The sequence below is a fragment of the Eubalaena glacialis genome, chromosome X (assembly GCF_028564815.1).
Source record: "Eubalaena glacialis isolate mEubGla1 chromosome X, mEubGla1.1.hap2.+ XY, whole genome shotgun sequence".
Taxonomy (NCBI): domain Eukaryota; kingdom Metazoa; phylum Chordata; class Mammalia; order Artiodactyla; family Balaenidae; genus Eubalaena; species Eubalaena glacialis.
In genome coordinates, this window is record NC_083736.1 from 105,763,394 (window position 1) to 105,907,572 (window position 144,179).

The 144,179-nt window shown below is 35.7% G+C and overlaps 1 protein-coding gene, 1 non-coding gene and 1 pseudogene across 3 annotated transcripts; 1 reads left to right on the forward strand and 2 right to left on the reverse strand.

The window, feature by feature from the left end:
- Positions 1–31,160: 31,160 nt before the first annotated feature.
- Positions 31,161–120,378, reverse strand: LRCH2 (leucine rich repeats and calponin homology domain containing 2). Of its 2 annotated transcripts, XM_061177818.1 has the most exons (21): positions 120,024–120,378; positions 88,053–88,197; positions 84,544–84,670; positions 80,011–80,116; positions 79,791–79,927; positions 74,620–74,753; positions 70,669–70,756; positions 70,252–70,363; positions 69,950–70,047; positions 69,795–69,853; positions 68,035–68,142; positions 62,281–62,346; positions 54,173–54,221; positions 53,978–54,094; positions 45,672–45,716; positions 42,997–43,047; positions 40,694–40,751; positions 39,818–39,930; positions 39,499–39,636; positions 39,268–39,345; positions 31,161–31,352 (listed from the first exon to the last, which is right to left on the reverse strand). In XM_061177818.1, exons 1-21 carry the CDS (start codon positions 120,376–120,378, stop codon positions 31,233–31,235), a joined length of 2,304 nt encoding a protein of 767 aa, XP_061033801.1. In that variant the 3' UTR covers positions 31,161–31,232. The 2 variants fall into 2 exon arrangements, with proteins under 2 accessions (XP_061033801.1, XP_061033802.1); XM_061177819.1 differs by lacking the exon at positions 42,997–43,047.
- LOC133082806 (small nucleolar RNA SNORA35) lies at positions 42,540–42,668 on the reverse strand. The gene has a single exon (XR_009699025.1). It is a non-coding gene; the product is annotated as a small nucleolar RNA SNORA35 (small nucleolar RNA).
- LOC133081588 (ATP synthase subunit f, mitochondrial-like) lies at positions 48,324–48,557 on the forward strand (annotated as a pseudogene).
- Positions 120,379–144,179: the final 23,801 nt, after the last annotated feature.

Sequence of the window (144,179 nt, forward strand, 5' to 3'; positions counted from 1 at the left end):
AAGTTCACCGTCTTATATGGTTGAGGTTCATGGCATCCCCAAACAACTGCAATAGTAACATCAAAGATTACTGATCACAAACCACCGTAACAAATGTAATAATAATGAAAAAGTTTGAAATATTGTGAGAATTACCAAAATGTGACACAGAGACACAAAGTGAGCAAATGCTGCTTGAAAAATGGCGCTGATAGACTTCCTTGAAGCAGAGTTGCCACCAACAAAGAAATGTATGAAAAACACAGTATCAGCAAAACACAATAAAACGAGTATGCCTGTAGTCCCATCTGTACCTTTATTCATTCAAACTGTCTTTTCCTCTTTTCCACAGGTATCGTAGAAGAACATCACACTAAAACAGATAATTTTCTCATGGCCTGGCAAGGTTGACAATTTTTCTTTTCTTCCCTAGTCCATCTTTATGATCAAAGTGGCCTTCAAAAGAATTAAGCCTCTACATATTCTCTTTTCCCTCCCATATTCCCCAAGGCCATCTTGGCTATGTCCTGTGTTCCCTAGAGCAACAGGGAGTAGTTTCTATCCCTGCAAATACATACTGTTCCCATGGAAAAGGAGAGAAAAGCTAATGCAAAGAGAATACAGAGAGCGAGAGAGAGAGGAAAAGAGAGAGAGACACTTGCTAAATAGTTTCAGAGTAACTAAAAAAAGCTTATTTTCAAGTCTGTATCACAGATCTGATAGTCATAGTTCACTGGAAAACAATCCAAAAATAATAATAAATACAAGAAGAGTTTCCTGAAATAGATAAAATCCTCTTTCCCTGAATACAGTTGTCAAGCAGATGTCCCTTGTGAAAGAGGTTCTTATGTTGATTGGAAGAGTCTTCATTCCTCAGAGACTGTAATTATAGCTTTCAGTAAAGCTTGCAAACCTGTCCCTCCATGTGTGTGTGTGTACATTTAGGTATTGTCCACTCTCCTCATACACACAACCACCACACTTCACTTTGACTCTCCTGGTGAAAGTAGCAATATCTTCTGGGAATTGAACATGTACAAAGCCTAGTGAGACTGGGGTAGCTGGAAGAATGAAGTTCAGGAGGGAAGCAGACATGAAAGTGAGAAGTATGAAAGTTAGGAGCACAAAGTACACCCATATACAATGGTGAAGCAAATTCCATTAAGTCATTAGGAACTCATTATTGGGCCTAGAGAGAATTCTACTCTGTAATAGACTTTTAGTAAAATGCAAATACTTGTGCGAAGGATACTTTTAGATGTGTCCATTATTATCTTAGAGGAAACAGCTGACAAGCTAGCAAAGGTCAAGGCCGTTTAGGAAGGAAAATCAAGCTAGGCGGGAAGGGGATGGAAGAGCAAAAGTAGGATGGTGGAGGTGGGGAGAGAGGCTGAACAAGGAGAACAGAAGGTACCAAAGATATGTGCTTGTCTGCTTCATAAATTTGATTAGGTCCATCTCCAGATCTTCTGGTTCCCCCTTTATTTTTCTTTTTCTGCAGATTCCTCATTCTATACTTCATTTCCTAATCACTGTTCTTTAATTCCTAATCCAGACAGGGTCGATCTAGCAGATTGGAAGATAAAGAATCAGTGTGAAACTTCTGGGCACAAATAGAGGAAGTATACAAGAAGAAAGCCAAGTTATAAACAGGAAAGTATGAAGTATAGGCAAACATGTATTACGGCTTTTTTCCCCATTAGAGTGCTTCAATCTCAGTTTGTTTTCTCACCCCAAGTAACATTCACAGTCAAAATTATATTAGACAATCTTTAGACTAGAAAAAACTGGGAGACAGTCCAGAGGAAGAACATTAAATTAAAACACATCTGGGAAGACTGAGTTATAAACCCTGCACATTACACAACATAACCTAAATTAAACAGAAAGGAAATTGGCAGTGGAACTTCCAAAAGAAGGAACTTGCTTTGAATTAGAGGGGGGGGGGAAACACCCACGCCTTGAAACTCCTGAGCATCCCAGAAATCTTGAGGTTTTATTTAAAGTTTCATAAATTTACCATTTCCATTTTAAAATGTTTTCAAAATTATCAACCTTTTACAGCTTAAAGATTTCTTATCCTACCGTCCTAGGAGTATATGATAGACATTTTTATATACATGTCATGACCTGAAAAATTCCAATAAAAATAGAGATCTTGTTACTAATGTCTTTTCTACCCTTGTTAAAATACTGCACATACTGTATTATTCTTGGAAGGCACAGATCATGACCATAATTAAGGAAATGTTCTTCAGAACCCAGTCCTCTTGGACATTGTTTATTAGTGTGTAGCCAGCTGTGCATGCAGCTCCATGTCATAATGTTGGCTTATTTTCTCTCTTTGTTCATTATTTTTTTCTCCTCTAGGGGATTTATTCTTAGCACCTATTGAAATTAGAGAGTTCAGTGGAATTAAATAATAAATAAAAACAGCTTTGTCAGAAAAACAAAGAAATTCGAGAAAAAGAAAACACTTGATTTATCTTGGTTGGGACTAATATAACAAACCCTTGGCTTCTAAGGAAAAAGGAACATTTTATCTAATTAACCCTTTCAAATCTTTCAAAGTTAAGGGTCAATCTGTGGGTTGATTTTCTCATTTGACTGAGAAATTAAATGGCTCAAGTCACTTCATAAAGCATATCAATGAGTAGGTACACAAATCCTTTGAGAACAGGTCTTCCCTAGAGTTTTAATCCAAGTTTGTTCAGATATGACAACTGCCAATGTATAGCCCAGGAAACGATTGATTCCTTCCTAGTTATCTTTAGGTCAAAGGACATATTTTGCTTTCTGCATGCCTACTTAGAACTTGTATACATCACTCCAGTTTACTCCCTGTGATCCAAATAGGAATACGGAATAAAATAGAGGAAAAAAGCTTTATAAAAAAGAAGAAAAAATCAACTGAAATTACAACAGAAAATTGTACACTTTAGGTAACTCAAATTCAATATATGTAGAACTTAACTGCCCTATTCCAAATCTGCTTCTCCTACTACCTTCCTTATATTGGTAATGGCATCACCATTAATATGATTCAAGTCAGAAAGCCTAGAATATTCTTGACTTCCCCTCCAATGCCAACATGTAGCCACTCATCAACTTCTGTTGATTTTGCCCCTAAAATATCTCTCATATCAGTCCCTTCCTCTCTTACCCACTGTCACTGACCTAGTCTGTGCCCTCATCATTTCTCACAAAAACCTGTCTGTCAGACTTCTTGCCAATCTTCCCTCTTATTCTGCCACACTGCCATCCACATGTCTCTCTAAAAGCCCAATATGAATATTCCTTTTCTTAGAAACCTTCCTTAGCATAATTACTTACAGAATCATGGCTAAATTCCTTAGCATGGAGTTCAGGGTTTTTCATAACCTAACCTAGTCTACCTTTCCAACCTTATCTCCCAGTCACTTGTTTCTATGCATCGTATATGCTAGCACTCAGGATTTTTTTCTCCCAGTTGAACCATATAATTTCAGGCCTCTATTTTCGTTTTTGTTTTTGTTTTTTCCCCTCATGCTTTTTCTCTCAGCCTGGGATGTCCTCACCACTTTCAACCACTAATAAGCCCTAACTCGTCTTGAAAGATCCAACTCTCAAATATCACCTTTGCTCCACAGCTTTCCTTTATTTCCTCCACAACCACCATCCTCACTCTAGGCACACAGAAAAGATTGCTCCCTCGTGTATGTTTCTATAAGCAATTTTCTTACAGTTCTTACCAATTTATATCATATGTGGATTATTTGTGTATACCAGTCATGGCTTATTGCCTGTTTCTCACAACCCTGCTAGGTATATGTCACCATGGTCTATACCAAATGACCCTGTTCACCCTCAAGCTATGGCTGATTAGACCAAAGAGGAAATAGTGCTTTACAATGGACAGATCTGGTGGTCACCACATTACCCTAGTGGTCAAGCTTGACCTCAACAATAACGGAATGGCTTGACATGATATGTATCCTAATGTGATGCTGTGGGAATTATACACACTCTCATGTTATCTTCTTGCTAGATATGTTTCACCTGAAACTCATCATAAGGAAAACTTCAAATAAATCCAGAATGTGTGACATTCTGCAACATCTAGCCTGGACTCTTCAAAAGACTTAATGAAATGAAAAAGAGGTAATGGGAGCCTCACATCTACTCTGAATCTTTAGAGCTATGAGCCAGACCCCTTAGAATTCAAGCCAGATAATAACTCCCTCCCTTGAATCCATCAAAGACTCAAATCCTCTCAGAAGTGCAATGGACCTACACCTGCTTGTCACCATCCACTAAGGGAAAGCCAGGATTTCTTATAACTATCAACCAGCTTAATCCACACATCTGTCATCTTTGTATGAATATAAGTTCATTCAGCTGTCTATTCTCCTTCTAACAATTCTTTTCCCCTGACTGAATCTACCACTGGTCTCTTTAATCTCTTACCTCTCCTTTTAAACCTCCAAAATATTTTAACAAACTGTGATACAATTTAAGCTCCTTCACTGACTGCAATTTCCTTCTCTAACCTTAATTTAAATAGGTTTATCTCTAGATAATACTTCTCTTGCTATACAGCCAGGTAGAGGCTGCTATTTCTCCCACATTCAATTTAGCTCTGGGTAAGTGATGGGACCAGTGTTCTCTTCATTTCATATTACTTTTAGAGCCTCACACATCTAGTTGCCTGTGAAAACTTTGGTTTATGCCATCTAGCTCTAACCACACCTTCTTTGGTTGTGGAACTACCAATTCCTGCTAATATTCCTCCATTCAATGAAGATTTGACTTATGGTTAGTTCAGAACACTTTTCCACTTCAAGTCCTGACATTTTAGGGTATTTCAAATCTATGTTATTGACATATCCATCATTCTGAACTTTCAGTACCTTAATCTCTACCTCCCATGACTTCTACCCCATTTCAGCCATATACTTCCATGGCAACACTCTGGACCTTGTAGTCACCCAGAGCTAATTACTTCTGAAATAAATTTGGTCACTATACCATTTGAGAATATTTTCAGGATTCTCACCCTACCAATATCAAGACATCAATTCTTCAACTACCATCTCACAGACCCATCTGCTTAATCCATATAAACCTTCTTTTGTCTTTGCTTTACTTCCCTATCAAATTTAGATTTCATGTTCTATCACTTCAACCTTCTGTTGTCAGTATCCTCAACTACCATGTTTTGTGGCCTTACACTTGCTTGGTGCACCATTCTATATAAAAGTGATTTTAATCAGATATGTTAATTGTGCTGTCAAAATTTTCTCTATTCTTAACTCATTTTTGAGGGGTCTTCTTAATGAATCAAACACTAAGAAAGATATATTAAAATATCTACGATGGTAGATTTGTTAATTTTTAAATTTTCTATCTAGCGATTTTGCTTTATATATATTAAGGTTAAGATACTGGGTACACACAAATTTGGACTTACTATACCTTCATGATGAGTTGAGACTTTTATAATGTGTTAACTGTTGCTAGGACTGTGTCATACTTATTGTCTATTTTGCCTCAGTATAATACATAAGCTCTTTATTGTTAAAAGTTACCTGCTAACTTTACCATGATTTTATGACCTCAGTGTTCAACCTCAGTGTATCTTTTTTTTGGGGGGGGTGGCATGCCGTGCAGACTGTGGGATCTTAGTTCCCCGACCAGAGATTGAACCCGGGCCCTCAGCAGTGAAAGCTCAGAGTCCTAACCACTGGACCACTGGGGAATTCCCTCTCAGTGTATCTTACAGACAGCATATAATTGTCTATCTTTTGTCTTTTATATATTGATTCAATCTGATAATCTGTGTCTTTAACTGGAAATTTAGCTTCATTTACATTTATTGTCTAAAATTATTTTCTACTTTTTGTCTTGCTTTTCTCCATATTTTATCTTTTAAAATAACAGTATTATTGAGATATAATCACACATGATAAAATCCACCCTTTTAAAGTGTACAGTTTAATAGATTTTAGTATAGATACAGAGTTGTGCAGCCATCAATACCATGAATTTTAGAATATTTTCATCACCACAAAAGGAAACCCCCACATGTATTAGTATGTACACCCAACCCCCTTTTCACCCTGTCAGTCCTACGAAACCACTAACCTATGTTCCATAGGTTTGTCTATCCTGGACATTTCATGTAATTGGAATCATATAACGTATGGTCTTTAGTGACTGCCTTCCTGGCATTTTTTCAAGGTTTATCCATGCTGTGGCCTGTATCAGTTCATCATTCCTTTTCACTGCCTAATAACATTACATTGTATGAATATACAACTTTTTGCTTATTCATTCATCATTTAATAGGCATCTGGGTTGTTTCTGCTTTTTGGTTATTATAAATAATGCTACTATAAACATCCATGTACAAGGTTTTGTTGTGGACATGTTTTCATTTCTCTTGGGCATATACTTAGGAATAGAACTGCTGGGTAATATAGTAATTCTATGTTTAGCCATTTGAGGAACTGTCAGACTATTTTCCAAAACATCTGCACTATTTTACGTTCCCATCAGCAATATACGATGGTTCCAATTTCTCCACACCTGCACCAACACGTGTCATTATCTGTCCTTTTGATTATAGCTAACCGAGTGTGAAGTGGTATCTTATTATGGTTTTGTATTTATAAATGTAAATGCAATGTTTTCTATATATCTTACGTCTTTTTGGTTCCTCTATTCCTCAATTACTGTCTTCTTTTCTCTTAAATAGATATTTTGTAGTAAACCATTTCATTCCCTTGTTTCTTTTAATCTCTTTTTAGTTATTTTCTTAGTGGTTGTCATGAGAGTTACAATTAATATCTAACATTAAACCAATATAGTTCAGATTAGTACCAACGTAATTTCAGTGGTATTCAAAAACTTTGCTCCAATATTTCTCTGCCCCTCCCCCATCCTTTGTTCTATCATTGTCATACAAATTACATCTTTATACATTATAAGCGCATGAGTGCAGTTTTCTAATTACTGTTTTACACAGAAGTCTTTTATGTCAGATAGAAGAAAAGAGTTACAAACAAAATTGCATTTACACTGACTTCTATATTTATCTATGTAGTTACCTTTAGGGTGCTCTTTATCTCATGTGGATTCAAGCTCCTATCTAGTGTCCTTTCATTTCAGGTTTTAGTATTTCTTGTAGGGCAGGTCAGCTAGTGACAAATTCTATGTTTTTAATCTTAGAGTATCTTAATTTCTCCTTCACTTTGGAAGAATAATTTTGCTAGTTATAGAATTTTTAATTGAATCTTTCTTTTAGCACTTCATCATCTCACTGCCTTCTGGCTTCCACTCTTTCTGATGAGAAATCAGCTGTGAATCTTATTAAGCATCGCTTTTACATAATCAGTCATTTTTTTCTTGCTGTTTTCTTTTTTCTTTTTTATGGTCAGACCAATTGGTCTGACTTTATATAAACTATTTAATAAAATGAACAATTAAAAAATGAAGCATATGATTCATTCCTTTATAGTTGTCTTTTACTAAAACAGGCATGTGATATGCTCTCTGGACCTAGAACCATACAGATACTCCTTGGGACCACAAAAGAAGAAATCCTAAAATGCGACTGTGGTCCTTGCTCATAGAATTGCCTGTGTCACTAATAGAAGGCTGGAGAACCAGGATTCCCTTCAGGTCTCCAGGGCAACAGGCCAGGTGACCAATCAACTCCTAGGCCTAGGCTCATTGTTGGAGGTGTAAATGTTGCTATGACTACTGAAACCTTGGTGACTGAACTAAACAAAAAGTAGAGCCTGCTCAGTCTCCTAAGACTACATCAAGCAAGTCTGTAGACATGTCTGTGGAAAAGATGGTAAAAGTAGAAGACGTATGCAGAGTTAGAAAGGGGCTGGGTTGGATGTGTTTCCCAGGATGAGGTTTCCAGATCAATTTATCAGAAATGGACAGTTTCCTGAGAGAGGTCCTTGAAGTAACAGAAGGGTAGTAGCAGGAGTGGGAGATTACATCTGGCACATAGTAGGTATTCAAATTTTGTTGCATACTAATCCCTGCATGTTTCCTTTGATCCATTCTGAAAGGAGTAGGACTTTCTCCCCACCTCACCTAGGAAATTGGCTACTCCCTGTCTCTAAAGAGAAAGGTCTATGTCTCCCACTGTGTTAGGGTACTGAGTGAGGTACTGGAGATCAAGGCAGATCAACAGAACTCCCTTTTCTTGCAGAGTTTTCAAAGGGCCCTGGGACTTAAGAAGATGGTGGACAGGTAATCTCTGTTTCTATCCTTTCCCTTAGCCTTCAGCTTGACCTTTTCACCCTCCTGTCCTCCTGAAGTCACCTCTGAGATCTGCTCCATCTTGTTAGGGGCTCCTCAAGAATGCAAACAGGTATGGAGGGAGCAAGAAGCAGTCCTTGTTCTCACAAGCAGAGATCAGCCTCCTAGTGCCCCTTTTGCTGTTTTCAAGTTTCCCTCATTGTCTTTTGACAGTTTGACCATGATTTGTCTTGGAGTAGATCTCTTTGACTTTATCCTACTTAGAGTTTGTTAAGCTTCTCGGATGTGTAGATCAATGTTTTGTCAAATTTGGGAAGTTTTATGTGTAAGTAAGTGTGTTTGATGGTGTCCCACAGGTTTCTATTCATTTTTTTTTTTCTGTTCCTCACACAGGACAATCTCAATTGTCCAATCTTCAAGAATGCTGATTATTTCTTCTGCTAGCTCAAATCTGCTTTTGAGCCTGACCCTAATGAAATGCACTTTCCAACTGTGAAATTTCTATTTGGTTCTGCCTTATAAATTCTATCTCTTTATTGATATTCTCTATTTGGTGAACATCATTCTCATACTTCAACTCTTGAGACATGGTTTCCTTTAATTCTTTGAACATATTTATAATTGCTTATTTATATTCATTGAGTAGTACATCAAAATTCAGGGTTTCCTCAGGGATAATTTCTATTGACTACATTTTTTATGTATATGCACCATACTTTCCTATTTGTGTGTCTTCTAATTTTTTGTTATTGAAAATTGGATGTTTTAAATAATATAATGTGGCAACTCTGGAAATCAGATCTTCCTTCCCCAGGGTTTGTTGTTGTTGATTATTGTTTAGTGACTTCCCTAACTAACTCTAACTAATTCTTTAGAGTCTATATTCTTTGGCTTTTGTGGCCATTGAAGTCTCTGTTCAGATAGCTGAATGGTTAGCTAATGATTGAACATAGATTACCTCCATCACCTCAAACTAGTAAGCTTCCCACCCTTTGCTGAGGTGCTGTTTGTTGAAAAATGCCTTCAATACTGGCAGTTTACAACCCCGCCTTAGCCTTTATTTCTTGTTTTTTACAGAGCATCAAGGTCAGTCAGATAAGAGATTAGGGTCTTCTCAGTCCTTTCTTGGGTATTTGCTCAGATGTGCACATGTTCATGGCCACCTAGATCCTCAGGGATACGTCAGAACTTTTCAAAGATCCCTATGGACATTTCATTCCCCAGATTTTTAAGGTTTTTGGCCTGCTGTCTGTTTGCCCCAACTATTAATGGTCCTCTCAGGAGACTGTGATATTAAACAATTGCCTCTAATTTTTTTTTAATGAAAAATGTCCTAAGGATAAGGTTTCCCTCATCGAGCAAGCCAAGAGCCGGGTCAAACAAAAGCCAGTCCTGATAATGAGGATTTCCCAGGGAACTGCCAAAAAGGTCAAATGCTGACATTTCTCTGGGTATGAGGCTCTTTGGGGAGCTCGAAATCCAATCTTCCCCCTTCTGTGTCTGCTAGGCTACAGTTATTCACAGCTACACATGGTTCTGAGACTGTTGGTTTTTAAGGCTACCCCAGAACTCAGGAAAGGAGGATGGGAATAGGGCAAGTCAAAACTTCATAATGCTGTTTTACTGAGATTCAGCTGTTTTTTAAAAAATAAATGCTCCTTGGATTTTTACAAACCTTTGGTAAATTTTCAGAGTTGTGGAAAAGTTAATTTTGGCAGTTTCTGCTGTATTCTTATTTCTTCTGTGAAGGAATGGATTTTCAGAGGTCCTCACTCCACCAATGTGGAAGTGCTTCTCTCATCATCCTCCATTGTGATTGACTTTCTTTCTCATACAATTTCCTCCTCTTATTTTAGAATATTTTTCTTTAATCTTTTAGCTTTTACTCTAGGCATTTTCTCATGCATGCTTAAAGTCTAAAGTTAAAAAAAAAACTTACCTTCTCCTGAAAAGACAAGCATCATAGAACGTTAACTCAAATCACACCTCCCTCTCAAGGTATGTTAAGTATGGTCTGGTATTTTAATTTTCTCCTATATAGTCTTTAAATTAGCCATTGTTGTTATCATTTAATAGAGTCAATGTTAGTTTTGATTTACCCATATATTTACCTTTACTCTTATTTATCATTTGTTCTTGAATCTCAGATGATCTTGGGTCATTTTCCTTCTGCCAAAAGTGCTTCCTTTAAAATTTTCATTAATGTGATTCTATGGGTGGTAAACAATCTTAGTTGTTACACGTCTATAAATATTATTTTGTTCTAGTTTTTAGAAAACGGTCTCACTGACTATACAAATCTAGGTTGATAATGATTTTCTATCAGATACTCAGGATATTATTCTACTGTCTTCTAGCTTTCATTGTTATTTTAGAGAAATAAGCAATCAGCATAGTCACTGATGCTTTGTAGCTCTTTTCAATCTAGGTGCTTCATCTTTTGCTTTTCCTCTGGTATTCTGTATTTTACCACAAGATTTGCAAGAGTGGATCTCTATTTACTTTGCTTGAGATTTATTGGGCTCTTTAATCTAAGAATTGTTGTCTTTTATCCATTTTGGAAAATTTCAGGTTTCATCTACTCAAATGTTCCCTCTCACCCATTTTCTTTCACCACTCCTTTTGGAAATCCCATTACATAGAGCTTAGATCTTCCCCCTTTTATCTTCCATGTCTAAATTTCTCTTTTTCTCACTATGATGAATTCCAGGTAATTTCTTCTTCATTCTCTCTTCAGCTACTTCCAATATGCTCAAAATCTGTTCACTGAGTTTTTAAATTCAGTGATAACTTTATTTCTAGATCATTTTGATAGTTTTTGAAAAATCTGCTTGGCCCTTTTTATAGTCTTTGGTACTTTATTCATACTGTCAATTTCCATTTTTAATTTCTTCAAACATTTTCAAAAATCTTATTTTATATTCCATGTCCAAAAATTCCAATATCTAAAGTCTTTTCATGTCTTAGTCTGTTTTCTAGTATCTCTGCTGAACCCTTGTTTTCTTGCAGGTTGTTTTTGAAATCTGATTGTGAGCTCATATTCTATAGAACCCTATCTGTGGGAACTTGAGATTGAAGACACACTCCTCTAGAAGAGATACTCTTTTGCTTTGTTCAGTTACCCGGAAACACCAACAATCAGAGTATAATTTAATTAAATTCTATGCTTGAGGTTTTGGGAATATACACAAAAAAATGTGCAATAAGTCACAAGCCCATGCTGGAGATGATTAATTTGAGGTTATTAATACTTATGGGAGTTTTTTTTTTTTCTTTTCCACTCAATGTCAAAGTCAAGCCAGGCAAGTTTCCTTTTCCTTTTTTGTACATCAAACAACCCTTTGAAGACTAAGCCTCATGCCACATTCTCCTCTTGTTGGCTTTTGGAATGCCAACTTTGAAAAATGTCAAATTTTATCTCCTATCCTCAAGTCCCATGCAACTGTCAAAACAAAAATTTTGTCAGAAACCATCAGGCTGATCTGCACTTAAGGATGCCTTATTATCAGCTCAGCAATGTCTTCAGCAATATATATTTTATTTTATTTTTTGTAGTATGATCCCTTTATAACTTTATTTTGGAGGATGGTTACTTTACCACTTTTTGTTATACATATATATATTTAATCCAGCACTTTTAAGGAGGTGGATGGTTCTCATGTTATTTCACTTATAATAACATAGGAAACAGATATCTTGAAGTACTGTTCTAAACATCTAAATATCATTAAAAATTTTGAATTGCACTGATACCAATATTCCAGACAAAATTTTGATTTTTCTATTTTTGCTTAACAAAATTTTTTTCATAAATAATTGAAATGAATTAAGCTAAGCAAAAGTAGCCTTTCATGGCATGTCTAAAATACGTGGAAAGTACTTACAAGCACCCTAAAACACTTTAGAAAACACCTACTTACCATTATCTAGATGATTTTAAATCAATCATATCTGTATACCAAGCATTCCTCCACATTTTCATCATAACCAGGAGCCTAGAAACATGCAGGTAAATAGATGGAAAGAAGTGAATGAGAATTACAAAGTATTTTGGTCTAATTTGTCAGTCTGTCTGAGTATGTTGAAGACTTGGCAAAAACCAAGCTGGTCCAAAATAGGGCTCATTACTAATATCATTGTTACCAAAAATTGTACCTTCAGTGTTTTCAGGATCCTGGGCAATGTACAGAGAGACTAGCAGGCAGCTTCCTGTGGCAGTTTATAGAGCAAATTTAATGTCTTTTTATTGGTCTTACCACGTAGGCAAGTCAGGGAAAACCTTATTCTTAATGTATCTTATTCCTGAAAAAGTTATTTATAAAACTGCTTATGATCATTTTATTTGTGATTAAGAAGTGTGCCTAGATCCTCGCTACTCAAAGTCTGTTCCATGGACCATCAGCAACAACCTCACATAAAAGCTTGTTATAAATGCAAAATCTCTGGCTCTTCCACAGACCAACTTAATCAGAATCTTCATTTTAACAAGATTCCCAGGTAATTTTTATGCACATTAAAGTTTGAGAAGCACTGGCCTAGATGATTCTGGTAGGTTCATAGCTGGTTGACAAACTATACTCATAGTGTTGATTGCTATCAATAGTTAATAAGGTCTCAACCAGAACACCACATTGATAAAATGCTGAACACCACAATGTATACAGACTTAGATGAAGACATAAATGGTGTGTAAATGGTGTGCTTATAAAATTTGGAGGTGATAATTGTTAATGTGTAGATGGCAGAATCAAGACTCAAAAATATTTTGGAAAGGTCTGACAACTAACAAATAAAATATATTGAAAAGAAATGTAAAGGTTCAAACACTAAATTGGACAAATACAGAAGAGGGGACTCTGGTTTAATACTAGTTCATATATAAAATACATAAGCAAGACTTCCAAAGATCCTGTAAATGATGGAATACAAGCACAATTACTAGCTTTCTTCCCAAAATGAATTTTAGAGAAGTTATACAGGTAAACATAGACCCCCCCCCAAAACTAATTTTAAAAATCCTTGAAAATGCCCTGTGAATGTGTGAAAGGGACCGAAGTCTGGTGCAAAAGTTAGTTGGAGGCAGCAGTGAGCGGAACAGTTAGGAAAAGAAGAGACTTATGTTTTTAGTTTTACGGATCTTTCCTATCATTTCCTTCATTTCTTTTTCATTTATTTCTGATCTGTTTTTTTTAACATGTCTATTGTAGTATAATTGCTTTACAATGGTGTGTTAGTTTCTGCTTTATAGCAAAGTGAATCAGCTATGTATATACATATATCCCCATATCTCCTCCCTCTTGTGTCTCCCTCCCACCCTCCCTATCCCACCCCTCTAGGTGGTCACAAAGCACCGAGCTGATCTCCCTGTGCTATGCGGCTGCTTCCCACTAGCTATCGATTTTACATTTGGTAGTGTATATATGTCCATGCCACTCTCTCACATCGTCCCAGCTTACACTTCCCCCTCCCCGTGTCCTCAACTCCATTCTCTACGTGTGCCTCTTTATTCCTGTCCTGCCCCAATGTTCTTCAGATACAGTTTTTTTCTTTTAGATTCCATATATATGTGTCAGCATATGGTATTTGTTTTCCTCTTTCTGACTTACTTCACTCTATATGACAGACTCTAGGTCCATCCACCTCACTACAAATAACTCAATTTTGTTTCTTTTTATGGCTGAGTAATATTCCATTCTATATATGTGCCGCATCTTCTTTATCCATTCATCTGTTGATGGATGCTTAGGTTGCTTCCATGTCCTGGCTATTGTAAATAGAGCTGCAATGAACATTGTGGTACGTGACTCTTTTTGAATTCTGGTTTTCTCAGGGTATATGGCCAGTAGTGGGATTGCTGGGTCGTACGGTACTTCTGTTTTTAGTTTCTTAAGGAACCTCCATACTGTTCTCCATAGTGGTTGTATCAATTTACATTCCCACCAACAGTGCAAGAGGGTTCCCTTTTCTCCACACCCTCTCCAGCATTTATTGTTTGTAGATTTTTTTGATGATGGCAATTCTGACTGGTGTGAGGTGATAACTCATTGTAGTTTTGATTTGCATTTCTCTAATGGTTAGTGATGTTGAGCATCCTTTCATGTGTTTGTTGGCAATCTGTGTATCTTCTTTAGCTAATGTCTATTTAGGTCTTCTGCGCATTTTTGGATTGGGTTTGTTTTTTTGATATTGAGCTGCATGAGCTGCTTATAAATTTTGGAGATTAATCCTTTGTCAGTTGCTTCATTTGCAAATATTTTCTCCCATTCTGAGGGTTGTCTTTTCATCTTGTTTATGGTTTCCTTTGCTGTGCAAAAGCTTTTAAGTTTCACTAGATCCCATTTGTTTATTTTTGTTTTTATTTCCATTTCTCCAGGGGGTGGGTCAAAAAGGATCTTGCTGTGATTTATGTCATAGAGTGCTCTGCCTATGTTTTCCTCTAAGAGTTTATAGTGTCTGGCCTTACATTTAGGTCTTTAATCCATTTGGAATTTATTTCTGTGTATGGTGTTAGGGAGTGTTCTAATTTCATTCTTTTACATGTAGCTGTCCAGTTTTCCCAGCATCACTTATTGAAGAGGCTGTCTTTTCTCCATCATATATTCTGGCCTCCTTTATCAAAAATACGGTGACCATATGTGCGTGGGTATATCTCAGGGCTTTCTATCCTGTTCCATTGATCTATATTTCTTTTTTTGTGCCAGTACCATACTGTCTTGACTACTGTAGCTTTGTAATATAGTCTGAAGTCAGGGAGCCTAATTCCTTCAGCTCCGTTTTTCTTCCTCAAGACTGCTTTGCCTATGAGGGGTCTTTTGTGTTTCCATACAAATTGTGAAATTTTTTGTTCTAGTTTTGTGAAAAATGCCATTGGTAGTTTGATAGGGATTGCACTGAATCTGTAGATTGCTTTGGGTAGTATAGTCATTTTCACAGTGTTGATTCTTCCAACCCAAGAACATGGTATATCTCTCCATCTGTTTGTGTCATCTTTGATTTCTTTCATCACTGTCTTACAGTTTTCTGAGTACAGGTCTTTTACCTCCATATGTAGGTTTATTCCTAGGTATTTTAATCTTTTTGTTGCAATGGTGAATGGGATTGTTTCCTTAATTTCTCTTTCTGATCTTTCATTGTTAGTGTATAGGAATGCAAGCGATTTCTGTGCATTCATTTTGTATCCTGCTACTTTACCAAATTCATTGATTAACTCTAGTAGTTTTCTGGTAGCATCTTTAGGATTCTCCATGTATAGTATCATGTCATCTGCAAACAGTAACAGTTTTACTTCTTCTTCTCCGATTTGGATTCCTTTTATTTCTTTTTCATCTCTGATTGCTGTGGCTAAAACTTCCAAAACTATGTTGAATAACAGTGCTGAGAGTGGGCAACCTTCTCTTATTCCTGATCTTAGTGGAAATGGTTTCAGTTTTTCACCATTGAGAACGATGTTGGCTGTGGGTTTGTCATATGTGGCCTTTATTATGTTGAGGTAAGTTCCCTCTATACCTACTTTCTGGTGGGTTTTTACCATCAATGGCTGTTGAATTTTGTCAAAATCTCTTTCTGCATCTGTTGAGATTATCATATGCTTTTATCCTTCAATTTGTTAATATGGTGTGTATCACATTGATTGATTTGCTTATATTGAAGAATCCTTGCATTCCTGGGATAACCCCCCCTTGATCATGGTGCATGATCCTTTGAATGTGCTGCATCTATGTTCATCAGTGATATTGGCCTGTGGTTTTCTTTTTTTGTGACATCGTTGTCTGGTTTTGGTATCAGGGTGATGGAGGCCTCATAGAATGAGTTTGGGAGTGTTCCTCCCTCTGCTATATTTTGGAAGAGTTTGAGAAGGATAGGTGTTAGCTCTTCTCCAAATGTTTGATAGAATTCGCCTGTGAAGCCATCTGGTCCTGGGCTTTTGTTTGTTGGAAGATTTTTAATCACAGTTTCAATTTCAGTGCTTGTGATTGGTCTGTTCATATTTTCTATTTCTTCCTGGTTCAGTCTCGGAAGGTTGTGCTTTTCTAAGAATTTGCCCATTTCTTCCAGTTCATCCATTTTATTGGCATATAGCTGCGTGTAGTAATCTCTCATGATCCTTTGTATTTCTGCAGTGTCAGTTGTTACTTCTCCTTTTTCATTTCTAATTCTATTGATTTGAGTCTTTTCCCTTTTTTTCTTGGAGTCTGGCTGATGGTTTATCAATTTTGTTTATCTTCTCAAAGGACCAGCTTTTAGTTTTATTGATCTTTGCTATCGTTTCCTTCATCTCTTTTTCATTTATTTCTGATCTGATCTTTATGATTTCTTTCCTTCTGCTAACTTTGGGGGTATTTTTGTTCTTCTTTCTCTAATTGCTTTAGGTGTAGGGTTAGGTTGTTTATTTGAGATGTTTCTTGTTTCTTGAGGTAGGATTGTATTGCTATAAACTTCCCTCTTAGAGCTGCTCTTGCTGCATCCCATAGGTTTTGGACTGTCATGTTTCCATTGTCATTTGTTTCTAGGTATTTTTTGATTTCCTCTTTGATTTCTTCAGTGATCTCTTGGTTATTAAGTAGTGTATTGTTTAGCCTCCAAGTGTTTGTATTTTTTACAGATTTTTTCCTGTAATTGATATCTAGTCTCATAGTGTTGTGGTCAGAAAAGATACTTGATACGATTTCAATTTTCTTAATTTTACCAAGGCTTGATTTGTGACCCAAGATATGATCTGTCCTGGAGAATGTTCCATGAGCACTTGAGAAGAATGTGTATTTTGTTGTTTTGGGATGGAATGTCCTATAAATATCAATTAAGTCCATCTTGTTTAATGTACCATTTAAAGCTTGTGTTTCCTTATTTATTTTCATTTTGGATGATCTGTCCATTGGTGAAAGTGGGGTGTTAAAGTCCCCCACTATGATTGTGCTACTGTCGATTTCCCCTTTTATGGGTGTTAGTGTTTGCCTTATGTATTGAGGTGCTCCTATGTTGGGTGCATAAATATTTACAATTGTTATATCTTCTTGGATTGATCCCTTGATCATTATGTAGTGTCCTTCTTTGTCTCTTGTCTCTTTGTCTTTATTTTAAAGTCTATTTTGTCTGATATGAGAATTGCTACTCCAGCTTTCTTTTGATTTCCATTTGCATGGAATATCTTTTTCCATCCCCTCACTTTCAGTCTCTATGTGTCCCTAGGTCTGAAGTGGGTCTCTTGTAGACAGCATATATATGCGTCTTGTTTTTGTATCTATTCAGCCAGTCTATGTCTTTTGGTGGGAGCATTGAATCCATTTACATTTAAGGTAATTATCAATATGTATGTTCCTATTACCATTTTCTTAATTGTTTTGGGTTTGTTATTGCAGGTCTTTTCCTTCTCTTGTGTTTCCTGCCTAGAGAAGTTCCTTTAGCATTTGTTGTAAAGCTGGTGTGGTGGTGCTGAATTCTCTTAGCTTTTGCTTGTTCATAAAGGTTTTAATTTCTCCATCAAATCTGAATGAGATCCTTGCTGGGTAGAGTAATCTTGGTTGTAGGCTTTTCCCTTTCATCACTTTAACCATGTCCTGCCAATCCCTTCTGGCTTGCAGAGTTTCTGCTGAAAGGTCAGCTGTTCACCTTATGGGGATTCCCTTGTATGTTATTTGTTGCTTTTCCCTTGCTGCTTTTAATATTTTTTCTTTGTATTTAATTTTTGATAGTTTGATTAGTATGTGTCTTGGCATGTTTCTCCTTGGATTTATCCTGAATGGGACTCTCTACGCTTCCTGGACTTGATTAAGTATTTCCTTTCCCATATTAGGGAAGTTTTCAACTATAATCTCTTCAAAGATTTTCTCAGTCCCTTTCTTTTTCTCTTCTTCTTCTGGGACCCCTATAATTCGAATGTTGGTGCCTTTAATGTTGTCCCAGTGGTCTCTGAGACTGTCCTCAATTCTTTTCATTCTTTTTTCTTTATTCTGCTCTGTAGTAGTTATTTCCACTATTTTATCTTCCAGGTCACTTATCCGTTCTTCTGCCTCAGTTATTCTGCTATTGATTCCTTCTAGAGAATGTTTAATTTCATTTATTGTGTTGTTCATCATTTTTTTTTTTTTGCTCTTTAGTTCTTCTAGGTCCTTGTTAAATGTTTCTTGTATTCTCTCCATTCTATTTTCAAGATTTTGGATCATCTTTACTATCATTACTCTGAATTCTTTTTAAGGTAGACTGCCTATTTCCTCTTCATTTGTTTGGTCTGGTGGGTTTTTACCTTGCTCCTTCATCTGCTGTGTATTTCTCTGTCTTCTCATTTTGCTTCACTTACTGTGTTTGGGGTCTCCTTTTCACAGGCTGCATGTTCGTAGTTCCCGTTGTTTTTGGTGTTTGCCCCCAGTGGGTAAGGTTGGTTCAGTGGGTTGTGTAAGCTTCCTCGTGGAGGGGACTGGTGCCTGTGTTCTGGTGGATGAGGCTGGATCGTGTCTTTCTGGTGGGCAGGACTGCGTCTGGTGGTGTGTTTTGGGGTGTTTGTGTACTTAGTATGATTTTAGGCAGCCTCTCAGCTAATGGGTGGGGTTGTGTTCCTGTCTTGCTAGTTGTTTGTCATGAGTTGTCCAGCACTGGAGCTTTTTGGTCATTGAGTGGAGCTGGGTCTTAGTGTTGAGACGGAGACCTCTGGGAAAGCTCTCGCCAATTGATATTACATGGGGCCAGGAGGTCTCTGGTGGTCCAATGTCCTGAACTCGGCTCTCTCACTCAGAGGCTCAGGCCTGACACCCGGCCAGAGCACCAAGACCCTGTCAGCCACACAGCTCAGAAGAAACGGGAGATAAAAAAGATAGAAAGAAAAAATAGTAAAATAAAATAAAGTTATTAAAATAAAAAAGTAATAAAAAAAAAGAGAGCAACAAAACCAATAAACAAATCCACCAATGATAACAAGCGGTAAAATCTAAACTAAGATAACCATAAAAATCAGAAACTAGTCAGTCGCATACAGCAAACCCCAAGTCTACAGTTGCTCCCAAAGTCCACCACCTCAATTTTGGGATGATTCATTGTCTATTCAGTTATACCACAGATGCAGGGTACATCAAGTTGATTGTGGAGTTTTAATCCACTGCTTCTGAGGCTGCATGGAGAAATTTCCCATTCTCTTCTTTGTTTGCACAGCTCCTGGGGTTCAGCTTTGGATTTGGCCCCGCCTCTGCATGTAGGTCGCCCTCTGGCATCTTTTCTTCACCAAGACAGGAGGGGGTTAAAGGAGCAGCTGATTAGGGGACTCTGGCTCACTCAGGCCGGTGGGGAGGAAGGGGTACGGAATGCGGGGCAAGCCTGCGGTGGCAAAGGCCGGCATGACATTGCAACAGCTTGAGGCATTCCCTGTGTTCTCCCAGGGAAGTTGTCCCTGGATCACGGGACCCTGGCAGTGGTGGGCTGCACAGGCTCCCGGGAGGGGAGGTGTGGATAGTAACCAGTGCTTGCACACAGGATTCTTGGTGGCTGCAGCAGCAGCGTTAGCATTTCATGCCTGTCTCTGATGTCCACGCTGATAGCCATGGCTCACGCCCATCTCTGCAGCCCGTTTAGGTGGTACTCTGAATCCCCTCTCCTCGCGCACCCCGAAACAATGGTCTCTTGACTCTTAGGCAGTTCCAGACTTTTTCCCGGATTCCCTCCCAGTTAGCTGTGGCGCACTAGCCCCCTTCAGGCTGTGTTCATGCAGTCAACCCCAGTCCTCTCCCTGGGATCTGACCTCTGACGTCCGATTGTCAGCTCCCAGCCCCCACCCAGACCAACGGGTGAGCAGACAAGCCTCTCGGGCTGGTGAGTGCTGGTCGGCACTGATCCTCTGTGCGGGAATCTCTCCGCTTTGCCCTCTGCACCCCTGTTCCTGTGCTCTCCTCCGTGGCTCTGAAGCTTCCCCCCGCCCACCCCCTGTCTCTGCCAGTGAAGGGGCTTCCTAGTGTGTGGAAACTTTTCCTCTTTCACAGCTCCCTCCCAGACGTGCAGGTCCCATCCCTATTCTTTTGTCTCTGTTTTTTCTTTTTTCTTTTGCCCTACCCAGGTACATGGGGAGTTTCTTGCCTTTTGGGAAGTCAGAGGTCTTCTGCCAGCATTCAGTAGGCGTTCTGTAGGAGTTGTTCCACATGTAGATGTGTTTTTGATGTATGTGTGGGGAGGAAGGTGATCTCCATGTCTTATTCCTCCACCATCTTGAAGGTCCTCCTGTAATGAATCTTCAAACCACCTAGCCATTGGTAGAAAATTTTTCTACCACATTCTGCAAATGATAGAAAATTATTCTAAGCAAGTGCTCCACAGAACATTTGCACATTTAATTTATAGGAAAGGTTAACTGCATTGCTCTGTTAGCATGGCCTGCTTGAGTGCTGAATCCAGGGAGCATAAATGATTTTTAAGTACCCATTTTTACTTTTTAAAAAACTAATATTGTTTCAACAAATAGACCTATAGAACAAAATAGAGAGCTCAGAGATAGATACACATACATATGAGAATTTAAAATATGATAAAAGTGGTACCACAAATCAAAGGAAAAATTATGGATTATTTAGAAGGTGGTGTTGAGAAAACATACGCTCAATATGAAGAAAAATAAATGACTATTGCCATTGTGTTGCAATCTTAAAGTCTCTGCCTCTCAAGTATGTCCCTGTAATCAAAACAGATCTACTCTGACCAATAATCTTTCCTTTTCTACAGAAATTGTCTTTATAAAAACATAATAATAATAATATGTCCCCAATCACAACACATTTAAAAAGCATGTTAAATATAAGGCATTTTAAACATAACTACAGTACAAGGCCAAGTAATATTTCTGCTTTGGCACTACTATTTGCAATAAGCAAATCAGCCCCCTTACAATCTCACAACTTTTATTACAGCACCTGCAAACTCTATGTACTACCATTGGTTAATAATTTTGAATAGAGTATCTATTGTCAATTGCTTGTAGAGTGTATTATTTTAATGAAGAGAAGTGAACAAAATACTTCTTTGATGCCTTACCAAGCTTCCAAATTTTAAAAAAAACAAACATGTAGATGCATGCTTGATCATATATATCTAATCACAACTTAATCTTGTCATATGATGGATAATCTGTTGGAGAGGTCAATATAGGAGCTCACTCACATTTTTAATCAAATGACAAAAATTATTAGTAATTATTCCTTTTCTACTTATCATTACTGTGATTACATTTCCCTTGATCTCACTCAGTGACAGACACCAGTGCCTAATGGAGACTGGGAGCTATTTCTCCTAGGTTTATAAGCCCTATGTTTTACAGATTCCAGAATTCTCCCTATGAGAAAACTAATCATTCTACCAGTTACAGTTTATTTTATTAACTACTTTAAGTTTAAAGTTGAAATCCTTTAAAACTTTGTGCTAAAGTTTAAAAACGCTAGGAAGATCTGTCATAAGAATTATTTGAATCATTGGAAATTCCAATCTTCGGAAAACATTTTACTCTAAATTCTCAGACATAATTTAGGCAGGATGGGATCAAAGTACCGTTTATCCCATTTCTTAAAGCCTTCTCTCTCCAAGATTACAATTCATCAATATTCTAAATATCTCCTCAAAATTGTCCTCTCCTCCTCCCTTTCTCTCCCCGTCTCTCAAAAATGCTCTTTAAAAAACACAAATGGCCTCCTTTTAACTATTACTTAACTCCCTATTTTCGCGCAATTGAGGACTTAACTACATAAGAATTTTACATAATTTAATGAAAAACTTTTGACCTGTGAATATATAGATTGGAGCCATCTATGAACTATGCTACATTATCTAGATATAGTTCCCAGGATTTAATATTTCTTCACAGCCTTTATTGTAAAACTATCTTGAAATTGGAATAGGTAAGAATGACCCCATCTCTAAGTAACTTGATATAGTCTTAGATTATTTTGATATATAATTCATTGACTCAACAAATACTAGGGAAATAATTTTTAACATCATGTATGAGAATGTGTAAAAAGGAGCTTAAACTAATGGGGGGGGCAGTTGACAAAGGGAGCCCTAAGAAATCCTGCACCTAAATGATGACTTGGGATTTGTCAAGTTCAGTGAGTAGGGAGGAGAGGTTCACAGAGTCATTTCATTTAGTTATCTGGGGATATTATTTAAATTGATTTATTCATAACTCAAGTTTGTATTGAGTTCCTACTAGGTGCCAGGCACTGTGTTACCAGCTAAAGATACAGTAATGAACAAGACATATTAAAGAGATCCCTGCCTTAATGAATCTTACAGTCTAATAGGGAAGTATTATTAATACATAAAATAAAATGTCACATTGAGAAGTACTATGAAAGAAATAAACAGGGTGTTATGTTATAAAATAATAAGGGAGAACTTTCTGAGGAGGAGACTTTCAAGCTGAATAAGAAGCAGCAGCCATGGGGAAACTGCATTTCAGGCAGCATACAAAGGCCCTGATACACTCGTGAGATCAATAAACAGAAAGGAGACCCATGTGGCTGGAGCATGGGGAGTTGTAAGAAGAGAGTTAGTGGAGTTGATGTTGGAGAGGTAACCCAGGGTTTATTATAAGTGAGATGTTTTAAGTACGGGGATGACATGATAATTTATGGCTTTAATGGGTCACTTGAGTTTGCAACACGGAGTGTGAACTGGAGAAGCAAGTGTGGAAGCCAGTTAGGAGTCTACTGCAGCAGTCCAGACAAGGGATGATGGTGGCTTGGGCTACAGTCCTGGCAGTGGAGATGGAAAGCATGAGACAAAGTTGATATGTATTCTAAAAAGTAAAAGTGACAAGTCTTATTAATGACTTGAACATGAAAAATAAGGTTAAAAAAATTGAAGATGACTCCCTCTTTCCTGTCATAAGCAACTGAATTGATGATGTTAACATTTATACTTCTGTGGGTATGAATGTGTTTGAGGCCAGGGTGCAGAATAAATAGTTCTTTATTGGTCATTCTAGGATTGAGACATCTGAGATACAGTTAAGTAGGTAATTGAATACATACATATGAAACTCTGTGGAAAGGGTTGAGCTAAAGATAAAAGTTATACATCTGTAGAACAGTAGTTCTCAACCCTGGCTACAAATGGGAATAACGTGGGAAGCTTTTAAAAATACTAAAGCCCAGGTTCCATCTCCAGAACTTCTGATTTAATTGGTCTGGAATGGGCATTAACATTTTTCAAAAGCTCTCTAGGTGATTCTTTATGCAGTTAGGGCTGAGAAGCATTGACATATAGATAGGAATGGATTAGCTCTCCAAAGGAGAAAGTGTAGACAGAAGGGAGGCACAGGAATGAGACGTAAGGAGCAAAGGTTTTCAAAATTGAGATTCATAAGCCATCTACATCATAACCTTTTGGGGTACTGGTTAAAGCTATAGATTCTTAGGCTTAATTCAGAGGTGTTAAAAAAGAGCTTGGGAGAATGAAGTCCAAGAATCTGCATTTTAACAAGCTTTCAAAGCTATTTTAAAGTACACTAAAGTTTGAGAACCATTCATTTGGAAGTAGGGCTGGAGTAGCCAGGAGGACAGAAGGCAAACTGGAAGAATATAATGTTATAAAGAGGTGAGAGAGGACAATGTTTCAAGGAGGGAGGGGCCAACTATGATGAAAGCAGGTGAAAGATCAAAACAGATGGGAACAAAGAACTGACGTTATGTTGCAATATGGACATCATGGTAATTTTGATAAGAGCAATCAACGACAGTGAAGAGATCAGGTAAGAAGCTAGAACAGGGTGGATTGAAGAATGAGTGAAAGGTGAGGAAGTGGAGACAGCATAGAGTACTCTTCTAAGAGATCTGGGTTTGTAGCCAAGCAGAAAAAAGGTCAGTTGCTGGGAGTATTGTGGGAGTTTTATGGTTGTTTTCAAATGAAACTAGCATATGCTTCTATGTCGATGGTAACAATCAAGGTAGAGAGGCAGAAATCAAAAATGCACGAAGAATTATCAACCAAAAAAGTGAAGTACAAAAGAGGGTTTTTTATCCCAGAGAATATGTGGCCTTTGATAAGTAGAAAGACACATCTTCCACTGTAACAGTATTGAATAATCTAATAGGTGTAAGGGCAGCTAAGATTACAAGTGGAGATTATAGAGTCCCCAGTTGATGGTTTCTATTTTCTCAATGAAGTATAAAACAGACTAATCAACTGAGAGACTGTGAAATAAATTTGAAGAAAGGATATAAATTACTTCTGGTTGGCTCACTGAGATAGCATTCCAGCTCAAAACTCAAGTGATCTGTAGGAACTGTATTAAACTCAATTTGTTGCTAAGGAAGATAATTAGTAACTCCTGGCTTAAAGCCATCTCTTCTGCTTTATGACGGGTATCTGGAATTTCAACTGAGCAATTGTTAGACTTTCTAATAGATGATACTCATTCATAAAGGAATTTTGGTACCTACCTACAGGTAATCCTGTGGCCAACCAATATAAGGTTTCCATCTGAATTAGGATATAATAATTTTCACAACAAAATCTTTATCCACATGTTTAATATCCAAATGGAGGAAACCTACTTTGCATGAGGTGCTGTGGTAGGCAATCTACACAATTCCCATTTCATCTACTCAACTCTATGCAGTAGCCACACAGACAAGAGAAGTTAGCACATACAAAGTTCCACAGCTACTAAAGGAACTGGGAATTAAAGGGTCTGTCCTGCAAAGCCTGTGCTCAATACATAACAGAGATTACTACACTTAAGGTTCAGTGAATGCAGTGTTGACTGATCTCCAAAGCCTAAGGAAACAACAATCTTGATATATTCATGTATTTTCTTATCTGGCAGGAGGCTCAGAGCTAAGTTTTGAATAAAACTGTAGTAACTGACTTGAGTCTGGATTTTCTATCTATAATTGTTCTACCATCCCATTCATTACTTGGCTCTTATTCTCTATTAACTGGATACATGAGAGTTTTTTATTGATTACTTTTATGGCAAATTGTCATATTACTTTTAAGAGTAGGCTGAGGTATAAATCAAATAGTAAGTGATAAACTCTGTCTTTATATTTCTAAGAGTCACAGAAGGCTTAGAAAACAGAACTCTTAAGGCACTCTATATAGAATACTGTGATTGTGAGCCCCTTCAAGGCATAGGTATCTGTCTTATTCACCAGTGCATACCTGGCACCCAGGACACAATGCTTGGCAAGTAATAGATACTCAGTATTTCCTGAGTGATTTAAAACTCAAGTGTTGAGACATGCCACGGTGCCTGTTATTATTTCAAATTTCTCATCAAATTTCTCCAATACAAGAAAAATAATTAAAATGCAAACATGTATATGGACTAATATTTTGTGTAGGCCTATACAGAAAAGATATATACATATGCCACAGAAAAAATATAGTCTAAACTACAAAAATAAGCAAGTGAAGGATTCATAACAATTAATTCCTTAGGAGGACTAAAGAACTTTATTTCTTACAGGTGATGTGGTAAAATAAAGTTTCTTTGATGTTGGATAGAATTAGAATCCTAGATTTTCCACCTATGAAATGGGTAAACTTGGGTAAATCACTTAACCTTTGGTCTAATTTTCCTCATCTGTAAAACTAGGATAATTACAGTACCCATCTCATAGGGTTATTCTGAGAATTACATTACATAATGCTTGAAAGCATTCAGTACAATGCTATGCACATAGTAAGAACTCACTAAATATTAGATCTTACTATTTAGAGTCCTACCTTATCCCTTTATCAACAAAACCTTATTTTATCAAGTCTGGCTAGAAAACACGTGGGTCTAGGCCTAAGGGCAAAACAGGATCATTTGTGGTAGTCTCTTCTTTCATTCCTGTAGATTAACCAGGCTGAAAGTACAGAAGCAATTTTAAAGAGACACCTTGGTTTATGAAAAGATCTAGCAGAAAGAAAAACATTTCCATTTGCATTTATCACTTGCAACTTTGTCATAGAAAGAAAGAGAAAACAATTTGGAAATAACTGACAAGTCAAATAAATAAAAGATCAGTTAAAGAATCAGATCCCTACTGATATAAATATTACCAATAAGATTTTCAAATAATATCAAAAGCACCTAGAAATGAGTATAGAAAATAGTGAAAAATTTCCTAGTACTTTATAATTTGTTTTAAAAAATACTTTTGATTAACATTTCCATAGGCCAAAATTACCAGAACTTCTGAGTTATATTAATGTTATATCTACAATAGAACCATAAACATAAAAACATTACATTTAAACTAACATGAATTATTCTAAAACTTAACACAGAGAAAGATTTCAAAGTTAATTGCTTTAGAAATAAATTACTTCAGAAAAATATAAAATTTTAGGAAATATACCATTTTCTACATAGACTATTTTACAAATCTGTGGAATGGATATATTAACTTTCTCCATGCAAATGTAATGTACAATCATTCAAAATAAACAGAATTACTTTTCAAAGAAACATGATTGTTGGGACCAACTAGCAGAAATGAATATTCAATGACAAATGTAGTACTGAGAGGTAAATTTTAAAAATTAGCTTGCAAAATATGAGCAGGAAAAACGATAAATTTTAATAGGTGGTAACCTCATTGACATCAGCCTTAGCGATGTTTTTGTGGATGTGACTCCAGGTAAGGGAAACAAAAGCAAAAATAAACAAATGAGACTACATCAAACTAAAAAGCTTCCACACAGCAAAGGAAACCATAATCAAAACAAAATGGCAACCTGCTGAATGGGAGAAGATATTTGCAAATCACAAATCTGATAAGGGGCTAATATCCAAAATATATAAAGAGCTCATATAACTCAACAACAATAACAAAAACAAAACTGAATTAAAAATGTGCAGAGGATCTAAATAGACATTTTTCCAAAGGAGACAAATGGCCAACAAGTACATGAAAAAATGTTCAACATCACTAATTATTAGGGAAATGCATATCAAAACCACAATGAGATATCACCTCCCTGTTAGAATGGCTATTATTGAAAAGACAAGAAATAACAAGTGTTGGTGAGGATGTGGAGAAAAGGGAACCCTTGTACACTGTTGGTGGGATAGTACATTGATGCAGCCACTATGGAAACAGTATGGAGATTCCTCAAAAAATTAAGAAAAGAACTACCATATGACCCAGCTATTCCACTTCTGGGTATTTATCTAAAGAACACAAAAACACTAACTTGAAAATATATATGCACCCCTATGTTCATTGCAACATTATTTACAATAGCCAAGATAAGGAAATAAACTAAGCACCCATGATGGATGAATGGATAAAGAAGATATGGTTTATATACACAATGAAATACTACTCAGGCATAAAAGAGAATGAAATTCTGCCATTTGCAAGAATATGGATGGACCTTGAAGGTATTATGCTAAGTGAAATCTAAAAAACAAACAAACAAACAAAGAAAATAAAACAAACACAAACTGATAGATACAGAGATCAGACTAGTGGTTACCAGAGGGGAAGGGGGTTGGGGAAGGGCAAAACAGGTGAAGAGGGTAAACTGTATGGTGATGGATGGTAACTAGGCTTGTGGTGGTGATCACTTTGTAGTGTATATATATAGATGTCGAATTATAATGCTGTATACCTGAAACTTATATAATAAAAGAAAAGAATCACTGCCCTAAGGTATAATTTTAATTACTACTTTATAAATTATACAGCATTACTTCGTATTTCTTTGCAATAGAAGTGATTGAGATATCTGAACAACAAAGTTCTAGAAAATTCAATTTGCTAACTGAAAAATCTATTTCTCTTTATGTACATACCTAATGCATTTCTCATCTACTTAGGTAGCTACTTGATGCATATTAATGGGGCACAGTAAAAATCAATCTATTCCTAACTTTAAATGACAGGAAGTGCAGAGACTCCCATACAGGATTAACCCAAGGAGGAACACACCGAGACACAAAGTAATCAAATTGACAAAAATTAAAGATAAAGAAAAAACATGAAAAGTAACAAGGGAAAAGCAACAAATAACATACAAGGGAATTCCCATAAGGTTATCAGCTGATTTTTCAGCAGAAACTCTGCAGGCCAGAAGGGAGTGCCCTACCTTTTATTTTATGTAAAGGTTTATCTGACATTTATGTTATATACAGTCTATCTTAAATTAAGGTGACATCATTTTGTGAAGATATCTGAGGAAATCATTGTTCTTTTAAAGAAAACATTGTCTACTAAAAATATCATGACGTAAAGAAAATCTAGACTCAACTTACTTTGAATATCCACTCGAAGTCTATTTTTCCATACTAGAGAACATAGACACAAGCTATCAAATACCTACAAAAAATGAATGCTGTGATGTTAAGAGAAGAGGTAGAAAGGGAGAAAAGAAATCTCAGACTTTCATTTTTTTGTTCAACTTTATCCACAGTTTGCATCAGTAATATACATTTAGTGTTCCATTTATTTTTAAATGCATCAGAAAATCACTCATGATAGATCTGTGACCAATACAAACATTTCTGAATTCTTCAAAAAATTCAGTTAGAAAAGTCAATAAACTAGCATTCTGTAAAGATAATTATTAAACAAACGGTAATGTATTTTTACTCCTTATTTCAATTCTAACATATCTGACATCACCTCTTTCTTGTGTGATACAGGAATAAAATTTAGCAGAAGCAGCTATCTACTGCATGTTTTAGGTCCTAATAAAATATTTTAGTTTGATTATTTAACCTTCTTCAAATCACAAATCCAATTCAAATAATGATAGTTATTCTCAATTCAATAACTGATGAAGTAAATATATAATAACCATAAAGACCATTTAGAATAAATTTTACACTTACTCAAAAATACTAAAGGAAATACATCAGAGCCTTGGTATAATGTGTGCTTGGGGACTATGCTGTGAAACTGCCATAGAGGTGATGTTGCCTTTTGCCACTACAGTAAATAAACTGCCATGGTATGGACCTCAGATAGACCTATCTTAAATGGAATTTTGCTTTGCAGTAAAGAATGCTACAAAGGTTCTGGTGTATTTTCTCTTTAAAGTAATAATTAATTGACAAGTAAGTGAAATGCAATAAGGAAATGGCCTATAATTTCACTAATATTTCAATGATATGAAACATGAAAATACTTGTAAAATAATTAACATCTAGATTGATTAACAAGAGGAATCCTACAGCATGATAACTATGAAAGCAGTATGAATGATTGCTGTAGCTTTTAATGATCACTTTATTTGTAACACTGTCAAATTTTTACATTAAAAACTAACAACTAAGGTATTTGTCATTTCTTACCTTTATTACCCAAGTTTTCACTAGAGAGATTGATTATGTCAATGCCGTTTTTTAAGATCCAACTGAAAAATAATAACTAATTAGCTCAAATATTTAAAGTAATAAATTACTAATAATTTAATTTTTAAACCTTTTAGTCATAAGAAGCTTTAATTCTTTAAAAGCTTCAATTTGACCCTTGGGGAATGTAAAGAACACATCTGTATCCTAAAGCCAAAACTTAATTATATGGCTTCATGCCGACTGATCAAAAAAAGTAGAGTTGTTCCTAAACCAACCCTTACTATACCATTTGGCACAATAGTTTTTACCTTTTATATATACCTTTGAAATACCCAGGCCAACATTTTTAATAAGTTGCATCCACATTAAGAGGTAACAAGTGCAAATAATCACATATTTAAGATATGATACTTGCTTGACTACTACAAAAGTAATTATACTAAGGTCTTTCTATAGCAAACTGAGTTATTCATCACAGTAATGGTTTTGAAAAATTCCTGCACTACTACCAACGCAAATTTATCCATCTCTAAATTAAACAAGGACTTTATGTAACAGTATACTTATGAAAAGATTTATAGAATGGTTTGTGTTTATTTCAACATCATGTTGAGGATCAGTTAAGATTTACAGGATCCACAAATGGACATATTTTCTAATAAAAACCTATTCCTCAATTGCTGCTCTCTGAATCTGAATGTAACCAAAGGCAGCACACTGATGTAATAACGTTCCTGAAAGTCAAGATATAAATCCAAACTTTGGCAGTTTTATCAAAATGCCCTTGACAATTAAGTACTCTGCTAATTCGCAAAAACCTTACTGCTTTGTGTAACATTTTCAATACAGAAATAAAATACTCTTCAAATAATACATTTTAAAAGATGATTAAGTTTTGCAAAATTAAATAGCATAAATTAAGCATATTAACATTGTTTTTCTGACAACATGAAATAACCAATTTACGAAAACTGCAATGGACTAAATAAAAAAACACAAATGTCACAATGTGAGGCACATTTATCCTCACATATTACTGAACTTACAAAATCTACTAAAATATTTTAAAATTCCATTGATTCCATTAATACATAAAAAGAAATTGCAAAAATGCTTAAGACTATATGAGTCATCAATTACACAGGCACTTCACATGTAAACAATCTACAGTACAACTGAAAATATTTTGGCACCAACCTATAATCCTAAAAGAATTCAATATAAAGCCAGAGTTCTATAATTTCTACTCACTTTTTTTCTAGAAAACTAAGACCAAAGATTGAAGAAATTATGTATAAACTAGAATTACAAGCATATTAAATTAACTCAAATATAGAATTGTTTTAAATTGGTAAAAAATGATTACCTTATCCACATGTTCACCAGTATGCTATGATAAAAAAAAATTAAACCTAATGTGATTATTGAATTGAAACCACATTTTAAATTTAGTATTAATCTGATCATTGAAAAATAATCAAGGTTATCAGCTGACTTAGTAAAAAGAGAATTTGAATTTATCAAAAACTCTTATTAAGTTGATCCAGTTTTCCCCCAAAAGAAGTTTGGGCAATGCAAAATTGAATTTTAATGTTTTAACATAATATTTCTTAAACCTAAGGCTTGATCTAATAAAATTATTTTTGATTAGACATCCTTATTCATAAATTTGAGATATTTGAAATCACTTCAAATAAATGAAACTAGACACTTATGATTTTTAAATGTTATATCAAGCCGTAGAAAGCTGAGATGCCTTGGTTGTAGGTAATTCAAGAAGAGCCTGAACTGTGACACCAACTTTCACAAGACCTCTTTCTTCCAAAATATGATGAGGCAAACAGAGTCTTTCCTGAAAAAACAAAACAAATGATATCTGAACATTTGCTTTTTAATAGTGTAGCAAAACCTGAAAAAGTCAGAACTGGGTTTTTAAAACATGCTTTTTATGAAACTTCAAGTAAAAAGTACACAATTCTAATTACATTAAAATCTAATTTTAAAATGTCTGTTTCAATACATTTTTATGGTATGGAATTCTATTTTACAGGTTGTATTTTGATCTGAAGTTGATCTGATCCACACAATAAGCAAATATTTTAAAGTGAGACGGTGGTGCTAAATGTTCCCTAAGCTTTCGTGCTACAGCAGAAAGAGCACTACATTTCCAGCCAAGGGACCTAAGGGCCATATGAAGTACTAAAGGTACTAAAATTCCCTGAGACTCTGTTTTTTCATCCTGAAAATGGAACTGTGTGAGAAACAAACAGAACAGTCTATATACGGAACCACTTTGTAAACTGTTCAGTCCTGTACAAAACTAGCCACTCTGGTTCTTTCTATCAGTTCTGAGGTTCCATGATCTGTGATGTATACAGCACTTCAGTACTTTTTTTTGTCTTAAGGTTACTTCCCTCCACCTTCTAGTGACGTGTTGCTTCTTAGTTCCAATAGTCTAGAATTTAATAAATAACAACTGCCTGCTCTTCTAAGTCATCACGTGTGTCATTTGATCTTCACAACTCTATGAGAAAGAGGGTTCAGAGACAACTTGGCATTAGGTTTCATTAGCCTTCACTGATCCTCTTCTAACAATCTTAATGTTTCCAAGGGTTCTGTCTTCACCCTCTTCTCTTTTCAAACTATATCCTCTCCTTGGTATTCTCAAAGCCTCATCAAAACTACAAGAGTTTTAACTGAAGGTCTGCATGCATGTGCACAACATCAAATAAATTTGGTAGCATTTTTGAAGAAACAATGAAGTCTACTGCTTCAGTTGGGACACTCGCTCATCTCAGGAAAATAAGCTAGTAATGGATACACTGGGTGGCAAACAGACCATCTACAGGTCCCATCTGGTCCATAATTTGTTTTAGTTAGCTAGCACAGTGTTTTACAAATCTAGAAACATTACTTTTTTTTTTTTTTTAATTCAGTGTTTCTAGAAACACTGGAAGCCTTGGCAAGACAGGGCCCTTATTCCCAAATAGTAACAACTATATTTTCCATCCTGATGACTTTCAAATCTTTATTTCCTGCCAAGATCTCTCTATTGAGCTCCAGATACAAATGTCAACTTGATATAGCCAAATGGATATCCAAAAGACATATCAAAATCAATATGTCCACAACAGAACTACTTCTTACTAAATTAACTTCTCCTCTGTATTCTATACCTCAGTGAGTAATACACTATTCAATCTCTCTCAACATAAACCTGGGAATCATAATAGTCTCTTTCTTCCTTACTCCCATAAGTCAATCACCAAATACTACTGATAATATCTCATTCATCAATAGTTCTCAAAAACTATCTTCTCACTCCATTTTCACTGCAACATTTGTTGCCCTCCTAATATTTTGCTTATTTATTCAAAAAACCACTAAAGTATATATTAGAAAAGAAAAACAGGTTTCAAATCAATGACCTCAGCTCTCATCTTAGAAACTAGAAAAAGAAAAGCAAATTAAACCAATGGTAAGCATAAAGAAGGAAATAATGAAGATGAGAGAGGAAAACAATAAAATTAAAAAACAGAAAATAATAGCAAAAAAAATCAATGAAACCAAACATTAGTTCATTGAGAAAATTTTTTAAAATTCGTAAATCCCTAGCTAGATTAATCACAAAAAAGAGAGAAAATACAATAATTACCAATATCAGGAATAAAAGAAGTGACACCACAAGAGAGTCTACAAATACTAAAATGATAATAAGGGGGACATTATAAACAACATTATAACAATAAGTTTGACAAACCAGATGAAACAGACAAATTCTTTGAAAGACACAGTATACCAAAGCTCATACAAGAAGAAATAGAAAACTAGAATAGCCCTATATCTATTAAAGAAATTGAATTGTAGTTAAAAACTTTCCCACAAAGAAAACCCCTTGCCTAGATGGCTTCAAGGTTCAATAATGAATTTGACTAAATATTTAATAAAGAAATAATAGCAATTCTACCCAAAATCTTCAAGAAAAGTAAAGAGCAGGGAATACTTCCTAACATGTTCCATGAGGTCAGCATTACTTGACACCAAAACCAGGCAAAACCATTAAAAGAAAGAAAACAGAAGACTAATAACCCCACTAACATAGATGCAAAAGGGCTAAACAAAATTTTAGCAAATTGAATCCAACAATATAAAAATAAAAACAACAAAATCCATCATGACCAAGTGGGGTTTATCCCAGCAGTCCAGGTTTGAGTTAATATCTGAAAATCAACCAATGTAATTCACAATGCTGTGAAAGAAAAAATATGTTAACTCAGTAGATGTAGAAAAAGCACTGGACAAAATTCAACATCCATTTGTGGTAAGAACTCTCAGCAAACTAGAATCACATATCTCATAAGGAACTTGTATCTGGAATATATAAAGAACTTAATAATAAAAAGGTGACTAATTCAATTAACAAATGAGCACAGGATTTGAAAAGACATTTCTCCAAAGAATATATACAAATAGTCAATAGGCACACAAAAAGATGCCCAACATCATTAATCATTAAGGAAATGCTAATCAAAACCACAATGGGGGGCTTCCCTGGTGGCGCAGTGCTTGAGAATCTGCCTGCCAATGCAGGGGACACGGGTTCGAGCCCTGGTCTGGGAAGATCCCACATGCCGCAGAGCAACTAGGCCCATGAGCCACAACTACTGAGCCTGTGCATCTGGAGCCTGTGCTCCGCAACAAGAGAGGCCGCGACAGTGAGAGGCCCGTGTACCATGATGAAGAGTGGCCCCCACTTGCCGCAACTAGAGAAAGCCCTCGCACAGAAACAAAGACCCAACACACCCAAAAATAAATAAATAAATAAATAAATAAATAAATAAATTTATTAAAAAAAAAAACAAACCACAATGGGACTTCCCTGGTGGTCCAGCGGTTAAGACTCCGTGCTCCCAATGCAGGGGGCCCGGGTTCGATCCCTGGTCAGGGAACTAGATCCTGCATGCTGCAACTAAGACCCGGCACAGCCAAATAAATAAATAAATTAAAAAAAAAAAAAACAAAAACAAACCCACAATGAGACCACTTCAGACCCACTAGGATGACTAGAATCAAAAAGGTAGACAATAATAATTGTTGGTGAGTATGCAGAGAAATTAGAACCCTCATACATTGCTGGCGGTAATGTAAATTGGAAAATAACTTAGCAGTTCCTCAGAAAGATAAACAGAGCTACCATATAATCCAGCATAGAGCAACCATATAAACTACCATATAACCTAGTTAACTAAGAGAATTAAAATGTTTTCAAACGAAAACGTGTTCATGAATGTTCATAGCAGCATTATTCATAATAAACAATGAATGGAAACAGCCCTAATATCCATCAACTGATGAATGGTAAACAAACTGTGGTATATACATAGAGCCCTAAAAAATGAAGTAGAGCCATATTTCAGAGATAGAGACTCTAGTTCTAGATCACCAAATAAAGCAAATATTACAATAAAGTAAGTCACATGAACTTTTGTTTCCTAGTGAATATAAAAGTTATGTTTACATTATACTGTAGTCTATTAGTGTGCAATAACATTATGTCTTAAAAAAAACCTTAATTAAAAAATACTTTCTTGCTAAAAAATGCTAATCATCATCTGACAATGCAGGGTTGCCACAGACCTTCAATTCGTAAAAAATGCAGTATCTGTGAAGCACAATAAAGTGAAGTGCAATAAAACTGGGTATGTCTGTACTGCTTTATGCTACAACATGGATGAACCTTGAGAGTATTATGTTAAATGAAAGAAGCCAGACACAAAAGACCCCATAACATATGATGTCATTAATATGTGATGTCCAGAATAGGAAAATTCATAGAGATAGAACAGGAGAGGGACTGTTAACAGGTAACAGGTTTCTTTCTCGGGTGATAAAAATATTCTACACTTAGACTGCTGCCCAACTCTGTGACTATACTAAAAACCATTGAATTATACACTTTAAATGGGTGAATTTTATGGTATGGTAATTATATCTCAATAATAATGTTTAAAAAAAAAAACAATGTGTGTGCCCAATCCCAGGCCTAAAAAAAGATAACTTCAATCCATACTTTTCAACATGTATAAAAATTAACTGGACCTGCACGGAAGGGGAGAGGTGGCACATCCAGAGAGGGGCCTCAAGAGTGTGGAGTTCTGGAGTTTCGTGCCGTGCGGATGACAGGCTCTTAGTGCCCCAGCCAGGCATCAGGGCTGTGCCTCTGAGGTGGGAGAGCCAGGGTCAGGACACTGGTCCACAAGAGACCTCCCAGCTCCACGTAATATCAAATGGCGAAAATCTCCCAGAGATCTCCATCTCAACATCAAGACCCAGCTCCACCCAACGACCAGCAAGCTACAGTGCTGGACACCCTATGCCAAACAACTAGCAAGACAGGAACACAACCCCATCCATTAGCAGAGAGGCTTCCTAAAATTATAATAAGGCCACAGACACCCCAAAACACACCACCAGACGTGGACCTGCCCACCAGAAAGACAAGATCCAGCCTCATCCACCAGAACACAGGCACTAGTCCCCTCCACCAGGAAGCCTACACAACCCACTGAACCAACCTTAGCCACTGGGGACAGACACCAAAAACAACAGGAACTAATAACCTGCAGCCTGTAAAAAGGAGACCCCAAACAAAGTAAGTTAAACAAAATGAGAAGACAGAGAAACACACAGCAGATGAAGGAGCAAGGCAAAAACCCACCAGACCTAACAAATGAAGAGGAAATAGGCAGTCTACCTGAAAAAGAATTCAGAGTAATGATAGTAAAGATGATCCAAAATCTTGGAAATAGAATGGAGAAAATACAAGAAACGTTTAACAAGGACCTACAAGAACTAAAGAGCAAACAAACAGTGATGAACAACACAATAAATGAAATTAAAAATTCTCTAGAAGGGATCAATAGCAGAATAACTGAGGCAGAAGAACGGATAAGTGACCTGGAAGATAAAATAGTGGAAATAACTACTGCAGAGCAGAATAGAGAGAAAAAAATGAAAAGAATTGAGGACAGTCTCAGAGACCTCTGGGACAACATTAAAGGCACCAACATTCGAATTATAGGGGTCCGAGAAGAAGAAGAGAAGAAGAAAGGGACTGAGAAAATCTTTGAAGAGATTATAGTTGAAAACTTCCCTAATATGGGAAAGGAAATAGCTAATCAAGTCGAGGAAGCACAGAGAGTCCCATACAGGATAAATCCAAGGAGAAACATGCCAAGACACATATTAATCAAACTATCAAAAATTAAATACAAAGAAAACATATTAAAAGCAGCAAGGGAAAAACAACAAATAACATACAAGGGAATCCCCATAAGGTTAACAGCTGATCTTTCAGCAGAAACTCTGCAAGCCAGAAGAGAGTAGCAGGACATATTTAAAGTGATGAAGGAGAAAAACCTACAACCAAGATTACTCTACCCAGCAAGGATCTCATTCAGATTTGATGGAGAAATTAAAACCTTTACAGACAAGCAAAAGCTAAGAGAATTCAGCACCACCAAACCAGCTTTACAACAAATGCTAAAGGAACTTCTCTAGGCAGGAAACACAAGAGAAGGAAAAGACCTACAGTAACAAACCCAAAACAATTAAGAAAATGGTAATAGGAACATACATATTGATAATTACCTTTAATGTAAATGGATTCAATGCTCCCACCAAAAGACACAGACTGGCTGAATGGATACAAAAACAAGACCCGTATATATGCTGTCTACAAGAGACCCACTTCAGACCTAGGGACACATACAGACTGAAAGTGAGGGGATGGAAAAAGATATTCCATGCAAATGGAAATCAAAAGAAAGCTGGAGTAGCAATTCTCATATCAGACAAAATAGACTTTAAAACAAAGACTATTACAAGAGACAAAGAAGGACACTACATAATGATCAAGGGATCAATCCAAGAAGAAGATATAACAATTGTAAATATTTATGCACCCAACATAGGAGCACCTCAATACATAAGGCAAACACTAACACCCATAAAAGGGGAAATCAACAGTAACACAGTCATACTGGGGGACTTTAACACCCCACTTTCACCAATGGACAGATCATCCAAAATGAAAATAAATAAGGAAACACAAGCTTTAAATGGTACATTAAACAAGATAGACTTAATTGATATTTATAGGACATTCCATCCCAAAACAACAAAATACACATTCTTCTCAAGTGCTCATGGAACATTCTCCAGGACAGATCATATCTTGGGTCACAAATCAAGCCTTGGTAAACTTAAGAAAATTGAAATCGTATCAAGTATCTTTTCTGACCACAACGCTATGAGACTAGATATCAATTACAGGAAAAAATCTGTAAAAAATACAAACACTTGGAGGCTAAACAATACACTACTTAATAACCAAGAGATCACTGAAGAAATCAAAGAGGAAATCAAAAAATACCTAGAAACAAATGACAATGGAAACACGACGACCCAACACCTATGGGATGCAGCAAAAGCAGTTCTAAGAGGGAAGTTTAGAGCAATACAATCCTACCTTACGAAACAAGAAACATCTCAAATAAACAACCTAACCTTACACCTAAAGCAATCAGAGAAAGAAGTACAAAAAAAACCCAAAGTTAGCAGAAGGAAAGAAATCATAAAGATCAGATCAGAAATAAATGAAAAAGAAATGAAGGAAACGATAGCAAAGATCAATAAAACTAAAAGCTGGTTCTTTGAGAAGATAAACAAAATTGATAAACCATTAGGCATACTCATCAAGAAAAAAAGGGAGAAGACTCAAATCAATAGAATTATAAATGAAAAAGGGGAAGTAACCACTGACACTGCAGAAATACAAAGGATCATGAGAGATTACTACAAGCAACTCTATGCCAATAAAATGGACAACCTGGAAGAAATGGACAAATTCTTAGAAATGCACAACCTTCTGAGACTGAAACAGGAAGAAACAGAAAATATGAACAGACCAATCACAAGCACTGAAATTGAAACGGTGATTAAAAATCTTCCAACAAACAAAAGCCCAGGACCAGATGGCTTCACAGGTGAATTCTATCAAACATTTAGAGAAGAGCTAACACCTATCCTTCTCAAACTCTTCCAAGATATAGCAGAGGGAGGAACACTCCCAAACTCATTCTACGAGGCCACCATCACCCTGATACCAAAACCAGACAAAGATGTCACAAAGAAAGAAAACTACAGGCCAATATCACTGATGAACATAGATGCAAAAATCCTCAACAAAATACTAGCAAACAGAATCCAACAACACATTAAAAGGATCATACACCATGATCAAGTGGGGTTTATCCCAGGAATGCAAGGATTCTTCAATATATGCAAATCAATCAATGTGATACACCATATTAACAAATTGAAGGAGAAAAACTATATGATCATCTCAGTAGATGCAGAGAAAGCTTTCGACAAAATTCAACACCCATTTATGATAAAAACCCTCCAGAAAGTAGGCATAGAGGGAACTTTCCTCAACATAATAAAGGCCATATATGACAAACCCACAGCCAACATCGCCCTTAATGGTGAAAAACTGAAACCATTTCTACAATTACTTTAAAAGCAGCTTAAAATCATTCATTAGATAGCTGTTACAGTTAAAGCTGGGACTCAGTAGAAGGTACCAAGGGAAGGTATTCATTTTCACGTTCAGAAAGCATTACTCATTCCTATTGTGAAGAAGAATCCAGTTTGCATGCAATAAATTAATATTTAAATGATCATTTTGTTAGAAAAATAATTACCTGTGAGACACCCAACTTTTTACAAGCATCAAGAAAATTTTCTACATTTCTTCGACATTTTGCCATGCTAAGTTTAGGCTGTAAAGTAAGAAAAAAAGGTATATTTTCAGGTATATTTATACAAAATTAATAAAAACTGAAAATTAAATTTATTGAAGTATATTATTTAAAGATTGTTTCAAGAAGCTCTATCTTCCTTTAGAGAACTAACAAATTGCAGACAAAACTTACCACTGCTGGTGATGGCACATGAATACTAGCTACAGAGCGTGGCCTTATGTGATTGGCTAAATGGCAAAGAACAACCCCATCCATCAGTGCAGCTCCAATGTCATCAGGCAAAATTACTTTTAACCTGGATTCGAGATTCTACAAAAGAAACGGGTATAAATCACAGATATTCTATCTAAACATATATGTTATATATTTATACAACTAATCATTACGTAATCTAAAATATTAAAGAGTACTGAAAATAAAATATACCTTGTTAATTTTCCACAATAAACCCATTTCTATAAAGCAGACCTGAAAGGTCAATATGACTTACATTGCGAAGCTGTCGTATTTGCTCTCGTTCTTCCCGTAGATGTTCCATCTTTCTTCTCATTGTAAAACCTGGATCTGCTGCCCCATATTCCTGACGAGATGAGCGGCTAAAAGCTATAAAACAGAAATTTCCTAGCTTATTACAAAGCTAACAGGAAGGATCAACCATCGGTGGGGAAAGAGACATGATAAAAAGAACCAGAACAAAATGACATAAAACACTATTATTATCAATAAATTCTAAATATTTTTTACAGAATATAACTGAAATCTGCTTATCTGCATAATTGAAAGCAACAGGGAAGACAAGTGTAACAATTTCTACCACCTATACATGTTCTTACTTAAACATATATTATTAGAAACTTATGATCCAGGTTAAGAATTATTACTGAACACAAATCAGCCTTTATTATCTTTAAAGAAAAAGGAAATTATTCTTGAAGGTCAATACAGTTATTCACGAATAAAAACTATAATTCAATACCTTGCCAAGTAACATGGATCCATTTTCTTTTGGGCTTGCCAAATGCGAAAAGATCCCTTTTTAAAACCACAATATAATGGAGTGCTATAATTTCAAACAGTGTTTGGTCTGCTGGCAGAGTGGTCATTCTAATAGCAGTCACAGTAGAGTAGAAATAAGACTGCAGTATATCTAAGGCAAAAAGCTGAGGTTTCAGGAGCTTGAAAGTAAAGAGGAAGAAAGAAATGGGGAATGGGAATTGGAAAGACAAATAAGGTTAAGAGAAAATTACTTTTAGGAGAGGGGAAAGAATCTATGTGTTCTTAAAACTATGGAATCAATCCCATTTAAGCTGAGAAACTCTAGTTTCATATATAGCCAATAAATTTTATTTGCAGAATATATATTTACCTGATCTAGGCTTCAAGCCAAAGGGACCATGTGAAAAAGCATCAGTTCTATCATACTCCTAAAAACAAAAAACAAATAAAACCTCTTTTCTTTCAAAATAATCAAGGTAGTTATTCATATCCATTCCAATTTTGAGAAGTATTTTTCTCCATGATTAGTGTAGCAGAGAAAGGTAAACGCATTTCAATTCAAATTGATATATTTCACTTTTAAAAGGTCTATAAATATTTGCTGATTGACTTCTCCCTCATAGTATAAGGAAAATGAAAAAGAAAATTATTGAAGCATATAAAACAGATATTTTCTGAATGAAGAACCAGATTAAAGTCTCCCCCAAAATGAAAAAAAGCTTCAATGAAAAGATAAGTGAAATTAGTAAAACTTACTCAGTACCTACTATAGACTTGACCCTTAGTGGATAATCTGAGGCAAATATACACATTCATACTAATAGGGGCTGCAGAGTGATAGATAATAAAGTATTATTTCTTCCAGCTGAATGCACATTGTTTCAAAGTGCTTCCACACAGTAGTGTGCTTTGGAAAGAACTGTGGTATATTTTAAAAATCTGAACTTAGAGTCAGAAAGTTTAGGCTAAGCCTTGAGCAAAACATTTAATTTCTCTGTAACTGTTCCTTCATCTTTAAAATGGGATGTTGTAAATATTAACTGAGATAACTAAAAGAAAGCACTTTGTAAATTATAAGATGGAAGGATAATAAAATTTTAGCAGCATCTTATCGAATCTGTACAACAACTGAAGTAGCTAGAGTTTGGGCTTCAGTCACTTCTCTACCATTTATTGACTGGAGTGTTTAGGAAAAGTTATCAGTCTCTGCAGCTGTAAAATGATGAGGATACTACCCAGCTCATGGGACTGCTCTTCGGTTTAAATGTATAGGCAAGCACTTTGTTAATAGTAAAGCACTATACTAATTGTTTTTATCATTTTCCTTTCACAGATGAAACTAAAACAATCAGAATTCTGTTGACTCTCTTAATTTTCTGATTAACATATGATAAGCAGTTCAAGTTGAAAGTCAGTTGAGCTACTAAAATACATGCTCACCACCCTATCCGTCTACAAGCCTCAGTTTGTCTTGATTACTTCGGTTAAAGTGTTATGAATTTCCAGACAAAATTTTCACTTATCCAAATGTAAGGAAAAATGTATTATAAAAGCAGTATAATTATTTGAGAAAACTGGCACTGATACTCTCCCCATGAGCATAGATCATAAAATCATAAAGTACCTAGTTAAATAAGGCAGCACTTACATTTGTTATAACTGAAAGTAAAAAAAGGATTTACAAAAGCATGTGACAAAGACTGATTTTAGGATATCCTAATTTAAATTATTTTCTAAAAGAATGCAAACCATTTTCCTGCCATATAAATAATTTAGAAACATGTTTATAAAATTAATGTCCACGTCCATTTAAAAGTTTTATAATGCAACTCAACCAAAACAAAAGACAAAGAATCCTGGCTTTTTAAAAAATTAACACCACCTATATAAAATGAAATACTGGCTAATTAACCAACGTTATATGGTGAATTTGGATCATCCAAACATTTAGACAAAGTTCTGAATTCACCAAATGAACGCATAATCATCTATTTACTAATGCCAATACACTTTTAGAATACTAAAGTAATCTGAAGTAGGAGAGATACTGTTTAGAATTTTTTTAAATTTATCTCTTATTGTGAAGCAATAGGTTTAACTAAATTAGAAGAGTTAATCATTCAAACCACCAGAGTTATCTGGTTAAGATCTCAGAAACTCTAACTTTCATCTACCCCTTCTCCCCATGCTCCTCCTTAGGTCTAAGATGCTAGGAAAGGTGTACCCTCCTGTCGATAGGAACAACCCACTACAGGGATGTTTCTCGTGGAAAAAGGAAGTTTATCTTGCATTGCTTTCAGACCTAATTGGTTATGAGAAAAACCAAAGGCCATTGCACAATGCTGAAGTACTTTTTTCAGATTTAAAATCTGAAAGCTGTTCTTATTGATTTCAAAATATGGATGAATTATAAAACATAAAAAATTTATAAAGTGAATTATTTTCTGTGATCTATAGGCATTTTTCAATAACTAATTTAAGTGATATTGATTATGAATATTTGTTCAAAAATATGGTGTTCTTAGAATTTTTTATAGGCTAGGTTTGTATAAATTAACCTACTATGGATTTTTAAATATGGGTGAATAAATTACATTTAAAAAAAAGAAAGATGAGGTTAGAGAGAAGAGACAAAGAAACCTATGTAAACACATTTAAAAACAGAACTTGTACCTCAGATGATACTGGAGATTGTGGTGACATATTAGCATTATCACTGTCTTGCTAAAATATAAAAACAAGAAGATGAAAGATGAAATTAAAATATGAATGATGATTTAGACATATAAAAGGAAAACTGAAAATTTTTTGATTAACTACTAAAGGAAGAATCTGGAAAATGCCATCTACCACCTTGCCAAAGTGTGGTCTGTGGACCAGTAGCATCCTCTGGGAGCTTGTGAGAAATGCAGAATCTCAGGCCCCACCCAAGACCTACTGAATCAGAATCTGTATTTCAGTAACATCCCCAGGTGATTCATAAGCACTTTAAAGTTTTAGAAGTAGTATCTACTTACATCAAATATTTTCTTATAAATGTATTTCCTTTAAATATCACAAATGAAAAACCTTTCTATATTTCTTAGAAAATAGCCATGTGTTAAGATTAATTCCTGATGGGAAATGGCAACAATATGTTACAATCTGAGACAGGTACATGGAAGCATGCAAAAATTCCATCACGCCAAATAATAACATTTACCTGGAAAATTATGTGTATCTAACACAGGCTTAGAAATAATGACAAAGAATTAATTGAATTGCATAAAATACTACTAAATGGTCCATGTTTTTTCAATGACTACTACTAAACAAATACAAAATTCTTAACATTTAATCTTGAATATGCATACCACAGAGGACATGTATTCATCATCAACAAATGATTACTATCTACTATATATCAGACACTGGTGCTAGACACTGGGAACACTGAAATTTAGTAAAATATCATCCACTCAAGGATCTCTCAGTCTAGGGGGAAAATAGATTCATTTACATGGGTAGCACAACTTTCTCAGTATAAGGATAGAGCTATGCATGATATATTATGAGGCACAGATAAGGGGCACCTGGGGAAACGGTGGGGGTGGTGGATAAAATCAAGTTTCCTGAGAAACTAAAAAATTGAGTAGATGTTTAACAATATTCCAAGATGAGAGAACAACAAGGACAAAGGCACAGAAGCAATAACAGCCAGGACATGGAAGCAACCTAAATGTCCATCGACAGATGAATGGATAAAGAAGATGTGGCACACATATACAATGCAATATTACTCAGCCATAAAAAGAAATGAAATTGAGTTATTTGTAGTGAGGTGGATGGACCTAGAGTCTGTCATACAGAGTGAAGTAAGTCAGAAAGAGAAAAACAAATACCGTATGCTAACACATATATATGGAATTAAAAAAAAAATGTTTCTGAAGAACCTAGAGGCAAGACAGGAATAAAGACACAGACGTCGAGAATGGACTTGAGGACACGGGGAGAGGGAAGGGGAGGCTGGGACGAAGTGAGAGAGTAGCATGGACATATATACACTACCAAATGTAAAATGGATGGCTAGTGAGAAGCTGCTGCATAGCACAGGGAGATCAGCTCGGTGCTTTGTGACGACCTAGAGGGGTGGGATAGGGAGGGTGGGAGGGAGGCTCAAGAGGGAGGGGATATGGGGATAGATGTATACATATAGCTGATTCACTTTGTTGTACAGCAGAAATTAACACAACATTGTAAAGCAATTATACTCCAATAAAGATCTTTAAAAAAAAGAAGCAATAAATGTAAGGATGAGTGCAGATAACCTTGTAATTCCACATTTTTGGACAGTATGGTGAAAGGAAGGCAAATCGTGAGTTGAGGCTGATGTGGTAAGCAGGAGCTTATGAAGAAGGACCTTGAATTTACCTTCTAAGTGATGAGGAGACAGTGAAGGTTTCTAAGCAAGGGAATGGCCTGATCATATTTGTGTTCTTTGAAACAATCATTGGCAGCAGAGAGGTGAATGGACTGGAGAAAGGGAGAAGATCAAGGATGCTATTGCAGTAATACAGGCAAGAAATGAGGAGGGCCTGTGCCAGAGCAGAAATAGCAGAAATGCAGGTGGGGAATGTATTCAAAATATTTCTGTATCAAAAAAAAAAAAAAAAAAGGTTTTGGTAACTGATTAGATATTGAAGCAGGCAGGACCAAAGTGGATATAATATATATAAAGGGACAGGGAAAATATCCAAGCTGAACTTCTAGCTCAGAGTACAACAAACGTTTTTTTGGTGATTCCATTTCCTAAAATTAAAGGAGTTTTCAGAAGCCCTGCCAAGTATCCAACATCAAATGAATTACCAATCCTTCCAAACAAAAATACACAAAGCTTAAGTATTCATGGTGATGAGACTGTATCATTTCAAAAATGCCAGGCTGCTGTACAGCTTAAAATGATGAGGTAGAAAAATTTATAGTAATGCACACACTGTAGAAATCTAATTTTAAGTGTTGAAATAGTATACAGAGCTGTGAAAAGAGATTAATAAATTCCAAAGGAAAAATCTCAGTTGACCACCAGGTTGATTTAAGAAGATAAAATATAGGAAAATGTAAAAATTTTAAATTAATTAGTTTCAAGATGAATGTTAATAAAATTCTAAAGCTAAACTACAAAGGACAGATGGAAATCACATGATTAAATTAATAATTGTCTAACGATGCTCAGTTTTTATTATTGGCGAAAACTTGTGCGTTAAATCAATAACAAACTGAAAGATGAATTACATTTTACTCTGATTGAGCCAACTACATTTGAAAAGTAAATATTTTAAACAGTTGGTAATATTACCCTCTTTTCTCACCTCATCGTTTTCATTGCCACTTGAACTCTTCCTTGATGATTTATACTGAAAAATATTTAAATCACATTATTTTATTTTTCCTTGAACAAATAAATTCTCTAACTAGTAAATTATATATGAGGTTTATTCACATTTTGGTACTTTTATTAAATTATCTAAATTATATATAAAATGTACATTATATGTAAAGATAAATAAACTGTTTAATTACATAACCAGTTTAAACAGTCCTACTACTTACTAATAGCTAACACAAAACAGTACTTTCTATGTGCAAGGCATTGTTCTAAGTACATACATCAAGTAACATTTCCTTCCTAAACCAATCCATTTCCCATTCATTCAGGTTTGCTATCTGAGTGTTGTCTTAAATCCTCCTTTTTCTTAATCCACTATTTACAAAACATCAAGAAGTCAATTCTTTCTGTAATCTCTCTCAGACTTACTTCTTCTGAATTCTCTCAAATATTATTCTATTCTAGGCCCCACTATCTCACACCTAGCCTGTAATCTCACCATTCAAAAATGTCACCCATTTTTAAGAAACCTACTGATTTTAGGTTAAAAAAATACTACATTAAATGTATATATTGACTATACAATAACAGTAACAGTGATAATAACACTTATACTAGTGGTTACTATACACCAGGCACTGATTGAAGTGTGTTACATGTATGAACCCATTTAATATTCTTAACAACCCTGAGGTAAATAGTATTGGGTTGGCCAAAAGGTTCATTCAGTTTTTTCCGTAAGATGGCTCTAGCAGCACTTAGTTGTCTTTAACTTCATTCAAAACAATTTTGTTAGATTGTATGTGACAGCTGTCATATCAGCTTGCATTTTAAAAAAGACTTATCAAAATTGGTAAATTTTTGTATAGCCATTTTAATATTAAAGATGGAACAAAAAAGCAACATTTTCAGCATATTATGCTTTATTATTTCAAGAAAGGTAAAAACGCAACCAAAATGCAAAAAAAGGTTTGTGCAGTGTATGGACAAGGTGCTGTGACTGATCGAATGTGTCAACAGTGGTTTGCGAAGTTTTGTGCTGGAGATTTCTCGCTGGACGATGCTCCACGGTCGGGTGGACCAATTGGAGTTGATAGCGATCAAATCGAGACATTCATTGAGAACACTCAATGTTATCCCACGCAGGAGATAGCTGACATACTCAAAATATCCAAATCAAGTGTTGAAAATCATTTGCACCAGCTTGGTTATGTGAATCGCTTTGATGTTTGGGTTCCACGTAAGTTAAGTGAAAAAAACCTTCTTGACCGTATTTCTGCACGCGAATCTCTACTTAAACGTAACGAAAACGTTCCGTTTTTAAAACAAATTGTGACAGGAGATAAAAAGTGGACACTGTACAATAATGTGGAATGGAAGAGATCGTGGGGCAAGCGAAATGAAACACCACCAACCATGCCAAAGGCTGGTCTTCAATCAAAGAAGGTGATGTTGTGTATATGGTGGGATTGGAAGGGAGTCCTCTATTATGAGCTCCTTCCGGAAAACCAAACGATTAATTCCAACAAGTACTGCTCCCAATTAGACCAACTGAAAGCAGCACTCAACGAAAAGCGTCCAGAATTAGTCAACAGAAAACGCATAATCTTCCATCAGGATAACGCAAGACCGCATGTTTCTTTGATGACCAGGCGAAAACTGTTACAGCTTGGCTGGGAAGTTCTGATTGATCTGCCATATTCAGACATTGCACCTTTGGGTTTCCATTTATTTAGGTCTTTACAAAATTCTCTTAATGGAAAAAATTTCAATTCCCTGGAAGACTGTAAAAGGCACCTGGAACAGTTCTTTGTTCAAAAAGATAAAAAGTTTTGGGAAGATGGAATTATGAAGTTGCCTGAAAAATGGCAAAAAGTAGTGGAACAAAAGAGTGAATATGTTGTTCAATAAAGTTCTTGGTGAAAATGAAAAATGTGTCTTTTATTTTTAATTAAAAACCAAAGGCACTTTTTGGCCAACCCAATATTATCTCCATTTTATACTAAGGCACAGAGGTAATATGCTTAATATCACAAATGCTAGAATGTAAAACAGTGCTTGTTTTTAGGAGCAGGAATCAAGGAAATACAGTTATGACAACCACTAAAGTTCTTCTGATTCCTCCTCGCCAGTAATTATCCTGCAAATCAGTGGCAGATTGACCTTTTCAAAATACTACGCGCAACTCATGACTCTTCTGTTGAAAAAACCTAACTTTCAGATTATGCCCAAATTTCTCTGCCTGGCATTCAAGGTTCTAGTTAATGGCCCCCTTTACTTATGCAGCATTATCTTCCATAACTCTTGGAAAAATAGATAACCTACCTGATAGCTCAACCACAAACTGGAGGATGAGCAGCATTAGGGATGACAAATACAAGACCTAAATTCCTCCACTGTCTCTCCTATGACTTATGACAACTATCACTAATCTACCAAGGTGCTCTTTCCAGCTGATTCCAGACATAGCCTCAATATACTTTCAATCCAATGTTCCAGATAGCCACTGAATAGAGTTGGCATGTGTGAATAAACCTATTTGCCATCCTTAGGCACGATGTCACTGATGGCACTTGTTCTTGTTCTACTTCAACAAAAGAGTGACATTTAGACAGTTGGACACCAGGACCCCAAGATGGCATCAGTCATACTAGTGAAGGAGAAGAAACTCATGGATGTCAAAACAGGGGAGCTGCCCAAGCTTGATACTGATGCAGGATTTCACCCCTAAAGGCACTGCTGGAGAGTTTCAAAGAGGTTACTACCAGTATTACAAGTATATCACTGGAGTTTCCATGCTTATGTGCTTTTCAACTACTGCCTTTCTTACAAGGAACTCAAACATGAGCAGTTATGCAAGTACCACTGAAAAGGAGGACGCAGTCTGCATTCCTGACCATGACCTTCTTTGCCCAGCAGCCCTGATATTTGCTGAATCCTTTCATATCCTAATTGAGAATTAACATCTGAAAAAAGATGACTGGTAGGGACTTCCCTGGTGGTGCAGTGGTTAAGAATTCGCCTGCCAGTGCAGGGGACACGGGTTCGAGCTCTGGTCTGGGACGATCCCACATGCCATGGAGCAACTAAGCCCGTGCGCCACAACTACTGAGCCTGCACTCTAGAGTCCGCGAGCCACAACTACTGAGCCCGTGTGCCACAACTACTGAAGCCCAGGCACCAATAGCCCATGCTCCGCAATGAGAATCCACCTCAGTGAGTAGCCCCCACTCGCCGCAACTAGAGAAAGCCCGTGCACAGCAATGAAGACCCAACGCAGCCAAAAATAAATAAATAAAATAAATTTATTAAAAAAAAAGATGACTGGTAGAAAAACAAAACAAAAGTGACATTTTAGTGAATAATAAGCTAATATTTATTAGTGTATACTCTATGGCAAGTGCTGTTCTAAGCACTTTGTATTATTAAATAATTCAGTAGTTACAATAATCCTATGAAGGAAGATACTATTAGAGTCATCTGAAGATAAAAAAAAAATAATAATAAGCTCAGCAAGATTAGATAATTTGCGAAAGTCACTCAGTTAGTAGATATCTAAGAAATGACTGGAACCAAAGTGGTTTGATTTCTGAGGTCAAAGCTCTTAACCACTATGCTATACTCTCATCCCTAAATCCTAAATGATTAGTAGGGATTTTTCAGGAATAAAAGAATGGACATGCTCAGAAGAAGGAAAGCACAAAGGAATAAAAAAGCTCAGCCTATGTAAAAAAGAGTAGCTAGTAACGAGTGAACTGTGGCAGGTAATAAAACTTAGAGAAGTAGGTAAGGATGGCCGTGAAGTTTTTTAAAAGTCCAAATTTTATGTAATTGATAATGGGGAGCCAATAAAGAATTTTAGGCCAGGGATTTCTCTAAGGACTGTGAAACTAGAGAAAGGGGGACCATTAAGAAGTTATTACAATTGCCCAGACAAGAAAGAATGAGGGTTCCAACAAAAGCAAGGGCAGTAGATATGGAGAAGAGGTAATGAATTGGAGAAAGATGCATAATTAGCATCCTGGTGACCAATAAGTTAAGAAGAAAGAAAGAGAGCAAGATCAAGGAGGACTGAGGTATAGAGCTTAGAGAACTGGGTGGGTAATACCACTACTAACTAAAATAAAGAACAGAGAGGAGGAGCAAGTTCCATGGTGGCGGGGCAGGAGGGGGAGACATATTGATTTGAAATACATGGCATCCAGACAATTAGAAACACAGGTACAGAGAACAGGAAAAAAAAGTTATGAGATGTAACTTTAGACCCAGGAGAATATGAGACATCTGGAATCATAAAAGCTTCATAGAGAGTAACAAAAGATGAGACCCTTAAAAACAAGCAGAAGAAAAATCAGAAGAAAAGTTAGCCAGGAGCATCAAAAAGAAAAAAGAAGAATCAGGGAAGGAAAATGAGGCAGAAACCAAGCAAGGAGTTTTGAGAAGAAAGATGTGGTCATCACTGTCAAGTGCTACACTAGATTTTGCCTTTAGTAGGTACATGTTAGGCTCTAGTGAGGGGCTATTTCAATGGAGAAATGGAGGTAAAAGACAGACTGCAGTGGGTTAAGGAGTGATCAGAAACTGCAGATCTAGAAATGGCAAGTTTGGCCCTAGAAGCAAACAAAGAGATAAGGCAACAGCTGAAAGGGGAATCAGGGATAATGGTAGAGGTCTGAGCACATTTATAAGATGGAAGGTAAAGAGAAAGGACATAGAAGAGTGAACGGATAATTGATAAAGGAAAGAAACAGAGGATGATGCAGTCGAGAACTTAGATAATGAGACTTGTATTATTGTTACTCAACTGCTATTCTAATTTAAAATATCCATTATACATGAAAACTTAGGAAGATACTTAGTTTTGCATTACTGCACATATTTAAAGGTCCTAAAATCCAAATCTGAATATATACATAGATTTTTAAATATTCTATAAGTCCAACTTCTTACTAATTCAACTCAGCTGTCCTCAGTTAACGTTAGTCTGAATAACTGAAGTTTTATTATATCTAAATTCAAATACTACAATAAAGGTCTGTTCAGAAACACAAAGATCAGTTCATCTCTGAAGCTTATATTAATTTCACAGAAGGGACAGTACTTGTGCACAAACTCTGACTCAGAACAAATCAGGTTATTTCACAAGCCCAGTTGGCTTCCCTATTCCAGTATAAAATTAACCATGGTCAGAGAAAGTGTACAAAAATATTTTCCTTGGGGTTAGCCATTAAATTAAAATATTGTACTATATTTATGAAATCAGATATGTATTTTAAGAGTCATTATAATGTTTTATCACAAAAGTAGTGAGATACATTTGATGACAAATATATATGCATTTAAATAAATCAAATAATCCTTAAAACTAATTTGGTATAGTTATTCTGATGTTTTTTAACTTTTTTATTTAGAAATGAATCATCAAATGCATTTAGAAATTTGTGTTGTCATTCTTACAAGAAATTAAAGCTACTAATTTACATTGAACATTATCGAAAAAAGGTTAGATTTTCATACTTTGTTGTATATCTTATTCAAATGATATTAATAAATTTCTGTAAAAGATTTTTAATAAAGTAATGTATTTTCTGGAATACCTTTACTTTGAGAAATGTAGTGATTTTACTTCAGCAACAATGACATTAAATTTTATTTACTAGAATAGTAATCTACACAAGAGCAGCCGGGAGTCTAAAAGAGTTAATATAACTCTCCTACAATGATTTACTTATAATCTGACCTAAATTATCTTCTTACTCACATACTCTGGCCAATTATGTTGAAACTTTTTAAAATTTAGTTTCAGGGGCTTACCTGAAAAACATACCTCCCAAAATCAGTCCTAGCAACTATGAAACTGGAGAGCTAGATTTCACACACACACACACACACACACAAACACACTTTCAATAAATCTTCTAAATAACAGTATCATGAATAATTTACCATGGGACACAAACAAAGAAATCCTGTGGTTCAGTCATTTATATATGTTAGGATAAAGTTGCACAAAAGGTTTGTATGTTTCATAACAAAGCAAAGCTAAAGGAGCCATCACTGAGTGAGCTTAGTGATAATTTGATATATATCTCTAGAGTAGTATACTTTAACTATAAATCCAAATTAAGTTCAATACTATTATCTTATGAATAAGCCTTTTTATTCTTGAGATAAGTGATTAAGAGAAATTTTCTTTTTGAAAGAAAGACACTTCATAGATAATATTTTAATCATGAAAATACTGGCAAATCTGAATAACCGTTTTGACTTCACTTAGAGAGAAGTATCTCAGTTTTATAATTTTTTTTTAACACCTTTGGAAAAAATTGTTGACTTTATTTTTTTACAGTGTCCTAACACTGACATCTTCTGACTATTGAGGAGAACTACATGTTTCCTTAAAACATTTCCCAGTTACTGAAGCTTATCTTTGCACCTACTTTATTAACTATAGTAGAAATTAATATTTGTTGAATGATGATTATGGACTCTTCAAATATTATCTCCTTTGATCTCTTAGCAACTTATAAAATAGCAATATTATGGAAGGTATACTTAAGCCATAAAAAATAAAATATTTATCAACAAATGATACTATTAAATCAAATAACTATTTTTTAAAGGTTCACTGAGGCTTCTATTAAGACTTTACTGAGAAGTTTACTTGAGTTACAATAAAATATTTAAAAGACAATAAAACTGTATTTATCTGAAAGTGTGTTCATTTGATATTAGGCTATCCACAGCAGATCAACAGGCAGCATAGCATAGGTTCTCGGTTCAAGTCTTGACTCAGCTGTTTATTAGCTAAGTGGCTTGAAGCATTTTACTTAGCCTCTCTGTTCCTTAATTTCCCCATCTATAAAATAGGAATGACAATAAATGCACTTACTTCTTACTAAGTGCCATGTAAGTATTTTGAAAAACAGTCAGAATTTGTATGCTTTTACTATACTAATAGATCAAATAAACATCAAATCTCTTTTATTAGTTAGAAATACTAAAATTTCTACCACATCATCAGTTATTCATCAAGTTTTATCTGTTAACAAATTTTCTTTAGTGAGTTTGTTCAAGTGCCATAAACTAAAAGAGGGGACTTACAAATTAATAAATGCCAGAATGCAAATATAACTGAAGATTTGTAAAAGGTACTGACCAGGGTTCTGCTAAGAATCTTTCCTTTTTTCTCTATGTCTTTTATTTTTTCATTATCTCTCATATTGACCAGGTAACATAAGGCTCATTAAAAGGATTCAGTAATTATTTGTTGAAGGAGTAAACTTATCACAGACTAAGACATATAACATTTTTGTTTTGGTCATATGATACTACTTCCAAATGTATGTTACACTCTCATAATAAGGAAACTGATCAATGTGCATAGAGACCCACTTTTACCAAACTGAGAAAAGCATGAAATATAATCCTATTTATTAGTGATATAAACTTCAAATTACCTATAATTTAACCTAGAACTATGTATTTAGATATGTATTTATTATTAGATAAAAATTAGGTTTTGGGAAATAGAAAAGGTCCACAAAAACAATAAAATTTGCTATGCATAGAGCAGGAGCTTGGTTGCACTGTTCATTTGAGTCAGAAATTCCAATAACAAATTCTAACTAGTATTGAAGATTACTCCAGTTCTAATGACTGGCCACTACAAATACAGCAGACCTTAATCACAAATTAGACAATATTACAATATTTACAAAGGTGTACACAATGAAATTTCATTAAAACCCTTCTAACTAGAAATTTGAGATAATTCAGATGGTCTGAGCTTTTAATTTAGCTAAGATAAAATGCCATCCTAAGAAATATATTAAGGTAATAAGAAAAGAAAATGTGGGGAAATGCTTTCAGGCATTTTTAGAATCATGTAAATAGCATTTATTTACATAGAAACAGTTAAATGGTAATTGTAAAAATGTGTCAACTCTTTACTGAAACAGATCCAGTGAAAGACCTTTTTTGGGCAATTCTTTTAAAATACTGTTACATATTGCTACAACTAGCAGTGTAGCAAACATTCATGTTTCTTGTAAAGTATCTGGCAAATCACAATTCACACTGATCTACTCTTAATTATTTTGAATTACTGAAATTTTATGGAAATAACTGGCTCATATATGTGTACCACATACATGTAAGAAATCAAGATAAAATAACACATCTACTATATCTAACTAGAGAGTTATATTCTGTCATATTAATGTAAAACAAAATGGATAAAATCAAAACTAATAATTACACAGTAAATCTTAAAACTTAATAAAGTACCTTGAAATATTCTTTTCTAATCTGTTTGCTCCGCCTCCTTTCTTCACTCTGCCAGATTATAGGCTGAGATTCTGGCCACTGTTGTTCATCTATTTGATCCTTTTGATTTTCTAAGGGCTGTAATAAAATAATTTCTTTTAACTAAATAAATGAGAACAAAATATTAGATATAACAGTAATTTAATTTCTTCTTACCTGCCATGTGAGGGGTGATAATGGTGAATTAACTTCATCTGCTGAGACACTAAAAAATTAAAGATGCCTTAATATGTATATCTTAAGACATACAGTCAAAAAACAGATAGGATATTTATTATATTAAAATCATTACCAAAAACTAAAAAAAAATAATAATAATTTCTTTAGATGATCTGTATGAAACTTCAAGTGGCCTAATATACATATAATTGGGGTTCCAGAAGAACATAACTCAGGTGACAGAGAAGATATTTAAAGATAAATAAAGACCACAAATTTTCAAATTTCATGAAAACAATAAACCCACAAACTTGAGAAGCTCAATGAACTCCAAGCAAAAGAAATATGAAGAAAACTACATCAATATACATCATAATCAAATTAAAAGCAAATGATAAAAAGAAAATGTAAAAAGCAGCCAGAGAAAAAAGACACAACAGGTCCAGTGAAACGAATACTGACAACAGAGTTCTCACAGGAAACAACGCAATCCAGAAGACAGTAGAAAAACCTCTTTAAGGTACCAAAAGAAAACAAAAATATCAACCTAGAATTTTATACTAGCAAAGATATCTTTCAAAAATGAAGGTGAAATAAAGACTTTTTTTTATTTTGGCTGTGCTGCACACCTTGTGGGATCTGAGTTCTCTGACCAGGGATTGAACCCAGGGCCACAGCAGTGAAAGCGCCAAGTCCTAACCGCTGGATCGCCAGGGAACCCCCAAGACTTTTTTAAACATTACAGAAACTGAAAGGATTCAACATCAGACCAGCAGTAAAAGTAATGTTAAAATATCTCTTTCAGGTAGAAGGAAAAAGATATACATGGAAATACAGAGCTATACAAAGGAACAAAGGGCACTGGAGATGGTAACTAAAGGGGTAAAGATAAAAGACATTATTCGGATTATTTAAATCTCTTTAAAGAACAATTGACTATTTAGAGTCAGAATAATAACAATGTAATATGTAACACAGAAGTAAAATGTATGGCAACAATACCACAAAGGCCAGGAGGGAAGAAACAGAAGTATACTCTTGTAAGGTTCTTATAGGATATATAAAATGACATAATAGCACTTGAAGGTAGACTGTGATAAGTTAAATATTATACTTTAAACCCTAAAACAATCACTAACATAACAACAAGTTGTAGCTAAATAAGCCCGCAAGGGAGATAAATAGGAATTTTAAAATATAATTCTAAAGACAGGAGAAAAAGGGGAAAGATGGCTACAAAGAATGGGTAAGATAAAAATTAAACACACAATAATACAGTAGATTTAAATCCATGAATACCAATAGTTCCAATTAAATATTAACAATCTTAACACCACAATTAAAAGTCAGATTGTTAGATTTGATAGAAAAGGAAGATACTACCATATGCTAACAACAAGAAACCCACGTTCTCCAAAAAGACACAAATAGGTTAAAAATAAAAGGAAGAAGAAAGATATATCATGTTAACACTAATCAAAAGAAAGCTGAGGTGACTATATAATATCAGAAAAGTATACTTCAGAGCAAAGAATATAACCAAGAATATTTAAAAAATTATTTTATAATGACAAAGGTGTAAATTCACCAAAAGGACATTACAATCCTATACATTTACGCATCTAATAACAGCTTCAGAATATATGAAGGAAAAATGAAAGAACTTTAAAGAGAAAGACAAATCCGTAATTAGTGTTGGAGATTTCAAATAGTCTTCTCTTGATAACTGATAAAACCAACACTGTAGTGCACCCAGGTGGTGGTGGGGTGGTAAAGACAAGATACGAACAAATAAAGAAGTATATATTGAGAATGTCAGATGGTAAAAAAGTATATATTTACAATGTCAGACGGAATTAAGTTCTGTGGAGAAAAATAAAGCAGGGTCTGGGAAAAGGGACAAAGGAGTGGAGGAGACATGCTCTTTTATATAAGTTGTTCAGGTAATCCCTTGCTGATGAAATGAAATCTGAGCAGAAATGTGAAGACAGGGGAATTAGCCATATGGTTATCTGAGATGAAATCATTCCAGGCAGAGGCAAAAGCTTTGAAGGGGTGGGAAACGCCTGGAGTATTGGGAGTCAGCAAGGAGGCCAGCATAACTAGAGAAGAACTAACCAGCAGGAAGAGCGAGGCAAGAGGAATACAGTAGGGAGCCAAATAATGTAGAGGTTCACAAGTCCTTAAAGGACTCTAGTTTTTATTCTGAATGAAATGGGAGGTCATTAGAGAATTCTGAAGAATGACATGATCTGACTTACATTTTTAAAATACCAATCTGATATTTTTTTTTTGAAAACAGACTAAAGGAAAGCAAGGGCAGAAAAGAGACCTGTTACCAGGCTGTTATAACTGAAGTAAGAGATTGCTTGGGCTAGGGTGGTAGGCATGGAGGTGGTAAGATATGATCAGATTCTGGGCATATTTTGAAGGCAGAGTCAACAAGATTTGCTAAAGGATTAGTTATGGGGTGTGAAAGAAAATTACAAGTTAAGGATGACTCTGAGGTTTTTGAGCTGAGCAACTAGAAAGATGGAGTTGACATTTTCTGAAATGGGGAAAAAGGCGGGAAGAACAAGTTTAGAGGTACAAAGAGAAAGATTAAGAGTGTTATTTTGGAAAGTTAAGTTTCATATGCCTATTATAGATCCAAGTGGAGGTGCTGAGTAGGTAACAGGTAATACAACTCTGCAGTGTGTATGTGTATGTACATACATACACACATGTACATGCAAATGTTCATGCACATATATAGAAAACTGGTTTAAAGGGGAAAATACCAAAATATTAAGACTTCTCATCTCTGGGGAGTAGGATAATAGATGATATTTATTTTTTCTTTGTGATAAAATTTTCCTATTTTTTAAAACAATAAAGCTACATTACTCTTATAATCAGTAAAAAACTAAAAGATTTTTCATTTTTTTTAAAGAAGAAATTGGTGATTGTTCTGAAAATGAGAAAAGTGGAAGTAATAATTCTGTAAAAAAAAAAAAAAAAAAAAAAAAGGCCAGGATTGAATATCACAGTTTTGAAGTTTGGGTAGCTGGGGCTTTCTCAAGAGAATGTTATAAACCTGGTGAGAAAGCTTAAGACAGAAATGAAAGGAACTGAGAAAGAAGGTAATAACAGAAAGTTCAAGGACAACAAAATATGTAAGATAAAGAATCAGTATTCAAAAAGGGAGAGAGTGGGTTAAATCCAGTTAAATGAAATTTGACACAGATGAATGTTTCTAGACTTGGGTATGAAAAGTTATCTTATGCCTGAACTGAATTCTAAAAGCCTAAGTGAAAAATGGAAGAAGAAAGGGTAATCCCAGCAGAGATACCAGGATACAGAACACAGAGATGTGAAACCATTTTGTAATAAAGAAAGGAGTACTACTGTTCCTAGCCAGAAAAGGTGCCAGTGGAAGAGTACATGGGATGAGGCTCTCAAGCTAGGCAGAAATTCACTTCAATCTTGTGGGTTAAGCCAAACATTTTAAGCTTTATCCTAAAAGTTAGAAAGAACTATTAGAAGATAATAAATGGGAGTCACATAGTCAGGCTTGTGTTTTAGTACCATCACTCTTACACCACCAGTACAGAAAACAGATTTAAAGGTAGGCCAAACTCAAGAAAGGAGATACGTCTGGGGCCTGTTGCAGTGGTCCAGGTGGAAAAGACGGGGCCTGAACCAACACAACTGTAATAGGAATGGAGAGATTGGGATAGACGCAAATAATGTTAAGACGCTATAGTTTTCTGTGACTGAATGGATTGGGAAGGGTGCATAAGAGAAAGGAATTTCCAATTATTCCAAAGTTGACTATATAAATAGTGGCACATTCACTCAGACAAACTATACAGGAGAAGAAACAGATATGGGAAAAGTAAGTTCAGTTTAGACTGTGAGGTAGTTAGGAAAACATATCAGTGAAATGTACGCATCTGGAGCAAGCAAAGTGTTCTTGTTGCCATATATTAAGACTTGGGGTTCTGGAGCCAGACAACCTGGTTTTAAATCCTCACTGTACCATTTACTAGCTGTGTGACCTTGAACAAGCTAAGGTAATTTCTGAGCCTCAGTTTCTCACCTATAAAATGGGGATGACAATAGTAACAATAACTCATAGAGTTATTATGAGGATTAAATTACATCATACATCTAAAGCACTAAGAACAGTATACATATAACAAGCATTCAACAAATGTTAATTCTCTCTGTGTGTTCTTCTGTACCTATGCCCTAGCCTTGGACTTTTTTACTCCCAGAGGAATGATTCAGGAGTTGAGTCTGATGCAAATTTTCAAACCACCAAAAAGAATAAATAGAAACTTTCAAGGTCTTCTAGTTCTCTGGAATTCATATATGTGGACTTAGACTACATATTCATATAGAAGAATTTAATAAAACCCAATTGAAAGGAAATAAAAATGATCCAAAACCTATGGAATGCAACAAAAGCAGTTCTAAGAGGGTAGTTTAGAGCAATACAATCCTACCTCAAGAAACGAGAAAAATCTCAAATAAACAACCTAACCTTACACCAAAAGCAACTATAGAAAGAACAAACAAAACCCAAAGTTAGTAGAAGGAGAGAAATCATAAACATCAGAGCAGAAAAAAATGAAACAGAAATGAAGAAAATAATAGGAAAGATCAATAAAACTAAAAGCTGGTTCTTTGAGCTGGTTCTTCTTTAAACAAAATTGATAAATCTTTAGCCAGATTCATCAAGAAAAAAAGGGAGAGGACTCAAATCAGTAAAACTGGAAATGAAAACGGAGAAGTTACAACTGACACCACAGAAATACAAATGATCGTAAGAAAGTACTACAAGCAACTATATGCCAATAAAATGGACAACCTGGAGGAAATGGACAAATTCTTAGAAAAGTACAACCTTCCAAGACTGAACCAAGAATAAATAGAAAATATGAACAGACCAATCACAACTAATGAAATTGAAACTGTGGTTAAAAATCTTCCAACAAACAAAAGTCCAGGACCAGATGGTTTCACAGGTGAATTCTATCAAACATCTAGAGAAGAGTTAACACCTATCCTTCTCAAACTCTTCCAAAAAATTGCAGAGAGTGGAACACTCCCAAACTCATTCTACAAGGCTACCATCACCCTGATACCAAAACCAGACAAATATATCACACAAAAAAGAAAACTACAGGCCAATATCACTGATGAACACAGGTGCAAAAATCCTCCACAAAACACTAGCAAACAGAATCCAACAACACATTAAAAGGATCATACACCGTGATCAAGTGGGATTTATTCCAGGGATGCAAGCATTCTTCAATATATGAAAACCAATCAATGTGATACACCATATTAAAAAATTAAAGAATAAAACCATATGATCATCTCAATAGATGCAGAAAAAGCTTTTGACAAAATTCAACACCCATTTATGATAAAAACTCTCCAGAAAGTGGGCATAGAGGGAACCTACCTCAACATCATAAAGGCCATATATGACAAACCCACAGCAAACATTATTCTCAATGGTGAAAAACTGAAAGCATTTCCTCTAAGATGAGGAACAAGGCAAGGATGTCCACTCTTCCCACTATTATTCAACATAGTTTTGGAAGTCCTAGCCACGGCAATCAGAGAAAAAGAAATACAAGGAATCCAAATTGGAAAAGAAGAAGTAGAACTGTCACTGCAGATGACATGATACCATACATAGAAAATCCTAAAGATGCCATGAGAAAACTACTAGAGTTAATCAATGAATTTGGTAAAGTTTCAGGATACAAAATTAATACACAGAAATCTCTTGCATTCCTATACACTAACAACAAAGGACAGAAAGAGAAATTAAGGAAACAATCCCATTTACCACTGCAACAAAAAGAATAAAATACCTAGGAATAAACCTACCTAAGGAGACAAAAGACGTGTATGCAGAAAACTATAAGACAGAAAGAAATCAAAGACGACACAAACAGGTGGAGAGATATACCATGTTCTTGGACTGGAAGAATCAACATTGTGAAAATCACTATAATACCCAAATCAATCTACAGATTCAATGCAATCCCTATCAAACTACCAATGGCATTTTTCACAAAACTAGAACAAAAAATTTCACAATTTGTATGGAAACACAAAAGACCCCGAACAGGCAAAGCAATATCGAGAAAGAAAAACGGAGCTGCAGGAATCAGGCTCCCGGACTTCAGACTATACTACAAAGCTACAGTAATCAAGACAGTATGGTACTGGCACAAAAACGGAAATATAGATCAGTGGAACAGGATAGAAAGCCCACAGATAAACCCATGCACATAGGTCACCTTATTTTTGATAAAGGAGGCAAGAATATACAATGGAGAAAAGACAGCCTCTTCAATAAGTGGTGCTGGGAAAACTGGACAGCTACATGTAAAAGAATGAAATTAGAACACTCCCTAACACCATACACAAAAATAAATTCAAAATGGATTAAAGTCCTAAATGTAAGGCCAGACACTATCAAACTCTTAGAGGAAAACATAGGCAGAACACTCTATGACATAAATCACAGCACAGCAAGATCCTTTTTGACCCACCTCCTAGAGAAATGGAAATAAAAACAAAAATAAACAAATGGGACCTAATGAAACTTAAAAGCTTTTGCACAGCAAAGGAAACCATAAACAAGACGAAAAGACAACCCTCAGAATGGGAGAAAATATTTGCAAATGAAGCAACTGACAAAGGATTAATCTCCGAAATATACAAGCAGCTCATGCAGCTCAATATCAAAAAAACAAACAACCCAATCCAAAAATGGGCAGAAGACCTAAATAGACATTTCTCCAAAGAAGATATACAGATTGCCAACAAACACATGAAAGGATGCTCAACATCACTAATCATTAGAGAAATGCAAATCAAAACTACAATGAGGTATCACCTCACACCAGTCAGAATGGCCATGATCAAAAAATCTACAAACAGTAAATGCTGGAGAGGGTGTGGAGAAAAGGGAACCCTCTTGCACTGTTGGTGGGAATGTAAATTGTTACAGCCACTATGGAGAACAGTATGGACGTTCCTTAAAAGACTAAAAATAGAACTACCATATGATCCAGCAATCCCACTCCTGGGCATACCCAGAGAAAACCATAATTCAAAAAGACACATGCACCCCAATGTTCATTGAAACAGTATTTACAATAGCCAGGTCATGGATGCAACTTAAATGCCCATCGACAGATGAATGAATAAAGATGTCGTACATATATACAATGGAATATTACTCAGCCATAAAAAGGAATAAAATTGGGTCATTTGTAGAGACATAGATGGACCTAGAGAGTGTCATACAGAGTGAAGTAAGCTAGAAAGAGAAAAGCAAATATAGTATAGCAACGCATATATGTGGAATCTAGAAATATGGTATAGATGATCTTATTTGCAAAGCAGAAATAGAGACACAGACATAGAGAACAAATGTATGGATACCCAGGGGGAAAGGGGTGGGGTGGGAGGAATTGGGAGACTGGGATTGACAAATATACATTATTGATACTATGTATAAAATAGACAACTCATGGGAACATACTGTATAGCACAGGGAACTCTACCTAACGCACTGAGGTAACCTAAGTGGAAGGGAAGTCCAAAAGGTAGGGAATATCTGTATGTGTATGGCTGATTCATTTTGTTGTGCAGTGGAGGCTAAAACAACAGTGTAAAGCAGCCATACTCCAATAAAAATTAATTTAAAAAAAGAAATAAAAAAGTGAACAATACATAGAGAATAAACGCAATCAATGATGAAGAAACACATTATTCTTGACAGTAACAGTAATACGATATATGTTTGCTAAATGGATAAATGAATCTGTCATCAAGACAAAATGCAGGTATGAGTACAAAAAGATCAAATCAGCATTTTTGGATTTGTTTACATCAAAAGTCAATTAAACCTGTGCTGTATAACACATTTCTTAAAAAAAAAAAAAAGCACATTTCTTCTCTAAATTATCTAGTTATATTAAATTGATATCAATTATTCAATTAAAGCCCACATATAGGAACATTACTGTTAAAGGATCAACTTTCATTATAAAATATTAACTATAAGAACTAAGATATTTTTATACCTCTTTTCGCATTCCACAGTTTGTTTTGGCTTGTTTCTTGTGACAGAAGTTGAATGATTAAGAATCCTAGAAGTAAATCAACACATTAATTCCATAGTATATTAAAGAGAATAGTGTATATACATGATATAAAAGATGTCCATAAATAACTGCATCTGGTCCATGAAGATCTTTGCTAGAAAACAATATTTAAATGTTATTTAGATCAGATGCTCATAAGCACACTGGCTATTATGAAGGAATGAAGTTCACCAACTCTTCCATGCATCTTCTCTTATAAACCCTTTCTCAAGGCTTGGATATCTTCTAGCCATGCTATTTCCCTGTGCATATCTAACTTTTGGCTGAGACAGAAGATAAAGAGATGCAGATTGTTTAGGTACCATCATAACTGATTTAGTTTTCCCAGGATAGCAAATGACAGGATCATGTTGATGTAATAAATAATCATTTTGCCAAATGCCAAATAATAAAACTTAATTCAAAATGCAAAGCCAGTGCTAAAGTTCAATTCTTTAAAAAAAACTCCACAAGTTTATTAAGCTTTTAATAACCAAATGAAACAGTATTCGAAGAAAACCAAAAAAAAAAAGAAAAAGAAAGAATGATAAACCACTGTATGAGAGAACTATTTGTCCATAATTTTATGTAATTCTAAGTGTTCATCTCAAAGTCAAAAGTAATGAATTATTAACTATCTTTCTTTAATATAAGTAACATATTTAAGAGTTCTTAATATTTATCCATTTACTATAGATATAAATGTTATCTTAATTTTCAATTTTAAGTTTAGTTTTATAAGGAGTAGAATATCTGCCTTTTATTCAAAATAATATCATCAGATGCCAACTATCAAAAGAATACACAGGAGAAAAGAAATTCCAAATTAAAGCTACATATTAACTATTAAAACACATAATTAAATAAATATAAGTGGGTAATTCCAGAAAGATGGTTAACATAAAGAAACCAATTTCCATTACCCCAGTTTCCTCACTAGCTTAGATCTAGTAGAGCCTCACCAGGAAGAAGTCTCAGTGAGGGGCAAAGGTCAACTATCACAAGCAAAGCAGTGAAGCTTTGTACCAAACAATTTCGAGATTACTGACACCTTTGTGTGGGCAGGCACTAAAATTGTACTGAATCCCCAAATGCAGAAGAATTTAGATAATAAATTATCTAAGACTATGAGGAAAAATTACATCATTAAAGAGTGATTTTTAAAAAAGGAAGTAAATCCTAAGAGTTCTCTTCACAAGGAAAAATTTTTTTTCTATTTCTTTAGTTCTGTATCTATATGAGATGATGGATGTTCACTAAACTGCTTGTGATAATCAATTCATGATGTATGTAAGTCAAATCATTATACTGAACACCTTAAACTTATACAATGCTGTATGTCAACTGTATCTCAATAAAACTGAAAGAGAAAAAAATCTTAATTTGAAAAGGAGATATAGCAGTGTGAAGTTTCCTGGGGGGCAATGTCAGAATTATTCCCTGGGAAGGGGAGGTCAAACTACAGTGCCCTTCACTGCAGTAAATTCTGAATTCTCCCCATACCATACTCACTAGTGTTGTGATTATTTATGTGTATAAGTCATATTGGAGCAGAAAGAAAAAAAGTTGAGATCTACTTACCTATAAAATATATTTTATGTACTGGAAAATTCTCCTATGAAAAATTTTGTGTACAATTGATATTTAATATTTTACTCTGTGATACTCAAAGTTAAAATAAATGTCTGTTTTATCTAAATACCTATTCTAGATTATTAAGACACTTCCCCAATCCAGGTACCAGTACTGAGTTTTAAGTAAAAGACTATATAATTCTATATAATTCAGCTGCATCAACCTGGCCCCTTAATACTTAAGGCGTCCACAAACTCTAGATACCTTGATGCACGTCCTGCTGCTCTGGTCCTCTGGAAGAGTTTTTCACTGAATGATGCTCTATAACATAAAGGCCTCCGTCTGTATTCACATTTCACGTACATCAACCAAACCAAAAGATGGAAGAAGTAAGATGTTTTGGGAGAGGATAGGGAAGTCATTAGTAAAGCAAGCAGAAAAGAAAGAATGGATAGATTTTAAGGGTTGAGAGAACTACCTGATTAGTTATAACAAGCTAGAGATTAACATGATGCTCCTCAAATTAGAGTTCACATGATCAGAAAAAAAAAATCACATGAAAAGGTAATGTACATAATTTCTGTAATTCTAAACCAAAATAATAAACTGTTCAAAATCTGATTTTGCTTTCCATGATCCTTAATTAATTATACTTCAATATAACTTTTCATAATTACTTTTTTAAATTTAGCTATATCACATAGTACTCAGAAGCACATGTTTGCACAGTAAGTAAAAATTCTCAGGACACACCTAAAAGCAAATAAAATAATTATTAAAAGTAAAGACGTAATAGAAAATACTATAGAATAAGTTAGCAGGAATGAACATGCAATGGGAACCAGTCAACTGAAGCTATTCATTGCTTGCATGTATTATAATCCTTTCTTTAGGATGATAATCAAACAAATTTTAAGAAGCCAGTTAAACATCTACTTAATCAGCCATGTAATAAGAAAATCAGTATAAGAAGAGCAGTAGCCACTTCTCTAATATTAACATACATAAGTAGAGTTGGTGGAAATTTGAAGAATTGGCTAAGTAATTTACAGAGCAACATTATTTTAAAATAATGATTTTTTAAGACAATAGTTTTTTATTTAGCTTCCTAAATTATAGTGAAGATAAAATTATGATTTGTGGAGATAAAATTATGACTTGTGGAACAGCTATTTTAATATAGACAAAGTCATTGATTCAGGGGGACTTCAATACACTCAAATACAAGTAGAAATAATCCAATAGTTTGACAAAGAGGATAAAGATTAGCTTTTAAAAATTTGACAATAAACTGTCAATACAAAGTAGTTTAATCTATGCATCTCAGACAAAGAAGGGGCAGTCTTCTAAATAACCAGGCTTCAGACTTTGAACACTTATGAGTTATCTACTTGATGGTTTATTTGGTGATCCTTTTCCCCACCCTTTTTGATTACTAATTCTGGATGATATCTTCTTGTTACTTTCCTAGGATAGTTTCATCCACCAAGTACTAGTATAAACCTTCTTTAAGAATCACAGATATTTTAAAAAACAGTACAAACTAAACAAGTGGCAAAGCTGCTCTAAGAAAATCATTACTAAACTCAACATAAGCAATTTTTAAATTGCCTCTAATTTTGGAGTGCATGCATGGCTTCTTTTAGCTGAGAGTTAACACTGCATTTACCTTTGACTAGTAGCTAGCCAAAGAACAGTTAAATAGTAAGCACACAGTCAAAGTAGGAGTCTTAAGTGGTACTTCCTGATATACAAAGATAATCTTACCCCAGATAAATTATTTTAAATCAAGACTAACAATAAACAAACAAAAACATTACAATGATTATGTTAAAACTTAAAAAGAAATTTTACAACTCCTGGTTGACTTGCAATTTTAAATAGCATTTCAGATTCTTCATTAATAAAGTTGGAATCTAAAACAATACAGTGTGAAAGGGAAAAACTACAACCAGAGAAGGTATAAAAACTCAAATCCTCTAAGGAATATATTCTTATACAAGATTACTTTTGACTTTTTGGACTCACTCAAATTTTAGTATTTTAACAGTTAACAAAAAATTTTAATTATCTACATCTAAGACATATAAGCAATAGCAACATATTTTAGAAGGAAGGATGAGATCATTCAATGGAGAAAACACTAGGTTCAGCATAAGAAAATTCTGGGATCTAATTTAAATTGTCTACAGATTACAAATTTTAAAAGTAAAATGTACTCCTTACTTTATGAACAAATATTATAAAATTTTAATGCCTTCAAAAATTAGACATAGTTATAACATTAATGTCACTCCATATTAATATTTAATCCATAAAGCTCTTATACTTGTATGCACTAACATCCGAAAAGGAGGATGAAGTAGAGAAACAGTTCAGAGAAAGAGAGGAATTAATTTTGTATAAATCTCAAAAAATAACAGAAATTATGTAGAGAGAACAAATTATTAAATTAATGGTTCCTATTAGCTTTAAATTTGTTGATCTCATTTTCAAGCAATTAATTAACCAGTAACAGTATTACTGAGTACCTACTACGTACAAGGCAGTGCTAGGCGCTGTTTTGTACTGATTACAAAACTATCACAAAAACAAGACCTGTGAAACATCATTTGATGTTGTATCTAGGCTAGAAAGAATAATTTGTCAGAGGGATAGATGAAAAACTAATACAACAATAGGAGAAAATTGAAAATATAGAAATGTTATATATGGCAATGTTAAAATCTAAAATTATGCACTCAAATGCTATTCTTAACACAATGAGAGAAATGGATGTTGTCGTGGGTTCTTATAAAATCAGTATTCTCTGTCCATAATGATAAATGCAATTTTTTCACCTGCCAGGTAGAGGAGGTAGAAACTCAACTATTTTTTAAGCTACACAGAGCAGGTGGTGGCTTGGTTCATCAAACCTCTTAAACCAATGGGGAGATCAATACTTTAATTATACTGAAGGGGGAAAACACACACAACCTCATAAGTAGCCAATTTTTAAAAAGCCCAGTTAAAAATGAATCATAGGAAAAGATTAGAAGATAAGATTCACAGAAAAGGGTGACAGAAAGTTATGGCAGAAGAAAAATGTCAATTGAGAATGAGGATACATTAGATATAGAAGGCATAAAGATGAGTGATATTTTCTAGTATGTTTTTTAATTCTATAAATGTAGTAGCAGTGCAAAAAAAGATACTGAGTGATTATTTTAAAAAAATAGTGGCCCCTAAAACCACACGTCTGTCATTGAATAAGTTTTAATAGTAATTATTTTTCAAAGCATCTTTGAAATGCCAGTATACTTTTTTAAGCTTCCCAAAACATGGTCATGTGATCCATAAACATTTATTGCTTTGAATAAGTAAAATGCTTAGTAGTTATCCATGTTAAGTGCACCAAAATCATTCTTTTAATTTTCTCAAAACAAAAAAATCTCAGATCTGCTTTATTATTTCAAAACTATAAATGCAGTACTCTCAGTACATGAAGATGGCAATAAAGCTGACCCTCAGCAGCACATAGAACTTCTTCTGTATTAAAAATGGACTTGCACTGATCTTACACTCATTAACACAATGTCCTCCTCATTGCCAATAACACGCATTTGGAGAAAGCCCAGCCAGAGGGAGAAATGCTCCTTGACCAAGAAACAGACTAAAGTGAACCTGTGACTCTCAAATCGTCACACTGATTTAATCAACGATTATATAATTCAGTTCAATTTTAAGGAGTTTACACATATCCCAAGTAACTCAAAATCTGATAAAAAGCACACTATATACCTGTGACACGTACTTGGAAAAAAATGCTCATAACATATCTAATGCTACTGTGAGCTAAGGTGAATATCAACAATTATTATCATTTAGCACCAGGAATAAAAAAGAGATACCAAAGCAATAGTTAAATATAATGACTAGATGAGTATAAAGTATTCTGTTAATTGTATATGTAACTTTATATTTCTCTCCTAAGTATTTCCTATTGTCTTTTAGTAGTTAGTCCCTTGAAATAGATCTTAAGATGGTCCTATTGTTTACTGTTTATTTGATAATCTTTAAATACTCAGATTTAATGATTATAAAAGTTGCCCACTTAAATCTCATTATTGAAAAAAATACCTGTTCTTCTGCTCTTGCTGCAATAACTGAGCAGCTATTTTCCTCAAATCAGTTACTTCTTTCAAACCATCATCTTCTTCCTCGGCAAGTAATTGCTCTTTCCCAAGTCTGAAAGGTGACACAAACATGGTTATCCAAAAAGTAAGGCAGATGATATTTTATGCCAGCTTCCAAACGTAGAAACCATTTTTTATTTTCAATAGCATGTGAAAGCTAAAACCCTATAAGGTCCTTGTATTTAAAATGTTAAAATAAGAAATTAAAGAATATTTAAGGAATATAAAAACATATCTATCCTCTCAATAGGAAACATGGCATACTGGTTATATTAATATAATTAATGGCTAAAAGGTAAACTGCACCACCATTTTGTAATTTCTGAAATGTGTAATGGCCATAGTAATTTAACAATGCATATTCTCCATCTTGAGTGTAATAAGGACCACAGGGCTCTATTTGGCCTATCTTTAGAGATAGAAAATGTTATGAAAATCTCTCATTTTATCAAGCCACTCTACTCTTATCAATTTATTCATTTTGATTTTCAAAATCTCTATGTAAGATGTTTAAGTAGTGGAAATGCAAAATAGATTCAGATTGGCAATTTGCCAAAAAACACTCATTAAACTACATAGTTTTATCATTCAAAAAGAACAAAGAAATTTTAAAATTGTCCTCCAAACTCTAGTAATTTTACCCCAAAGGTATTTCATTTAAAAAATGGTGCCAAGCCTAAGACTCTGTATCTTTACCATATCTTGCATGCCACTGGAGACTCTCAAGTATAGGCAACTGTCCTCATGAGATAAGGTGAGAAAGTAAGAGAAGAATGAAATATAGAGTACAAGACAAAGCACTGTATCTCCTTATGGGGTACCAGAGATGATTAATTAATGACTGTTAAAAAGTTACCAATGAGGTCATTTGGGGGAAGCACAATGCATAGAAAAGAGAAAAACTTGGGGATCAGAGAGAGAGAGAGCTAGGTTCACACCCGAGGTTCTAGTGGACACTAGCTAAGTAGTTCTAGACAAGAAACTTTAGTCTCCGAGCTTCACCTTCCTCATCTGTAAAAATGTGGACAATATCGACCCCACAGGATTTAGTGAAGATTAAGTAAGAAACATGGCAAAGCACGTAGCACAGATCCTGGTATATGGTAGGTATTCAACAAATGCTCCTTCCTTCCTGCAGCTATGAAGTAACTTGAAGGAGTGACTGAAAAATGTGGTAGGTCATATTCCATCATTTCATAAGATAAATGATACAGAAAAGATCCAAAGTACAATTATTTTAATAAAATAGAGAAGTAAATACCCTTAAAATTACCATAACCAGTCTGATGAAACGGAAAGTGTATTAGACCAAGAGTCAGAACACCTGAGTTCCAGACATTTGAAACTCCAAGCCTCAGTATCCTAATTGGTCAAATTATGCCAATACCATCTGTTTTAAAGAGTTGTTAGATAGCTCAAATGAGGCAATGTATGGGAAGGTACAGTATTCTTCAGTAATAATAATAGGTGATATTATAATTACACTTATAGGGGAAAACAGTGTATATACTACACTCAACTTATATGTTCAGTATAATTTTCAGTTTAATTGTGGAATGCAGACAGATGAAATATTCACAAATTAACTATCTGAACTTAACAGGTAAATGAACAAAAAAAAATATTCGTTCAAGTAGAAGTATCTAAAGAATATTTCAAGTATTAGTAAGTAACATTTCAATTTGAGAATTAGTGTGTGCTTACCTTTTTTCATCTCCCAATTCTTCATTTTTCTGAGATTTTTCAGGGGCTTTTTCTTTTCCCTTATATAAAAGAAAGTTATCATTTTAAATTGTATTGTTCACTTTTGTGAGATTAAGGAGAACACGTTATTAATACTTGTTCAAAGTTTTCTTTACCTTAAGGAAAGCAACAAATGATCCAATAGGTGCATCTCCTTGTTCAGGAACTGCTACATCATCTGTGTTGGGGTCAGTAAAATCATACACCTCCTGGTCTAAGTGGAGATTAATATTTATTAGAAAATATGAATAGTAAACAGTATTCTCTGACACTGCAGTGCTTAGAAAAAAGTATATTTTCCCAATAAAAGAGTTGGCCAAAGATACTATAATTTTTTAAAGGCCATTTTTAATAAAATATTCATTTTTAATAAGAGCTATGTACATGATATAAAAATAGCAGACACCATATGAACTACCTTTCTGAGAATCAGGTTTACTTCCTACTGAGTGACTGTCATTTCTTGATGTCTGCTCTCTATTTGATTCTGAGACTTGAGAATGAAGGCTGATTGTGTCATCATCTGATGGCTGAACAGAATAAGCAAAAAGTAAAAATGAGGCATTTTAAACATATGATAAGGATTAAGTTGCTTTAATATCACATTTTAAGTATAGAACATCTGATTTAAATCTCCAGTTTTCAAACCAAAAATTAATATGAGGTTTACTGTTCTGCTTTTTAAAACGTGCCTGTCTTTTTTTATTTGAAGTCATAAAATGCAATGATGATCATATTTTTAAGCAAAAGAAATCAAGTGTGTGCAAGTGTCTATCTATTTCAAAGCTCTAATAAAATTTTAAAATAAAACAGTTCAGCAATAGAGAAGACTCACTTCCGTTGTAGACAATCGTTTCTCTCCATTATCACTTCCAATTCCAGAGTCAGGGCCATGATTTTTATTTGGATAAAAATCTTCCATACTATGGAAATACAAATTCTAAGGGCAGTTAGGGTTTTCTTCTTAAATAGATAATACATAATTGACGTAAAATTTCCCTAGATAATACAGTCTTACACATTTTTGATATGTAAGATCCTTAAAGACATGAGGAGAAAAATATCAGATCATACAAAACACTTTATTCATGTCCCTCATGTAATATTTTTCTTTCATGTGCTCTGTTGTAAAAACTTAACAATAGCTTATTATTTCTCCTGAGAGATTCAGAAAAGCAGACAGCCCTGCTAGAAAATCATCTTGATAAAGACCTATTTTTATCAGTTTGACAATTTCACCACAGAATGCTGAAATGTTTTTTAACTTTAATTCATAGAGTTTTTTCTTCATTATCTTTAAAAATATATTTTAGCTTTATAAATAAGGCCCATTTAGTAATTAAGAAAAGAGAAAAAAGGCAAAAAAAGTCTGTGAAGCATTGAATAAGCAATTGTTTTGGTGTGAGGATAGAGCTGTCCTTGCAAATTTCTGAATTACAGTATACCACCCAGGTTGCAAAATATTTTTCGCTTTAATTTGCAAATTTACTATACACTCTACACTGACCACTGATTATGTGCCAAGAATTGGGCTAGGTGCTTTAAAGGTAATGCCTTATACATTCCTTGTGAAAACTCTAGCAAGTTATTGGTGCTTTCTCATTTTACGGAAGAGGAAAGTGAGGCCAAGAGGGGTTGAAAAAATTGCCCAATGACATGCAACTTGCAAATGGCAGTCTAAATTTGTTCCCAAGATTATCTAACACTAAAGTCCCTGATCTTAATCACTATGCTATACTTCCTCCCCAAATACTGATTTTATACTTTTCAAAAGTATATCAACAAACTTAGGGAAGCAATTACCAAGTGTCAAGGCACTATGCTGAACACCTGAGATGAGATGAATTTTTAAATGTTTGGCTTCAAAGGGCTCTCAGCCCAGAGGGGAAGGGAGTATGTTTATATGTTTTGAAGAATATGACACAGGTAAATATAAAGTGCTGTGAGAAAAGAGAGATTAACTAATTCTCCTTGGTAAGGTTAAGAAAGGCCTCATCCAAGAAAGTGGCATTTGAGATGAATCTTGAAGGATGAAAAGAGGCAACAATTGCCAGCATTTGTTGAGTGTCTACATTGTGTTAGATACTATGCCAGGTACACATATTTTATTTATAATCCTTACATTATACAATTTATGCATTATTTCTTTTTACAAATGAAGATAATACAGCTTATAAAAGTTAACTTCCCAAGGGGAAAAATTATGACATTTACTGAATATTATTCATTGAACTAGTTGCCAAACACACATTTAATTCTCACAACAAGCTTATAAAGTGTGTATTGCTAACATTTTAAATAAAGAAACAGGCTCAGAGAGATTAAATAACTTACATAGCCCACAGAGGAATTAAGAGAGAGATTAAACCATGATTAGAGCTGAAATCCATCTGACTCCACTGCACAATAATACATCCATGTACTATACTAAAATACATTGGTGTATTCGTAATAGACGATAATGATAATAATAAGCTATTTGTTGAGGAATTATTATGGGTAAGACATTGTGTTAAGTACTCTATATACATTATTTCATTTAATCCTGACAGCATCCATATGATTATTTCCCTTTTCACATACAAGAAAGCTGAGAACCAGAGATATCATGACACAAGGACATATAGTTATTAAGGGTCGGAGAAGAGCTTCACAGGCATATTATGTCTGACTCCAAAAGCTGATGATAAGTATAGCTACTGTAATGCCTATGTAAAATAAAGAGTTTACAAAATAGTCAAGGCACGGAAAGTAGTTAAGAACCATATAGCCAAGAACATGAGTGTGAAACTCAAAGTACGAGAACTTCCTAAGTAATTCAGTACCAGCTGTGAGTGAGAGATAAGCACACCCAAAAGCCAACTCATAAATAAACTCTATTGACCTGCACTGTCCAATACAGTAGCCACCAGTCATATACGGCTATTGAGCATCTGAAATGTGACTAGTCCAAATTGAGACATGCTATAAATGTAAAATACATACTAGATTTCAAAGATTTAAAAGGAAGAAAAAGAATGTGAAATAACTTACTAATTTTTTACATTTAATTATATGTTGAAATGACATTTTGATATATTGGGTTAAGTAACATACATTATTAAAATTAATTTCACCTGTTTATTACTTTTTTTAAGTGGGCTACAAGAAAATTAAAAATTACTTACATGGCTCACATTGCCTTTCTATTGGATGGCACTGCTAGAGAACATCTCCAAAATATATCTCAATTCTGTCCACTCCTTTTAATCTCTACTGCAATAACCCTATTCAAGACCCCTTGATCTCTTGGCAGTACCACAACAACCTAACTAGTCCCTGTACTTCTACTCTTGTATACTTCCAATGTATTCTCTCTGTAAGAGCCAAAATAGTTTTTTTTAAACATAATTCAGATCATGTTATTCTCCTGTTTATAACTGTCCAATGACTTCCCACTGTACTTTAAATAAAATTCAAACTCCTTACCACAGCCTCCAAAGCCCCCACATGACTTCAGCCCTGACTACCTCTCCAAAATCAACTTGTACCACAATGCTGGCCTCCTTTGTTTTTTTAACACACCAAGTTTCTTCCTAACTTAACGCCTTTGCACATGGCATTATTTCTGCCTGAAATGCTCTTCCCCTCACTCTTGCCACAGCTAGCTTTTCTCCTTCCAGGTCTTGACTTAAAACCTCACCTTCTCAAAGAGACATTCCCTGACCACACTCCTGAAACCTGTTCCTTTCTTTCAAAGCAGTCACCACAATTTGAAATTATATGTGTGTGTGTGTGTGTGTGTGTGTGTGTGTGTGTGTGTGAGTTCTTGCTTTATTTACTGACTGACATCCTCCACTAGAATGTGAGCTTCATGAGGGCCAAGGCCAATGTGTATATAATTCAACAAAACATACTCTGAACCTGCCGGTAGGCATTCAACTGATATTTTTAAAATAAATAAATGACTAATACAATGAATGCTGTTACTAAAGTAATTTTTAAATAAATATAAAGCATACTAATAGAGATTAGTATATGAATTAATTCTAATTTTTATAGAATTGTTTGGTCTACTATCATTTATAATATTAAACAAAATAATCTTTCGGAACTAAATTTAATGTTCTGATATTTAATTCTACTGAGGCAACAAAAATATTCAAGAAAAAGTCCTATTTGGGAATTCAAGAACTTGCACTGTTAACAACAGTATACTCTCATCCAACTCCAAATTATTTTCCATGCTACTGGACAGAATTATGTTTTCATAAAATTGTTCAGACCAATCTACATCTCCAAAGGATGAATTAAAAACAAAATATCAAATCTAACATTTCAAAATCTCATGAGTAGAAAAACACCAATATCATAGAGAACATCAATGATAACTCAACTTTGATCCAGACATAAAGAATATGAAGGTGAAAGGTATCCCGAAATGTCTTGCTCTTCCGCTAACCTCAGTTCAAAGTCAAATTCTACTTGTTATTTGAAACGTACAACAGTGATCACAGGAGAAAATTAACAGTTGTCAAGTGCTGAGAAATTAGTGTTTCTGTACTATAATGTCAAATTTTTATATTTTACTACTAAAAGCTTTAATAATAAATTTTTGAGAAAATTCCGAATGTATTCTAGTATACCAAAAGTTCATTCTATGATGGTGATATTTCACTTCAGCCAATTATTTAACACTGGGCCAATCAGTCTAAGTATATTCAGTACACTCGAGATTAATAAATATCTTTTATATAGAAAGAAGACACAATCATCATGAAATGAGACTGTCAGAATATTACATTACCTGTCTGTGAGAGGTTGGGAGGGCATTCTTTTACTCAATGATGGAAGATCCAGAGAATCTGGTTTCTTATCCATTCTGCAACATGCTTGGATATTTAAGTATTTAAATATGTGTACTTTACCTTTTAAACATATCTGTCAATAAATAATAAAGATTTAATTATATAGGTCCAAATATAAATGTCATCTACCAATTTATTGATAAATTTTAATAATCTCAAATTATTCGGAGACATAACAATCATGAGAGATACTCTGCATATTTAAATAATTTGTACTTCTGACACTAGGTGAAAAAAATCTGACAACACTGATACCAACTAAAATTCTACTGCGGTCTCTGTTCTTATTAGAAAAAATAAGTTAATTTTTCTGTATTTCACTGTGTATTTTTGTTAAAAGCACAATGTACAAACCACTAAACAATATAAAATTTATAATTCATGAAAGTTGCCTTTATTCGAAAAAAATGAAAAGAAATATATTCATTGTAGTGGTGAGAACAGAAAACAATAATAATCCATGTAATTCTTTAAAGTAATCTCATCAGAATCACTAAGTCATTTGGGCTAAACACTGGAACAAAACAGCTAATCAAAAGAATGTAAATATAGGAAAAATGAATTTGTTGAAAGGTGTGATGGTAGGCCAGTTAGAATAAAATAAAGCTTTAAATGGTCAATTCAACTAAGATAATATCATGAAAAGTTATTTACATTGGTGATAAAGAAAAGGAATAACGAAGGGAAAAATACTATGTGAAAGAAAATATTCTATATAAAAAAGATAGACAATGCACAGTAGGGAAACAGTAAGTCAGCTTTACAAAGGTTAACTACAGTCACCATAAGTGTTATCGAATAAATATTTCTCAAAAATTAGAATAAAAAATGTTTTGTTTTATGGGCACACATAACCTAGCAACACACAAAAACAATGAACAAAGAAAACAGTAAGAAAAGTACAGTAAAATGTAATTATCATTCCACGTAGAAAGGATAAATCTAATAGATACCAGATCTGACCTGACCACTGAAAAACTTCATTTAAAAGGAAAATTTAAAACATCTGAGCTATTAGAATATAAATACATTACCAATTAAAATGTATCCTATTATCTGTCCAAACTATTTTTAAAAATTATCTCTTATTTCCAAATTAAATGATGGCAAATTACTTTCTTTTGTAAATTTAATTTATATCATAATAATTCACGTACAGTTTTAAAAATCAAAGTGAATTACAAAACTGATAACAAAAAATTAATCCCCCATTCCACCCCTTTCAATCTCTAAGACCCAGTCCCCACATTCAACTCTTTCAGTTGGTTTCTGCTTTTTACCTTCATATATATAAATAACATGGGTCTAATGCTATTTTTTTATTTTTCAATTATATATTTTATTTATTGAGGTCTTACTAAGGAAGATGAGGACTTAGATTCCTTATGTTACCACTACCACTGAGGCATGAGATAGATGGGCCCCAGGCTGAGCAGCTGGAACCTGTCCCCTGTGGACAGATACTCCAAGATAAAGATAATGGCAGGAGCAAGGAGGAGCTGAGTCCTGCTTGGATACAAGATAAAGAGACCAAGTATTTCTCATTCTTGAGGTCAAGGAGACCTCCCCAACTACACATGCACAGAAAGGTTCCTCAGAGGTCAGAGAAGGGAGGGGGCGCCAGACCATAATATGTTTGGTCAACTTCCCAGAAATCCTTGCATTGGAATCCATCTGGCTGAAAGAGGCATGCGCACACAGGAGAGGACCCTGAGTTAAACCAAATATGGACTCAGAGCCAGGCAAAGCGAGATGACTGGCCAGAGGAAACCCGGAAGAACTGCCCTATATAAGTGACTTGAATCACCTCTCTGGTGCGCTCCTGCTCATTAGGGAGGACGCCCACACCCTTTCTCTCCAGGTGTGTATCTCAGCCTTGCTTCTGTCTTAACAGTTTCTCTGTGTGCTCTCCCACTTGTGCTGTGTCTCTAAACTTTGTGCCTGTTTTTACAGTTTTTGCCTCCTTGAAACATTCTTGCTTTCAAACGTGGCAAGAGCCAGGGAAACTTTGTTTCTAGCCTCTAGCCCCTGGTGGTCTAGTGGCTAGGATTTCTGGTTTTCACCCAGGCTACCCAGGTTCAATTCCTGGGCAGGGAATTAAGATCTCGCTTCAACCCATCGCTCACTGCTGTCTCCACGAGATCACCACCACTATCATAAATCATCAAACCACCTTCCTCCCATCCCCAATCCCTACCAACTCATATAAACATACTTCCTCCCTCTTCAGAAGCATAACATAGTGGTTAGACCATGGATTCTGGAGTCAGACTACCTTGGTCTGAAACCAGGCTCCACCATATGCTAGCCGTGTGACCTTGGACAAGTCACTAAACATCTATGCCTCTGTTTCCTCCTATATAAAATGAGGTATAATGACAGTACCTGTTTTATAGGGTTGCTATAAGAAATGAATTAATGGATGTAAAGCATTTTCAACAGTGCCTGGAGCATGGTAAGTGCCATATAAATCTTTGCTATTATTATAACTATGTCACAATTTTTCATTAAATCAAAATCCAGTATGTACAATATTATGACCAAGAAAATATTCACAGATGAACTACATAGGTTAGTTAGATTACACTTCCTTTCTCCTGTAAGTTTTTGTTTTTCCTAAAATGACTACTTGTCCCATTTTTTTCCTTTGCATAATTTTCTGTATGCCTATTACTAATTCATTCCTGACTCTGACATAACTGTAAAACATCGCTCCATACTGACAAACACATCAAGTCAGCTATCAATTTCTTTCTTCTTTTTCTATTTTCTTTTTGGAGACAACCCCCCTATTCCAAACTGACTTGTTGCTGTCTAGGTCTATGCATACCTGTTTATGTTGGACATGAATTCTTTCTCAATTTACTCCCTCATTTTGATATAGTATACCCTCTGCTAGCTTCCTAGTAAAGGGTGCAGGAGAGCTAAAATTTCTGAGATCTTTCATGTTTGAAACTTTTTTCTATCTTACATTTAACTGATAGTTTGACGTTATAAAGTTGGAAATATTTCCTCAGTCTTTGAAGGCATCATTCTAACATCTTCTAGCTTCCCATGCTGCTGCTGAGAAGTCATTCTGATTACCACCGCTATGAATGTGACCCATTTTGTTTCAATGGAAGCCTTTCAGTGTTTTTGGTCTGTCTTTCATGTTAGAAATTATTTCTGCAATATCTAGTGATCCAATGCTGTCTGTTCATTTTCAAAAGTGAAACAATAAGAAGCCAAATGGAAGCTCTATGTATGAGGGAGAAGTTTATCAACGGTGAGCCTCACTGTCTAGATTTCAGACAGTGACTGCACACTTCTTCAGGGGCCTGCCAATGATCAGTATATCTATAGGTCTTCTCTCCTAGTTCAATCAGTTTACCAAGAGAGAAATCCACCAACTCTGCCTGAGATATATAAGAGAGGCTGCAAGTATTCTGGGAGCCAAGCAAGAGACATCTACTGGAGAGTCCCAGCATTCAGTATGTAAGCATTCACTGTTTCCAGTATGGGGTCTCACCCCTACCCACAGCTGTACCTGGAGCCCCTGACTCTGGTTGAGTCTCTCTATAGCTGTGCTGTCCAATACAGCAGTCACTAGCCACATGTGGCTATTTAAATTTAAATTTAAATTTAATCTAAATAAAACTAAAAATGCAATTCTTCAGTCACACTATGTACTTTCAAGTGCTCATTAGCCACTTGTGGCTACCGCACTGCAGGTTTAGAACATTTCCATCATCACAGAAAGTTCTAATAGACAGTGCTGCTCTAAAGAGTAAACTCCAGGCTTATATTGAGGCAAGGAACGATACTCCTTTGGCTGCTGAGCTGAGGAGGAGAATCTGAGAGAATCCACCTACTCCTCAGAGTAAACGCTAGGCTTCTGCTAAGGCAAGGGAGGGGAAGTCATGTAGCTGTGGAGCTAAGGACAAGAATCAGAGTGTAAACTTAGACCTGTAGTATCAAATATGTTAACCACTAGCCATGTAAACCTATTTAAATTTCAATTAATCAAAATGAAATTAAATTGAAAATTTGGTTCCTTAGTCGCACTAGCCATATTTCAAGTACTCAATAGCAAGTGGCTATGGTATTAGACATCACATGTTATAGAACACTCCAATCATTCAAAAAGTTTACTGGATATCAAAGCCTTAAATATTCTATAGACCTTCATGTTTTCAGTCTTTCATACCTATATTTATAGTTACATGATTCCTTCAATAATCACGAAAGAAACACTCAAGCCATTCCCAGGTTTAACACAGTAAAATCAGCTTGCTTCTTGTTGCCTTCTCCCACAGCAGACACAGTTTCAGCTTTCCCCATCCTGCTAGGGCAGCTACTACCAGGACCCCAGCCAGCCTAAAAAGGCACCTCCTTTGCAATGAGTGGAATGCACCTTTGTAGGAAGAAAAAGGCAACCTGTCTTCTGGATGTATACAAACCCAGTGCCAGGGCACGTAGCTTAGAAATAGAGTGCAGGCTGGCATTTCACTACCATATGCCTCCTCAGCCAGATACTCCTGTGCAGTAAGTAGAGATCCTAGTTACCACTATTTCACTTATTTTCCATTTTCCAAAATTCTGTTGCCATCTCTTCCCCTGCTGTCCTCTTCTGTCTCATTCTTTGCCCTCGTGGGTTTACAGCTTAGTGTATTCCTATGCTATCATTTTAGTGGATTCCACGTGGATTTAATTCTCAAACTAAAAGTATGAATTAAAACTTTTCCACTTGTATATTTTTCTTTCTGTTATGATTCCACCTATCAGTGCTAAAACTGTATTCCAATCAATCACACAACAAATCTCAAGTAGATATATACCTGAGTAGGACAGAGGTAGAGACTCCATAGTCTATCCTTTTAAAATAACATAGACAACCAGAATGATCAGTTCACAAGCAGAAAGTTGGTATCTGGGTGATCCAAATCCTATTCTCTAGAAAGTACGCTAAACATCCTGCCAAAGTGAAAAAGTCACTTCTCAGAAAAACTCTTTGAGACAATACCTCAAAAACAAATTGACTCTTAATTCTGATGCGTTTTGATTTACCAGTAACAGATATAATTCTTAATAAAAATAGAAGAAACAAGTATCATTTTTTAAAATTACAAACCTGCGCTGGTGGTACCTGCAATGGATTGTTATCCAAAATTATTACTTGTAAATGATGCAGCTTCCTGTAACAAACTGGAATTTCAGTCACTTTATTACAAGAGAAATCCAGCTTGACTAAGGGAAGATCTCCTAATTCTGTTCAGGAATAAAAAATAATTAAATTAAATTCTACATAGGTACTCTCTTATTCACATGAGTAAGAACAGTGAGCATCTTACCATCTGGCAATACATGAAGATTATTTCTTCTTATATTTAGCTCTCTAAGTGATTGTAATTTTCCCATTTGTTGGGGAAGAACCTGAATCTCATTGCAGCTAATATCCTAAGGAAAACAAGAAAATAAAATTATAACAAACTAACAGAGAAATAGAGATGTATTTCAACTTTTAAATTAAAGCACATGGCTAATAGCTAGTAAAAGTCAACTCTAATGTCATTTCTCTAAACATTGATTATCAGGCAGATTTCCATTTATATTACATCGTGAAATCAACCCAGCACAGTTAACATAAATTTTTCTGTGCAAAACTGTAAGGTTACAACTTAGTACTACATAAGTCAGCCTTTTGAAAATCTCAACTAAAGACCACTCTTACCAACTAAAAACAGAAGTAAGGATGATCCAGGTGCTCTTCATTCATAGGTAAAATGAAAGACAACTATCAATCATTGTGATAATTTGTCAATTATAGTAGTTGTTTTGAGATACTTGGTTGGGCAGAAGCTGAGAAAGTCAAGGATTTACAGATGTGAGCTGAGGAACCAAAGACCATGGTCAGAATAGATTTAACTAAACCTATTTCTCAAAGGGATACAAAACATGAGGGATTATAAGCTCAAAATTTTGTGGCTCACAGTCATAACCAAAAGGCATTCTAGGAGATCTAATCAGAAATGTCCCAGGGTTAAGTTAAAATGCAAACCCCAATTTAAAGGTAAACAATACCACATTTCCAAAATAAGAGGATAAAGGCACAGCTTAAGTTATTTACCTGTTGTGGTCCCTCTCCCTCCCCTTTCTTACTATCACATCAAAAAAAAGGGAAGAAAAATCTGCAACAAGATCTCAGGCAGCAGTCATTCCAGACACACTGCAAATGAAATTCACATTGTACTGCAACTGCCCCCAATTGCCAACTTTCTGGAACTGACATTAGTTTAGAGAGAGAGGAGTGGCACATACATATATTGTTTTATCAAAAGTAAAAAAGGCAGGAGGGTAAATTCAAAAGAAGATAAAGAATATTAAATAATATCTAATCATCTAACCCACAGATGATTTTAAAAATGTATCCTACATACTTCTTTCAAACTATATCTAAGGCATCTTCATTCAACAACAAATATTTATCAAATACAAACTATTTGTTAGGCACTGTTGTAGGTGCCGGGGACACATCAATGAATAAAACAAACAAAAATTCCTGCCTTCATAGCTCCTTATGGAACTTGCATTCTAACAAGGGGAGTAGATTATACAATATGCTAGAAGGTGATAAGTGCTATGGAAGAAAAAAACAGAGCAGGGTAAAGGAAAATGGCAGTACTAGTAATAGTGGGGAGGGATATTAGCAATTTAGATTGTTTCATGAAGAAGCTGATATTTGAGCAATATTATCAGAGGTGAGAGTATGAGCCATGCCAATACATAAGAAAGGAATATTCCATACAGAAGGAACAATAAATGTAAAGGCTCTTAGGCAAAGCATGTGTGACATGTACTAAGAACAGCAAGGAATCCCATGTAGCTAGAGGGAAGTGGACAAGGGGAAGGCTAGGATGGAGGGAGGGGCAAGACTTCGGCTTTTACTCAGAGACATGGGCAGGTACCAGAAACTTTTAAACAGAGGTATGACATGATCTGACTTATGTTTTGACAGGATCACCTTAGCTGTTGTGTTGAAGATAGGTTATTGTCCAAACGATGGATAATAAAATTTTGGGAAAATGCCCATTAAAGCAAATACTATGGCTTCCTCCCGAAGGTGTCTAATACTGAAGACTTCCATACAAAAAAATCCATAAAAATTTGATAGGTAGCTGCCACTTCCCAGAAGAAATAAACCCAGGCACAGGATACTGACCCACTCACCAATGGGCACTCTACAAAATACTCTGCTGGGGATTGAAGGCCTGAGAGTATTTCCTAGATCTAATGACAGAACTTCACTATAGCTGGCTACCACACTCTTATGGAATAGTGTCCTGGGAAAACATTCCAATGACAGGTAATACCTACAAATTCATTGTGTGATTTAAAACTGTCAATTAGCCAGCCTAATGCAACCTACCCACCATTACTAATTTTGAGAGTTTAAAGCACAATAAATTGGGCATATACCTTGAGAAAACCAGAATTCAAAAAGAGTCATGTACCAAAATGTTCATTGCAGCTCTATTTACAATAGCCAGGACATGGAAGCAACCTAAGTGTCCATCAACAGATGAATGGATAAAGAAGACGTGGCACATATGTACAATGGAATATTACTCAGCCATAAAAGGAAACGAAATTGAGTTATTTGTAGTGAGGCGGATGGACCTAGAGTCTGTCATACAGAGTGAAGTAAGTCAGAAAGAGAAAAACAAATACCGTATGCTAACACATATATATGGAATCTAAGGAAAAAAAAAAAAAAAAAGGTCATGAAGAACCTAGGGGCAAGACGGGAATAAAGACACAGACCTACTAGAGAATGGACTTGAGGATATGGGGAGGGGGAAGGGTAAGCTGTGACAAAGTGAGAGAGTGGCATGGACATATATATACTACCAAACGTAAAATAGATAGCTAGTGGGAAGCAGCCGCATAGCACAGGGAGATCAGCTCCATGCTTTGTGACCACCTAGAGGGGTGGGATAGGGAGGGTGGGAGGGAGGGAGACGCAAGAGGGAAGAGATATGGGAACATATGTATATGTATAACTGATTCACTTGGTTATAAAGCAGAAACTAACACACCATTGTAAAGCAATTATACTCCAATAAAGATGTTAAAAAAATAAAAAAAAATAAAGCACAATAATTTTATAGTGCCTACTAAAATAATGGTTAATATTTTTTCACATTCTATTTAAATAAAAATACTACACTAAATCTAAAAATCCTAAATATTTTTGAAATTTCATTTATCCAAAAACTATCTCATGTAATACAATTTAGAACATAGGGCCAAAAACTGAATGGAAAAGAAATTACAGAGCCACAGAATCTTAAACTAGAATATATATATAAAATCTTTAAAAACATTAACAGTGTGCAGGGCAAAGAAAGTAATGGGTCCCTTGTAATATGAATTTGTTAGATCACATCTGGCATCTTCTGTTCATTTGTGAGTGTAACATTAAAAGAGACCTTAATAAAAGGGAGCATTTTCAGTATAGAAATAGCTAAAAATAAAAAGTAATAAAGAATAGAAATATAGAAAATATGAAAAGGAATAAAATAAAGATGTTTAAGCTACAGAAAAACAGGTCTTAGAGTTTGGTAAAATGGAGAGCAGACATACAACAGATTACAAATATCCGAAGGGAAGAAAAGTTGTCATTATCTATACTTCTTCACATGGCAGTCCCAGGACCAATGGATAAAAGTCATAGGGGCATGTATCTTAGTTCAAAATAAGAAAGATAACAAAGTTCTGCAAAAGAGAATTAGGGCTGCCTCAGATACACACACGCGAAGATTTGTCCACCATTGAAAATATACAACTAGATGTGTCAGGGATTCCTGCGTTAGGAAGTGGTTATATCTGATCACTTATAAGATCTCTTACAATATTAAAATTCTGTGGTTCTACAACATAACAAGACTAAGTTCAAGGAAGTTTCTTTGCATTACAATTGCACATGCAGGTATTCTCTAATGAATAAAAAAAAAAAAGACATTCCTGAAATTTCTGTTCCTTACATTCTATTTGCACATTAATTTCCCATTATAAAACTGTACATAAATTCCTCAAGAAAACTTTTGGCCCTCCACACATTAAAAAGTCATATTTATGAACACTTTTTAAAAGAATCTATGTATTGGGAAAGCATTACTCAAGATAAAACAGAAAATAAAAATAAACAGCATGGTATATTGTATGAGGTAGAAGTAACAGAAAAATGTGAAAACAGCTCAGTGCTTTGAAGATTTGATTATGTTTCTCTCAGAGTTCAATGTCCTTTAATACCTACAATGGTACGTTCAAAGTAATTACTTTAAATTATTCCTATATTTCTATAATCAATTATATCAATTTCTATAATCAATTATATAAATGGCCTCTTTCCATTTATCTTGGTTCCATTTATCTTGGTGTCATAAAATCACACAAGGATACAGGAGAGGAAGGTCATTTTATTAATTCTACTGTTTGTAGGCATTGTACTCTCCTCTCTCTGACGCTTTCATAGAAGCCCTGTAAAACCTTAAAAAAAAAAAACACCTTATCTCTTCCTGGTCTAAGACCTTTACTGTCCACAAGATGGATAGACAAATGCTTATTTGTTTGAAAGCATTTAAGACTTGTAAGCAAGCCTTCTAACCTCACTAGGACTGAGGAACAACCAGGCTTTTATTGTAGCTGTGAGCTAAAATCAGACATAAGCAATGGTATCTCAAAATTTCACTAAAGTGAACTTAGGCATATACCAAGTTATTTTTTTTTAATCACAGTGAAGTTCCATAAAGGAATCAATCTTCAGAAATATAAAGGTATGTATTATGCATATTATATACAATCGATGCAACTATTTTACTCACCAATTCCATTAAATCTTTTAACTTCCCGATTTCTTCTGGAATGGATACCAGTTTATTATTACTGAGGACCAAAACTTTAAGGGGAAGATCAAATAGGTATTTTGGCAATGTTGATAAAAGATTTCGACTGAAAAGAATAAGAAAGTCTCATTATGAGAAATATGTCTGAAACTTGACATGTTATGTTGAAAAAGAACAAATCACCTCAAAAGTAAATAAATTTTCACTAAATAGTAACTATCATTTAATGAGTGCTTACTTTGTAACAGGCTAAAATCTTTACATGCACTATCTCACTTAATCCTCATAGTAACCCCACAAGACTATTATCTCCATTATACAAGTAAAAATAAAGGTTAAAATTGCTTAAGCGACTTGCCCAGGCACAACAGACTGCAAAGCCTGTGCTGTTACCTATGATATTGTCCTACACACCACCAGCCCTCAAAACCTAGAATCATTTTTCTGAGCTAGAAATTGCTAGAACCTTGCTCTCTGGCATAATTTCACTATATTCAATACCTCTACACCTCTAGGGAAAGGCTCCAAGGATAAATTTGCATGTGCTGTGTTCAAATTTATGAAAGAATGAATAGGATTATATCTCTAAAAACAGGTAGTAACCCTAACCCATTCGCTTTTGTTATGGGTTTATGGTAGAACAGTCTACTAGCACCTTTATCTCAGCTAAAAGTTGATACAACATTCCTGTCTCTGTGCATACATTTAAATATAAGAACAACTAACATTTATTGAGTGCTTACTATGCGGCAGGCCATGTTCAGAGCACCTCACACGAATTAACTTGACTAACCCTCAAAACAACCTACTTTAGGAAGACAGACACTATCATGATGCCCATTTTACAGATGAAGAAAAAGTCTAAAAGAGATTAAGTAAACTGCTCAAAGTCACAGAGCTGGTAAGTGGGAGAGTCAGGATTCAAATCCAGGCAATTTGGCTCTGGGTCCCTTACCCTCAAACTAATTTTGGTCAAATTTACATGCCAATGCAGACTGACCCAAACAATCCCTGCTGTAGACTGTGTCCTCCCCACTGAAAACTATAATGTTGAAACCTAATCCCCAATGTGATGGTATTTGGAGGTGGGGCCTTAGGGAGGTGGATCAGTGGCCTTAAAAAGAGATCCCAGAGAGCTCCCTTGCTCTTTACGCCATGTGAGGACTCAGCTAGAAGCCAGCCATCTATATGAACCAGGAAGCAAGTCTTCTCCAGACACGAATCTGCTGGAACTTTGAACTTGAACTTCCCAGCCCCCAGAACTGTGAAAAATAAATTTCTGTTGTTTATAAGCCACCTAGTCTATGGTATTCTGTTACAGCACCACAAGAACAGACTAAGACAATCCTACTACCAAAATATATAAAGTGTGTCATTATATTTACATACTACCAAGCATTCATTAGCAATTTGCTATTATTTTTCCTGCTTTTCAAAGTGATATTTATAGACTTGTACCTAGCATTTTGTGTAACATGCAGAGCAACAAAAGCCCAATGTTACCCCACTGGGGGGACTTCAAGACCTTTTACCTCATTTTATGCCTGCAGAGGACATCCAGAAACACTAGACTAGCTTTAATCACATGGCACAGACTTTAATAAAAAAGGATAATGCCCCAAGACCAGCAATCCTAGCCAGACTGGTGGAATGTCAAATATGCCAGGTGCTTGTCACAACCCTTGCACTTTAAGGATCAAGTAGGATCCTTGGGAAAGTGGTCTGTCTAGAGCACACAGGGATCTTCCTGAGGATTCCACTGAAAAGGAGAGTAGAATCCAGGAAGAAAGAAAGCTAAAAAATTATCTTACAAGTTTCTCAAGATCTTTTCACCAAAATAAAAACTAAACAGGAAAAAGAATGGCACATACAAACTCATTCTAATCTCCCTCAGACCAAGAAAGTTTAAAAATTGGCTTCTTTTCTTCCCTTAAGAAGCAGGTTTATCGAGTTAGCAGTCAGCTTTCCATTTCTTTACACATAGCTAATAAGTCATCAATCTTCACTTTTTTGCCACATGTTTTAGAGATAGTCAAAGGAAGTCAGTCACTAGAACAAATGTTATTTTAATACAGTGTGTTCAAAAATTTCTCTGACTGTAAACGAAAACCAGGAGTCAACTTTTAGAGATCAAAACGGGAAAGAATCACAGAAAGTTTTAGCAAAACTATTCTAAGATATACCATACATGTTAATATAGAAATGCAATTCAATTTTGACAAATCATTTTTTCCATAAAAGAAGAAAATAAAACAAAGACAAAGCAACTTAAAAATACCTCACTTTCCTCAAACCTTTCCCAAGCGAAGCCAAGGAGATTATGTACCCAATTAGAGAAAGGAACAACCCAAATGACCAACCTCTATGAAAGGAAATTCCTCTCACACATTTTAAGGTGTAAAATGGTTTCAGTTAAAGTATTATATTCAGTTATAGTATGTACTGACAGGTTACACCACTGGGGGAGACATACATAATAAATAATATATCACAGAGAGAAAGAAATGCTATTATTTATGTATATTAATTATATTTACTACTTCCCTATATGAGTATTTAGACAAGTAACTTTGTTAAGGAGGGGGGAAGAAATTATTCTTTATAACTAGAAACATAAAAGAAAAATAAGAAAAAGATTCTAAAGTTAAGTCACAATATACCAGTTTCCATTCAATGTCACTCATTTGATAGGGTAATTTTTTTCTTATACTTATTCAAAGTTCACTCTATTATAAATATAGGGTAATAGCTAAGAATGAGAGTTCTATAGCCATACTGCTGCTTTGATTTGAATCTTGGCTCTACCACTTGCAATATATATAATTTTGGGCAAATAGTTAACCTCTCTCTGTGCTTCAGTTTCCTCATCTGCAGTGCAGGGATAATAACCACATATCTCAAAATGCTGTTGTGAAGATGCGATGAGGTAATACGGGTAAAGTATTTGTAACACTGCTTGGCACACAGTAAGCACTTATTATTAACATCAATTACCCACTTCCTAACCTTCCAATACTCCCATGCCAATCTATCCATCCTTGAAGTAGCAACAAGAAGTCACGACAGTGAAAAATATAAATCAAGAACTGTTTCTTTATAATGCTCCACTTTAACTGAGGATGCATGTAAATAAATCTGTGTTGTGGTGCTATGATTTCAGTAAAATATTTCTGATCTAAAGCCTTGCTACTCAAAGTGATCTAAGGACCAGCAGGCATGGGCATTACCAGGGAGCTGTTAGAAATGCTGGCCCCACTGCAGACCTATGGAATCAGAATCTGCATCTGATTCCTGTGCACAGTAAAGTTTGAGAAACACTGCTGTCAAGAACAAGACCAAAAGCCTATAATGTGGATATATAAAAAATACAAATAAGATACTCCTGAGATATAGGCTACATAGCCAAACCAAATACATTCCTTTTCAACTAAAAAGAATCAGAACTGTAATAAAAAACAAAATCTACCCCCCCAAAATTGTTTCCTTACCTAATGTTAAGGTATGTTAACATCTGTAGGTTTTTAATGGCTTCAGGAATGGTTTTGATGCAATTATGATATAAATTTAACGTTTCAAGAGGTGCAAATAACCAGACATCAGAAGGAATTTCTGTAAAACGATTCCTTGAAAGATCTGAAAAATAAAAGTAATGTTTGAGTGTCAAACATACACTTGTATTTATGGTAATTAACAGAACTATTTTCATACTTGCTGAATCACTTAGAATCCAAGCAACTATTTTAAATATTTACCTCATGGAAAGTCTGTTCATTAACAAACTGTACTTTATATACATCACTATCTTTAAACATTATCTTTTAAAGTACCAGTGAGGAATTCTCTCTGATATTTAAAAACATGAAAAAAACCTCCCCTGATCCCACATCAACCTCCATCCACCTCTGCCTCCTTTACAGCCAAACTTACATAAATCTACAACATAACTGTCTTACTTACCATGGACTTCTCAACCCACTGTAATTTGCTTTCTATTCATTCTCATGCCCACCAAGGTCGCCAACAGCCTCCATTATCAACCACCAGTCATCCATCTGGAAATATTTCTCTTCCCTTGGCTTGGAAGACTACATTTCTGGATCATTTCCTATTATCTCCCTGGCTACTTCTTAGTCTCTTGCTAGATTCTTCTCTACCCGTACTGTGAATGTTAGTGTTCCTAAGGGCTGTGACATAAGGTACTCTTTACTTAAGATATATACTCTATTAGGTGATTTTATCCAAAACTGGGGTTAGTATTCATATATTGACAAATTTCAAATTAAATATATGTTTGAACACCTATGTTCTAATCTTTAGGACTTCCTCTGGATAGCTCTCAGGCACCTCAAACTCTCCAAGTGTAAAATCGGAACTGAAGATCTTCTTCCACATATCTGTTTCTCTCATCTTAGATAATGTCACCAACATCCTCCTCACGAGCTGCTCAAACCAGAAACTTGATGTTTGCCCTTGATTCCTTCCTCTCCTAAATTATTTCAGGTACACACAAATATACTTCTATTCATTTAAGTTTTCATAAAAATAAAATCATGGAATTATTATAACTATTATACCTCTATTGACAGTTTCTTTGTTAAATGAAATTTTGAAAAATATTTAGGATATCATGTGGCAGGTTGAAAAAAAATACCCTAAAAGAGTTTCTCAACCAAAGTACTATTGACCTTTTGGGCTGTATAACTGTTTGTTGTATGAGGATATCCCGGGCATGGTAGGATATTTAGCAGCATCCCTGACAACTACCTACTAGATGCTAGTAACACCCTCTAGTCATGAAGGCCAAAATATGTCCCCTGGAGTACAAACCCTCCTACCCCTGTAGAGAACCACTGCCTGAACAACTATCAAATTAGCTATCTTACAGTAGGAATATACTTTGCTTACACAACTTCATTATACTTATTTGGTTAAAAACATAAGACTATCATTCACCTCTGTCAAGAAGAACATCTATAGTGTATTTTAGCCCACTGTACCTCACTTAGCATCTGGTATGCCCTCATAAGAAGAGTTTCCTACGAACACTCAACTTCCTCACTCTGAGGGATGAGACCTACATATTTAGCAGTATAATAAATTCCCTATTCAGAATATTAATATACATGCATTAATATGTTTTTATGTATGTGTGTATACACACACACTCACCTAATGCAAAATTTCGTAATTGGCTAAAGAAAACTTTAGTTATGATTATATAATATAAAGATTAATTTGGATTCTTCTTCCTCCAACCATAAGATTCTGAATAACTAAATAAAAGGATAGACAGAATTATTAGAAACCAAATTCTGAACTTTCATTTTCCTGGCTCACCTCCTCTGAGCACCCAAGCATCGTACAGTTCTATTTAGGGGGAAAAATTAAGTCATTTTTTACTTTAGTTTAGAATGTTTCTTTTACATTTGACTTTTACCTCTTATCCTTGTAACTTCAGAATCCTGGGAGTTGGGCTTCCCTGGTGGTGCGGTGGTTAAGAATCCGCCTGCCAATGCAGGGGACACAGGTTCGAGCCCTGGTCTGGGAAGATCCCACATGCTGCGGAGCAACTAAGCCCGTGTGCCACAACTACTGAGCCTGCGCTCTAGAGCCTGCAAGCCACAGCTACTGAGCCCACGCACCACAACTACTGAAGCCCGCGCACCTAGAGCCTGTGCTCCACAATAAGAGAAGCCACCGCAATAAGCCTGCGCACTGCAACAAAGAGTAGCACCCACTCACTGCAATGAGAGAAATCCCGTGTGCAGCAATGAAGACCCAACATACCCAAAAAAAAATAAAAATAAAAAAGAACCCTGGGAGTTGGGAGTTGAAAATTACTGATTACAGTTAATTTGAAATACTAAAAACAAAATTATGCCCAGTTTCTTATTCTGTGTATCTAGTAAGTACTCATAGATAATACACTGGTCCTAGAAACAGACGATGGTAGCTTGCATTGAGACTGCAAGAATAGGGATTAAAAAAAAGTAGATAGAATTTGAAATATATTTGATATTAGTACTTCCAAGAATTGTGCAAGTGATTGTTTATGTGGGATAAATAAGAGGTAGTAATCGAGGATGGCACCCAGAATTCTGGCCTAGGCAACTAAATGATGCTACTTAATAGAAGAGTGAGAAGTGGAACAGGATTTTTGTTCTTGTTTTTGCTTGTACGGTTTTGTTTTGTTTTTTGAAACAGAGGTTAGAATCAAGGGTTCAATTTTATATTTGTATAAACTGAGATAACTGAAAGATATCCCACAGGGGACTGTGAAATGGACAGTTAATCAGATCATTCTGGATCTCAGACGTGAGGTCTGGGATGGATATATTAAACTGAAAGTTGTGGGAATATGGTTAGCACTCTAAAATCATAGAAATGGAAGACATCACCTAAAATCAGAGTATTGAGTCAGAAAGAAAGTTCAAGACTGGGCCATCCAGAAGAACAAGATTAACAAGTTGAGTAGAAAAAAAACAGCAAGCAGAGAAGACTGAAAATAATAGTCAAGAGAAAACACAAGAAGCGTAATAAAGAGAGTGTTCAAAGAAGTAACCAGAGAAAAAGCCAAAATATCAGTATTAATAATTTAAATAGTATCAGGATATTATTTTAATAATTTATATATTATTGTATGATGCTTCATGTTCTTTTGCCTCCAAAAACAAGACTATTTAGTTAAATTACAACACAGCTACAATCCTGCAGCCTGTGGAACAAAAACCACATTCACAGAAAGATAGACAAGATGAAAAGGCAGAGGGCTATATACCAGATGAAGGAACAAGATAAAACCCCAGAAAAACAACTAAATGAAGTGGAGATAGGCAACCTTCCAGAAAAAGAATTCAGAATAATGATAGTGAAGATGATCCAGGACCTCAGAATAAGAATGGAGGCAAAGATCGAGAAGATGCAAAAAATATTTAACAAAGACCTAGAAGAATTAAAGAACAAACAAATAGAGATGAACAATACAATAACTCAAATGAAAACTACACTAGAAGGAATCATTAGCAGAATAACTGAGGCAGAAGAATGGATAAGTGACCTGGAAGACAGAATGGTGGAATTCACTGCTGCAGAACAGACTAAAGAAAAAAGAATGAAAAGAACTGAAGACAGCCTAAGAGACCTCTGGGACAACATTAAACGCAGCAACATTTGCATTACAGGGGTCCCAGAAGGAGAAGAGAGAGAGAAAGGACCCAAGAAAATATTTGAAGAGATTACAGTCAAAAACTTCCCTAACATGGGAAAGGAGATAGCCACCCAACTGCAGGAAGTGCAGAGAGACCCGTACAGGATAAACCCAAGGAGAAACATGCCAAGACACATAGTAATCAAATTGGCAAAAATTAAAGACAAAGAAAAATTATTGAAAGCAGCAAGGGAAAAATGACAAATAACATACAAGGGAACTCCCATAAGGTTAACAGCTGATTTCTCAGCAGAAACTCTACAAGCCAGAAGGGAGTGGCATGATATACTTAAAGTGATGAAAGGGAAGAACCTACAACCAAGATTACTCTACCGGGCAAGGATGGAGAAATCAAAAGCTTTACAGATAAGCAAAAGCTAAGAGAATTCAGCACCACCAAACCAGCTCTACAACAAATGCTAAAGGAACTTCTCTAAGTGGGAAACACAAGAGAAGAAAGGGACCTACAAAAGCAAACCCAAAACAATTAAAAAACTGGTAATAGGAACATACATATCGATAATTACCCTAAACGTGAATGGATTAAATGCTCCAACCGAAAGACACAGGCTTGCTGAATGGATACAAAAACAAGACCCATATATATGCTGTCTACAAGAGACCCACTTCAGACATAAGGACACATACAGAGTGAAAGTGAGGGGAATGGAAAAAGATATTCCCAGCAAATAGAAATCAAAAGAAAGCTGGAGTAGCAATTCTCATATCAGCCAAAATAGACTTTAAAATAAAGAATGTTACAAGAGACAAGGAAGGACACTAAATAACAATCAAGGGATCAATCCAAGAAGAAGATATAACAATTATAAATATATATGCACCCAACATAGGAGCACCTCAATACATAAGGCAACTGCTAACAGCTATAAAAGAGGAAATCGACAGTAACACAACAACACTGGGGGACTTTAACACCTCACACCAATGGACAGATCATCCAAACAGAAAATTAATAAGGAAACACAAGCTTTAAATGACACAATAGACCAGATAGATTTAATTAATATTTATAGGACATCCCATCCAAAAACAGCAGATTACACTTTCTTCTGAAGTGCGCATGGAACATTCTCCAGGACAGATCACATCTTGGGTCACAAATCAAGCCTCAGTAAATTTCAGAAAATTGAAGTCATATCAAGCATCTTTTCTGACCACAATGCTATGAGATTAGAAATCAATTACAGGGGAAAAAACATAAAAAACACAAACACATGGAGGCTAAACAATATGTTACTAAATAACCAAGAGATCACTGAAGAAATCAAAGAGGAAATCAAAAAATACCTAGAGACAAATGACAATGAAAACACGACGATCCAAAACCTATGGGATGCAGCAAAAGCAGTTCTAAGAGGGGAGTTTATAGCAATACAATCCTACGTCAAGAAACAAGAAAAATCTCAAATAAACAATCTAACCTTACACCTAAAGGAGCTAGAGAAAGAAAAACAAACAAAACCCAAAGTTAGTAGAAGAAAAGAAATCATAAAGATCAGAGCAGAAATAAATGAAATAGAAACAAAGAAAACAATAGCAAAGATCAATAAAACTAAAAGCTGGTTCACTGAGAAGATAAACAAAATTGGTAAACCATTAGCCAGACTCATCAAGAAAAAGAGGGAGAGGACGCAAATCAATAAAATTAGAGCTGAAAAAGGAGAAGTTACAACAGACACCACAGAAATACAAAGCATCCTAAGAGACTACTACAAGCAACTCTATGCCAATAAAATGGACAACCTGGAAGAAATGGACAAATTCTTAGAAAGGTATAGCCTTCCAAGACTGAACCAGGAAGAAATAGAAATTATGAACAGACCAATCACAAGTAATGAAATTGAAACTGATTAAAAATCTTCCAACAAACAAAAGTCCAGGACCAGATGGCATCACAGGTGAATTCTATCAAACATTTAGAGAAGAGCTAACACCCATCCTTCTCAAACTCTTCCAAAAAACTGCAGAGGAAGGAACACTCCCAAACTCATTTTACAGGGCCACCATCACCCTGATACCAATACCAGACAAAGATACTACAAAAAAAGAAAATTACAGACCAATATCACTCATGAATATAGATGCAAAAATCCTCAACAAAATACTAGCAAACGGAATCCAACAACACTTTAAAGGATCATACACCATGATCAAGTGGGATTTATCCCAGGGATGCAAGGATTCTTCAATATATGCAAATCAATCAATGTGATACACCATATTAACAAATGGAAGAAGAAAAACCATATGATCATCTCAATAGATGCAGAAAAAGCTTTTGACAAAATTCAACACCCATTTATGATAAAAACTCTTCAGAAAGTGGGCATAGAGGGAACCTACCTCAACATAATAAAAGCCATATACGACAAACCCACAGCAAACATCATTCTTAATGGTGAAAAACTGAAAGCATTTCCTCTAAGATCAGGAACAAGGCAAGGATGTCCACTCTCACCACTATTATTCAACATAGTTTTGGAAGTCCTAGCCAAGGCAATCAGAGAAGAAAAAGAAATAAAAGGAATACAAATTGGAAAAGAAGAAGTAAAACTGTCACTGTTTGCAGATGACATGATACTATACATAGAGAATCCTAAAGATGTCCCCAGAACACCACTAGAGCTAATCAATGAATTTGGTAAAGTTGCAGGATACAAAATTAATGCTCAGAAATCTCTTGCATTGCTATACACGAATGATGAAAAATCTGAAAGAGAAATTAAGGAAACACTCCCATTTACCATTGCAACAAAAAGAATAAAATACCTAGGAATAAACCTACCTAGGGAGATATAAGATCTGTATGCAGAAAACTATAAGACACTGATGAAAGAAATTAAAGATGATACAAACAAATGGAGAGATATACCATGTTCTTGGATTGGAAGAATCAATATTGTGAAAATGACTCTACTACACAAAGCAATCTCCAGATTCAATGCAATCCCTATCAAGTTACCAATAGCATTTTTTACAGAACTAGAACAAAAAATCTTAAAATCTGTACGGAGACACAAAAGACCCTGAAGAGCCAAAGCGGCCTTGAGAGAAAAAAACGGAGCTGGAGGAATCAGACTCCCTGACTTCAGACTACACTACAAAGCTATACTAATCAAGACAATACGGTACTGGCACAAAAACAGAAACATAGATCAATGGAACAGGATAGAAAGCCCAGAGATAAACCCACGCACCTATGGTCAACTAATCTATGACAAAGGAGGCAAGGATATACAATGGAGAAAAGACAGTCTCTTCAATAAGTGGTGCTGGGAAAACTGGACAGCTACATCTAAAAGAATGAAATTAGAACATTCCCTAACACCATACACAAAAATAAACTCAAAATGGATTAGAGACCTAAATGTAAGACTGGACACTATAAAACTCTTAGAGGAAAACACAAGAAGAACACTCTTTGACGTAAATCACAGCAAGATCCTTTTTGATCCACCTCCTAGAGTAATGGAAATAAAAACAAAAATAAACAATTGGGACCTAATGAAACTTAAAAGCTTTTGCACAGCATAGGAAACTACAAACCAGATGAAAAGACAACCCTCAGAATGGGAGAAAATAGTTGCAAACGAATCAACGGACAAAGGATTAATCTCCAAAATATATAAACAGCTCATGCAGCTCAGTATTAAAAAAACAAACAACCCAATCCAAAAATGGGCAGAAGACCTAAATAGACATTTCTCCAAAGAAGACATACAGATGGCCAAGAAGCACATGAAAAGCTGCTCAACATCACTAATCATTAGAGAAATGCAAATCAAAACTACAATGAGATATCACCTCACACCAGTTAGATTGGGCATCATCAGAAAATCTATAAACAACAAATGCTGGAGAGGGTGTGGAGGAAAGGGAACCCTCTTGCACTGTTGGTGGGAATGTAAATTGATACAGCCACTATGGAGAACAGTATGGAGGTTCCTTAAAAAACTAAAAATAGAATTATCATATGACCCAGCAATCCCACTACTGGGCATATACCCAGAGAAAACCATAATTCAAAAAGACACATGCACCCCAATGTTCATTGCAGCACTATTTACAATAGCCAGGACATGGAAGCTATCTAAATGCCCATAGACAGACGAATGGATAAAGAAGATGTGGTGCATATATACAATGGAATATTACTCAGCCATAAAAAGGAATGAAATTGGATCATTTGTAGAGACGTGGATGAATCTGGAGACTGTCATACAGAGTGAAGTAAGTCAGAAAGAGAAAAACAAGTATCGTATATTAACGCATATATGTGGAACCTAGAAAAATGGTACAGATGAACCGGTTTGCAGGGCAGAAATAGAGACAAAGATGTAGAGAACAAACGTATGGACACCAAGGGGGGAAAGTGGCGGGGGGTGGGGTGATGTGATGAATTGGGAGATTGGGACTGACACGTATACACTAATATGTATAAAATAGATAACTAATAAGAACCTACTGTATAAAAAAATAAAAAATAATAATAATATTATGAGTTCCCTTAGGGAATTTAATTAAATTCATAAACTATTTTCTGAATGAGCTAATATATTTATTTAGTAAATACCACTTAAAATTACAATTATTATTCTAATTTAATTAAGTAAAGCATAATAAAGTTAAAATTAAAACTGAAGCCATTACAAAGCCTCTAATTAAGGAAATCTTGTTCTAGGCTTTTTCAGATTTTAAATATGTATAAACATCTTTTCTAAGAATTGGGTAAACAGAAAAAGAGTGCCAAAAGAAAAATACAACCATAGAGGCAAAGATAGGCAATAACACAAAACTGTATTTTAATTTCTTGATCTCACACTAACAGCATCTCATATTTTCCTTCAAAAAAGTGAAAATTAACTTTTACATAGATATAATGGATAAAATTTAAACTCTGATTTAAATTTTTTATCTTGTGATGTACAATTAAACCATAAGGAAGTTTTTATAACATTAAAAATCATTTAATGAACACGTGCACTGGGGCAACTAGAATAACATGACTAAAAAAGAACATATACTCAAGAAGTACATGAAAAATTGGTATTTTATTTATTATGGTTCCATCTAAAGATGGAAAACAAACTGTTAATTTACTCCTTATGGGGAGATTCATTTCACAACAGCTTTAAAGTCTGCCTTCTTAGGGGACAAGTAGGACTTGGGAAAAGACAATTATAAAGATGTTTCACCTTTCCCACACACAAAAAAAAGGAAATTAAAATTTGCTCCTTATCTTCCTGCAGTAAGCTGAATGGTGGCCCTCAAAGATATCAGGTCCTAATTCCTGGAACCTGTGAATGTTGGCTTATAGGGTAAAAATTTTTGCAGATATAATTAAGTATCCTGCAATGGAGATTATCCTGCATCACCCAGCTGGGCCCTAAATGCCATCACATGTATCTTTATAGGAGGAAGACAGAGGGAAATGAGACAGACACATTGAGGAAAAGGCCATGTGAAGGTGGAGGCAGACATTGGAGTGATGTGGCTTAGGAATGCCAGCAGTCACCAGAAGCCGGAAGAGGCAAGGAATGGACTCTCTGCTAGAGCCTCCAGAGGATTTACGGTCCTGCTGAAACCTTGATTTTAGCTTCAAAAGACTTATTTTGGACTTCTGGTCTCAAGAACTATAAGAGAATAAATTTCTGTTGTTTCAAACCACCAAGTTTGTAGTCACTAGTTACAGCAGACACAGAAAACAAACAGATTTCTCAAAAATCAGAATTAATGAGAGAATGCCTGCAAAAAAATTTTTAATTAAATAGTTGTACATTTTTTTTCTTAAACAGTAAGGTGATATCTCAGTTAGTATCCTTGAGGATAAGTGCCTTTATAACCACTGAACTATTTTTCTTTTGTTTTGGTTTTTATTATAAAATCATATCAAGCAGTATTGGCAATAACTCAACAGTAGACAGACTGCTGTGTACTGTTTCCTGCCTCCTTCAAATCGCTCCTTGTAAAACTGCTGGGAGCCTGTTAGACATTAATAGATCATTTTAAATAATCTGATCTAAATTATGTTCTGTATCACTCTTGAGCTTCAGAGGTCAAAGAAGCTAGAGAAGGGAAGAGAGGAGTCAGATGGAATGGAAATCTGTTTGCTGCCTCCCAAGCTGCAGCCACAAGAGCCACAGACGGGTCCATCTGTCACCCAGTGCATTTCTTGGCCCACCGGCTAGCATTTCTGCCAAGATATAGAAAATGACTTCCAGAAAGTATACTATTATACTGTACTAATTATAGTTTTATTTTACTCAGTGTTCAAAAGGCTGTATGTCCTTTGTCACATATTGTTAAAACGAACTAAGATACATGAGTCTTCTCTGGGTGATAATTAATAATATAGATTGCTATAGTCCCTCTTATTTTAAAAAAATGCCAGATTATGTTTGAAAATCTGTCACATTATCACGTATGGAAAAACTTCTAACAATGATGTGTGTTTTAGAAAACACTCATCATTAACAGAGATAGAGAATTTTCTGCTTAAAGAAACATGACAGTTAAGTAGAGAAATAATTTGAAGTCAGAACTTTAAATTCACATCAACAATAACCTAAGTGGAACTGAAGCAACTGTCTCATGTGTGCGCGTGTGCGCGCACACACGCGCCCTCCACATATGCTAGGTCAGAAGGCTATGGGCTTTGCATAATCATTTCTAATTCTCATAACAACCTTATGAGGTAGCCACTATTCCTCATTATATGAATCAAAGACATACTGAATGGCATGACTAATGTTAAAAAACTAGTAATAACTGACAGCAGAGGGGTTCCAAACTCAGATATGACTTCAAAGTCCATGTTCTATGTGTGCTTTTCCACTCCTCCAACACACTATTGTGACTTCCTGTCCCAGATTTCAAATATTCTGTTCCACTGGAACCACAAAGCAGGGTCAGAGAAATTCTAAATCTCCTAACTACAATCATATCCTAGATTTCTTCTTACAATAAGAAGCAGAACATATATCTTACTTCAAGTCCCAATTTTTAGTTAAGAAAATAATGAACACCATTATAAAGCTCTCAGCTGTTCCTAATTTACCATTTCAGGACTGTTTAGTCTGAGCCAAAACATAGCTTTCTTGGCTCCTTAAAGAATGGACCCTTATTAATTTTTCAATATTTTAACCAACTCAATAAACAAAGATTAAAGAAAATTAAAAAGTAAAGGAGTTTCTTCAGAAGATTTGTAACATTTTATAGGCTGAGTACCTGTCAAGAACTCTAAAGGATCTGAGACTTTAGCCTACTTGTCAACCAACAAGCTAGCCTACCACAGTTGAATGGAGGCTGGCAGAAGGCATGAGACTCCTGTGTGTCAAAGGACTTTATTACTCACAGCACGGCAAGTGGCATGAGCAGCAAGTCTGTATCAGTTCCTCTTGCCCCCCAAATCTCACAGGGGTGACATATATGGGTATAGATGGATACCTGCACATACAATACATCACATTAAAGGAGAGGAAGTCTAAGCTGAGGGAACCCAAATCTTTTATAAAAGACAGTACACATGCCTGCACTTTGTTCGAAGGGAGACATTATTTTACTGGATAATAAGCATGATTGTCCTTTCTTCCAAAAGATAGTCCTGAACAAAGGGCAGTTAGTGCCTCACTCACAAGATATGCAGAAACATAAGACCCATGGAAAATTATCTCCCAAGGTGTACATTCCTTATTGACCACGGATCAGAAGTTGCAGCCTCACCACAGAAAATACACAAGGTAAAATAATTAAATATCATAAGCATCAAATTCTCTGTGGTTCTGCCCTTAGAGTCTGAGACAGAGGCAGGCAAATCCTGATTCTCACCTTCCAAGTCTCATTCTTATTTCCCAGGCAACATTCTGACTTGACTCATAGGCTGTGCCGCTCATTCAAAATTCCATTAAGCACCATGAATTAGGTACTACGTGTTAGGGTAGGTTAAAAGCCAGTCGGACACCAACTCTAAGCAATCCCAATTATTGTTCCACCCTAGCACCAAATATTATCGGCTCAGATAATAACACTTCAGTGAAAGGAACTATGCAAAAAAAAAAATCACCCCCACTTAGTTCAACTAAAAGTGTGATTTTTTACAAAGCTGTTGTGATGGGACCAATACTTCATAATCCTTGGGGTGTATCTCACAGTTTACAGAAGTCCTACAGACTGAAAAATGAGGTATAACTGTTATTTAGTAGATGAGCACTAGACTGTATCTGAACTATATTCTAATTCTACTGATGATTACCTATAAAAGATTGCCAAAATCACTTAATTACTACTCCTCATTATCTCAGAGCTACTGGAAATGAGTAAACATTCTGTAACAACCTAAAATCCTTAGAGGAAGTAAGCAAAAGAAACGACAGGAAAATTATCAATTTGTACCTAATGATATATAATGTTCATAAATATATAAAATAAAATGATGGAAATTGACTATTATATTCAGTTCTTATTACATGGAAAATATATGCTAGAATTATGTCTTTAGGAGAGTGCATAAAATCAACTAACTAAAATACTTATTTCCTAACATGAAAATGAAAAAAATTTTCTGTGCTCTTCAGTAATTGATATTACTCAAATGTGAGCAGTTACAGCACGTAAAATCTGATTAATACGCTCTCAAATACTAATGCTTCCTTATCTACTTTTCCATCTAAAAGAAGTGTTAGGACTAGAAACAAAAGCAACAAGAAAACAGGAGGCACCACAGCTGTCTGTCAATGCAAGAATGGAGAGTGTCTTTGAAGTACTAGGCTCTGATGTCGGAACCTGATGGGAAATGACAACCCCATGGCTCTGGCATCTGCTTTCAACAGATGCCCTCAGCAAAGACAGGTGATTTCTTGATTCAGTATTCCCTAGAAGGGTATTGTGCTGTCATTCAGGACAAGATAATGAAAAGTCAGTCTATAACATTAAAGCCTTGTTGAATGAGTAAGATGTACAGCTCAAGAATTTCTAAGCTACTCCATGATGTTAAAATATTAACCATAAGTACAGTGGAGAGGAAAAGAAGTATGAAGTAGATATTAGAAAAAGGGAAGAAAAAAATGCTTTAAAGCCAACAGTTACGAGAAACAATAACACGCAGACCTTAGTGACCTGCAGCAACCAATAATGGAAGGCTCCTTTTGAGCACAGGCACTTTGAGAAGCAAGGGGGCAAACAAAAACAGATGCTGCAAGGAGAAACCACAGCTGCTAACCAGAGGGTAGATTATATGCATGCTCAGTGAGAAAAGGACTGTGAGTCATACAACTATTAAGCCACGTGGAAGGACAAGACTTTATTTTTTTTTAAAGGGGGGAGGGGCAGCTCTATGCACAGTTGTCTGTAGGAAATTCTACAAAGTGTTTCAATTTCACCAAGAAATAATGCAGTATAATGACATTCAAACATCAAAGTGATGTTTGAGAATGACACTATACTTCAACCCCTATAAAATTTATTAGACTATAAATTTGGCATTTTGAATTCATGTAGTATTATTTATTAAGTGGTTCTTGATAAACTTTTATTTTCAAAAGACAAATGTTAGAGCCTCATCACATAACCTTTACTAAAATAAATTCCAGATGGAAGAAAAAGATAAACATGAAAAATGAATCATAAAAAACTAGCAAAACATTCTAGTGAATAGTCACTCAATTCTAGAATGAGGGGTGGACTTTCAAAGCATCAAATAAAGAAATAATTCACAAATGAAAAGATTTCTAGATTTAGCTACATAAAAAGGAAAACTGCAGTCTATCAAAAAGCAAAATGGGGCTTCCCTGGTGGCGCAGTGGTTGAGAATCCGTCTGCCAATGTAGGGGACACGGGTTCAAGCCCTGGTTTGGGAAGATCCCACATGCCGCGGAGCAACTAGGCCTGTGAGCCACAACTACTGAGCCTGCGCGTCTGGAGCCTGTGCTCCGCAACAAGAGAGGCCGCGATAGTGAGAGGCCCGCGCACCACGATGAAGAGTGGCCCCCGCTTGCCGCAACTAGAGAAAGCCCTCGCACAGAAACGAAGACCCAACACAGCCAAAAATAAATAAATAAGTAAAATTAAAAACAAAAACAAAAAAGCAAAATGATAACAACTCATAGATAAAGCCTGGCCCAAGGACATAAACAGATTCAAAAATGAAAATTATCAATGACCAAGATGTATATGAAAATATATTCAACCTCACTGTTAATCAAAAGAAATGTAAAGAATAAGACACTATAATTCACCCATCAAATTTAAAAGTTTTCAAAGATATTACTCAATGTTGGCAAGGCTAGTTTGAATTGGGCACTTCCCCATATACCGCTGATGGAAATTCAAAATGAGGTAACCTGTCTAGAAGGAAATTTGGCAATATGAATCAAGAGCCTTAAAAATGTTCATACCCATTGATCCAAGAATTCAATCTCTAGCAATTTTTAAAACCAAATAAAGATTCATAAAAAACTATGTACATTTCAGTTATTTAATAGAGTAGAAAATTAGAAACAACTTCAGTGTCCAACAATAGGTAAAGACTAAATAAAATACAGTATACCCTCAAAATGAAATATCCCGCAGCCTTTAAAAATGATATTATAGACTTGATTCCTTAATATGGAAATAAGAATGCTCAGAGGGTAAAAACTAGAACACTCAAAATATTAAACTATATACACAGTATGAGCCAATTGTTTCCTTTTAAAATGTACATTTTATACACTCAGTATATATACATACAAAGACCTACAGGTATGTACAAGGTGATGAGTGTGGGGGTATGAAGGAAATACACCAAAATGTTAATGTTTACTCAAGGTTGGTAGAATAAGGAGTGTTTTGTATTTTCTTCTTTATGCTTTTAATATTCTAAATTTTCTACAATAAGCAAGCATGCTTCTGTTATAAGAAAACACTATTAATATTATACTATTTTAAAAGTATTATATTTCAGAATGTAAACTGAATTCCAACCATATATATTTCATTCATAAGAATGATGTATCCAGACAGCTATAGGCTAATTATAAGTTGGTATTATATACAATTATTTTGTTTTTATGGGGCACAACTTGGTCTGCTACCAAACATCTATCACTGTGCTGTCATGTTTTATTGCTATTCCAATATTATATGTCATAATTTTTAAAATGCAAATTACTATGAAAGTATGCAAGTTTTAATGTCGAAAATCATGCTTTCATGTAAATTATTTTCATAAAGCAAACCCCCAAAACTATACAATGTGAATTGTTATAATTAGTCTGATAATGAAGTAAGCAATAACAAAACATGTCACCTTGACCATCTCTAAGATATCTGAACTGATGCATGATTAATCTAACGTTGATATACTTTCTGCCTAGGTCAATGTCAACTAGTCACTGAAAATCAAATGGATCTGTTTATACAGTAGGCCCTCCTTATCTACAGATGGGGAACCCACAGATATGGAGGGCCAATTGTACTAGGCCATTTTACATAAGGGACTTGAGCATCTGTGGATTTTGGTATTTGCTGGGGTCCTAGAACCAATCCCCCATGGATACTGAGGGACAAGCACACAGTATACTTTTTATTTGCATTAATTATGATACCTTAGTACATTTCTACTGCATGAGAAAGGAAAGTCTAATGTAACATAAGAACAGTCTATGTCAAACTGACTTCCCAAGATAACTCTAGTAGGCTTTGGATTCCAAAACAAAAGCAGTCCTGGAGGAGGGTAAAAAAAAACAAAAAAACAAAACAAAAAAAAACCCCCAAGTGCAAGCTACTATGCTAAACAAAACTAACTGCTTCATCTTTGATGTATCCAGATTACGACAAATTTTACAGCCGGTGTACTGTGCCCCTTAAAAAAATACTGTATTTACAGAGCAAGGATCATCCTTACTTGAGCTATTTAACAAGGCACTAAATATTGTATGCTGAAATTAAAAGCAAGTTACAGTAAACTAATTACAAAGAAATGACAAATTCCACAAACCAGGCCAAAGAAAACCCCATTAGTCTATCTTAAATGTTCAAGTGGCTCCTACACAGCAGCACACTGGCAGCTACCAATAAGACCAAATGGATTCAGACAGTTTATTACTAACACAGACAGAGAAAGCATGAGCTGTATGGTGTCAGTTCCCCATGTCCCTAGTCCCACAGGACAAAACCAAACTGGAGGGAAGGACCAAATAACAGACAACATGCACAGAGGGTTGCTCTGTCATGGAGGAACCAACTCTAGACCGCAGCTTTGCAATTTTATACTCACAGCTGTATCTGAAAGAATGTCCCATGTCTCACCAGAATGAGGGAAGGAGATAATAAACTGCCTTGAGGCAGCCTCCCACAAGATAGGGAGGTGCACACAAAATGACCTTATGTCATCTATCTTGCCATGTACCAGGGAGGATCACAGAGTCTTTCCCCAAGATTTGAGTCAGATTGTGGTTCAGCCTTGCCTATGTGGACTATGTGGAGATGTGCAAGATCACCAAGATACCATGGCAAAGCCATTCCTCTAGTTTATAGTCACACAAATAGAATAAGAAGTCAGTACATAACATTATCATGCTCCTTCCCGTAATTTTAAGTTTAGAAATTTGACAAGCATTTACTATCAACTGTTGCAGAGAGACACCGCAGTCAACCAAACACTATAGGGTATTTTTGTATAGAAAGTGTTATCTGCCCTCAAAGAGTTTAAACTCCTCTTGAGGGAAGCAATGTAAAGCTAAGAGCACAATTGCACCTGGCTATGTACTGATATTAAATAGTAACTTAAACAACTAACAATAGAGGAATGATTAAATAAAATATGGTGCATACATACAATAGACTATTAGGCAGTCGTTAAAAATCATGTTATAAAACATTTTTCTTCAGTGGAACAGTGGCATAAACAAAACTCTCAGAAAGAACAATCTGGAAGAAAAGTATACAACAGACTATAATGGAAAGACTTTTAAGGCAACATTACATAAATTAATGTTGAGAAAACATTCAGTCATGAGTTGATGAGGTTTTTTACAAGAGAAGCAGTGAACATATATACAGCAATTATTTCTGAGAGCTTATGGCAAATGGAGGACAGCAGACCAATGTAAGAAGAGAAAACTAGACCAACGCACATGAAAATAATTTTAAACAATTTAGAGCTATACTACTGGAAAAACTGCTAAACCCAAGCACAAAATAGGCATTCATCTCACAATTTTTCCTGGACTTCATCTACAAATATGATTTTCAAGATGGGATTGGTTAAAACAACAGATTAATCCTCAAAACATTTTATAATAATTTTAATGCCAAACATGTTATTTAATGTCATAAACATTACTTACAAATCAATTTTATTAGTTAACCTAAATATTTAAAAGCAGTCAACTATTCTAAAATAAAAACATATTCAGTGATACAATATAACAATATATAAAAACTATAGCTAATTCGCACCTGTTAAAGTTTAATAATCATATCTCTGCTTATGAAGCAATTAATAAGCTGTTATTTCTTTTTGCTTTCTGATAGCTTTTCTTTTTTTAAATAATATAACAAAACAATAAAAACAAAAATCAGAGAGACAGTAAGAAGTCCAATCTGACTGAAGAACAGGTACATACATGAGAAGTATTTGGAAAACACAGTGGAAAAGGAAAGAGACAAACTGTGGAGGGACCTGAAAAGGCACCCAGGGTAAGAAGCAGGCTAAATTGAACAAATGTGCTAAACATCTACTGTGTACCACACACTATACTAAATGTTGGAGTGGCAACAAAGCAACTACATTCAAAAACCTCCAAAATCAATAAAAAGAGAAATGTAAACAAATACCATATTTCTTTGATTTTACAATGCACATTTTCGTCTAATGCTAACACTTCTAAAATCCATGTATGTGCTTATTGTGGTAGTGTTTCTTTTTTTCTGGAAAAGTTATTAAATTGATGATGAATGTTACAATAGGGGAAATATATTAATTGCAATAAAGGATCACAGCAGCTACATTAGAGGGATAGAGTAATCCCTATATGTAGAGGATGGGGGAAAGGGAAAAGGTAATAAAGAAAGGCCTGATCTTGGATACAAAAGATCAACAGGAGTTCACAAGGCAGAAAAGAGGGAGAAGAAGGACATCAACAGTAAGGGTAAAAATAACATGAAAACATGGAATAGCATGATACTTTCAAGGAACAGCATGGAATTTGGCAGGCTGGAATGTAGAGTTTTGGGACACTATGAGACTAAACTGAAAAGCAGGTAGGCCAGGTATGCAAGAAGGATATAACATCTAAAAGCCTATCAATGTAATATACCATATTAATGCAATAAAAGACAAAAAACTAGATATAAAAAGGAATTTCTTCAACCTGAAAAAGGGCATCTATGAAAAAAACCAGAGCTAATATCATATTTAATGGTGAAAGACTGAATGCATTCCTCCTAAATTCAGGAATAAGACAAGAATATCCACTCTCACCATATCTACTCAACACTGTACTAGAAGTTCTAGCCAGGATGATTAGGCAAGAAACTGAAATAAAAGGCATCCAGATTCGAAAGGAAGAAGTATAACTATCTCTATTTGCAGATGACATGATCGTATATACAGAAAATCCTAATGAATCCATTAAAAAACTATTAGAATGAAGAAACAAGTTCAGCAAGGTTGCAAGATAAAAGACCACTATGTAAAAGTCAATTATAGGGACTTCCCTGGTGGTCCAGTGGTAAAGAATCCGCCTTCCAATGCAGGGGACGCAGGTTCAATCCCTGGTCGGAGAACTAAGATCCCACATGCTATGGGGCAACTAAGCCTGCGTGCCACAACTACTGAGCTTGCGTGCCTTAACTAGAGAGCCCGCATGCCGCAAAGTACAGAGCCCATGCATTCTGGAGCCCACGACACAACTAGAGAAGAGGAAACCCACATACCACAACTAGAGAGAAGCCCGTGTGCCGCAACAAAGAGCCCGTGCACCACAACGAGCACTGCAATGAAAGATCCCACGTGCCGCAATGAAGATCCCACAGGCCACAAGGAACACCTGACGCAGCCAACTAAATAAATAGATAAATAAATAAATAAATACTAAAAATAATAATAATAAATAAAGTCTACTAAAAAAAAGTCAATTATATTTGGGTCCAGTGGTTAGGACTCCATGCTTTCACTGCCTAGGGCCCAGGTTCAATCCCTGGTCGGGGAACTAAGATCCCACAAGCCACGTGGTGCAGCCACAAAAAAACAACAACAACAACAACCGTATTTCAATAAACTAGCAATGAATATCTCAAAAATGAAATTAAGAAAAAATTCTATTTTTTTCTATATATGATAGTATGTCAGAAAATAAAGATGGAGGAAAACTACAAAATATTATTGAAAGAAACTAAAGATACAAATAAATCAAAAGACATCCCATATTCATGGACTGGAAAACTTAATATTGTTAAGATGGTAAAATTTCCCCAAATTGACCTACAGTTTCAACACGACCCCTATCAAAATCCCAAACTGCATTTTCTGAAGAAATTGACAAGCTGATCCTAAAATTCATATTGGTCCCGAAATAGCCAAAGCAATCTTGAAAAAGAACAATGTTGGAAGAAGACTCACACCTCCTGATTACAAAACTTAATACAGAGCTACAGAAATCAAGATAGAGTGGTACCAGGATAAGAACAGATATATAGATCAATGGAATAGAATTGAGAGTCCAGAAATAAACATTCACATTTATGGTCAGTTGATTTTCGACAAGAGTAACAAGAAAACTAGATGAGGAAAGAAAGGTATTTTCCGGAAATGGTACTGGGACAACTAGATATACATATGCAAAAGAACAAAGTTGGACCCTGATCTCACACCATACACAAAGAACTCAAGATGGACAGATAGCCAAGAGGCACATGAAAAGATGTTCAACGTCACTAATTATTAGAGAAATGCAAATCAAAACTATAACGAGGTATTACCTCACACCAGTCAGAATGGCCATCATCAAAAAATCTATAAACAACAAATGCTGGAGAGGGTGTGGAGAAAACGGAACCCTCTTGCACTGTTGGTGGGAATGTAAATTGGCACAGCCACTATGGATAACAGTATGGAGGTTCATTAAAAAACTAAAAATAGAATTACCATACGACCCAGCAATCCCACTCCTGTGCATATATCCAGAGAAAACCGTAATTCGAAAGGATACATGCATCCCAATGTTCATTGCAGCACTACTTGCAATAGCCAGGACGTGGAAGCAACCTAAATGTCCATCAATGGAGGAATGGATAAAGATGTGGTATATATATATACCATGGAATATATATACCATGGAATAATATTATACCATGTGGTATATATATACCATGGATGTGGTATATATATACCATGGAATACCTGGAAACGAAATAATGCCATCTGTAGCAACATGGAGGGACCTAGAGATTGTTACACTGAGTGAACTAAGTCAGACGGAGAAAGGCAAATATCATATGATATCGCTTATATGTGGAATCTAAAAAAAAGGTACAAATGAAACTATTTACAAAACAGAAAGAGTCACAGATGTAGAAAACCAACTTATGGTTACCAAGGGGAAAGGGGGGAGATAAACTGGGGGATTGGGATTGACATATACACACTACTATATATAAAAGATAACTAATAAGAACCTACTGTATAGCACAGGGAACTCTATTAGGTGCTCTGTAATGACCTATATGGGAATGGAGTCTAGAAGAGAGTGGATATATGTATATGCATGGCTGATTCAGTTTGCTGTACAGCAGAAACTAACACAACGTTGTAAATCAACTATACTCCAATAAAAAAATTAATTTAAAAAAAAAGTACCAACACACCTGAGGGGTAAAATACAGTATTTACTGGTAAAAAAAAAGTTTTAATTGAAAAACAAACAAAAGAACTCAAGATGGATAATATGTCTAATGTAAGTGCTAAAACTATAAAACCAAAAGAAAACATAAGAGTAAATCTTCATAACCCTGGGTTAGGCAATGGCTCCTTAGATATGACACAGAAAGCACAAGCAACATAAGAAAAAAACAGATAAAATGGGCTTCATCAAAATTTTCAAATTTTGTGTTTCAAAGCAGACGACCCACAGACTAGGAAAGAAACATTTGCAAGCTATATACTTGGGTAAGGGTTTTATGTACAGAAGAAAAAGAAAAAAAAAACTCTTATAACTCAGTAATAATGAAAAGACAACCCAATTAGAAAATGGACAGAATCTAAACAAACATTTCCTCAGGAAAATATACAAATGGACAATAAACACATGAAAGGAGGTCAACATCATTAGTCATTTGCAAAAATGCAAATCAAAACCATAATGAGATTATACTTCACACTTACTAGGATGACTATAAACAAAAATACAGATAGCAACAAGTGTTGTTGAAGATATGAAGAAACTGGAATCCTCATACACTGCTACTGGAAATGTAATATGGTGCTGCCACTTTGGAAAACAATTTAGCATTTCCTCAAAATGTTAAACATAGAATTAACATATGATCCAGCAATTCTACTCCTACATATATAAGAGAAATGAAAACATACATCTATACAACTTTTACATAATGTTCACAGCAATATTATTTATAATAGCCAAAGAATGGAAACAACCCAACTGTCCATCAACTGATGAATAGACAAACAAAATGTACAATAGAATATTATTCAGATATAAAAAGGAATGAAGTAGTGATATATGCTACAACATAAATGAACTTTAAAACATGATAAATGAAAGAAGACTATCACAAAGGGCCACATGTTGTACGAATCTATTTATATAAAATGTTCAGAATCAACAAATCTATAAACACAAAAAGTAAGTTAGAGGTTGCCTAGGTCTAGATTGGTGGCGGGGTGGGGGGATATGCTAATGGGTATGGGGTTTCTTTTTGAAGTGATAAAAATATCCCAAAATTAGACTGCAGTGATGAGTATACAACTAACAACCAATAAACTATATACTTTAAATGAGTGAATTTTGGGCATGTGAATTATATCTCAGTAAAATGTTAAAAAGAAAAGAAGTAGGCAGGGATATATCTGGAAAAAGATGATCCATGTACTAAAACACAAAATTGGACCTCTACCTCACACTACACATAAAAATCAATTCCACATTGATGAGGAACTTAAACACCCAAAACAAACCTTTAAAACCTTTAGTAAAAAACATACATGAATATATTTTACACATTCTTAAACAAGACACAAAAAATAGTGACTATAAAAGACTGATAAATTTAACTGTATTAAAATGTAGAACATTTGTTCAGCAAATGACTCCTTAAAAAGCAAAAAAGACAAGTTATAAACTAGGAGAAAATACAATATACAAAACTGACAAATGATTAGTATAGTATTAGTATTTGGGGCAAAATAAATTATTTCACAGTACAGGAAACACATATGGCCAAGTAGGTAAGACATTTGAAGATATGTTAACGAAACTGGTGATCAGGGAAATATAAATCAAGAAAGGTATCACCTCGAACCAGTCAGAATGGCCATCATCAAAAAGTCTATAAGCAATAAATGCTGGAGAGGGTGTGGAGAAAAGGGAACCCTCTTGCACTGTTGGTGGGAATGTAAATTGATACAGCCACTATGGAGAACAGTATGGAGGTTCCTTAAGAAACTAAAAACAGAAGTACCGTACGACCCAGCAATCCCGCTACTGGGCATATACCCTAAGAAAACCATAATTCAAAAAGAGTCATGTACCACAATGTTCACTGCAGCTCTATTTACAGTAGCCAGGACATGGAAGCAACTTAAGTGTCCGTCAACAGATGAATGGATAAAGAAGATGTATACACAATGGAATATTACTCAGCCATAAAAAAGAATGAAATAATGCCATTTGCAGCCACGTGGATGGACCTAGATTATCATACTAGATGAAGTAAATTAGACAGAGAAAGACAAATGTTATATGATATCACTTATATGTGGGATCTTTAAAAAATGACACAAATGACCTTATTTACAAAACAGAAACAGACTCACAGATATAGAAGACAAACTTACAGTTACCAAAGGAGAAAGGAGGGAGGGAGGGATAAATTAGGAGTTTGGGATTAACAGATACTATATATAAAATAGATAAACAACAAGGACTTACTGTATAGCACTGGGAACTATATTCAATATCTTGTAATAACCTATAATGGAAAAGAATCTGAAAAAAATATATATATACACACACATACACATATATATATAAATAACTGAGTCACTTTGCTGTACACCTGAAACTAACACAGTATTGTAAATCAACTACACTTCAATAAAAAAAAATAGTTTCATACTCCAAAAAAAAAAAAGACTTCATTGAACTACCATTTTAAACTCATTTGGGGGAATTCCCTAGAGGTCCAGTGGTTAGGATTCCACGCTTCCACTGCAGGGGGTGTGGGTTTGATTCCTGGTCGGGCAACTAAGATCCCGCATGCCTCAGTGCAGCCAAAAAAATAAAAAATAATAAACTCGTTTGGCCAAAATGTTTAAATCTGACAATACTATGTGTTGGAGGAGATATGAATTCATAGGATCTCTTACAGAGGTTGATGGAAAGGTAAACTGTAAACCAGTTGGCATTATCTCCTTAATTTGAACATTAACATACCATACAATCCAGCTATTCCACTCCCAAGAATAAACACAAGAGAAATTCTTGCACATGCACAACAGGAGATATGTATAATAACGCTTATAGCAGCACTGTTCACAAGAGCAAAAATATGTTAACAACCCAAATGGCCACCAGTGAGACAGTGGATAAATAAACTATGCTATAGTCACACAATGAAAGATAATGGAGCCACCAAAAAGAATGAACTACAGGGACTTCCCTGGTGGCGCAGTGGTTAAGAATCCGCCTGCCAATGCAGGGGACACAGGTTCAAGCCCTGGTCCGGGAAGATCCCACATGCCGTGGAGCAACTTAAGCCCGTGCGCCACAACTACTGAGCCTGTGCTCTAGAGCCCGGGAGCCACAACTACTGAAGCCTGCGCGCCTAGAGACTGTGCTTCACAACAAGAGAAGCCACCGCAATGAGAAGCCCGCGCACCGCAACGAAGAGTAGCCCCCACTCGCCACAACCAGAGAAAAGTCCGCGTGCAGCAACGAAGACCCAACGCAGCCATAAATAAAATAAATAAATAAATATATAATTTAAAAAAAAAAGAATGAACTACAGCTTCATACAATTTGGATGAATCTGAGCAACTTAACATTAAGTAATATAATATAAAAATTACCAGTTATATAAAGCAGAGTTATGTATTAGCTTTTTCACATTTTTTTAAAGTTCAAAACAAGGAATAAGCAATGTATTATTAAGGAGCTGGCTTACTGGATCGAAGGTGTTTTAGTAGCAACAAGTGACAATCAGATTTGCATATTAGAGTGCTCCAGCTACAGTGTGAAGGACTAATTGAACTTGAAGCAAACTGAACATGCGGCAGAGAGATCATTTGGGAAAACTGTTGATAGGTCCAGTTAAAGGTGAGGAGAGGAGGACCTGAACAACAACAATGGCAGTGAGAACAGACAGGAAGGAAACAGATCTGAAAGCTATTCAAAGAGTTATGATCAAGAGGCCTTAGGTCCTAACCAGATATAGAGGGTGAGGGACAGTGAAGAGTCAAGAATAATTCCCAAGTTTCTAGTCTGGGGGATCAGGGGGCCTAGGGTCAATAACAAAAGTTGGTCTTTTTTTGACATTTTGAGTTTGAAGAGACTCTAGGACGTCAATATTCATATAGTATCCTCTTTTTATGATTAAGTATAAAATCTGATCCTTCCCCTTCAAAGCCCATCCTCCATCTCCATTATAAAGCCCCCTCTGATGTTCTACCAACACAATCATGTCACCGCTCCCTCTTCAAACTTGCACATCACTCTGTTTTTACTTAAGACATTTATCTTACTCTAGCCCGGCACTGCTCAATCTCAATCACCACCGACATTTTGGACCAGGTAACTCTTTGTTGTGTGGGCAGTCTTGTTCACTGTAGGATGCTTAGCAGCATCCCTGGCTTCCACCCACTAGATATCAGTAGCATCCCCAAGTTGTGACAGTCAAAAACGTCCCCGGACATTACCAAATATCTCCTGGGGGCAAGTTCCCCCACTCCTTGAAACCTTGATCTAGCCTATATAATAGATACATGAGTACTTCTTTTATACCACTAGGAAATCATAAGTTCCTTAAAGGCAGCAACTTTATCACCCTGTCCATTTACATAAAATAGATATGACAAATCCATTCTTACATACTAATCAAGGTAAATTAAGGAGACAGCTATGTTCAATTTACTATTTTTAATGTATAAATATCTTAAAAAGTAATTGATTTCTCATTGACACAGACATCCCCAACCAATTAGCTCAAAGTATTAAGGATTTATATATTGTAATTACTTTTTTAAGAGGGGAAAATTTCTATGCTGCACATTCTAGAGTCTCTTAGGGACATAATAATTTAGAGAAGTCATTTTTGAATGAAATCCAGATTCACAAATGCTCTAGAATTGGTTAGTCTCAACAGAGTTCAAATAAAATTTTATGGCACAGTTATTTTATTTCTGTCTCTTGTCACCTTGAATCCCTAATATTATACATAAAATTCCGCTGAAAGAAACTTAAGCAATTAATTTAAAAGTGACAACAATCTCTGTCACAAATTATAAGAGTACACAGATTAACAACGTCCACAAATAGGGAAGAACTTACTTTCCTATTTGGAAAAAAAAACTTAAAAAAAATTTTGGGGTCAAAAAATATATGAGACAATATCCATTGTTTAATTATCCATTACAGTCCATTGACTGGTATTCTGTAAGTGGAATGCTATCAATTTATAATTTATTTGAAACAGGAGAAATGTAAAGATTAAAAGTTAGACCTTTAGCAGACTGAACACACTAGTTTAAAGTGAGACTAAACACAAATTTAAATTATTGTTATAAAACTCACTTGTACAGTTTTCTTTTATTACATTAAATGGTTCCCTGGAGTTTAAGGTATTTTTTCCTATAAAAGGGAAGCAGAGAAAACTTTCTGAAACTTTTCAGAAAACTGATTATAAGAGTGTTACAATGCTTCAAGAACTACCTAAATACACACAAAGTGTAGAGAAAAGAAAAAGGTTTCCCCTTCTACATCATGATGATGAACAGCCTCTGTACGATGGGGGTGGGCATCATACAGTTTAAGTATCCCTTAGAGTGTACTGTTGGGATAGGCTAGGAGAGTGATATGCCCTTTTGCAAAGTTACACTGTATGCCTTGGAACTTAAATATCACCTCCCAGGAAATCAATATGTTCTAAGTATTCAATTACTTTTCTTTGTGAAGTGTCCTTAACATCATCTCTCATGCTGTCAATGAGGTTCTGGATCTTGTACATCTTTATGCTTTTGATGATAAATAAATGCTTCAGAGTTTATGTTACAAATAATCTAAATCAAAATATTAAATTTTAAACTTAAGCAAGTGTCACCATAACCCCAATTCAAAAATATCCCAATCAACCACTTCTGTTCTTTTACCTGTCATGCAGTATATATAATTTTTTTCAGAAAACATGGTAAGCTCATATTGTTCAAAAGCAACTAATCTAGCTGCTTAACACAGTCCTAATTCTAAACTGTGACTTATTCTCCATAATGACTCCTTAAAGCATTTTGCTCTATTGAGTACTTATTCCTATGCTTGTAACTTTGTTCTCCCAGATGACACTGCCTCACTTAAGATTAAAATTTAAGACAATTATGTCCCCAGACATCTACCTTCCCCTTCACCTTAGCAAAAGTCAGGTAACTCCTCCCTTCCATTGCTAACAACTCTCCACCCACTCCATGAAGATCCTCCCTCCCCCTCTTGCATTTTAACACTGAACTCGCTACTAGTTCCCTCCTTTCAGCCTCCAAGTATGTTTGAGAAAATATAGAGTGAACCTGCAGTTAACATCTGCCCTTAACATGCAATGCCATTCTCAACTCCGTATCAGTGCAATTTCTCCCCTGACAGTCTGCAACTGTCCCTCCTGCTTAATCATAACTTGATCCCATACAGATATTTACCTCAAGATTCAGCTATACCTAACTCTATAGGAAACTTTCTCAAACTAACTTAACCCCCAATAAAATTAAGCCTTATGCCCCAGTTCCATATCACTTAATTGTACAGTTTATTAAAACATACAATTTTGAACATTATATATTATAACTCTTTTCTAATTGTTACATATATTACTGTACACATTCACCTAGTTTGTAAACCCTTCGAGGATCATGTTTCCAAAGTTAGAGTTCAATAAAAGCTTGCTTAATGAATCTATTCTAAAACCAACAGAGGGGCATGAAGGCAAGCTATGCAAATACCATGCACAAAACAAAACACACTGCACCACAAACAAAAACTATATAATCTATGAAACTAAATAAGCATTCATCTTTCAGATTAAATAACCTATTTATTAGCACAGTGTTTATTTTAATAGTAGCTTTGTTATAAGAAGAGAAAGTGTTGCAATGGAAATAACACTGGAATAGTGCTAGAGTTGGTAAACCTAGCCTCTGACCCACACTCTGCCATACACTAGCCATTTAACTTCCGGCAAATCACTTAACCTCTCTCAACAACAAAGAGTAATTACTATGCACTCTACAAAGCTCAAAGGGTTATTATTAGGATACAATAGGGTAATATACATTAAAGTGCTCAGAATTTATAAAGAGCTGTATAAATGGTATTATTTTAATGATAAACGTACCCTCCAATTTAAGATAACATTTTATTTTAAAGTGTGAACTTGCAAAAGAAAGAAATTAAGGGGCAACTATTTATGCTATAGAAGAATTCACTACTGAATAAAATAAATCACTGCAAGGTTCAGCAATTCAAATTCAATCTGAAGCAATCAAAATATGACTCAACCATCAAAAGTGTCCTTCACATTCAATTTTTCAGTAAGATATTTATTACATACAGCAAGGCAGATATTTGAATCAGGCCACAAAATCACAAGCTTATTCCACAGAATGCACTAAGATGGCCTTCACCTATGTTACAAAATCAGATGCTGCACAGTTTAACTGGCTCCATTTTACAAGCCGATACAATGCACCATGCCCCACAGTTGAAGAGGTGAACCAGCACATGTAGGAAATACTAGAGTTGACTCCAGGTTTACAGGAAAACACGTGATTAACCAGGACACAGCACAATCTGATGTATGTAAAGAATTCCTAAATCTGTTTCACAGACCTATTGTTTATGGACATAAAGAAGTATGAAGAAGCAAAGGGAGCAGCTGCAAGTAGACTGAGACTTATTTGTAGCACTGGTGACAAAGTCAAATATGAAAAGTTTCAGGATTTGTTTGGGTAGCCATTAAAATCATTTCCAAGCTCTCTTAAAGTCAACAAATTATCACAGTATCCAGACAGACTTTTTAAAGTTCTAGGCAATTTCCCTTTGTCTTGCCAAATCTACCCACAGACCAGCAAAGATAAGACATTACAACCAGAGTTAGCTACTTTCCTGAAATGGGTAACCAACTTTCTGATCCTTATTTTTATTTTTTTATATGGGTGAGGATTTTAATCACAAAGTATCTGGAGGGACTTCCCTGGCCGTCCAGTGGTTAAGATTCCACGGGAACTAAGATCCCACATGCCGCGTGGCCAAAAAAAAAAAAAAAAAAGTACCTGCAAGGCATATCAATTCAAAAAAGGTCGGGAGCACAAACCACCAAATGGAGATTCAAGTAATTGGCAAACTCTCCCTTTTAAATGTTAATCGCCTGGAAAGGCTGTCATAATTATTTAGCATTGAGCTCCAACCCAGCAAAGGAAGAGGAGTGAGGCTGAAGAGGGAAAAAGAAATAAGGAGGGCGGCAGGAGGGAGGGGACAGGTGAAGAAGAACAGACACCAGAAATGCAAAGAGAAATCAAAAGATACCAAAGATAAACTTTGCCATCAGCAACCTATTATCCACTTTCCCTCACAGGAAGACTATTAATAGACAAAACAAGATTTTGCTGCTACATATTCTAGGGGCATTATTTTCTTAACGCAAATTTATCCAACAGTAGGGAACTGGAGAAATTATAGTTTCCTGGTAAGTTTCTAGTCACTACAGACATAATATGATGAAAAAAATGGGTCTGCTTCACTCAAGTCTATCAAAAAGAATACTGAACTAGAACTTGAACACTTGGTTCCTAGCTTTGGTTTTGACCCTCTTGACAAGTAGCTTTAGGTTAGTCACCAAACTTTTATCAATGTTCTCATTCACTCAAACAATAAATATATCTTGAGTGCCTAAAAAATGAGCTATTTTAGAGTTTCCCAACCCTGACTGCACATTATAATCACTTGGGAATTCTTAAAAAACAAAACAAACCAACAAACAAAAAAAACCCTCTCTTTGCCCCTGAGACTGATTAAATTGGTCTAGCGTGGGGCCCAGGCATAGGTTTAAAAAAAAAAAAAACACACTCCCTTGTGATTTTAACATGCAGGCAAGATGGTAAACCACAGGTCTATTTCATCTTATGTATATGTAAGGAACAGCAAAATAATGTGAAAAGCCCTCTCCCTTCCTTTGAAATTTATCAATTTCCCCTTCTAATCCAATTTTGTTTCAACCTAGATTCTCACCACCTCACACCTAGATTAACAAATAGCTTCCTACCTATTTTCCCTTCTTCCAATCTCTTCCCAACCCAATAAACCACTGCTGTCTAATCAATTTGGTACTGAAACAGTATCCCACTGAGAGTCATTTTAAGTATAACAATATCAACAAACAACTGTTTTCATCAAGCAGAGAATATATTGTATATACATATTTGTATGTTTGTATGTATATGTGTATGTATGTATGGTATGTATGTATAATCTCAAACATGCTCTGTTTGTCTTCAGTTCCATTTATGTATAATGGATACTAGTCTCTTTACATGTAAGATTATTGTCCCTAACTAGTTCATGGCTGAATTTGGTCAAAAATGAATGGCAAATGAGTCACCCACAGATTTCTCATTTAAATTTTGAAGTGTTCCCACAAGGAACATATATTCAATTTTTTAAAAAGTAAAATGGGGTGGAATTATCTCAAAAAGTCCTCTGTTACTGTAGGCACTGATAAAGTTTATGATGAATGAATTTTACCAAGAACAAATATGGTTCTGGTTTGTGTTAAAACTTCCCTCAGAAAACAAACTGAAGCCTTAAAAGCCAGTGGTTATAACCACATAAGATGATATTCATATTTATGAAAAATATTAAGTACAATATAAGCAATATATAATGAGAAAACTGAACAAGTATATGACTTTTTCCCTGCCTTTAAGGAGCTCTCCATCTTCTCAGGGAAAGCAAAACATAAAAAGAAAATAAAGCCAGCAGGTAAGTGGTAAAGACAATAAGTACCACAGGAATTCAAAGAAACAGGAGACTGCTGTGGACTAAGGGAGTTGGAGACAGCATCTTGGAAAAGCTGGAGCTTGAACAAAATTAAATAGGTGGAGAAAAGAAGAAAATCTCATGCATGTGGATGACCTTCTACAAAGATGAGGCAAAAATTCATAAACTATATTTGAGGGACAGGGAGCTGACCTAGCTGGAACAGAGGGTTCTATGTAGGAGCATTTGAAGAGTTAAGGTTGCAATAATAAATTGGAGCCAGGCAGTGAAAGCCCTGAATGCCAAGAGAGGATGCTTCAACTTTGTCCTATAAAGAAATCTTTTATAGGTAACAAGCAAAACAACATATCTCTATAATGATGCAGTCTGAAACCATTTTTCTTCATGCCTTCGAAGAACATACCAAGTAGTATAATATCTTGCCAATATATCATGAATATGTGAACATATTGTTTAGGAAGTCTGTTCAGAGTGAAGGAGTAAATACTCAAACATGCTTTCCAAAATACAAAATCACTGATCAATTACACATTCATAGTTCTTAGGATAATTCCTAAGAGAATAATTGGGTAGAAGGCTTCAATTTTAGGTTTTCCTCCTCTCCCCACCCTCATCCAAACACACACCTTGATTTAATATCTAGAAACGTAATACAATGAAACAGTGTTATTCTGAAAATAAGAGGTCTTTTATTACTTCTCATTATGAGTGAATTTACTTACTATATTGCTTCAAAATCACTAAATCTATTAAAATAAATCTGTCCATGATTTCTTTCAGCAAAGCAGATAAAAACAGACACATAAATAACAAATTTAAAGATTGTGAAAAGTAAAAAATCCTTCATCAAACCAAAACACACCTAAAATAAGCGGCATTGGCTTATAAGGCAGAGGGGAATGAGAGTGTGTTCGTAACAAAAAATGCCATCCACAACAAAGAGTACCAGAGAGTATATGAAGAACATTACAATAGGCAATTTCTTGTCCAAAATGATAAACCATTAACCCACAACTCCAAGAAGAACGGAGTTAATTTTGTTTCTCAAAAATGCCCTTAAAATTTTTGGTTATATCTGCAATAAAAATTAAGACTCCAACATAACTCAAAACAAGGACTCTTTCCCCTAGTAAACCAGACACATAAGTGATTGATGATTTAATTTGCCACTGCAGCAAATACTAATTTAACCACCACTATCTCAACACCAGGAAAATGACAAATCTCAGTCTTTAAAGGCATATGTGACAAGAAGGCAAGAATATTCTAGGATGATTAAAACACACACAAAATAAAAACACAGAAAAACCATGGCAATACTGCTGCTGTACTAGGAAAAGGGATATACCATTCTTGCAGGCACGTATGGCTTTAAAGAATATGTATAGATTATGATGTTATAGTATTGCCTTTTTTTCCTCCGGGAAAGATGGGAACATCCACGAGAGTTAGCAGCGCATTCAGGAAGGTGTCAATACCTCCCTCCCCACCCCTTACTGGGGAAACTCGCTTTAACAATAATGCTCTTTCACCCTTCACATCCCACCCGATTTCCATACACCCTTCAGTCAGCATTCCCGCCCCCCCACCTTTCCCTGCTCTTCCCCTCACATTCAAAACTGGCTGCTCTGACTCTGTCAGTCTCGCCGCCCCCGCGCACCCGCCCAGACCAGCAGAGTCCAACAACGCAGCCACGCAGCCACCCACTCCCCCCACCTCCTCCTTCTCAGCCCAGCTTCCCCTCCCCCTCCCCGTCCTGTCACCTGCTTGGGTGGTGTCCGTCAGGTCGTAGCCGCTGCCCGGGAAGTCTCGGAGTTTCCTACCACTGAGGCTCAGGATGCCGGAGTTGCCCGCCTCCTCCAGGGCCCGGTCCAGGCTCCTCACGGTGTGTTGAGGCTGTAGGCTCCCCGGGTTCCACTGCGGCCCGTTGGGGAACGGCTGACCGAAAAGAGTCGGTACCGGGATGGGCACCACCAGGGTCCCGCCGCCGCCGCCGCCGCCGCCTCCCACTCCGGCTCCACCACCTCCCCCTCCGGCCGCGCCACCGCCACCGCTACTTCCACCTCCACCACAACCGCCGCCCCCACTGTTACCACCACCTCCCTGACTCGCCGCCATGTTCCTGGGAGAGAGAATAGCCCCCGACAATACTCTCAGCTTGTGCCGCGAGTGTAGGGGGTTCTTAGGACGCATGCGCAGGCTGGGGGCGGGGTGGGGGGGCGAGGTAGAGGGTGGGAAGGAACTAGGGGGCGGGCTGGGAGGAGGTGTTGGGTATGAAGAGGCGATGTTCAAACGCGCAGAATGCTTGCTTTAAGAAACGTGTGATCAGAGGAAGGATGCTAAATCCCGGTTCCGCTGCTTTGGGTACCAAAATCTTGCGAAGCGACACCAGCTTGACTGTAAGTCATTTGGCGATATGCCCCCAAATCTCCTTGTTGCTTCACCTTTTGCGTCTGCAAAACAAAGGCATATATTAGATAGAGATGAAAGGGATTCGTTTCAGAATATTTTGAAACAGCGTTTAGAAGGACTATCAGGGACCTGACTGAAATGCTTACCGCAAATGCCTCAGGAATCCTTTAGCAGTGTTAACACGGAGAGAAACTTTGGGGAGGAAAATGGGTGCAGAATTGAGTTTTAAGCCTATATGAATTTTGCCATAATTTAGAATTCCAAAATAGGAAAAGACTTTTAAAATGTTTTCAAGGAAGGCTCTCGTTTCAGTGCGTGTGGGTCTCAGCCAAACTGCTGCCTTCCAAAACTTGGAAAAGTTCTCTGCATTCTGTCCTCTAAGTCTTTGAAGTTGTGCCAAGATCTCCAAAATATCTCGAGTTTCTTCTCATCATGTCAGCATGGCTGATGGAAAACTCTTTGATCATCAAACAACCTTAAAGTTTATTTTTGAAATACAGGTTTTGGTTTTAGGTAGAATTCTGAAGATTTAACACTGTGGATATGAAGCTAATCAATCTTGGATTTTAGGAGTTCATTCTTAGAACATGAACCCAACCACACAGGCCACTGCCATCCCTCCACTCCCACTCAGAGTTATTCAAATCTTTTTCACTAATAGAAAAGTTACACAAGAAAACTATCAGAATGCTTGGTCATATTCAGTTATCATTAATTTGAATATCCTGCGCATCTCTTTTACATCCATTTCAGTTTAAGCAATCTGTCAACAGTCTCATTTTCTTGGAGAAAGCTCCACAAAAATTTCTACTTTGGAAAAAAAATACGGGAAAGAATTACAACTTGTCTAAAATGCTTTGTGGCCATATAGGTTAACTAAGATAATTATGTTGCAAGAAATTACATTTGCCAGATGCATGACCCACAGAAGGAACAGAACTGAGAATCAGACCTCCACAATGAATTAGCAAGTGAAATCAAATTATTTAAACCCACTGGTGTCAGAGAGAAAGTTGTACCTTATATCTTATCTTTCTTACATCGCAAATCAAATCAGGTATTAATTGAGAACTTCCAGAATCAAGAGGGGTGGAAAGGGAAACTAAATTCATTAGGTAGAGAAAAGATTAGGAAAAGAATGTTTAATAACTAGCCAGTAAAAAATTTAGCAATTATTTAAAACAACGTATTGGACTCCAGGAAAAGTATGTCCTCTGTATCAGGATACCTGTCGAGTGAAAAAGGCCATGTACAACCAAATTTAAGAAGGAAAGTAATCTTTCAAAGAATTTAAAAGATACTCTAAGGAGGAAAAATAGGAAGCCTACAAAATAGGCTAGATATACATGAAAATCTGACAAAATAACACATTCTAGAGCTCTTTGACAAGAACACCAAGGCCATAAGGAGTGTTAAAAGATAAACTGAGGCATATTAAAATTTTAAGAGTTTGAGCATTTATCTATTGGAATTGGGCAGTGCCAAACAGGAAGTGGTTAAGAGTACTCACCAACAGGAGCCAAGGGAAAGACTTATATAGAGAAAGTGAGGAAGCAAAAAAAAGAAATTATTTGATTGGCTGTAGCTTAAAGCCTAGTTGGCTGTTTGTGATTGGTTGTCCTTAGAATTTTGATTCCCTAACCTTGAGGCTTTTATAGGCTTAGATTTTGGTTTGCTTATGTAGGCCACCATGGCACTAGAGCCACCTCAGTCTAATGGTCTTCTTGTTTAATTAATTTAGCAGGAGGTAAAAGGTTTAGAAGAAAGAGCATGAAATTTAGAAATTTGTTCCAACCCTTTAACTGCCAGTGTAATACTCAGAAAAGTGACCTAAAATCTCTGTACTTCAGTTTCCTCATAGGGAACACTGGAAAATAACAATCATACTTATAATAATAATAATAATATATAAATAGTGCTTACTATTTACCAGGAACTGTTCTAATTGCTTTATATATATTAAGTCATTCAATCTTCATAACAATCCTGTAAAATAGGTACTATTATTCTTCCATTTTATGGATGAAGAAAAATAGCATATACCTCACATAGGATTGTTGTAAGAATAAATAAGATCACATACGTAAAGTGGCACTGCAATACCTGGCATTCATTCATTCATTCATTTAGTAAACATTTTTTGAGTGATTACTCTGTGCCAGGAACTATTCTCTGTGCAAGTAATAGTATAGCATTAGGTGCTCAATAAATGTTAATTTCTGTACTACACCCGTGAATCCCTCATGAAAGAAAATAAAATAATAAAAAATATACAAAATGGAGAAAGCCAAGGAAGAAATCAGTTAATTCCTTGATAATTGTGGGCAAGAAATATTTGACATATTGCATAAATTTTTTGTTTCAGTCTATACTAGAGGATATTTTTACAGTGATTACCACTTTGATGTTATTCTCAATGTGAACACGTTGGTAATTGGTTAAATTACAGACAATACTCAGAATTATCCAAGCCAAACTTACAAATTGAATGTTGACAAATCACCAGGACTAGATGACATGTATCAAAGATTATAGAAGGAAAACAAGGGGTTTTGAACAAAATATGCAGCCTCTATTAAATAAAGCACTGGCCAACTACAAGCGTGATTTGTATTCAAGAGAACTCTAGAGGGGACTTCTGAAATTCCAGGTCAGTTTATAGTCACTGCTATCCCAAGCAAATTGGTAGTTACTCAACATTTTTAAATAATATAGAGAAGGAAAGGCACAGTCCAAAGCTCCAAATTCTTCTATTAGAGATCAAGATTATTGGGATAGACTACAGGATGTTCTTACCAGCCTATAAATAAATCAAAAGTGAGATATGTTTTATCTCAGGATCTAGAACAAGGCAACGAACTTGGGGATTAACTAGATCGAACTATGATATGAATTTTTTTAAAATCCTGATCAGGATCCAGGAAAAAAGCCATGGGAGTCTCTGCAGTTTGTTTCCTGAAAACATCAGTATTTAACATCAGTTAAGTACTAACCTCGGGGGTGAGGGGGGGTGGGGACAATGAAATGTTGAGTATCATCAAGACATATACCAGAAACCCTGAAAAATATTAATTTACATCTTACTGAACTGTTCCACAGCTGCTGCTGGAATGTGATGTGAAGTTCTGCTCACTGCACTCTCAGCACAAGTCCTGAATTAGAGAAAGCCCTAAGAAGTACACCTAAAATGATTAGAGAAATGAGGGAAAGAGAAATTTACTTGGCCTTCATCTCTCTGGTAACTTGATCTTCAGTCCCTTCCAAAATCCCTGTTCTGGCATGGAACCTTCAGAGTAGTATATATTAACTTATTTTAGCATGATTTATAGCACACTATATATGACATCCCTGATCCTCCTTCCCCTGTCTTTTTTTTTCTTTTTTCTTTTTTTAGGCCACACCCAGTGATCAAACCCAGGCCCCGGCAGTGGAAGCATGGAGTCCTAACTATTGGACCACCAGGGAATTCCCCCTTTGCATTGCTTTAACCAATCCTAACAAACTCATTAATCCCAAGAGGGATTTGGACAAATGTATGAATGATCACTATTACTTAAAAGAAGCTATTACATACCTAATCTTCAATGTTGATGACAATAAGCACTATTATGTTCTATCTTGGTTAGAATCCCTGCTATGATACTTACAAGATGCAAGATAGACAAGTCTTTTAAGCTCTCAAATTCTCAGATTTCTCATCTATAAACAAGGGACCATAACATTATTAGCTATCTCATAAGATTGTAGTGAGGATCGCGTGAGATATTTACATAAAACACATAGTATATTATAACAGTTTTTTTTTTCTAAGTTCACTTTACCAATAGAACACTGAGCTGAGTGAACCATGAATTATCAGCATAGCAGTTCTTAAATTCCTCTGTACTATCATGCTACCAGCACTAATAAACATTTTCCTCTGTGCTGCTCTTGAAGTTACATCCTTATCGACTCACCCCATGTTTCTGCCTCTCCTAACTCTTGTGTTTTCACTATATGATCCAGTAACTTGATTCCAATTCTTGCTTACTGTCTCTAATGCAATCCCAGCTTTTGACCTCTGTGTTTCTAGTATGTTTACCTGATATCATGAAATCCATTTAAATATCTGTTCCAAATCCTTCTTAAAAAATATATCTTAGATGCTTTGCTTTGTGTAAGCAACACAGGTCTGTTAAAAGTCCTGAAGAGTTTTTATTAGAGTAGTATGTAAAAGATACAGATTGCTGAATTTTGCTTAGTTTACCTTGGCCAAAGGAAAGTAAATAAAACAGCACATAAAATTATTAAACCTGTTATGTCCAGTTAGAAAATATAAGGTTGAGGAAGAGTTTTTAGTCTTCTTTAGTATTACATGGAAAGTCTCCTCTTTATAGGTAAGCATGGAAACATGCCATATGCCTTTTGGGCAAGCTTGTCTTACAATAATTATTTTCCTCTTCTTGCAGTATGTGAGAGAAAATGATGAAATAGGGCCTTTTCAAGCAAAATCCAAATTCCTAAAAGTAAAACCTAGGCAACTATCGCATTACCTCTAAGCAGGCTATACCTGTGAGAGGAAAAAAAAAAAAAAAAAAAAAACCAATGTTAATGGCATTTCAGTAAAGCCTGTTAAAGGAATTACAGTATCAAGATAGATTAAAACCCCAGGAGAAAAGATAAATCCCAAAACGGTTTAGATTCTGTATTTCCTTAAACAGAATGATATAGAAACATTTGGACCAAAATCTGTGTCTAAAACGAAGGTTGGAATGAAATGATAAAGAATCAAGTTGGGCATCTACCAAAGTCTATATTTGTTTACCTTAATTTTTGCTTAAACTTTGCTTCAAATCTTCATCACTATATATGGCAAAGTGTGGTTGTTACAGGTTTATGGTTTTTTGTTTCTCTCAATCAAATAAACGTATGACATAAATCTCTGTGGGACTGTGATTGAAATGACTCTGAGCCTGGTGGCAGTGTACCCAGATTATAAGGGTTTTTTTTGATTGATGATGAAATTTCTTTTAAAGACTGAATCTGTAAACCTGAAGCTCTCAAGTGATAACTGAATCACATGTGACCCTAAAATCCAATGCTTCTCTCTGTGTGGCAACAAGACTATTTCTTCTTAACCATGGTCATGATCGTGACCCCAGTTAGCCTATTTGTGAGTTGTCAGAAGGAAGGGTCAAAGCTCTGTTCCCTAAACAAGAGAGTGTGATCAAATATTGCAGGATATTTTAGATGTGTTTTGCTTTGGTGAGGCAGTCAGAAATTTCAACATCCACTTACATTATAAGTTTAGGTTGGCAATGCTGACCCTCAAGAAGATATTTACATCTGCTTAAGCACTTTGTCTACAATTATGGTATGATTCCACAAAGTAGGAGAAAATATATTGGTTGAGATGACCTCATGTTTCACACTTCCAGGCATTAACAGGCGTATTAACGTAGGAAACTAACATACTTTGCCACTCTTTTGTGGTTTTAAAAGTCTCTTTATTAAAACAGCTAACCATAGTCATTAAATAATGGAGTAGATAATTCTAAGGTACTAATTAGTAAACAATTAGGTTATCCTTGATAACTTCATCCACTTCCTCCATTTTGTATTTCTTAAACACTCCTTAATAAAATCTTCATCTTAAATACGTACCTCTACTTAGAAGAAATCCTTTTTTTCCAGGACACATACATAAAGCTCCAGAGGACTTTAAAATTTCCTTAGCTGGCTATGACTTCTCCTACTTGTCATAGGCAATAGACTTTTGATAAGTTGGCAAAACCAAAGATATAAACACACCGTACTGTTTGACTACTAGCATCGTCTCCACTGCCATAACCTTAACTCAAGTCACTATTTTCTCTGGACTACTAGAGTAGCCTCCTAACTGGCTTTTCTGCTTCCACCCCTTTACCACTTAATAATTATGTGGCCTTGGGCAAGTACCTTAGCCTCTTTGTGCCTCCATTTTTTCATCTGAAAAATAGGGATGATAATACTACCTACCTTATAGGGATATTGTGAGGATTAGAATTACTTAACACATGTCTAGCACATAGTAAGAACTTAAAGAACTTTAGCTAGTATCATTGTCATTATCGTTATCATTAACATACTCCACTGGCTAATAATATCTAGCAGTGAAAGGTAAATTATCTCTCTTAATTGCACGACAGTCCTGTGCAGCGGACATTATTATTATCCCCATTTTATATGTGAGGAAACTATGGCCCAGAGAAATTAAGTAACTTGTTCAAGGTCTCAATTGAGAAGTGGCACAGTAAAAATTTGAATAGAAGCATGCCTGAGTGCTAAACCAAGGCTCTTAATCACTGTAACTTCTGGCAATAATCTATATGACTTAGTATCTTTTCTCAGTCCAAAAATTCTTAGCTGCTAACTCCTTCTAAACTATCTCCATAAAACAGTGATTACCAGTTGCTAAGTGCTGCCTGCTTAGCTTACATAAAATCATTAAATGTATTCATTAACAACTTTCATCGACTTTCAAATCAACCTACTTTTTTTTTAAATTGGAGTATAGTTGATTTACAATGTTTCAGGTGTACAGCAAAGTGATTGAGTTTTATACATATACATACATATGTATATATATATTCTTTTTCAGACTCTTTTCCATTATACAAGATATTGAATATAGTTCCCTGTGGTATACAGTAGGTCCTTACTCTTTAACTATTTTGTATATACTAGTGTGTATCTGTTAATCCCAAACTCCTAATTTATCCCTCCCCCTTCCCTTTCCCCTTTGGTAACCATAAAGTTGTTTTCTATGCCTGTGAGTCTATTTCTGTTTTGTAAATAACTTCATTTGTATCATTTTTTTAGATTCCGCATACAAGTGATACCATATCATATTTGTCTTTCTCTGACTTACTTCACTTAGTATGATAATTTCTAAGTTCATCCATGTTGCTGCAAATGTCATTATTTCATTCTTTTTTATGGCGGAGTAATATTCCATCATATATATATATATATATATATATATATATATATATATATATATACACCACATCGTCTTTATTCATCTGTCGATGGCCATTTACATTGTTTCCATGTTTTGGCTATTGTAAATAGTGCTGCTATGAACGTTGGGGTGTATGTATCTTTTCCAATTATAGTTTTGTCCAGATATATGCCCAGGAGTGGGATTGCTGGATCATATGGTAACTCTATTTTTGGTTTCTTAGGGAACATCCATACTGTTTTCTATAGTGACTGCACCAATTTACATTCCTACCAACAGTGTAGGAGGGTTCCCTTTTCTCCACACCCTCTCCAGCATTTATTATTTGTAGACTTTTTGATGATGGCCTATTTTCTTATATGGACTTATATTTACTGGCTTCTTTTTCAAAATACCATAAACCCAAATTATTACAATGGCATTTTTAAAGATTTTTTTCTCATTATGAAAATTTACTCATAGTCCCAATTCACAAAGACAGCCAAAGGGATGTATTTAGTGATAAGATTTTTACATATTTGTTTCCAGGCTTTCCTACTAGCACAAATTTTTATTTTATTCATTATTTATTTCATTTATAAATATTTATAATATTTATTTATTTTATAAAATCATATAAGCATTTTTATCATTACATACTCTTTACAGATATTATAACTGTATACTATATATTATATAGTACTCTATATTATATAACCACATACTACTTGATATGTACATCTGTTATGGGATAATTAGATTCTTACCAATATTCCTTTATTATACATAAGCTTTCTATTAATATTATTATTAATAAAGCATTTTTCTTATTTATTATTTCCTTATATTAAATTCCAAGAAATTCATGTATTCAATCATAGGGTAGAAATATCTTAATTCTCTTAATAAACATTGCCAATTGCTTCCCAAAAGGTTTGTACTAATTTACATTGTCAGTAGTAATATAAGTAAGAATTTTTTTTTTGGCTGCACCACAAAGCTTGTGGAATCTTAGTTCCCAGACCAGGGATTGAACCCGCACCCTCAGCAGTGAAAGCACAGAGTCCTAATCACTGGATCACCAGGGAATTACTTAAGTAAGAATATTTTTGCCAGTATTAAGAATGTTCAGTTTTTAAATATCGTTACTATATTATATATGACACAAAAGAGAATGTTGGTTCTTCTGCTTTAGGCCAACGTGGCCTGAAGGAACCAGACTTACCCTCCCACCTGAAACAACCAAAAATTTGGGCAATGTATATAGAACTATGGCTTTCAAAACACTGAATATCAGTCAACAAAAATGGTAATAACTGGGGTATGAGACACAAAAGAAGTAAGACCTGCAAATGCCCAATCTTAGTGCTTTGAGAGAGTTTCCAGAAACTTCTTCAGCTGGAAAAAAGAGGATCTATGAAACACCTACAGCTAACAATAATCCTGATGGTGAAGGACTGAATGCTTTCTCTCTAAGATCAGGAACAAGACAAGGGTGTCCACTCTCACTAATTCATTGAACATTTTACTAAAGTTTCTAAACAAAATAAGAAGGCAAGAGAGAAAAAGAAAGAAAGAAAGAAAGAGAGAGAGAGAGAGAAAAGAAAGAGAAAGAAAGAAAGAAAGAGAAAGAAAGAAAGAGAAAGAGAAAGAGAAAGGAGAGAAAAGAGGGAAGGGGGAGGTAGGAGGGTGGGAGGGAAGTGGGGAAGGAAGGAAGGAAGGAAGGGAAGCAGGAAGGCAGGCAAGCATCCAGATTGGAAAGGAGTCTTTATTCACAGATATGATCATCTATGTAGAAAATAAATGGAATCTATAATAACGCTACAAGAACAAATAAGTGAGTTTGGCAAAGTTGCAGGATAGAAAATCTGATAAAGATGTGAAGACCTGTACACTGAAAACTACAGACCATTGCTAAAAGAAATTAAATAAGACATAAATAAATGGAGAGAGATATCATCTTCACGGGCTGGAAGACAATATCGTTATGATGCCAGTTTTCCCCAAAGCCTCAGCAGGCCTTTTTTGGAGAAATTGACAAGCTAATTTTTTTTTTTTTTTTGCATATGAAAATGCAAAAAATCTAGAATAGTGGAAAAAAGTTGGAAAAAGAAAACAAAGTTGGAAGACTAAGACTATGAAAATTCAAGACTTACTACAAAGCTACACTAATCAAGATAGTGTGGTACTGGTGTAAAGATGGAGAAATAGATAAATAGCACAGAATAGAAAGTCCAGAAATAAACTACTTATGGACAAATGACTTTTGACAAAGGTGTAAAGACAAGTCAGTGGAAAAAAGACAGTTTCAACAAATATTGCTAGCACAATTGAATATCCATATGCAAAAAATACAAAGTTGGATCCATACCTCACATCACATATAAAAATTTACCCGTAGTACATCATAGACTTATGCAAAACCTAAAACTTAAAACATAGGAGGAAATATTTCTGGCTTTGATTTAGACAAAGATTTCTCAAATATGATACCAGTAGCACAATCCATAAAAGAAAAAATTGATAAATTGGACTTCATCAAAATTATAAACCTCTGCTCTTTGAAAGACACTGTTAATGGAATGAAAAGACAAACCACAGAATGAGAGAAAATATTTGCAAACCATATGTAAGATAAAGACTTGCATTTACACTATGTATATAACTCTCCAGAGTAATAAGAGTCATAAGTAATAAAAAGAAAGCAAACATCCAAAAAAAAATGAGCAAAAGATTTGAACACTTCACCAAAGAAAATATCTGGATGGCAGAGAAGCACATGAAAAGATGTTCAACATCATTAGTCATTACTGAATGAAAAATAAAACTACGAGACACTACTACACATCTATTAGAATTGTTAATATTAAAAAAAAATTAACCATACCAAGAGTTGACAAGGATGTGGAAAAACTGGAACCCTCATACTCTGCTGTTGGAAATGTAAAATGGTAAAACCACTTTGGAAACAGTATGGCAATTTCTTAAAATGTTCAACATACACCCACCATATGATTCACCTCTTCCACTCCTAGGTATTTACTCAAGAGAAAAGAAAGCTCATATACGTACAAAGACTTACTCATGAATGTTAATACAGTATTTATTTGGAGTAGCCAAAAACTGAAAACAACCCAAATGTCCATCAATAGGAGAATGGACAAACAAGTTGGATTATGTCCATACAATGGAATACCTTTTAGTTATAAACAGAATGAACTATTGATACAACATAACAATGTGGATGAATCTCAGAATAAATATGCTGAATGAAAAAAGCCAGAAAAGAAAAAAAGAGTACCTAATGTATGATTCCATTTACATAAAACTCAAAAAATGCAAACTAATCTATATTGACAGAAACCAGATTAGTGGTTTCCTGGGGGCATGTAGAGGTTGGGAGCATGGGGAGAGAAATCACAAAGGGGCACAAGAAAACTCTTGGGGGTGATAGGTGTATTCACTATCTTAATCGTGGTGATGGTTGCATGGGTATATATATATGCCAAAATTTATCAAATTGACACTTTCCATATGTGCAGTTTTTTGTATGTCAATTATACCTCTATAAAAATGTTAAAATTGACAAATTATTCATTGTAAAATGAACATGGAAAAGATTTTTTAAGATTAAAATTTCAGTAAAATAAAAATTAATACAAAAAATATTTAAATGTTTTGATAGCAGTTAATATAAGTTGATCAAAGAATTAAATTGGATGAGCTGAGTTTACTCTTAATATGCTTTCTTGACAAAAATAGTGAAATGTAATTCTGAATCAAATATTTGTACATAATTAGGAAATCGACATGTCCTTAGAGTCCAAATATCTACTGTATCAAAATGGCCCAAAATGTTAGAATAAAAATGGCCTAGCCCCAATGATAATTGAGGTAATTGTGAATTATATCCCCTCGATGAGTTTGCAATGTAGTTGTAGAAGAAAGACTTGCATATAATAAATAGTTAAATAATAATTAAATTATAGAATATGTGATTCCATTTATACTTGTACAGGGAAATCAGAGAATAGAGTTAAGGAAATCTTTATGGAGGGGTTGGAACTTGATCTGAGCCTTGAAGAATGATGGCCTAGACAGAGCAGAGGGATAAGACATCTCAGGAAGGGGAGAACACAGAAATGAGCACATGGTGTTTTAGGAACAGTATTCAGCATGGCCTGACCAGAGCAAAGGGGGCATGTTGGGGAGAATAGAAAATAAGCTTGCATAGGTAAGATGGAACTGGGTTATGGTTGGTCTTGAAGTCAGAAAGAGGTGATTAGATTGGATTCATTAGATAAATTTCTCAAAGAGGATCTGGCATCATTATGTTCCATGAGTTTAAGCAGAGGGCAACTGCAGTGGGGGAGATTAACTGTTAGGTTAGACTAAAGTAGAGGTATTAGAAATGTTTAGGAGACAAATTTAAGAGAGATTTTATAGGAGGACTCAACAGGACTTGGAGACAGATTAGACCTTTATTCCCTCACATCACTAGTTCTATTCCTTGACATTTGATTGATATCTAGCGTTAATTTAATATTTACATCTCCTTTCACATCTATATTCAAGAATAATTACATAGTCACATTTATGTAATCTAAGCCTGGGATCTTTTCTCTTCTTATTCAAGCATAATATATCATCTAATTCTTCCAGACTAATTTATTCAGTATAAATAATTCTGAGTTCACTTTCATTGATGTATAATTGTGTTCTATCATAACCTTATTTCATAATCTGATACACGATTTATTCTGATTTTCTTTGTACACAAGATTCATTTTTAAATGGATATATCAATCCTTATCTTTAAAAAGTTTGTTTAGTATTTCAAACAATTCTGTGATTCAGCATTACGCACTAATAATTTACCATTTATTCTAGTTATTTCTTCTTACTGTTCTTGTACATTCTGAACTGAATATTATCATCAGTTGCATTCCATATGGTCCTCTGGACTCTTCCTTTGCAAAATAAACATTTCTGGCACAGAAAGCTTCTTTTTTTGTGAGATTGCTTAGAGGGTATTTGTGCTTTGGGAGAGAGGAAAAAGAGACAGCTGGCAGAGCCTCTCTCCCTCATTCTGACCCTAACTTTCTTTATTCCCACTGCACAATTTAGCCTAGAGCAGGATAAACCACGTGAGTTATTAACCCCCAACAGGCTAAGCATCCAATCTCCAGCAAATGGTTACCTTGAAAGTTGAGCAGAAAAGAGTATTTTTTGAAAATAACACTTTCAGAAGAAATTTTCAACAAATATCTTATCTGAAATAAACTTTAATGATGCTGCATCACACCATCCCATTACCCTCTTTCTACTACCACCACATCAGCCACTTTGACCTCAAGGTCAAACTCAGTCTTGGCACATGCACCCGAATGTTCAGTGCAGCACTATTTACAATAGCCAGGTCGTGGAAGCAACCTAAATGCCCATCAACAGACGAATGGATAAAGAAGTTGTGGTACATATATACAATGGAATATTACTCAGCCATAAAAAGGAACGAAATTGAGTCATTTGTTGAGACGTGGATGGATCTAGAGACTGTCATACAGAGTGAAGTAAGTCAGAAAAAGAAAAACAAATATCGTATATTAACGCATGTATGTGGAACCTAGAAAAATGGTACAGATGAGCCGGTTTGCAGGGCAGAGGTTGAGACACAGATGTAGAAAACAGACATATGGACACCAAGGGGGGAAAACAGCGGTGGGGTGGGGATGGTGGTGTGCTGAATTGGGCGATTGGGATTGACATGTATACACTGATGTGTATAAAATTGATGACTAATAAGAACCTGCAGTATAAACAAACAAACAAAACAACTAATACTAAACTTTCATTGGGTTATTTGTATGGAAATATGTTAATATAAATGTTTCAGACATTACATGAAATTTCTAAAAATCTTATATGTTCTGGTATAATGTTATAAGTCATAATCCTAGTTATTACTTTAAAATGTATATCTCAGAAATAACTAATTTTCTTGTCAACTGCATTATTATGAACTTTCATCAAATCTTTAACCATGGTCATTTTTAAGTCTTTTGTCATTTACAGACAGTTCTGGGTGTACTCTGGTGCTTTTGTAAATATGTTCCTATAAAAGGGTTTCATCTTCAGGAAATTCATGGAAAAGACTCTGACAAGTACAGGTTTCTGGTACCTGACTGTACTGCTGAACTGATAAGCATTTTCAGAACTCTAATGAAAAACTGATGAGCTCATAAAAGTGCTAACAAAAGATCAAGATGAAAAAAAAAATTAATTGCATGGGACTGAGTGAACTGATGAGGATGAGTATAATTTTTGTGACTTTCTGTTTGAATTTAAAAAAAAGAAAAAATCCCACAAGGACTCAGAGGCAAAGAATATACAAATCAATTTTCACTGCAAAGTAAAGGAGCTGTTACAGTGGAGGATTACTGGACTGAATGTCAATATTATGACATAGTATGAGTGTGTTTCATGTTTGGTAATTGCAATCATTGTTGCTTTTGTTGTGGTCATCCATGTACAATGCTTGGTGTCAGTCTATTTATCTCTTGTAAAAATAAAATACAGTGTGTGTGAAAAAAAAATGCAGGTTTTTAAAAAAAAAAAAAAAAAAAAACTCAGTCTTGGATCAAAACAAAACAAGAACAACAACAAAACTCTTCTTCGACAGTCTCAAACTCAAGCCCATCTCTTTCCTGCAATCCCCGATGCATCCCCTTTGTTCAGACCCTAGTCATCTCTCTCTTGGACTGTTACAACAGCTTCCTAATTACTCTCCCTGCTTCTGGTCTTGCCTCTGGTTCTTTCTATTCTCCACACTGCTGCCAGAGTGACTTATCAAAAATGGTCACTTACGGGCTTCCCTGGTGGCGCAGTGGTTAAGAATCCGCCTGCCAATGCAGGGGACACGGGTTCAAGCCCTGGTCCAGGAAGATCCCACATGCTGTGGAGCAACTAAGCCCATGCGCCACAACTACTGAGCCTGTGCTCTAGAGCCCGCGAGCCACAACTACTGAGCCTGTGTGCTACAACTACTGAAGCCCAAGCACCTAGAGCCCGAGCTCCGCAACAGAAGAAGCCACCACAATGAGAAGCCCGCGCACCGCGACGAAGAGTAGCCCCCGATTGCCGCAACTAGAGAAAGGCCACGCGCAGCAACGAAGACCCAATGCAGCCAAAAATAAATAAATAAAATAAATTTATTAAAAAAAAAAAATGGTCACTTACCAGCTTCCCTATTGCCTACAGAAGAAAGTCCAGCTCCCTTAGCATGGCATACAGGGCCTTTCATGATTTGGTTCCTGCCTATTTCTCCAGTGTCATCTCTCACCACTCACTTGCTTTCTACTTTATGCTCTAGTCTAGCCATTCTAAATCATTTACGTTTCCTGCCACACACCATGCTGTTCCTCTTGACATAAACGACCTCCCCAAACTCTTTCCTCCAAGTAACTCTTCTTCATCCTTCAGGATTCAGTTTAGGCATCACTTTTCCAAAAAGCTTTTCTTCAACTTCTCATCTGTTGCCTTCCCTCCAGTTCACTGTGTTCTCAAAGCACTCTGTGCTTATCTCTATCATATTAGTTATTACACATTATCACCTTTTTGTCTTGTTTCCTTTCACTCAGATGTGAACTCCTAAAAGGCAGGGACTGTGTCAAATTCATATGTGTGTTCTGGCACATAGTAGATACTCAAAAATATTTATTCCAGAATAGAGAAATGCAAAGATGACTACCATATAAGTCTTAGGATAAACACCTTATATTTGGCTCCTGGGTACCACTTAAAAGAGTGTGATCCCAACCCCTTTTGAGGCACACACATATGTGTATGAGAATTGAAATCATTTAATCTTAACATCTGTAATAGAATGATCCTTTTTTTCTCAGAATCATGTTCTAAACTCGCCTCTTTCCACATCATAGTTGGGATCGGCTCTCTATCCTTGCATTTAACACAAAGTTGCCATGTTTCAACGATTTGTTATTTTCAGTCCTGGGTACCTTCTCAGACTCCAGCCTTGTGAGCAACTAAATTCCACTGCTTACTGCCCTAAGGCCGAATCCAAGAAAGGTTTTCTGGCTCATAAATTTTTCCTGCTGTTTGGAGTAGAGGGCACAGAGCCTGGGTGTCATAACAGAAAGTGCTAATCTGTACACCGGGTGTATTGAAGCATGTAAATCCAATTCATAATATTCTATGACACTTTTATGAGGTTAAAAGCATCTTGCCAGACCTATTCAAATTGTATGCATGTGGGAGACTTGTGCTCATAGCTATTTTTAGAGTTTTAGATCATCTTCAACAAATATGCCAAGGTACCCTCAGTAGTCTGTTAGAGATCAAAAATGTTTCCAAAGAAGTGTGCCAAGGTCCAACTCCTTCTGATTACAGAATGCTGATTCTTATTGTAGGCTAAGCAGGTCTACCAGCTTTCTAATAAGGAGCAAAACAGACTGCTTATCTGCTGACTTCAGAGAGAGTATCAGTAGGTGACAGTGAGCACCAGCTCTTATACATGGCTGGCAGTAGGAAATCTCATGTGCTGTCGGAGAGGGAAACTGGAGTTTTTGAGGAGTCAGTGTGCCACCTTTGGTGGAAATACTATATATTGCTACCCCTCTTCAGGGTATGCCTTCGTCTACTGTCATCTTATCCCATTCCCTCTTTCTTTCTTTTCTGTGACTTTGGGTCATCCTTTCCTTGTAATTCGTTCCTGCCCTAGCAGGTTTTAGTTAACAACAGAGTCACAGTCAATAATATGACACATCTACTGAAAATTGGTGACACAATTGTGTACTATTTCAATAGAAGTACATGAATCAGGTTAAAGGAGATAATATCTTCACTTTACTTCTTGTTAATCAAAATACAACTGAATATTTGGTTCCAGCATGAGAGCTACACTTGAAGAGAATAAACAGAAATATCCAGTGAGTTTGAAAATCAAGTGTTACAAACACCATTTATTGGGAAAAGTTTTAAATATATTTTCCTGGACAGTGTTTCTTGATGAGTAGTCTATAGACTATCTGCATCAAAATTACCTGGGATGCTTGTTAAATTTTCAGATTCCTAAGATCCATCCCAGACCTATTGAATCAGAGTCTCTGGGGATAGGACTAGGTGATATAGATTTTTAACATGCTCCCTAGATGATTATTTTGCATATTAAAGCTTGAGAACTAGTGATTTACAAAGTACATAATAATGGCTTTCAACTATTTGTAAGGGTTCTTCTAGGAAAAGGAAAAGATTAAATTTGAGTTGCTCAAGAAACGAAAAGATTAGTTTTGTGTTGTTCAAGAAGGCAGAACTTAAACTATGGATGAAAGCTATAGTAGGAAAGTCCAAATATAAGGAAGATATTTTTAAAGCAATTAGATATAGCCATCAATAGAAGTAGTAACTGTCTTGCAAAATAGTGAATTTTTACCCCTGGAAGTGTTCATATATAGAGGATAGAGAGTTCTCTTTAAGGGATGATGTAGTAGGAATTCTTACATTGAGTTGGAAGTTGAGTAAAGTGACTTCTTGAGTCTCTTCTAGCTCATATGTTTGATGAATTTATACAAAACACTTCAAATCATTAAAATTATGTCATGGCCTCCAAAGTTGATATTCCTGGTCTCTTTGATCTTTCCTTCATTTAGCATTCATTTATAAGTGACTACTATGTGCTGAACACTGTGCTAGGTTGTAGACCATTATACAATGGTCAACAGGCAGCAGTGTCCCTGTCTTCATGGAATTTATAGTGTCATGAGTAAATGGTAAAAGTACAGTTACATTAGGGTTTCACTGACTGAAACCGCCCACCCTGGCCAGGTACCACAGTAACCATTTGCATGAGTTATCTTGTGACAGGAGGTCCTGGTAAGGAACGTGGAACTAACAAGCCACCACCAACCAGAAGAATTCGGGAAAGGTAAAAAGGACAAAGGAGACACCAGTCCATATGTCCTACTGACCTCCCAGAATCCTTCTCGCTGGAATCCATCTTGGCTGAGTGATGTGCATGCCACCAGGAAGGACCCTGAGTCAGAGTGATTGGCCAGAGACAACCTGGAAACTAACCCCACTACCATAAAACCTGAGACTGCGAGCCACGTGGCAGAGCAGTTCTCCTGGGTTCCCTTACCCTCCTGCTCTCCACCCGGGTGCCCCTTCCCAATAAAGTCTCTTGCTCTGTCAGCACGTGTGTCTCCTCGGGCAATTCATTTCCGAGTGTTAGACAAGAGCCCACTCTAGGGCCGTGAAAGGGGTCCCCCTTCCTGCAACAAATGGCAACTCTGATGGGTCCTCTTCTTCACTATGATTGACATTCTCACCACTCGGAGTACTCGGGGACAAGCTCTCCCACCTACAGACCAGACCCAGTGGCCACAGCTGGGACCCTTTTATCCCTGGTCTCCTCCTGACGTGGACGACTGGCCAGGGTTCCCCAACCGGGTAGGGAATTTTATTGACCTCTTTCACCTTCCCTCTCTCTTTCCTCTTTTCAAACCCTCTTATCCTACTCTTTTTTCTTCTGTCCTGGTCCTGGATGCAGGAGTCTGGTTGAAGGGCCTCAGCCTGATCTGAGGGTCGGAGCCTGATCACCTCCAGTGGGCAGAGAACTTGAATTCTGGTTCTGGTCTGTTATCTGGTCTCTGGTTTCTGGTAGGGCTGAGTTCCCATCCTCCCTTCCTTCCTGGAAGCCCAGGGAAAAGTCCCATAACACCTGGGCATCTGCAGGTGGCAGGAGACGTCCATAAGACCACCCCTTTTGTCCCCCCTCCTTCCCCACTTCCTTCAACCTGGCCTCCTTTCCTCCCTTTGAAATCTTTGAAGACCCAAGATATTTCCAGTTACTCTGTTAGTACTTGGATCTGAAGTTCTGTGTCTCTGTAGAAGGCTTTCTGAGAGACTGCAATCTTGTATTTAAGGGAGTGTCTGATTAGGACAGCCAGGCCTGTGTTTTATACTTTGTGTTCTGTGTTGTGATTTGTGATGGCCATTCTGCCTTGTGAAATGGGAAATTCTGGTTCCGTTAAGCTATGAGATCTCTGGTTGTGTTTGTCTATATGTCTGTGTGCATTATATACATGTCCTTACATTTGGATGGTATTATCAAAATTTGTCAATGAGCTCTACTTAATTGGCTTAGAGGAAGTTAAGTGCTTATATAAATTCTGAAAAATATAGACTATAACTGGCCAGAATCAATTTCAGGTTCATGTGAACTGGGAAATATTCAGTATTTAATATCTGGTATTAAATTTAGTTTAAGTTTGTTAATCTAATTAATATAGACATGTCTTTAGAGTCATCAACATTAAGTGTAATAGCTATATTGTGCCTAGGTTTAATATAAGCTAAATAAAACCTTGTTATATCTGTTACAAATTTGTCAGCAAGGAAAGTAATGCTAAGTGAAGAAACTTTTAAGGAAAGAAATGTAAATGAGATAAGAGCTTTGGTTGAACTTTTCAAAATAATTATATCTTAGGAATGTCTACCTAAAAATAATCTCTCCAGATATTTGACAACTTGAAAATTAGAATTGTGCTAAAATAAGTTAAGTGATAGAAGGCTTGTGGAAAGTAGACCCCGAGAAAAGAGTTTCGTGCATGGTCAGGACTAAGTTTAAAATAAGTTTAATTGAGTAAATGAATTTTAAAAGTAAGCTGGTACAAAACTTGAATTTGGCTTTTCTTTCTGTTAAGAGGACAAGTTTTCTTAAAATGTTGAACTGCCTTTGATAAGAGATTTTAAGTTTCTTTACATTTTAAGTGATCTGTTCTACATTTGTCTTTGAAACCTTTTATTGTTACTTTGGGTAAGTGAATAGCTATTGTTTCACAGTGACCTATGATCCTATCTGACTGAGTGTTCTAAACCCTTTTTGAAATGTTATCAGTCATAATTCTAGTTATTATCTTCAAGTGTTGTATGTCACAGCAGCAACCAAGTTTCTTTGTCAATTGCATTGTAATCAATTTTAAACATGCCTTCTTAAGTCTTTTGTAAGATTTAAAGAAAGGACTTTTGAATAAATACAGGTTTCTGACTTTCAGACCATAGTGCTGAACTAGGTAAGAAATTGAAGAATTCTAATGGGAAAACTGATGGCTTCATAAAGCTGTTAACAAAAAGTATTAGTACATAGGACTGAGTGAACTGGTGAATATGGTTATAATTTTTATAGTTTCTATCTAAAATATTACTGGTTTAAATCTGTGTTTTCCAGGTGCAAGGAAAACCTTCCCCTCAAACTAATTATGACTTACAATAATTTGATAAATTATACGGTTGTAAGCAGAATTGAAACATTTATCTTTTCTCTCTATCTGCTCCCTCCAGAGATTGGAAACTCTTAGGTTCCCAGCAGCTTTATCAGATAAATTAGGAGGGCTACCTCACTAACAGGTACAGAAATCTCAAGGTATTTTCAGGACCTTGAAAAAGGAGGAATTCACCTAAATTTGTAAGGTGAAGTCTGTGACAAGCCCGTGGCGTGGCTTTTCTGGCCCAGGGAGGCCTTTTATCAATTAATCAGACTTAATTTGTGGACAAATTAATCTTGATTTGACTATATTTGATAAAAATAAGGGTAATTTTAGAGACAAAGAGATGTTTCAATGGACGTCAAAATCTAATTCTGTTTACTGAGGTCTGTATTCATTAAGACTCACTTCTCAGATAGTTCCTTGCTGTTATGTTATATTGTTGTAAAGTTTAATTGAATTATTAAAAGGACACTCTAAGTTTGTTTCTGAAGCTTATCTCAGTAATATATCTTTGGATGAAGATCAGATGCCCCATGACTTGCAACCAGGGGATTATGCATACTGGAAAACACATAATTTAAAGGACTATCTCCAACCTGGACGGAAGAACCCTTATCAGGTACTCTTAACTAGCTTATGCACACTGAAACTGAAGGGAATTGACTCTTGGATTAATTTCCACTCACAAAGAGCCCCTGCACTGAACTGGCCTATAGAGAGGACAGCTGACCTCAAAATCACCTTAAAACAATGCTCAAACAGAGGAGAAACTACACTCACACTAGGACGAGAAGAAGACAACATAAGAAATAGACAGCTTGTCCAATATCCTCGTCCTGACTCGTATGATCATTTATAATGTTTCCTTGACTTCTTGGACCTTTGCCTATGAATCAAATGTTTTTCTATCATAGGCATGATCCTATGCTAGTTTTAAAAATCAATCCACTTGTTGGGTTTGTGGCCAATTACCAGTACTTCTTGGTTACCTTGGGGAATTTCTCCACGCCAAGGCTCTAATTGGTTGGCCCTGAGAAATTTACTTTGAAAGAAAAATTATAGTCATCTTTAGGTCACTATTGATATTACTAGATGGAATCCCCTCACCTGTCCAATTAATAATGCCTGCTCTGACCCTGGCCATAAATATGAGTTTTCTTCTATTACTCAAGCTCAATCAGAGCAGCAAGCAAAGTTTCAGCCAAGGAATAAAATCTCCCACAATTATGGGATGGATTTATGTAGATAACAACAGGCTATGGTAATTTAAGTTTAAAGGCTCCTCTATGTTGGGAACAATTAAATCATACTAAAGATATCAGTCTAGTAACACTAGGAAACCAGGCTGGGTGCCTTATGGACAGTGCCAATATATAATTTCCCTTAAAGATAAGGATTGGTACAGAATAGATGAAGCGGGATGACCTGGGATATACTGGGCTGCACCTAATGGAAGTTTTTTTGTTTTCAAATGTTATGCTTCTAAGCTTTGGTTTTCTTTCTTCCTTTTTTTTTTTTAATATTTATTTATTTAATTTATTTATTTTTGGCTGTGTTGGGTCTTCATTGCCGTGCGCGGGCTTTCTCTAGTTGTGGCGAGCGGAGGCTACTCTTTGATGTGGTGTGCAGGCTTCTCATTGTGCTGGCTTCTCTTGTTGCGGAGCATAGGCTGTAGGCGCATGGGCTTCAGTAGTTGTGGCACACGGGATCAGTAGTTGTGGTTCGCAGGCTCCAGAGTGCAGGCTCAGTAGTTGTGGCGCATGGGCTTAGTTGCTCCGCAGCATGTGGGATCTTCCTGGACCAGGACTCGAACCCATATCTCCTGCATTGGCAGGCAGATTCTTAACCACTGCACCACTGGGGAAGTCCCCTACTGGAAGTTCTTGACATAAATTCTTACTCATGACCTTACTAATATTGCTAGCTATATTACATTTTTATATTGCTTGTTTTAAAAAATTGTTGTTTCTTGCATTACCAAATGTGTGACTGAGCCTCTGATAAAGTGATGATATATAGTTCCATATGAGATCAATGATTGTAATAGTGTAACTCTAGATTTGGGAAGAAGCAACAAGAGGGACAATTTTCCTCGACCATAAGAGACTAGTAAGACAGGTGGTCCAGAGACTTTTGGCACTGTTAAAAAGGCCTAGTCCAATAATAGCACATTGAGTGACCTATCAGCAGAATCCTTTCCAGACCTGGGAATGAACATTCCTAGCACCATGGGATGAAATGGTCATGAAATGCCTCCCAAACCGTGGTTGAATTTAAGACCCTGAATGGGCCCTGACAACTGAAAATTGGCACTTGCCATCTGCCTCTGCAAAGATTAAGTCAATGGCCATTGTGACCACTGACCTTCAACACCCCCTGAAAGGACTTCAGGGTGGAGATCAGGAATGAGGTACTCTGTGCTCTGAGAAAAACTGGCAGAACAGGCCTTTAGATAGTTAAATATTTTCAGAAGATTTTATGTGCCCAAATTCTTGCATCTTCTTATATCCAGAAAAGCACTAAAATCATTATTGGTGATATCTGCTTTGGCCATTAAGGAGAGATATGCAATTGAAAGTCAAAATGGAGTAGCTATGGTTCAGACATCCAAGGAAATAACTAGGTGACACTATGGGTGAGATTTTGGACAAGACCTTGTATTGCTAACAACTTGAGTTTTCTGAGCTCTGTCAGACTTGGATGCCACCAGCCATTCTCAAAACAATGCCTGCTGGCAGCTGGTAACTGCAACCTTACTTTTTAAATGTCTCCTCTTGTAACTATTACATTTTTAGACGATGAAATTGGTTTAGATTGTACATTAACAAAAAGAAGAGACGTATGATAACCAATAGCACCTGTTATCTATGTGTTAATACCACATTAAAAGTTAAAACCTACTTAGATAAAACTGGACAACTGGGTAAAAGTCTCCCCACAGTGCCAGGTCCAGACTGGGTTTCAGGCTTATTCTCCTGCAAAGAAATGAGGTTTATTTTTCCTATTAAAATTCCAGTTGTCACTCCTCCAACTACTTCTAATTGGGTCTGTTACACCAAAATGGCAGACCAAGGGATTGAGGTTTTAATCATACAAGACTCAGATCCAGGACTTGGAACTCGGAAATATTTCCAATTCAGTGTCTATTTTCCAAATTGAGGCAGGACCATGCCCCATTTTAACAGGAAGTGGCCAGAGCTGTCATCGCCCAGTTCCCTGAATTGAAACTGAACAGGACTCTGTGGGGCTCTGGAGTTCAAATACTTTCTGTGTCCCCTGTTTCTTGTTTGTAGGATATAGACTTCATTCAGCCTCCTTGACCTTCCTTGATTCCAAAGGTCAGATTCAAATAGTTGCTAATCAGCGAAGGGAGGGGATGCAGAAATGGGGGAGGAGCAGTCAAGTGGGGGTACAGCCTTGAGGCAGGGTGCTGGTTCCTCCTCAAAGAGTATGCATAACAGTATCTTTGAGTTCTTTTGCAGGAACTAAGGCCCCCACCCAGGTGGAGGATTGTAACTTCAGGCTGAGGGCAAGATTCCTGGAGCACCACCCTATTACCTCACTACCAACCAACCAGAAAAAAGTCACACACCCTGCAGCCCTCACCCCAAATTTTGCCTTCCTTTTCTGGGCCCAGTGATGACCATCCTGTTAGTCTCCTGTTTGGCCTTTGTCTGTTTCAACTGCTTACAAGGTTCATCTCTGACGGAGTCCAACATTTTCAGGCTAAATTGTTGTTACTATGAGGGTGAAAGCCAGTTTCAGGAACAGAATACCTCAATTTAGATCAGGTGGAAAGAGACTTCTACTCTACTAGGCAGGACTACGCCCACTCTCAGCAGGAAGTAGTTACAGAAGAAAGAGACCTCCACCCCAATTCCCAAGAAGTATCTTGAGTATGAAGTCTCTCGGGGGGATTTGTTAGGGGAACCACTGACTGAAACCACTCACCCTGGCCAGGCACCACAGTAACCATTTGCATGGGTTACCTTGCAACAGGAGGTCCTGTTAAGGAATGTGGAACTAACAACCAATACCAACCGGAAGAATTCGGGAAAGGTAAAAAGGACAGAGAAGACACGAGTCCATATGTCCTACCAACCTCCTAGAATCCTTCTTGCTGGAATCCATCTTTGCTGAGTGATGCGCATACCACCAGGAAGGACCCTGAGTCAGAGTGATTGGCCAGAGACAACCCAGAAACTAATCCCATCACCATAAAACCCAAGACTGTGAGCCACATGGCAGAGCAGTCCTCC

Coding starts and splice junctions, on each gene's coding strand:
- LRCH2 (XM_061177818.1), bottom strand. CDS start 120,378: ATGGCGGCGAGTCAGGGAGGTGGTGGTAACAGTGGGGGCGGCGGTTGT. Junction 69,854..69,949: donor CATTTGTTGCTTTCCTTAAG/GTAAAGAAAACT, acceptor CTTTTATATAAG/GGAAAAGAAAAAGCCCCTGA. Junction 40,752..42,996: donor AATCTCCAGTATCATCTGAG/GTACAAGTTCTG, acceptor TTTTGTTTTTAG/GAGTATGATAGAACTGATGC.